This window comes from Saccopteryx leptura, chromosome 1 (genome assembly GCF_036850995.1).
Source record: "Saccopteryx leptura isolate mSacLep1 chromosome 1, mSacLep1_pri_phased_curated, whole genome shotgun sequence".
Classification (NCBI taxonomy): domain Eukaryota; kingdom Metazoa; phylum Chordata; class Mammalia; order Chiroptera; family Emballonuridae; genus Saccopteryx; species Saccopteryx leptura.
The window spans coordinates 98,445,504-98,588,329 of NC_089503.1; the positions used below are offsets into that span (position 1 = coordinate 98,445,504).

At 47.8% G+C, this 142,826-nt stretch overlaps 2 protein-coding genes across 7 annotated transcripts; one reads left to right on the plus strand and one right to left on the minus strand.

The window, feature by feature from the left end:
- Positions 1–37,250: 37,250 nt before the first annotated feature.
- Positions 37,251–64,555, plus strand: BCL9L (BCL9 like). Of its 5 annotated transcripts, XM_066372073.1 has the most exons (11): positions 37,252–37,687; positions 51,932–51,989; positions 53,659–53,760; positions 55,073–55,458; positions 56,130–56,249; positions 59,418–59,622; positions 59,787–59,871; positions 59,973–60,155; positions 60,498–62,271; positions 62,711–62,992; positions 63,370–64,555. In XM_066372073.1, exons 3-11 carry the CDS (start codon positions 53,735–53,737, stop codon positions 64,461–64,463), a joined length of 4,155 nt encoding a protein of 1,384 aa, XP_066228170.1. In that variant the 5' UTR covers positions 37,252–37,687; positions 51,932–51,989; positions 53,659–53,734; the 3' UTR covers positions 64,464–64,555. The 5 variants fall into 5 exon arrangements, with proteins under 5 accessions (XP_066228151.1, XP_066228144.1, XP_066228156.1 ...); XM_066372054.1 differs by having other exon boundaries at positions 37,251–37,687; positions 51,932–52,020; positions 59,973–62,271; XM_066372047.1 differs by having other exon boundaries at positions 37,251–37,687; positions 59,973–62,271.
- Positions 64,556–64,586: 31 nt separating this feature from the next.
- Positions 64,587–79,602, minus strand: CXCR5 (C-X-C motif chemokine receptor 5). Of its 2 annotated transcripts, none has more exons than XM_066372084.1 (2): positions 79,489–79,602; positions 64,587–69,243 (listed from the first exon to the last, which is right to left on the minus strand). In XM_066372084.1, the coding sequence occupies exons 1-2, from the start codon at positions 79,543–79,545 to the stop codon at positions 68,182–68,184; spliced, it is 1,119 nt and encodes a 372-aa protein (XP_066228181.1). In that variant the 5' UTR covers positions 79,546–79,602; the 3' UTR covers positions 64,587–68,181. The 2 variants fall into 2 exon arrangements, with proteins under 2 accessions (XP_066228181.1, XP_066228186.1); XM_066372089.1 differs by having other exon boundaries at positions 64,587–69,236; positions 79,489–79,601.
- Positions 79,603–142,826: the final 63,224 nt, after the last annotated feature.

The window sequence follows — 142,826 nt, forward strand, 5'->3', positions numbered from 1 at the left end:
CAGGGTTTTGATTTTTAATTTTTTAAATTTAAAAAATTTTTTTAAAAGATTTTATTTAGCCTGACCTGTGGTGGCGCAGTGGATAAAGCGTCAACCTGGAAATGCTGAGGTCGCTGGTTCGAAACCCTGGGCTTGCCTGGTCAAGGAACATATGGGAGTTGATGCTTCCAGCTCCTCCCCCCTTCTCTCTCTCTGTCTCTCTCTCCTCTGTCTCTCTCCTCTCTAAAAAATGAATAAATAAAGTAAAAAAAAAATTATTTATTCATTTTACAGAGAGAGAGAGGGAGAGAGAGAGCAAGAGAGAGAGAGAGAGAGAGAGAGAGAGAGAGAAGGGGGTAGGAGGAGCAGGAAGCATCAACTCCCATATGTGCCTTGACCAGGCAAGCCCAGGGTTTTGAACCGGCAACCTCAGCATTCCAGGTCGACGCTTTATCCACTGTGCCACTGCAGGTTAGGCAAGCCCAGGGTTTTGAACTGGCAACCTTAGCATTCCAGGTCAACGCCTTATCCACTGTGCCACCGCAGGCCAGGAGCCCACTGTTTTTTTTTTAATAAATAAATTTTTATTAATTTTAATGGGGTGACATCAATAAATCAGGGTACATATATTAAAAAAAAACATGTTCAGGTTATCTTGTCATTCAACCATGCTGCATGCCCATCACCCAAAGTCAGATTGTCCTCTGTCACCGTCTATCTAGCTTTCTCTGTGCCCCTCCCCCTCCCCTCCCCCCCTCTCCTACCCTCCCCCTGCCCCCCGTAACCACCACACTCTCATCCATGTATCTTAGTCTCATTTTTATGTCCCACTAATGTGTGGAATCCTGCAGTTCTTGTTTTTTTCTGATTTACTTATTTCACTCCGTATACTGTTATAAGATCCCACCATTTTGTTGTAAGTGATCCGATGTCATCATTTCTTATGGCTGAATAGTATACCATGATGTATATGTGCCACATCTTCTTTATCCAGTCTTCTATTTTTTTAATTAATTAATTAATTAATTAATTTATTTATTTATTTTTAACAGAGACAGAGAGTGAGTCAGAGAGAGGGATAGACAGGGACAGACAGACAGGAACGGAGAGAGATGAGAAGCATCCATCATTAGTTTTTCATTGCGCGCTGCAACACCTTAGTTGTTCATTAATTGCTTTCTCTTATGTGCCTTGACCGTGGGCTACAGCAGACCGAGTAACCCCTTGCTGGAGCCAGCGACCTTGGGTCCAAGCTGGTGGGTTTTTTGCTCAAACCAGATGAGCCCGCGATCAAGCTGGCGACCTCGGGGTCTCAAACCTGGGTCTTCCGCATCCCAGTCCAACGCTCTATCCACTGCGCCACCGCCTGGTCAGGCTATTTATTTATTTATTTATTTATTTTTTACAGTGATTAAAGCCTTTAAGCAAACTCTTGGCCAATACAGCAATAATCCATAAAAGATTAGTGTCCTTAACAAGTTCACCAAGTCCAAGTTGGCCCCAACACCATGCCAAGTCCCTGATAAATGCAACCCAACCTCAGGTCAGTCTGTTAGGAGCTGTCCCAAGGAGCAGGAGTCCAGGAAAAGTCCACATGGCACTGGAATTGTTGTCACAATTCTATACTTTGCAGCTCACGTCCAAGTCCCAATGACCACTGCTTCTAGCTGGTAATGATTCAGGTAGACTGGAAAAGCCATCTGCAGCATATGTGGTGATGGAGCTTCTGTTCTCCTCTGCCTGGAGAGATGAGACCAGCTTGCTTTTCCCTGGAGCTCTGCGACTGTGGCTTGGTAAAGAGAACCTTGGGATACACTAAGCTGGTTGGCAAAGGTAGATTCATAATAGAAGTTGGCAAAAGGGGGAGAGAGAGCTCTAAATTAGGAGTAGGTCTCAGCCTGAAATATGAGTGGGGCATTGAGGTAGGAGGAATAAAGGAAACACTATATATTAAAGAAAGCAGCAGAAAATAGGACTATCAACATCCACAACAGAGATCTTCGAGGGAAGAATAAAAAACCTGACTATTCAGGCAAGACATAGTTAAGTGGCCCTTGTGCAAATGAGATCAGTTTACCTGCTTCTTGGAAGAAATACCCTAGACTTGTCCACAGTGTCGTAGATGGGGCTAACGGCCCTGGGCACCTTCAGCCTTCAGTGGCAAACCTCAGCATTCTGGGCAAGGTTAGGTCATAGGTGGCTGGAGCAGGGCTGGAAGAGACTGAACCCTCCCTTAGAGGAGCAAGGGGGAAGCCTACCTTCCAGTGTCCCTGTTTCCTCACAGCAGAGGCATGTAAGTCTGGCAGGCTTTAGCTCAATGATCTTCCTTTCCACTATTGAAGCAGGACCCAGATGGCATCCTATTGGGGTGTTGGAGCCTTTAAGGGCATATCCTAAAAGCTGGTAGTTCTCCTGATCTCCATTGGGCTTTTTCTGTCTCTTGGTATCATTTTTTTTATTTTTTATTTTTCTGAAGCTGGAAACGGGGAGAGACAGTCAGACAGACTCCCGCATGCGCCTGACCAGGATCCACCCAGCACGCCCACCAGGGGGCGATGCTCTGCCCCTCTGGGGCATCGCTCTGCCGCGACCAGAGCCACTCTAGCGCCTGGGGCAGAGGCCAAGGAGCCATCCCCAGCGCCCGGGCCATCCTTGCTCCAATGGAGCCTCGGCTGCAGGAGGGGAAGAGAGAGACAGAAGGAAGGAGAGGGGGAGGGTGGAGAAGAAGATGGGCGCTTCTCCTGTGTGCCCTGGCCGAGAATCGAACCCGGGACTTCTGCACACCAGGCCGACGCTCTACCACTGAGCCAACCGGCCAGGGCTGCCTCTTGGTATCTTAAAAGCCATGCTCAGAAGATCTCGCTGAGGAGTTTGAGGATCCTCATCCGCCTATATAAATCTTTTCCATATATCTGGGGCTATTTGGAAAAAGACAAAACAGTGTCATTAGCTGGATCAAATAAAGAAGGTAGTAGTTTGCAGGAGAAAAAGATTTGGCATCTCCTGTTCATCAGCATTCAAAAGTAATTTAAAAATTTTTAAGTAAAAAGCATGGTATGGTAGACCTATAGGAGTTCCAGGATATGACTCCCCCCTTTAAAATTTTTTAAATTTTTATTTATTTATTTATTTTTTTACAGAGACAGAGAGTGAGTCAGAGAGAGGGACAGACAGACAGGAACGGAGAGAGATGAGAAGCATCAATCATTAGTTTTTCATTGCGCTTTGCAACACCTTAGTTGTTCACTGATTGCTTTCTCATATGTGCTCTGACCGCGGGCCTTCAGCAGACCGAGTAAACCCTCGCTGGAGCCAGTGACCTTGGGCTCAAGCTGGTGGGCCTTTCCTCAAACCAGATGAGCCCGCACTCAAGCCGGTGACCTCGGGGTCTCGAACCCGGGTCCTCTGCATCCCAGTCCGACGCTCCATCCACTGCGCCACCTCCTGGTCAGGCTTAAATTTTTTTAAATTGACCTTAAAATACTTGCTGGGTGATTTTAAAGATTGTAAGAAATACACAGAATTCGAAAGGTTTGACAAAATACAGTAAATGCTTTTGGTCCGTATGCAGGAGCATTGTCAGTTTAACCAGTTTAGGAAATCCAATAATAGAACAATGAATACAAACAATGAGCTATAACATGCTTAGCAGCCTCTCCTGTTCTGGCAGAGGTTACTATAAATCCAGAATAGGTATTCACTGTAACGTGGACATAGGACTGTTTGCCAAATGAAGGTATATGAGTAACATCCATTTGCCAAAGTTGTCCTGGTAGGAGACCTTGAGGGTTAACTCCAAATGAAGGGACAGATTGTAGTATAGGACCCCTTGGACAGAATTTCCCAATCTGCCGTGCTGCTTCCCGAGAAAGTTGAAACTGTTTACACAGGGCTGCAGCGTTCTGGTGATGAATAGTATGAGACTGAATTGCTCGATCTGTCATGGTTGCTCCAAATAATTTTCTTTTGGGTAGCTTGATCAACAAGGGCATTCCCTTGTGTTAAAGCTCCAGGGAGCATGGAATGAGCTCGAGTATGTCCTATAAAACATGGAGCTCTATGTTGACATACAAGTCTTTGAAGAAGGAGGAAGTGCTGAAATAGTTCATCAGCATTTGTCCCTAAGACAGTCTTTATAGTAGAAACACCATAAGTAAATATTTGCTGTCTGTATACAGATTAAAGGGGGAATATGGCAAATGCAGAAAAGCCATGATAATGGCATATAATTCTAGTCTTTGAGCTGATTTTAAGTTGACGGTTTCAGTATAAAGTTGTCCATTGATTTGCAAGAGCGATTTGCCATTTAGTGGAAGTTTCCCAGAGCCATTGTTGTTGATCCTTTGAAAAAAGGAACAATTATTTTGAGACTCAAAACCTATAAGCTGTAAGGGTCGCCTATGCCCCTTAATAATCCAGGAGGCAACAAGATCAAAATATGGAAGTGAGGCCCTGGCCAGTTGGCTCAGTGGTGGAGCGTCGGCCTGGCGTGTGGGGGACCCAGGTTTGATTCCCGCCAGGGCACATAGGAGAAGCGCCCATTTGCTTCTCCACCCCCCCCCTCCTTGCTCTCTGTCTCTCTTCCCCTCCCACAGCCAAGGCTCCATTGGAGCAAAGATGGCCCGGGTGCTGGGGATGGCTCCATGGCCTCTGCCCCAGGCGCTAGAGTGGCTCTAGTCGCGGCAGAGCGACGCCCCGGAGGGGCAGAGCGTCGCCCCTGGTGGGCATGCGGGAGTCTGTCTGACTGTCTCTCCCCGTTTCCAGCTTCAGAAAAATACAAAAAAAAAAAAAAGAAAGAAAGGAAGTGTATTCCATGGGCTAGTAGATGGTTCAATGTGCCCAAGCTGTAGCTGCTCTTGTACCAATTGAGCAGCTGCCCTAAGTTTCTCCTGAGAAAGGTGCCGTTGGTCTACCCATACGGGATTATCTGATTTCCAAGTAATTCGGTCTGCACAATGCATTATGGGGGTAGCAGGAGCTACCAAGGCCCCTATGCTAAATTTTGATATCCTAATCCACACCTTCTGGTATTGGGTGCCACTTCTGTGGGGGTGAGAATTCCTCGCTGTTCTTTCCCTAGTCCCTTGGTGGGCAAAAATCCCCATCAAGCATCTGAGTACTGACTAAACCATTAGGACTGACAAGCTACGCTCCCATAAGCCCTGTTTTTTGGAGTTTTTTTTAAATTAATTAATTTATTTTTTACAGAGACAGAGAGTGACTCAGAGAGAGGGATAGACAGGGACAGACAGACAGGAATGGAGAGAGATGAGAAGCATCAATCATTAGTTTTTCATTGCGCATTGCAACACCTTAGTTGTTCATTGATTGCTTTCTCATATGTGCCTTGACCGCGGGCCTTCAGCAGACCGAGTAACCCCTTGCTGGAGCCAGCGACCTTGGGTTCAAGCTGGTGGGCTTTTTCCTCAAACGGATGAGCCCTCACTCAAGCTGGCGACCTCAGGCTCTCAAACCCGGGTCTGCATCCCAGTCCGACGCTCTATCCACTGCGCCACTGCCTGGTCAGGCAAGCCCTCTGTTTTTAATAAACAAAATCTCTTTTATTTTTTTAACAGGGACAGAGAGAGAGTCAGAGAAAGGGATAGATAGGGACAGACAGACAGGAACGGAGAGATATGAGAAGCATCAATCAGCAGTTTTTCATTGTGACACCTTAGTTTTTCATTGATTGCTTTCTCATATATGCCTTGACCAGGGGGCTATAGCAGAATGAGTGACTCCTTGCTCAAGCCAGAGACCTTGGGCTTAAGCTGGTGAGCCTTGCTCAAAGCAGATGAGCCCGTGCTCAAGCTGGAGACCTTGGGGTCTCGAACCTGGGTCTTCCGCATCCCAGTCCGATGCTCTATCCACTGCACCACCCCCTGGTCAGGCAATAAACAAAATCTTTATAAACCATGAATGTGGAAGAGTCCTTGAAGAGAGTATTAGAAGGGAATGAAAAGACAGCCAAGGACAAGATACTGAGAAACACAGCATTTAAAGGACAGATGGAGCCCCAGCTGGCTAGCTTGTTGGTTAGAATGTCATCTGGAAACTCAGAGGTTGCCAGTTCGATCCCCCGTGAGGGCACATACAGAAGTAGATCTATATTCCTATCTATCTCTTTCCCTTCCTCTCTCACTAAAATCAATAAATTTTTTAAAAATTAAAAAAATAAAAGACAGCTGTAGGGAGAGGAGCTGATGAAGGATGAATGCGAATTAGGAGGTAAAAAGAAGAAAGTGGATAGAGAGTTTAAAAAGGAGATGTAGGATTTGAAGGTAAGGACTGAAAAATGTCCACCGGGTTCATCATGAGGATTATGCATATCCTTAGGAGAAACTTCCTGAAGGTAACAAAAGAGGAAGCTAGACTATGAATCCAAAGGTACCTAGAAGGAGTTAGAACTGTGTAGGATGCTCTTTGAAGAAGGTTGGCCAGGAAGTGAAGGAAACATAACTGGAGGGAATTTGGAGTACAGAAAAGGCTCATCTATTTTGTTTGCAAAGTTAAAGATGTAGGAGAGTAGGGTGTATTGTTGGTAGAGAAACTTCTGGAGGAGGAAGAAATTGGATTCAGATCAGCAGTGGAGGCATCAGCCTTTGGTCCTAGAAACAACACTTTCTAGCAGAGAGAAAAATGGGGGCAGTGATGCAGAGAAATATTATACTACTTCTACAGGGTGGGGTGGGGAAGGCTGGGGGACAGGGAGCAAGTTAATGGAGCTCCTTCCTGAAGGCCTTTGCTTCCTGTGGGAAGTAGAAAACTCAAAAGGGTTGGGGCCTGAAAAGGGGTGAGAGGAGAGCTTGAAATCACTGTTGTGGGGAGAAGATATGGCCACCCAGAGTGTTCAGGATCGCTGGTCTCCAGGGCACTGGCTGTATTGGTCAGGGTTCTCCTGAGAAATCGAGCCCACAGGATATGTTCTTATAGAGAGATGTACTTTAAGGAAATGGTTCATGGTGGATGCTTGGCAAATCCAAATTCTGGTGCAGGAGGCGGGCAGGCTGGAGATACAGAGAAAGAGTTGGAATTCAAGTCCAAAGGTAGTCTGCAGGCAGAATTCCCTCTTTCTTCATGGGGAGATAGGAAAGGTCATTCTTTGTTCTGTTAGGACCTTCAACTGATTGAATGAGACCCACCCATATTCTGAGGTAATTTGCTTTACTGAAAGTACACTGATTTAAATGTTAACCTTATCTAAAACATACTTTCACAGATACATCCAGAATAATGTTTGACCAAATATCTGGACGCTATGGCCCAGCCAAGTTGACACATAAAATTAACCATCACACTGACTTAATATTGTGAGAGTTTTTCAGACAGTTTGGGTGCAGAAATTATAAAATTGTCAGGTTGTACTGAGTTATGGTTTTTAAGGTTGAGGGTATTGGCAAGAGTGAAAATATGGAAAATAAGATCTAGGCTAGCTATAAAAAAGAGTGATAGAAGTGGTGGAGTAGAGCACTGAGGGGTGGGGTGTTCAGTGAGGTCAAGGTAGAATAAAAGTGTGAGAGAGGGGGCAGAGCAGGGGAGTGCGGATGGGCCAGGACATAGAGCGCCAGCCATTTAGATGGCAGCTGAGGAGAGAAAGCCAGGGTCACCACTGCAGCTGGATGGACCGAAATGTGGTGAGGCCAGACAAGGGCTACAGATCCCTGGTCTCAAAGGGCTAGGCAGATAGCAAAATTAGTGAAACTAGGTGAATGAAAAGGGGGCCAGCTGGAAAGCTAGTAAGGGCCACCCACCCCATGCAGCTCTGGAAGTGTTGCTTTGTAGAAAGGGGGACCCAGTGTGGCCATGCTGCCTCATTTTCTCAAGAGAAGCCAGAGATCTGAACTTTTTTTTTTTTTTTGTATTTTTCTGAAGTGAGAAGCGAGGGTGGGGCGGAGGGAGGCAGTCAGACAGACTCCTGCATGCACCCCCTACCAGGATCCACCCGGCATGTCCATCAGGGGGCGATGCTCCGCTGCAATCCGAGTCATTCTAGCTCCTGAGGCAGAGGCCATGGAGCCATCCTCAAAGTTGGCATGGGCCAACTTTGCTCCAATGGAGCCTTGGCTGCAGGAGGATAAGAGAGAGATAGAGAGAGGAGAGGGGAAAGGGTGAAGAAGCAGATGGGTACTTCTCCTGTGTGCCCTGGTTAGGAATCAAACCTGGGATTTCCACACGCCAGGCTGACACTTGACCGCTGAGCCAACTGGTCAGGGCCAGAAATCTGAATTTATTTATTATTATTTTAATTTATTTTTTTTACAGGGACAGAGCTGGCGACCTTGGGGTCTCAAACCTGGGTCCTCTGTATCCCAGTCCGACGCTCTATCCACGGTACTACCACCTGGTCAGGCAAACTGTTCTTATTTTTGAATTAAAACTGATAAACAGCCTGACCAGGCAGTGGCACAGTGGATAGAGCGTCGGACTGGGATGTGGAAGGAAGGACCCAGGTTTGAGACCCCGAGGTCGCCAGCTTGAGCGCCGGCTCATCTGGCTTGAGCAAAGCTCACCAGCTTGGGCCCAAGGTCTCTGCCTTCAGCAAGGGGTTCCTCGGTCTGCTGAAGAAGGCCCATGGTCAAGGCACATATGAGAAAGCAATCAATGAACAACTAAGGTGTCGCAATGAAAAAAACTGATGATTGATGCTTCTCATCTCTCTTCGTTCCTGTCTGTCTGTCCCTCTCTCTGTCTCTGTAAATAATAATAAAAAAAAACAGCAACAGATAATATTAAAAAAATTAAAAAAAAACAACAACTGATAAACATTATAAAAATGCACTTTGTGCCTGACCAGGCGGTGGCACAGTGGATAGAGCATCGGACTGGGATGCAGAGGACCCAGGTTCGAGATCCCGAGGTTGCCAGCTTGAGCTTGGGCTCATCTGGCTTGAGCAAAAAAAAAAAAAAAAAAAAGCTCACCAGCTTGGACCCAAGGTCGCTGGCTCCAGCAAGGGGTTACTCGGTCTGCTGAAGGCCCGCGGTCAAGGCACATATGAGAAAGCAATCAATGAACAACTAAGGTGTCACAACGGCAACAAAAAACTGATGATTGATGCTTCTCATCTCTCTCCGTTCCTGTCTATCTGTCCCTATCTATCCCTCTCTCTGACTCTCTGTCCCTGTAAAAAAAAAAAAAAAAAAAAAAAGCACTTTGTGAGTCAAACAACATACATCTTTGATGTCAGCTTTGCCACTGGGGCCCCCAGGTTGTGCCATCTGGGACAAGATGTTGGAAGGGGGGTAGGTTTATTTTTGCTAGATGAACAAGGAGGAAGAATATTTGAGGCTAAGGGAATAGAGGCTGGGGGGTTGTTGAAGCAGCTTGGGGTTCAGTGCAGCCAGTGAGCAGAGCCCTGAGAAAGAGGAATTGCAATGGAAAGAGTAGGGTGTGGAAGTGAAGAAGAAATTGCCCTGCAAAGACCTGGCCCACCAAATTTTCCATTGACACGAAGAGCCTGACAGGGCTTAAGCAGGGAAGTGGCACGATTCAGTTTGGTTGTAGAAAGATTACTGTAAGAGTAGGTGGAGGCTTGATTGTGGGATAATTAAGCCTTTTCTTAAACCTGAAAGAGAGCTAATCCATACAAGAAATAATGATTGCTGGAATTAACATGAATTAATTTATTCAATAAATGTTTATTAAATGCCTTAACACCAGTCACTGTGCTAAGTGCTGGACATTAAGAAGCGAATGAAAGTCTAATGGGAGTTACTGAAAAGTCCCTACTACACTGCATCAGGATTTTAGTAGATGTGGTAACAACAGTTTTCATTTGTTGAGTATTAACCACATGTCAGGCACTATGCTAAATCCTTTATGTATTTTCTTGATAAATCCTCACAACAACCTCTGTGAGGTGGGTACTGTTAATAGCCTCATTATCAATGAAGAAACTAGATCAGAGAAGTTAAGTGACTTGTCAAAGAGGCTCCTCACTGAAGGGGAAACTTACCTGAGCTTGGGCAGCCCTGAAGGGCTTCCTGAAGAAAGTGGTAAATAAGTAAAGACCTGAGAGTTGAGTAGGTGTTAATGGTAAAGGCAGAGGGAAGGGTGGAGACTGTTCTAGGCTGAGAGAACTACAAAGGCTCAAGGTTAGAGAATAGATCTATTCGACAGACATTTAGAGTAGTATTTGGGGAAGTTACAGGAGAAGTTAGACCCAGATAAAGAGCTTTGTAAGTCCTTTTGAGAATTTTTGTCCTAAGAATTTTGTCCTAATTTTTAAAACCCTAAAAATTGAAGGGTTTTAAATTGGAGTGTTGTGACCAAATCTGTGTCTTATATCACCTGACCAGTGGTGGCGCTGTGGGTAGAGTGCAGACCAAAGACACTGAGGTCCCAGGTTCAAAACCCCTGAGGTTTCCAGCTTGAGTGTGGGCTCACTGGCTTGAGCACAGGGTCACCTGCTTGAGCATGGGATCTTCAACATGATGCTATGGTCACTGGCTTGAGCAAGGGGTCACTGACTTGGTTGGAGCCAGCACCCTACCCCCCCCCCCCACCACCACCACCCAAGGGGCAGGTCAAGGCATGTATGAGAAGCAATACTAAATACTAAAATACTAAAGTGTCACAACTATGAGTTGACGCTAAATAAATAAATAAATAATTTGTGTGTTATAAAGATGATTTTTGCTGCAATGTGTTGGATGAACAGCTGCGAGTCATTTTAGCTGTCTCTTGACATGCTGTTGAGATAAGATTCTAGGCAAAAGATGATAAAAAATGAAAGAAGATTTTTGGGTGATGGCTTTTGGAGAAGGCTGTGGAGGAAGTGAGGGTGGAGTAATGCCCCCCAGGTCTCGGCTCGGGCAGCAGGGTAGCTGTTAGCACCGTCTCTACCTGGGGTGTGCAGTGGAGACAGGAGGAGAAGATTTGTGGGGAGAGGGTGGAAATTTCTCGGCTTTGAACTTGCTGAATTGAGTGCATGAAGAACACCCAGGTGGAGGTGTGGAAGGTGGTTCGTTACTAGGCCTGGAGCTCAAGCAGATTGTCAGCACAGGTGTGACAGCAGCAGCCTTGTAGAGAACTGCATACCAGATGAAAAGACAAGGCAAAGGGCAGAGCCTGGGACACCAACATTCCTGGGCAAGGGAAAAGAGAAGCCTGCAATGAGACCGAGAAGCTTTCCTAAAAGAAAATAGAAAAGAGCCAGCAGGGAGTGGTACCCCAGGTACTGAAAGAATACTTCTAAGAGCAACATTTTACAACAGAGTGGTCCTCGGGGAAGAGAAGAGATTTGAAATGTGCTTCTTGGATTTGGCCAGTAGGAGTCATGAGATTGTGTCAATCCAGGAGGGAAGATGTGGGAATGAGGGGCTGGGCTGGACAAGAGGGTAGTGTGTAGGACTGAAGGTCTGGGTGAATGAGGCCTGGAATCCAGTGAAAGGCTGAGGCCAGACAGTCTAGGGAGAGCAGGTATGGTGTACGGGGTGGGGCAGGTAGGGAAGAGTCTTTTCTCTTTTTCTCTTCCCCCATCCCTTGAGGTTCAGTAGGTGCTTTTGGCTGGGGCTGGGTCCCCTCCTGACCTGTCTGTAGGAACTCCTCATGGGCACAGGGAAGGAAGGCCAGGAGGGCTTTCTGGGGTACTGGTGGGGTGCAGAGGGGGATGTGAACTGAAGCGATGGAAGAAGTGAGTTCATCTGGATGCGCCTCCCCTTCAGGCCCGAGGACAAAGCAGCACTTTTCCCCTCTATCCAACCTCCACAGGGAGTGCGGGCAGGGACTTGGGGTCTTGGAGCCCAGTGGACAAGGCACTCACAGAATTGTAACCATTTTCAACAATACTTCCAGGTTAGGATGTGGCTCAAGCCAGCCCCAGAGAGAACAGAGGTATGTTTTTTTTTTAATTACTTCTTTTTTTTAAATTTTATTTTATTTATTCATTTTAGAGAGGAGAGAGAAATGGAGAGAGAGAGAGACAAAGAGAGAAGGTGGGGAGGAGCTGGAAGCATCAACTCCCATATGTGCCTTGACCAGGCAAACCCAGGGTTTCAAACCGGCGACCTCAGTATTTCCAGGTCGACACTTTGTCCATTGCACCAGGCTAGAGATATGTTTTAAGTTTGCCACTAGGAGCCTGACTAGGTGGTGACACAGAGGACCCAAGTTCGAAAACCTGAAGTCGCTAGCTTGAGCGTGGGCTCCCCACTTGAGTGTGGGATCATAGACATGACACCATGGTCGCTGGCTTGAGCCCAAAGGTTGCTCGCTTAAAGCCCAAGGTCGCTGGCTTGAGCAAGGGGTCACTAGTTCTGCTGTAGCCCCCCCCCCCCCACCTCGATCAAGGCACATAGGAGAAAGCAATCACTGAACAACTAAGGAGCTGCAACGAAGGATTGATGCTTCTCGTCTCTCTCCTTTCCTGGCTGTATGTCCCTATCTTTTTTTTTTTTTTTTACAGAGACAGAGAGTGACTCAGAGAGAGGGATAGACAGGGACAAACAGACAGGAACCAGAACGGAGAGAGATGAGAAGCATCAATCATTAGTTTTTTTCATTATGCGTTGCAACACCTTAGTTGTTCATTGATTGCTTTCTCATATGTGCCGAGTGACCCCTTGGTGGAGCCAGCAGACCGAGTGACCCCTTGGTGGGCTTTCAGCAGACCGAGTGACCCCTTGGTGGAGCCAGCGACCTTCGGTTCAACTTGGTGGGCTTTGCTCAAACCAGATGAGCCCATGCTCAAGCTGGCGACCTTGGGGTCTCAAACCTGGGTCCTCCGCATCCCAGTCCGACGCTCTATCCACTGCGCCACCGCCTGGTCAGGCTGTATGTCCCTATCTTTCTCCCTCTCTCTTTCTCTTTCTCCCTCTCTCTGTCACACACACACACACACACACACACACACACACACACACACACACACACACACACACACACACACACACGGTTATCACTAGGAGGAAGAGCAAGTTGTTATATGATGGGACAGGGCCAGACTTTTGGAGTTTCACCTCACACTCTACGGTGGGGGTGAAGGTCTTAGCACAGCTATCCAAGGTCACACCCAGCCCTGAACTCTGCCTTCTCCTACCACTTTAGGCTCTGTTTGATATGCAAATCAGATGTGATCTCCTTTACAAAACAGCTATTTGTACAGAAGCCAAAGGGGAGAAGGAGGGAAGCTGCTTCCTCTCCAGCCACTTCCACTTGTGGGGATCTGCAGTCAAATAGAAACCACAGTCACCCCACTCCTTAGCTCTGAGTGTGGCTGGTTCACCAGCTCCCCATGTGGCCTTGCTGGACGTTTTTCTTCAATGAGGCCAGAAATGTCCAGGCCTCTGAGATTCCCTCACCCACCAGGTTCATGCCCCAGCCCTGAGCTCTGAGCTCCCCTGTGCCTACTATTTAGCCCAGCCTCGCTGTCTGGGGCATATTTGCCTCAAGTCTCCCCAGTTCTCTATCTCTAAAAATGGAGTAAAGGCCTTGAACTAGTCCAGCCCCCAGCAGCTCCCATCCCGCCCATCCTGTTGTAAGGGTGCAGGAGAAGCCAGGGGATAGGAAACAGGCCCTGCATGTAGGCAGAGAGCTGGGAGAAACGGGAACAACTTTGGAGCAGATGAGCCAGGGCTATACCCCAGCTCAGCCTGCTCCTTTCCAGCATGGTCCTTGGTCTCAGTTTCCTGTCTACAAACAGAGGTAGTACACCTACCTCAGGGCTGTGGTGAGCACTAAATGAAACAAGGCACAAAGTGCCCAACACAGCGTTTGGCACAGAATAGGTGCTTAAAACCAGTTCCCTCCCCCCTTTTCACTTTGAGCCTCTGCTGAAGAAGCAGGAGAAACAAGTGTTGATGGCCAGGGCTCTCCCAGAGCCGTTGAGGCATGTGGAGGGTGGGCTATAGCTCTGTCTGCTTCACTCCAGAAGGAGGGAGGGAGTACCAGAGGCTTGGGCCCCTCCTTGGTCTGGCATTGAGGAGACCTCCGGGAAAGGCATTTCTCATGGGTAGAGAGGGGCCTGGTGGGGAGGGCCTGGTGTGGGGACACTGCCTCTGGGTCTAGAACAACCCCTTCTTCTCTCCCCCATCTCATAATCCGATTTCTATTTCTACTCCCTCCTCTGGACCCATCACCATGGCAACAGTATTCTCAGTTGCACTTCATCAGTTTCTCTTGCAAATCTTTTCCTCTGTTGTGTCCCCCCCCCCCCCCCCGCCATCATCTCTCTTTTTCTCCTCTATCAGTCTGCATGCCTACATACTCATTGCACTCGACTTTCTCGTCATCTCTCTGCTTCTCTTTCTTACTTTCTGTTTGCCTCTGCCTGCTTCTGTTCAAATCTCTCTCTGCAGCGGTTCTCCTGTCTCTGCCTTTCTGAGTCCGCAGTAAGTGGAGACCTCTAGGAGACAGAATCCAGCTTAAAGGAAACAAAAACAGATGTTCATAAGTGGCACGGGCTGCCTTGGGAAGCAGGAAGCACCCTATTACTGGAGGCATTCAAGAAGATGTCAATACACTGATTGCCAGGATTGTTGGCAGGGAGTTGAGCATCAGAAAGAATTTAAAATAGGCCTGACCAGGAGGTGGTGCAGTGGATAGAGTGTCGGACTGGAACGCGGATGACCCAGAGGTCCCCAGCTTGAGTGCAGGCTCATCGGGTTTGAGCAAGGCTCACCAGATTGAGCCCAAGGTCTCTGGCTCGAGCAAGGGTCACTCAGTCTGCTGTAGCCCCCTGGTCAAGGCACATATGAGAAATCAATCAATGAACAACTAAGAAACTGCAGCGAAAATTGATATTTCTCATCTCTCTCCCTTCCTGTCTGTCTGTCCCTCTCTGACTCTGTCTCTGCCAAAAAAAAAAAAAATAAATAAATTTAAATAGGTAGTTGCTTTATAAGATCCTTCTCCACCAAACTCTGCGATTCCTCTTGCTTTTGCTCTTTCCGTGTCCATCACCCAGCCCTCTGTGCTCCCTCTAACTGGGGTCAGCTTCTTCTTCCTCCACGAGTCTATCTGGGAATACAACCAGCACTGACCACATTAAGCCCACATTTTAAAATTATTTATCATCTTTTATTGTTCTTCAATTGTCCTCACCTCATGAGCTCCTTCAGGGCAGGTACTGTATTGTGTTACAGGATAAAAACTTACTAATCATTGACTATTCTCAGCCTCCCTCTGTCCCACCACCTCTCACCTCCAAGATAATTTGATCCTTCACCTGTTGTTGGAAATCTTGTCTTGGCCTGCATAGTTCCAGGGCTTCCATAATAGAGAACTGAGGAACAGAAGGTAATAGACAAGACTAAAGAGACAGACGATGGGAAACTTTCTTTTATTTTGGGGGGAGGAGGGCAACTTTCTTGTATGTTAGAAGCAGAATAGAAAAGGAAATTTTAAAAAATGTATTGGCCCTGGCTGGCTGGCTCAGTGGATGAAGCATCGGCCCTGGCGTGTGGATGTCCCAGGTTCAATTCCCAGTCAGGGCACACAGGAGAAGCACCCATCTGCTTCTCTTACTCTCTTTTCTTCTCTCCCTGTTCCCCTCCCACACCCAGTGGTTTGATTGGTTTGAGCACTGGTCCTGGGCACTGAGGATAGCTTGGTTTGAGCATGAGACTCAGACCGAGGGTTCCCAGGTGGATCCTGGTCAGGGTGCATGTGAGAGTCTGTCTCACTATCTCCCCTCCTCTCACTTAAAAAAAAAGAGAGAGAGAAAGGAAGAGAGAAATAAAGAAACATCAATTTCTTGTTCCATTTATTTATGCATTAATTGGTTCATTCTATTTTTTTTAAATATTTTTAAATTGATTTTTAGAAAGAGGAGTGTGTGAGAGAGAGAGAGAGAGAAGGGGGAGAAGCAGGAAGCATCAACTCTCATATGTGCCTTGACCAGGCAAGCCCAAGGTTTCGAATCGGCAACCTCAGTGTTCCAGGTCGACGCTTTATCCCTCTGCGCCACCACAGGTCAGGCTATTTTTTTTTTTATTGATTTTTAGAGAAAGAGAGAAAGGGAGAGAGAAAGAGAAACATTGATTTGTTGTTCTGCTTATTTATGCATTCATTGGTTGACTCTTGCATATACCCTGACCAGGGATCCAACCTGCACAGCAACCTCAAACTCACAACCTAGGCTTTTTTTTTTTTTTTTTTTTTTTTAACAGAGACCGAGAGAGAGTCAGAGGGATAGACAGGGACAGACAGACAGGAATGGAGACAGATGAGAAGCATCAATCATTAGTTTTTCTTTTCTTTTTCTTTTTTTTTTTTTACAGAGGCAGAGATAGACAGGGACAGACAGACAGGAACGGAGAGAGATGAGAAGCATCAATCATCAGTTTCTCGTTGCGCGTTGTGACTTCTTAGTTGTTCATTGATTGCTTTCTCATATGTGCCTTGACCGTGGACCTTCAGCAGACTGAGTAACCCCTTGCTGGAGCCAGCAACCCTGGGTCCAAGCTGGTGAGCTTTTTGCTCAAGCCAGATGAGCCCGCGCTCAAGCTGGCGACCTCGGGCTCTCAAACCTGGGTCCTTCCACATCCCAGTCCAACGCTCTATCCACTGCGTCACCGCCTGGTCAGGCAACCTTGGCATATTGAGATGATGCTCCAACCAAGTGAGCCACCCAGCCAGGGCCGAGAAGAGGAATGGGATAATTTTTTTGTGTGTGTGACAGAGACAGAGAGAGAGGGACAGATAGGGGACAACAGGCAGGAAGGGAGAGAGATGAGAAGCATCAAATCTTTGTTGCGACACCTTAGTTGTTCATTGACTGCTTTCTCATATGTGCCTTGACTGGGCGCTCAAGCCCGCGACCTTGGATTTCAAACCTTGGTCCTCCACGTCCCAGTCTGACACTCTATCTACTGCGCCACCTGGTCAAGCGGGAATCTTTTTTTATTATTATTATTCATTTTAGAGAGAGTAGAGAGAAAGACAGAGAGAGACAGAGAGAAAGAAGAGGGGGAGGAGCAGGAAGGATCAACTCCCGTATGTGCCTTGACTGGGCAAGCCCAGGGTTTTGTACCAGGGACCTCAGCATTCCAGGTCAACGCTTTATCCACAGTGCAACCATATAGTTCAGGAGAGGAAAAGGAATTTTAATGAGTGGTGCTGTAGGTTACGAATTGAATCACCTTCAAACAATACAAGTAAAAATTAGGATTCCTTTTTGAAATTATTATCATTATTATTATTTTGTTGTTGACAGAGACAGAGAGTGTCTAAGAGAGGGATAGACAGACAGGAAGAGAGATGAGAAGCATCAATTCTTCGTTGAGGCATCATCTTAGTTGTTTGTTGATTGCTTGTTCATTGATTGCTTTCTCATATGTGCCTTGACCGGGAAGCTATAACAGAGTGAGTTTACCCCTTGCTCAAGCCAGTGACCTTGGGCTCAAGCCAGCGACCATGGGGTCATGCCTATTATCGCACGCTCAAGCCCGCAACCTTGGGGTTTCGAACCTGGGTCCTCTGCGTCCCAGTCTGACGCTCTACCCACTGAGAAACCGCCTAGTCAGGCAAGCCCTGGGTTTTTAACTGGCCACCTCAGCATCCCAGGTTGATGCTCTATTCACTGTGCCACCACAGGTCAGGCTGAAATTAATTTTGATATTGGTATTGGGTTGGGTTGTGAATCCCCAGAATATATTCAGGTTACATATCATGTAACTTTCACAGGATATATCAAGGTGCCAGGGTATAGGTGTCTCATTAAGCAGCATCCCAGTCCCTGCAGAGAGAGCAGATGTGGTCCTGAGGCTGTGGGATCCTGTAAAAAGACCAAAACATTAAGCTTTTTTCTTTGCGTTAGAGTTCTATCTCTGTAGAGCATCGGCCTGGCGTGCGGGGGACCCGGGTTCGATTCCCGGCCAGGGCACATAGGAGAAGCGCCCATTTGCTTCTTCACCCCCCCCCCTTTCCTCTCTGTCTCTCTCTTCCCCTCCCGCAGCCAAGGCTCCATTGGAGCAAAGATGGCCCGGGCGCTGGGGCTGGCTCCTTGGCCTCTGCCCCAGGCGCTAGAGGGGCTCTGGTCGCGGCAGAGCGACGCCCCGGAGGGGCAGAGCATCGCCCCCTGGTGGGCAGAGCTTCACTCCTGGTGGGCGTGCCGGGTGGATCCGGGTCGGGCGCATGCGGGAGTCTGTCTGACTGTCTCTCCCCATTTACAGCTTCAGAAAAATACTAAATAAATAAATAAATAATAAATAAATAATAAAAATGTCCTAAGAGTTAGAATTGGTTACGCATGTTGACAGATGGAGAAAAGGAGGCCCAGGGAAGTTAACCAGCTTGTTCAAAGCCACAGAGAAGATTTTAGGCCTGACTGGGAATATGTCTGGCCCAGGGTTTTTTCTGCCATCCAGCCTTTTTAGATTGGGCCAGATAGCTACATGCATATAAATAGGGTCATGATGACAGAGAACAGGGGGTTCTAGGAGACTGGGGAATCTGAGCAATTTCATTCTCTGTTCAGAGCCCTATACCAGATAAGGAGGACCAGCCTGCCTTCCCAGACCTTATAATTTCACAGGGAAGTGAGCCAGATGCAGACATCAAAAGGAAAGTTGGAAGTGAGTACTGCAATGCTGTGGAGATTGGTCTGGGATTTAGAAGACCTGAACACCTCTTGTAGCAGTCACTCACCAGCCACGTGATTTTAGGCAAGTCCTTCCACCACTATGGGCCTCTGTTTTCTCACCTGTGAACATTCTCTCTCTCTCTCTCTCTCTGTCTCTAAACAAGCATCAACTCATAGTTGCACCTCTCCTAGTTATTCCTTCATTGCTTCTCATACATGCCTTGACCCGGGGGCAGGGGACGCCAGCCAAGCCAGTCACTCCTTGCTCAAACCAGTGACCTTGGGCTTCAAGTCAGTGACCTTCAACCTAGTGATCACTGGGGTCATGTCTATGATCCCATGCTCAAGCCAGCAACCCTGCACACAAACTGATGAATCCATCCTCAAACTGGCAACTTCGGGGTTTCAAATCTGGGACCTCAGTGTCCCAGGTCGATGCTCTATCCACTGTGCCACCACCTGATCAGGCAAACATTTTGTCTCTTACAATAAAAGTTCTATAGTACTATGTAAAGCCAGTAGCCACGGCCACCATCACAGCTGCCTGGCCCATGCAGGTTCAATTTTTTTTTATTTTTTATTAGAGAGAGAGAGTCAGGGACAGACAGACAGGAATGGAGAGATGAGAAGCATCAATCATTAGTTTTTCTTTCTTTTTTTTTTTTTACAGGGACAGAGAGTCAGATAGAGGGATAGATAGGGACAGACAGACAGGAACGGAGAGAGATGAGAAGCATCAATCATCAGTTTTTCGTTGCGACACCGTAGTTGTTCATTGATTGCTTTCTCATATGTGCCATGACCGCGGGCCTTCAGCAGACTGAGTAACCCCCTACTCGAGCCAGTGACCTTGGGTCCATGCTAGTGAGCTTTTTGCTCAAGCCAGATGAGCCAGCACTCGAGCTGGCAACCCCAGGGGTCTCGAACCTGGGTCCTTCCGCATCCCAGTCCGATGCTCTATCCACTGTGCCACCGCCTGGTCAGGCAATCATTAGTTTTTCGTTGCGTGTTGCAGCACCTTAATTGTTCATTGATTGCTTTCTCATACGTGCCTTGATCGTGGGTCTTCAGCAGACCAAGTAACCCCTTGCTCGAGCCAGCGACCTTGGGCTCAAGCTGGAGAGCTTTTGCTCAAACCAGATGAGCACTTGCTCAAGCTGGTGACCTCGGGGTCTCGAACCTGGGTCTTCCACATCCCAGTCCGACCCTCTATCCACTGTGCCACCGCCTGGTCAGGCTCGAATTTTGTTTTGTTTTGTTTTTTTGTATTTTTCTGAAGTTGGAAACGGGGAGGCAGTCAGACAGACTCCCGCATGCGCCCGACCAGGATCCACCCGGCATGCCCACCAGGGGGCGATACTCTGCCCATCTGGGGCGTCGCTGTGTTGCAAGCAGAGCCATTCTAGTGCCTGAGGCAGAGGACACAGAGCCATCCTCAGCGCCCGGGCCAACTTTGCTCCAGTGGAGCCTTGGCTGCGGGAGGGGAAGAGAGAGACAGAGAGGAGGGAGAGGGGGAGGGGTGGAGAAACAGATGGGCACTTCTCCTATGTGCCCTGGCTGGGAATTGAACCCGGGACTCCTGCACGCCAGGCCGACGCTTTACCACTGAGCCAACCGGCCAGGGCCCAGGTTTGAATTTGATTCGGACAGATGGTAATGAAACAACAGAGCCAAGAATGGGTGGGCCATCATCTTTATCCTAGCTTGCACCCAGCAGGCAAGAAATACACACAGTGAGAAATACACACACTTCCCTTTCCATTCAGGGCTCCCAAAGCCACTGACTTATTCAAGTTTCCTAGAATAAAAGGTATCTACCTCACCAGCCTTATTCACCTCAGTTCCCCATCTCCTTCTCTCTGCACAAACTGGCTTCTCCTTCAGCACTCCGCCATCTTGGCTGCTTCTCCTCTCCATGTGGCCTTTCTCTGCTCTCATCTAGCATGGGCTCCTCTGCCCCATTTTATAGTGTAGAAATCAAAACCTTTAATCCAATATACAAACCAAGATGTCTCTGATACAGTCTGTCCTGTGGTGGCGCAGTGGATAAAGGCATCGACCTGGAACACTGAGGTCGCTGGTTCAAAACCCTGCACTTGTCTGGTCAAGGCACATATAGGAGTTGAAGCTTCCTGCTCCTCCCCCGTTTCTCTCTCTCTCTCTCTCCTCTCTAAAATGCATAAATAAATAAATAAAAATTAAAAAAAAAAAGATGTCTCTGATACAAAGTCACTTATCTGAGGCATAATGGGATTCCTCATAAGAGTGCACCACCCCATATCATGCAACAGTCAAGGGTGTGGGGAAAAGCTTAATCTTAAAACTAAGCCTTGCCTGACCTGTGGTGATGCAGTGGATAAAGCTTCGACCTGGAATGTTGAGGTTGCCGGTTCAAAACCCTGGGCTTGCCAGGTCAAGGCACATATGGGAGTTGATGCTTCCTGCTCCTCCCCTCTTGTGTCTCCCTTCTCTCTCTCTCTCTCTCTCTTTCCTCTCTCAAATGAATAAATGAATAAAGAAGATCCTTTTTAAAATTAAAAATAAATAAATAAAAATGCAAGTTTATCTTTAAAATACTGTTGGGCAGATAAAATATATTATGCTCACTTTGTTAAAGACGGCGCTGCCCATGAGGAGGCCGTCGCCCAGGTGTATTAATGTGTGTCTCTGTGGGCAGGTAGAATCCTTGTAGCCTGGTGCTTGGTTTTGGGATTAAGCCTTTCCCACCCTTTTTGATGTGGGGCGGTACAATCCAATCATGCCTCAGAGAAGTGTCTTTGTATTAGAGACTTCCCTATTTTGTATATTGGATTAAAGGTTTGGAATCTACACTATAAAATGGGGGCAGAACTTGCCCTCTTGGTTCCTGAGATTATCATTAGAGGAGAGAGCAGAGCAGAGAGCAGAAGGAGGCCACGTGGAGTAGGCCAGGAGAAGCAGCCAAGATGGAGTGCTGAGTGAGATGCCAGTTTGTGCAGAGTTTGTATCTGGGATAAGGAAGGAGATGGGGAACTGAGGAGAATAAGGCTGGTGAGATAGAAACCTTTGATTCTAGGAAACTCGGATAAGTCAGTGGCTTTGTGAGCACTGAGTGTGAGTGGGTTTTGGAGCCCAGTGTATGTTTTTACTTGCCCGCCGGGTGCAAGCTAGAATTAAAGATGATAGCCCATCAGTTTTTGGCTCCATTGTTTCTTTGCCGACTGTCCGAATCCAATGCGAACCTGCATGGGCCGGGCGGCTGTGATGGTGGCCCTGGCCATGGCTGCTGGCTTTACAAATACAAAACAAAAACTAAGCCTTAGGCTATAAGGACCCGGCCTTATAGCTGCCTGCTTACAGCCTGTCCCGCACACCCATGCAAACTATAAGCGAGCAAACATATACATCATATTTGCAAACTTATTTGACCAACATACTGCATACAAGAGCAAATTAATGCAGTAACTAAATATATTCTGTGAGCGGTTTCCTGATGCTCATCCTTCTCAGCACAATCTCAGAAAGGCTCTTGTCTTCAGTTGATGGCAAAGCAATGAGGAACAGGTCACTTTTGCCACTTTCTCTGGGGCTTTTCCTCTGATAGCCTCTCCTCTCCTGGGTTTATGATCTCTGCCCTCCCTCCTCATGAGACCAGAGCTAAGTGAGTGTTTTTCTCCCAAAAAACCAAGCCTGCTAATAAACTAACATCTTCTAGATAAAAAAGAGCCTGAAGATAAACTCATCCAACCCACTTATTTTGCATTTGAAGACACTAAGCCCCAGAGACAGGGCATGCATAGGCCAAGGTCACAAATTTTCAGGCCAGTCTTTTTTTTCTTCTGGGATTTGGAGATTTTACTAAAAATGTACCCAAATGTTTGAGAATGCACCCTTAGAGAGCTTTCATAATATCTGGTCAAGATTCCTTGCTAGGATCCTGTTCTTTAGACCTCTATGAGATGTGCTATACCAGGACAGAATCAAACTTTAGGCTAGAATAACTCTCAGCTCAGATGTTGTTTCCACAGGAAACTTTCTCAGACTCCCAAGCCCAGGATCGATGTTGCTCCAAAGTGCTCCCTCAAGCCTTCATGACGTTTGTAAAGCCAGCAGCCAGGGCCAGGGCCACTATCACAGCCGCCGCATGGCCCATGCAGGTTCGCATTGGATTCGGACAGTCGGTAAAGAAACAGCGGAGCCAAAAACTGATGGGCCATAGTCTTTAATTCTGGCTTGCACCCGGTGGGCAAGTAAAAATACACACTGGGCTCCAAAACCCACTCACATTCAGTGCTCACAAAGCCTCTGACTTATCCGAGTTTCCTAGAATCAAAGGTTTCTAGCTCACCAGCCTTATTCTCCTCAGTTCCCCATCTCCTTCCTTATCCCAAATACAAACTCTACACAAACTGGCATCTCACTCAGCACTCCACCATCTTGGCTGCTTCTCCTGGCCTCCTCCACGTGGCCTTTCTCTGCTCTCCTCTGCTCTCTCTTCTAATGATAATCTCAGGAACCAAGAGCGTAAACTCCCGTTTTGCCCCCATTTTATAGTGTAGATTCAAAACCTTTAATCCAATATACAAAATAGGGAAGCCTCTAATACAAAGTCACTTCTCTGAGGCATGATTGGATTGTACCACCCCACATCAAAAAGGGTAGGAAAGGCTTATTCCCAAAACCAAGCCCCAGGCTACAAGGATTCTGCCTGCCTTTAGCCTACCCCAACACACATTAATATCACCTGGGCGATGGCCTCCTCGTGTTATCTTTAACAAAGTGAGCATAATACATTTTATCTGCCCAACAACTTTGAACTGAAATCAGCTATTCACTTGTTTGTCCCCAACTAGACTGTAGGTTCTATGAGGGCAAAGACCACATCTGTTTTGTTTACCAACATTGTAAAGCCAGTAGGCACGGCCAGGGTCACTATCACAGCAGCCTTCCGGCCTATGCAGGTTTGCATTGGATTCGGACAGTCGGTAAAGAAACAACGGAGCCAAAAACTGGTGGGCCATAGTCTTTAATTCTAGCTTGCACCCGGCGGGCAAGTAAAAACACACACTGGGCTCCAAAACCCACTCACATTCAGTGCTCACAAAGCCACTGACTTATCCGAGTTTCCTAGAATCAAAGGTTTCTAGCTCACCAGCCTTATTCTCCTCAGTTCCCCATCTCCTTCCTTCTCCAGCGTCAAACTGCACAAACTGGCCTCTCACTCAATACTCTGCCATCTTGGCTGCTTCTCCTGGTCTCCTCCACATGGCCTCTCTCTGCTGTCTCCTCTAATGCTAATCTCAGGAACTAAGAGCGCAAACTCTCGTTCGGCCCCCTATTTTATATTGTAGCTTCACAACCTCTAATACAATATACAAAATAGGGAAGTCTCCAATACAAAGTCACTTCTCCGAGGCATGACTGGATTGTACCACCCCACATCAAAAAGGGTGGGAAAGGCTTAATCCCAAAACCAAGCCCCAGGCTACAAGGATTCTCAACACACATTAATATCACCTGGGCGACGCCCTCCGCCATCCTCAACAAAGTGAACATAATACATTTTATCTGCCCAACAAACACACCTGATAGATAAAATGGCTACTCAGCCACCATCTTTCTTAAGAACAATGCAGTCCTGAAGGAGGAAGAAGGACTTGCTGTAAAGCCAGCAGCCAGGGCCAGGGCCACCATCACAGCCGCCTCCTGGCCCATGCAGGTTCACATTGGATTCGGACAGTCGGTAAAGAAACAATGGAGCCAAAAACTGATGGGCTGTCATCTTTAATTCTAGCTTGCACCCGGTGGGCAAGTAAAAATACACACTGGGCTCCAAAACCCACTCACATTCAGTGCTCACAAAGCTACTGACTTATCCGAGTTTCCTAGAATCAAAGGTTTCTAGCTCACCAGCCTTATTCTCCTCAGTTCCCCATCTCCTTCCTTATCCCAGATACAAACTCTGCACAAACTGGCATCTCACTCAGCACTCCGCCATGTTGGCTGCTTCACGTGGCCTCCTTCTACTCTCTGCTCTGCTCCCTCTGCTCTCTCATGCTAATCATCCCAGGAACCAAGAGAGCAAGCTCCCGTTCTGCCCCCATTTTATAGTGTAGATTCCAAACCTTTAATCCAATATACAAAATAGGGAAGTCTCTAATACAAAGTCACTTCTCTGAGGCATGATTGGATTGTACCGCTCCACATCAAAAAGGGTGGGAAAGGCTTAATCCTAAAACCAAGCCCCAGGCTACAACGATCCTGCCTGCCCCCAAAACACATTAATATCACCTGGGCAAAGGCCTCCATGTGGGCAGCGTTATCTTTAACAAAGTGAGCATAATATATTTCATCTGCCCAACACTTGCCTACTCAGTAATCCAGCTCAGACCTCTCTTGCAGCTGGATGCTGATAAGGGACAACTGGATTAGGGTACAGACAATTTTGAGGAACTGTGGTACCACTCCCAACCACAAACAGAAGCAACCTTGCAGCCACCTTTGCCCAAGACCCTTTGATGAATCCATATAACCCCTGCCCCATCCCTCCCTCAGGGCTGACACCCTTTGCTGGTCATACCCGCTGGCACCCAGACATTTTTAAAATAAACTTTCCTTTTGGAACACAGTAGCCTCGTGTTTTTGGTTCTGCCTGCAGTTTCTGCCTTTCAATACCTTTTGTCTATTCCAGTGCCCCAGCACAGAGTAGGTCCTCATTAAGTAGCTGTTGCATAAATCAGTAGATGGGATTGGTTAGAAAAGATTCCTGAAAGAAACAGCCAATTATTTTAAATTAAAAAAAATTTCCCCCTTTTACTTCTTTAGAAATTAAATTTAATTTAATTTAATAGGGTGATATTGATTATTAAGAGTGCATCAGTTTCAGGTAAACATTTCTATAACATTTGAACTGTTGATTACGTTATGTGCCCATCACCCAAATTTTTCCATTGATTTGAAAGAGAGAGAGAAGGGAGAGAGAGGGAAGCATCATTCACTGTTCTATTGATACATAGTTGTGCACTCACTGATTGCTTCCAGAAAGTGCCCTGACTGAGATTGATCTGCGACTTCCTTCATGCCTGGACTAGGCTCTATCCACTAAGCAACATGGCTAGGGTGGAAATGGCTGTTGATTCAGATATCACAGTCGACAAGAAAGACAGAACTGTCCCTACTTGGGTAACATGCTTTTGGGCAGATAAAATATGTATATATTATGCTCACTTTGTTAAAGATGGTGCTGCTCACATGGAAGCCCTTCGTCCAGGTGATGGTATTGGTTGCACTTCTTGCTTGGGGTGGACGTGATTATATTAATGTGTGTTGGGGGCGGGCTGTGGGCAGGCAGAATCCTTGTAGCCTGGGGCTTGGTTTTGGGACTAAGCCTTTCCCACCCTTTTTGATGTGGGGTGGTGCACTCTCATGAGGAATCCCATTATGCCTCAGATAAGTGACTTTGTATCAGAGACATCCTTGTTTGTATATTGGATTAAAGGTTTTGGTTTCTATACTATAAAGTGGGGCAAATGGGGAGCTTGCCCTCTCCTTTCTTGAGATTAGTATTAGAGGAGAGCAGAGAAAGGCCATGTGGAGGAGGCCAGGAGAAGCAGCCAAGATGGTGAAGTGCTGAGGGAGAAGCCAGTTTGTGCAGAGTTTGTGCAGAGAGAAGGAGATGGGGAACAGAGGTGAATAAAGTCTGGTGAGCTAGAAACCTTTGATTCTAGGAAACCCGGATGTAAAGCCAGGAGTCAGGGCCAGAGCCACTATCAGAGCAGCCAAGCCCATGCAGGTTCGCATTGGATTCGGACAGTCGGTAAAGAAACAACGGAGCCACAAACTGGTGGGCCATAGTCTTTAATCCTAGCTTGCACTCGGCGGGCAAGTAAAAACACACACTGGGCTCCAAAACCCAATCACATTCAGTGCTCACAAAGCTATTGACTTATCCGAGTTTCCTAGAATCAAAGGTTTCTAGCTCACCAGACTTATTCACCTCTGTTTCCCATCTCCTTCCTTATCCCAGATACAAACTGCACAAACTGGCATCTCACTCAGCACTCCGCCATCTTGGCTGCTTGTCCTGGCCTCTTCCACGTGGCCTTTCTCTGCTCTCTCCTCTCTGCTCTCCTCTCTAATGATAATCTCAGGAACCAAGAGACAAGCTCCTGCTCCGTCCCCATTTTATAGTGTAGATTCAAACCCTTTAATCCAATATACAAAATAGGGAAGTCTCTAATACAAAGTCACTTCTCTGAGGCATGATTGGATTGTACCACCCCACATCAAGACGGGTGGGAGAGGCTTAATCCCAAAACCAAGCCCCAGGCTACAATGATCCTGCCTGCCCCCAACACACATTAATATCACCTGGGCAACGGCATCTTTTTTTTTTTTTTTTTTAATTTTTCTGAAGCTGGAAACAGGGAGAGACAGTCAGACAGACTCCCGCATGCGCCCGACCGGGATCCACCCAGCACGCCCACCAGGGGCAATGCTCTGCCCACCAGGGGGCGTTGCTCTGCCACGACCAGAGCCACTCTAGCACCTGGGGCAGAGGCCAAGGAGCCATCCCCAGCGCCCGGGCCATCTTTGCTTCAAAGGAGCCTTGGCTGCAGGAGGGGAAGAGAGAGACAGAGAGGAAGGAGGGGGCGGGGGTGGAGAAGCAGATGGGCGCTTCTCCTATGTGTCCTGGCCGGGAATCGAACCCGGGTCCCCCGCACACCAGGCCGAGGCTCTACCACTGAGCCAACCGGGCAGGGCGCGACGGCATCTTTAACAAAGTGAGCATAATACATTTTATCCGCCCAACACCGGATAAGTCAGTAGCTTTGTGAGCGCTGAATGAATGGGTCTTGTAGCCCAGTGTGTGTTATTACTCGCCCGCTGGGTGCGAGTTAGGATTAAAGCTAATGGCCCACCAGTTCTTGGCTCTGTTGTTTCATTACTGGCTGTCTGAATCAAAAGCGAACCTGCATGGGTCAGGTGGCTGTGATGGTGGCCAGGGCTACCGGCTTTACACCTTTCCATTCAGGGCTCCCAAAGCTACTGACTTATCCGAGTTTCCTAGAATCAAAGGTATCTACCTCACCAGCCTTATTCACCTCTGTTCCCCATCTCCTTCTCTCTGCACAAACTGGCTTCTCCTTCAGCACTTCGCCATCTTGGCTGCTTCTCCTCTCCTCCACTGGCCTTTTTCTGCTCTCATCTAGCATGGGCTCCTCTGCCCCATTTTATAGTGTAGAAATCAAAACCTTTAATCCAATATACAAACAAGAAAGTCTCTGATACAAAGTCACTTATCTGAGGCATAATGGTATTCCTCATGACAGTGTACCACACCCTATCATGCAACAGTCAAGGGTGTGGGGAAAAGCTTAGTCTTAAAACTAAGCCTTAGGCTATAAGGACCCTGCCTGCTTATAGCCTGTCCCCCCCACACAATGCAAACTATCATATAAGCGAGCAAACATATATATCATATTTACAAACTTACTGGACCAACATTGAGGGAAGTAAGGCAGTTTTTAAAAAGGCAAAGAAAAAAAAAAAAAGAGAAAAAAAAAAAGGCAAAGAAAGGCCCTGGCCGGTTGGCGCAGTGGTAGAGCGTCGGCCTGGCGTGCAGGAGTCCCGGGTTCGATTCCCAGCCAGGGCACACAGGAGAAGCGCCCATCTGCTTCTCCACCTGTAAAGCCAGCAGCCGTGGCCAGGGCCACTATCACAGCTGCCCGGCCCTTGCAGGTTCGCATTGGATTCGGACAGTCGGTAAAGAAACCATGGAGCCAAAAACTGGTGGGCCATAGCCTTTAATCCTACCTTGCACCCGGCGGGCAAGTAAAAACACACACTGGGCTCCAAAACCCAGTCACACTCAGTGCTCACAAAGCCACTGACTTATCCGAGTTTCCTAGAATCAAAGGTTTCTAGCTCACCAGCCTTCTTCTCCTCAGTTGCTTCCTCTCCTGCCTTATCCCAGATACAAACTCTACACAAACTGGCATCTCACTCAGCACTCCGCCATCTTGGCTGCTTCTCCTGGCCTCCTCCACGTGGCCGCCTTCCGCTGCTGGCTCTACTTTCTCTGCTCTCTCATGCTAATCTCAGGAACCAAGAGCCCAAACTCTCGTTCCGTCCCCATTTTATAGTGTAGAAATCCAAACCCTTAATCCAATATACATAACAGGGAAGTCTCTAATACAAAGTCACTTCTCTGAGGCATGATTGGATTGTACCACCCCACATCAAGACGGGTGGGAGAGGCTTAATCCCAAAACCAAGCCCCAGGCTACAAGGATTCTGCCTGCCTTTAGCCCACCCCAACACACATTAATATCACCTGGGCAACGGCCTCTTTAACAAAGTGAGCATAATACATTTTATCTGCCCAACACCACCCCTCCCCCTCTCCTTCCTCTCTGCCTCTCTCTTCCCCTCCCCACCTCCCGCAGCCAAGGCTCCATTGGAGCAAAGTTGGCCCGGGCACTGAGGATGGCTCTGTGGCCTCTGCCTCAGGTGCTAGAATGGCTCTGATTGCGGCAGAGCGACGCCCCAAGATGGGCAGAGCATCGCCTTCTGGTGGGCATGCGAGGTGGATCCCGGTCGGGCGCATGCAGGAGTCTGTCTGACTGTCTCCCTGTTTCCAGCTTCGGAAAAATATAAAAAATAATAATAATAAAAAAAAAATAAAAAGGCAAAGAAAAGAACCCTTTAAGATCATAGTCTTTGGCCCTGGCCGGTTGGCTCAGCGGTAGAGCGTCGGCCTGGCGTGCGGGGGACCCGGGTTCAATTCCCGGCCAGGGCACATAGAAGAAGCGCCCATTTGCTTCTCCACCCCCACCCCCTCCTTCCTCTCTGTCTCTCTCTCCCCTCCCGCAGCAGAGGCTCCATTGGAGCAAAGATGGCCTGGGCGCTGGGGATGGCTCCTTGGCCTCTGCCCCAGGCGTTAGAGTGGCTCTGGTCGCGGCAGAGTGACGCCCCGGAGGGGCATAGCATTGCCCCCTGGTGGGCAGAGCATCGCCCCTGGTGGGCGTGCCGAGTGGATCCCGGTCGGGCGCATGCGGGAGTCTGTCTGACTGTCTCTCCCCATTTCCAGCTTCAGGAAAAAAAAAAAAAAGATCATGGTCTTTGCTAAGATAGGAGGGCTTCTGAGTAGAGGGGAGAATGGATCTCAGCCCTGCTGGGGATAAGAGAAAGTGGTTGTGAGCACCTAGAATCCCTCAAGACAGGTCTTTTTATGGGGAGAAAACTAGAGGGCAATTTGGGCAGAGGGCAGGAAGCTGGCAGTGTAGCTGTTAGTGTATCCAGACAGCAACCTGGCCAGAGTGGGTCTGCCTCCAGCCAGCTTGTAATAAGGAAGGAGGGCAGGCCTCCTCTTCCCTGAGAAGGAAGAAACGAAAAGAATACAAAGGAAGGGAGCCAGCGGGGGAAACAAAGTCAGCCAGTAATAAATGAACTATATCCATAGTTACAATACAAAGCAAGAATAGCAGGATCTGTGTATAACTATGGCCAGTGATCTGGAAACCTGTTCCTCCTTGCTCACCCCACCGAAACTTTCCCTCCTCTCTCCTGAGTAGTCCTGGGAAACCTTAAACAAAGAAATCACACGCTCATTGCTTAGATACTGTAAAGGTATATAACCTGAAAGAAAGAAAGTCAACTTTGGGGAGCTCAAGTTTTGGAGCTACAATCCTCATGTGCTCCACCTACTTCCTTCACCAAGTTGTCTGGGCATTTTTTTTTCCCTGAAGTTGGAAACGGGGAGGCAGTCAGACTCCCGCATGCACCCAACAGGGATCCACCTGGCATGCCCACCAGGGGGCGATGCTCTGCCCATCTTGGGGCATCGCTCTGCCATAATCAGAGCCATTCTAGCGCCTGAGGCAGAGGCCACAGAGCCATCCTCAGCGCCCGGGCCAACTTTGCTCCAATGGAGCCCTGGCTGCAGGAGGGGAAGAGAAAGACAGAGAAGAAGGAGAAGGGGAGGGGTGGAGAAGTAGATGGGCACTTATCCTGTGTGCCCTGGCCAGGAATTGAACCCGGGACTCCTGCACGCCAGGCCGACGCTCTACCACTGTGCCAACCGGCCAGGGCCTGTCTGGGCATTTTTGTCCTCCTTTGATTCCTGCAATAGTAGTGTGTGGGTGGGTTCTTGTCTTTGTGCAGGAAAGATTTCATGAGCCTAGATGATTTTGAGTATAACTAATGCCTGACCAGGCGTTGGTGCAGTGGATAGAGCGTTGGCATGGGATGCTGAGGAGCCAAGTTTTAAACCCTGAAGATTGCCGGTTTGAGCCTGGGTTCATCTGGCTTGAGCGTGGGGTCACTGGCTTGATGGAGGCCCTCCCTCCCACATCAAGGCACATATGATAAACAAACAAGGAAGGGTTTAGGGTAGAAGTAACAGGAAAGAGCCTAGGTGAGGCTGCTTTGGCTCACTGGAAAGTTAGAGAAAAGGGGCCTTGGAAACAGGTTCAGAGGATTAGCCTGGGACAAGATGTTATTGCCCACTACTCCCTGGTTGCAAGTCTTGTGGGGACCCCCTTAGCTTTTAGGAGTTGCACACCTGAGAGAGAAGAAAGATGTGGGCATGCTCCTAAAAGGGAGAGCACACCCCCAGTCCTTTCTCTTGACAGTTTTAAGGGCTGGGAATTTAAGGAGGGTCTCAATTGAATATTTACCACTTTATGCTGATGCACCAAAATGATATTCCCTTAACTTCACTCGTCCCCCGCTGTGGTTGGCACAAAAAATGGCACTGATTGCACTTCTGCTGTCTATCTTTCTGAGTAGGGTGATTTAAGCCATTTACCTTCTGACTGGGGAGAAGTGTAAACCATTTACTCTTTTTTATTTATTTATTTTTTAATTTCCCCATTGATTGGAAAGAGAGAGACAGTGACGGAAGGGACAGACAAGAGAGAAATGAGAAGTATCAACTCGTAGTTGTATTACTTTAGTTGACATTGATTGCTTTCTCATATGTGCCTTGACACAGGGGCTCCAGCTGAGCCAGTGACCCCTTGCTCAAGCCAGCGACTTTGGGGTTCAAGCCAGAGACCTTTTAGCTCAAGTCAGCAACCTTGGGGTCATGTCTATGATCCCACGCTCAAGCTGGTGACCCCACACTCAAGCTGGTGAGCCAGCATTTAAACCTGCGACTTCAGGATTTTAAACAATTTTTATTTATTGATTTCAGCAAGAGAAAGAGAGAGAAAGAGAGAGAGAGACAGGAACACTGAGCTGCTCCTGTATGTGCCCTGACCGGGGATCGAACCGGCAACCTTTGAGCTTCCAGATGATGCTCTCAACCAAGCCATCCAGCCAGGGCTACCTCAGGATTTTAAAACTGAGTCCTCAGGTGACTGCACCACCACCTGGTCAGGCTTAAACCATTTACTCTTAAGTAGCCTTGGTTAGGTAAGATAGACTGCTTCACCACTTAACTATTTGTCTCATTTTTCCTGTTCCACTTATCCTGGCTTACTGACTTGTCTCAGTAGGAGTTTTGAAACCTGGCCAGAGGTTCAATTTGGTGCTGGAGTCTGGGGGGAATTGGAGTTCTGGGAAGGCCTGAGGCAGAAAAAGAAGGCGAGGGCAGCTTCCTTCTATTGACCCCATTATGAGGTTGAAACCTTAGGAGAACAGGGTCTGTGTGTTCTGTTTTTCCTTTTCCTCCTTCAGGTATCTGGGCACCTGGGACCCACTAGGGCAGGGATCTGGAAGTGGCTGAGGCAGCCTGCTGAGTGGGAGCTCCCTCATTCCATCAGGCTATTCAAAGGTTTCTTTCAGAAGGACCTACTGCAGGAGTACCAGAGCTGTTTTCAAAGTCCTACCACCAATCTCCAATCTCCCAAACTAGCTTTTGCAAGAGACGGCTAAACCAGATCTGGCCACCAGGGGGCAAAAAAGCAGTCTAAGGGCCATTCTCCTTTCAATTCCCCGCCTACACACACCTGAGGGCCCAGATGGGCAGTGCCTCACCTGTTTCTAGAGCCCAGTAGCTCTGTTAACCCTTTCCTGACTAGTCTGAGGTACATCTCTCTGCCAGTCATAGCATAATTAAAGGGCAAATCTGATGGTAGACGCATGTTGCAGAGAAGAGGGGCTAGGATGGAGGTGAAGTTTCCAATTACAGCGGCCCTTGTCCTAGCTGGAGCTGGGGGATGCTAGCATTACCTGCTACTGTTGGGCAGCTACCCACCTACACAAGGGTGAAGGAGGCCCCTGGAGGCAGAGAGGCAGGGTTTACTAGCACCGGGCCTCCCAGGCAGGATATTGAGAATGCTGAGGCAGCCACAGAACCCACACTTCCGGGTTCCCCTTTGCCTTCTATCTTTTAGGACCCTTTGTAACAAATAGTAATTCGGGTGGAGGTGGGAGGGTGGCTAAAGAGTGGAGGGAGAGACACAGAGGACTAGGAGGCTGCGGAGGGCGGACAGTTACGATTTGGCAAGAGGAAGGAGTGGATTACGCAGCTCTTGAGTGTTGGGTTTTGTGTCGCTCTTCGAGTACGAGGCTACCTTCCAGGGCTCTGACCAGCCCAAATTCCGATTCCGTTCCGGGCTACAAGGTGTTAAACTGTGGGTGGGCGTGGGGTCGGGAGTCCCTCCTCCTAGCGTCACCGCCTCTTAGTACACCGGGCTGGCACTTAAGGAGTTAAGTCTGCCCGAAATCGGCAAGACTGGAGCTAGAGAGAAGGAAGTGGAAGGGGAGGAGGTAGTGAAGAAGGCGGGGGAAACTTGCTGCAGGGAGACAACGCCAGGAACCCCCTCCCCAGGGACCTGGCCCCTGGGCCCCCAGCCCCAAAAGAGGCCCCGCCTTCCCCGGGGTCGTGCTCTCTTCCCCGCCCTTCCCCCACCCTTAAGCTTTGTGTCCCTTGGAGGGTGGGCTGCAGGATTTCCAGCCAAGCTTTGGCTGCCTGCTCAGTTTTTCCAAACCTCCAGTCAGGGAAGACGAGAACCCTGTCAGGATAAGAGTCCCTCCCCTACTGCCCCTGCGGCCCCCTCTCCCAGCCTCCCCTTCCCTGCTCAAGCACCTTTTCCAAACTTCTTTCCCCTGCCGACGCTGTCCCCTGCACCCCCGTCCGCATCTCTATTGGCTCTCAAGTTCAGGTTGGAGGGGCTAAGTGGGTCTCACAATCCTGAACAGCTGCCGGTAAAACCATACTCTGCAGGCCGACCCTGAGACCTGCTGGGTCCCAGCCCTACTTCCAGCCAGGCTCCTGCCTTGTCCCAGGACACGGCCCCATGGTCACCAGGAGAGGTGGCCTAGGAGTCTCCCGCCCCAGGATGGAGGCGGTGCAGTCGGCTCCAGTAGAGCTGTTCAGTAGGCTCTGTACAACTGGGGCCGGGCCCTGGGCAGGCTTCGAGGAAGAGCGAAGTGTTCCGAGCAGGGGGCATGGTTTTGTCCAGAAGGTCTATTATAGAATAATAATAATCACCATCTATCAGGCAGTCAGGCCGCTGGAGTGAGTGGGGAAGCCAGAATGCCTGGAAGGTCCTCCTCCAGGCCCAGGAAGTTGTCTCCTTCAAGATAGGACGGTGGGTGCATCCCAGAATGAAACGATGTGGGGGTCGAGGGCAAGAGAGGGGCGCCCAGCAGTCCGAAGGCGGCCCCCGCAAACCCTGCCCCCAGAACTCTGACTGACAGTGCCCTGAGCCAATGACTGAATTCACTGTGGGGCTCAAAGTTAACCCTTTCTTGGGTCTAGGAGATAGATTCCCTTCCTAGGAACCAAATCCCTTCCAGTCCTGAATCCCACTCTCCATTACGAGGTCAGTGAGGAGTACCAGGTGAAAGAGCCTTTCGTCCTATCACCTCAGGAAGTAATCTCAGCCCTAACGCTGCTCCCCCCACCCCCCAGCCCAGAAGTAAATTGCATTACAAGACGTGGCTGTGTGTGTACACCCTGTGGTTCCAGAAACTGGCCCGCATGGCTCTGTCACACCCACACTGCGCCACAAATAGGCATCTTCACACACCTGTACCATACCGGCACTTCCACCGACACTTTCTGACACACCTGTGACACGTAGGTACAGAAACACACGGTGATTCCCCGAGTTTACCAGTAGAGGGAGCCGTTCGATTCCATCAACTGGCCGCCGGTCTCTGTCCACCTGGCTCATTCCAAGATTCCACCCAGAACTCAAGGCTGCCTGGAGCTTAGCTCGGCATCCCAACCTGGAACCTACACTAGGGGAATGAGTCACAGCCCCACCCCGGGGAACGCTCTACATGGCTGCTCCACAGGACAGGCCGAATACACTTGAACTTGCTATGTACCACATTTAAGAGACCCTCTTGCAACAGTTATCACCCCTAAAAACATTGTTTTCTGGACCTATTAGGAACTGGGCATTGTGCCAAATGAATCATAAGCCCATGTGGCTTGTCATGTATGTAACAGAAAACTGATCCACATAAATGGGTGGATCCTTCTTTATAACAAGCATCCTGTTTGTGAAATGGCTCTCTTGCCTTGTAGCTCATATGATATCCACAGGACCCTGGAGAAGAGAGAGGAGATTAAAGCCTAATTCCATGGGTGAGGTACTATTATCCTAGGCCCTGGGATTCTTTCACACCAGAGCTCAGCCTCTCTGGGCTTCAGCTTTCTTTTCCTTTAAGTGGGAATAATACCTAGTTCACAGGACTGTGACAAGTCAATCCCTAACCCAGCTCTGTGCTTGGCACAGCAGTTAGTAGAAACTTGGGAAAGTTTTGTTGACTGGATCAACGCATGATCAAGATATAATATGTGCCTGACCAGTGGTAGCACAGTGGATAGAGCACTGACCTGGGACGCTGAGGTCTCAGGTTTGAAACCCAAGGTTGCTGGCTTGAGTGCAGGTTCACCAGCTTGAGCGCAGGGTCACTGGCTTGAGCATGGGATCATTGACATGCTTAAAGCCCAAGGTGGCTGGCTTGAGCCAAGGGGTCACTGGCTTGGCTGGAGCCCATTGGTCAAAGTACATATGAGAAGCAATCAATGAACAATTAAAGTGCTGCAACTATGAGTTGGTGCTTCTCACTTCTGTCCCTTCCTGTCTATCTCTTTCTCTCACACACACTAAAAAATAAATAAAAAGAATATAATGTGTATTAAAATGCTTTGTAAACTGTGATGTTAGGTGCCAACAGAGGTTTATTCTGTTATCTTTCAGGATTTGTCCCCTTTCTCCTGTATATCCTCAGACCAGACCCAGTGCCCAGTTGCTGGCGCCATCCACCCATCAAGTGACTATTTATTGAAGCCCTACTGTGACCCCAGCACCTGATTGTTGTGGGGAATATAGAGGCATAGGAGGCATGGTCTGGGCCTTCAGGAACAACCAGATATATATACAGGAAAAACAAAAGAAAACATTTAAGTAGGTAATTAGTGGGTGGCATAGATATACTATGTAGTCAGAAAAGAGACAAACAGGCTTGCCAGTGCTTTTGCCTTCCAAAGCAGTTAATGCTTGTTACTTGTTGGTATTAATTCTGGGTGCGTGGGGCAGTGGAATATGGGGAAAGTGCCTTGGGAAGAAAGGACCCATATTCTAGTTCTGGGCTCACATTTCCTAGCTGTGAAACCCAGAGTAAGCCCTTCACTAGTGCAAACTTCAGTTTCCTCACCAGTGTAATAGAGCCATAGCAGCTTTCTCACTGTGAAATGCTTTTCAAAAGTGCTTTGCAATTTCTTTTTCTTTGCATCTACTCTCACATAGGGTTTTGTGTGTGTTTACCACTGAGGTTAGGAGAGAGTTCTTTGGAGAAGACAAAGATTTCACTTCCACAAACATTTTCTTAGCATCCACTTTTGTACTGAGAATTGAGAAGAAAAAATTCAGTCTATGTCCTCAAGAACTTCATGGTCTACTAGGAAAGAGGGAGGAATAAGGGAGATGCATAATGAATGCGGGTGGTTGCAATGAAGAGGGGACCCAAGTAGTGTGTGTGTGTGTGTGTGTGTGTGTGTGTGTGTGTGTGTGTGTGTGTGTGTGTGTTGCGAGTCCAGGCATCCTGCTCCTTCCAATCAGTGTGTAGCTAGGAGGGTAAGGTAGGTTGTCAAATCTCTCCCTAGCGTGGGATATGGTTGGCGCGTCTCCTCCCGTGTCGTCTGGAATAGGGAGGAGAGAAGAGTAGAAGCCGGCTCCCCGCCGCCCCCCGACCAACCCGCTTTCCGGCTAGCCGGTGCGGCGCCTTACCGAGTCAGACCACTGGGAGGCTTGGGGGAGCCGGGTTGGACGAGGAGGGGAGGGAGATGGGGGAGCTCTTATTTTGACAGGGGCCTCTCTAGGCTCTGGTATGAAGGCTGAAGGAGGCAGCCAGAGAGCCCCGATGCTTATTCAGGCTGGGGAGAGGAGCGGATTGGAGGGGAGAGCTAGGCTCCGGCAGCGCAGGGGAGCCCAGGGAGGCGGCGGCGCGCGGCGGAGCCAGTGGCCGGACATGCCCCGGATTCGGGGCCGCTGCACCACCGCCGCCGCCGGGAGCCAGCCGGCCGGACGCCCGGACGCTCGGGTCCCCCCGCGCCGCGCCACCCGGGGGCTGCGACCTGGACCTTCCGCGTCCAACCAACAATAAACGCCCAGACAGCCCCCTCCCCGTCCCTCGTCCGCCGTCCCCGCCAGCCTCGGGGCAAAGTGAAAGGAGGAGGCGAAGCAAGGAAGGAAGGAAAGAGGGAAGGAGGGAGGGAGGGAGGGAGGGAGGAAAGAAGGAAGGAAGGAAAGGAAGGAAGGAAGGAAAGGAAGGAAGGAAGGAAGGAAGGAAGGAAGGAAGGAAGGAAGGAAGGAAGGAAGGAAGGAAGGGAGGAAGGAAGGAAGGAAGGAAGAAAGGAAGAAAGGAAGGAAGGAAGGAAGAAAAGAAGGAAGGAAGAAAGGAAGGAAGGAAGGAGGAGCAGGAGCCTTGAGGTTCGGGGCCGAGACCCTAGCCCCGAACCCAGGGCCGGACTAGTGTGCGTGCCCTGCCGCCGTTGCCCGGCGCCCACGACCATGCTCCGCGATCGGAAGGCAGGAACCTAGGCGCCCAGCGACCCCTAGATACTCTCTCAGAGCTGGGCTAGTATTGGGATCAAGGCGTCCAGGATCAAAAGATCATTTCCTGTCCGCCCCCCTCCGCACCTCCAACTGGCGAGCAGGAAGACCCCAACCCACCCACCGACCCTGACCTGGTCATGGCGTCCAGCTCCGGCCTGGCGTGAGGACCCCGACCCGTGAGAGGTGAGGGGTGGGCTGGGGCTGAGGGCGAAAGTCATGCCAAACCAGAAGAGGCGCGAGGAGGGAGATCCAATTTAAATGGGGAGGGGGAACACAGTCTGATTGTCTCTTGCCCTCTGGCACGCACCTCCTCGCTGTTTAAGGGGTGGGGACATTCCCAGGGTTAGTGGAGGTTACTCTTGGGCCCCCAATCAGGTAGGCAGCCCCAGAACACAGTGGGGAGGGCTTGGGAGCAGTCGGGGGACCCTGCCACCCTAGCGCAGAGAACAAGGCCGGCCTTGGGCCAGCTGGAGCAGCACCCTGCCCTGGGGGCTTCTGGGAGATGTAGTCCCCCTCCCAGGCTTACCAACCACTTGGGTCCCAGCACCCCAGCACCCCTACGCCTGATGGAAACCTCCAGAAGAAGGTGCATTGGGATTGGGGATTGCTGGGGTCACCCTCTGTCCCAATCACTGCCTAAGAGCAGCAGGGGCTGAGACTGGAGGAGTCTCCCCAGCCAAGGATTCTTAGTAGTGTGGGCTTGGCTGGGGGATGGGCTGGGGGATGGGGCGTGGGGCAGTCCCACAGTTCCTTCGAGGTGTCCCTGCACTGCTAAGGGGAAGTGGCTTCAGCCTTGGTCCAAAGGAATGTGGGGGAAGAGAAGAGAGGCTTAGGGCTTCTTGCTTGGCTGAGATGTGTTCCCAGGGCTGCTGGAATTTGGTTTCAAGAGAGACTGAGGTCTACTCTCCCCTTTTCTCTCTTGGGAGCTGAGAAGGAGAGTGTTCCTCAGAGTCTGGGAATCTGGAGGGTGTCTCCCTGAAATAGTAAAGCCAGGATCAGCTTCTGTCTGTCTGTCCAGCTTCCTTCCTTCCGGGTTTTTCTGACACCTCCTCCTCTCTCCTCTTTCTGTCTGTCTGCTGCTTGGGGTGTATGTGTGTCTGTGTCTGGTGGGGAGGCCTCTGCTGCAGGGAGGGAAAGTGTTGCTCTGGGAGAGGTAAGCTGGACATGTGATTGAGCTCTGGGAAAGGGCCTACGTGGGAAAGCTGTCTTCCCACTATCTGCTGTAACCCTACTGATGTCTCTAGGCAGCTTTCCAAATAAGACTTCCAAGGTGGGTGGGCTTCCACTTCCTTTCTTTCTGCTCCTCAGCCTTGCCAGAGAGCAGCCACTCCTTCTGGGCTAGGGCTGTCTTCTCTGGGTCAGGACCATGATTTCATGGCTCCAGGCTAAGAATATGTTCAGGCCTAGTCTTTCTCATGTCAGCTCTGAGGTGCCTGCTGATAGAAGCCTCAGGACTGGGTGAGAATGGCAAGGAAGGTGAGGGGTGAGGGTGGGGGGCTGATGCCAAGAAGGAAGATGCCAAGATAGGAGCCTGGGTGATCAGGCTCCTTGGTCTTGATGAAGAACCAGTCCTGAAGGCCAGTCTCTGACTTCTTCCCTCTAGAGCAGGGGTCTCAAACTCGCGGCCCGCGGGCCGCATGGGACCCGCTGAACAATTTTGTGCGTCTCGCAGACTAAAGCGGGCCGCGAGTTTGAGACCCTTGCTCTAGAGGTTCTCTGCTTACCTGTGTTGCTCCTAATTGGTGTGGGGGTTAATGTTGGAGAGGGTGCTTGTGAAGGCTATAATACCTATAATCTTGAATTCAGAGTAACTCTTGTGCTTAGGGTAGCAAGAGATGGGTTCTGGAGGTCCATGGGGAGGCTCAAAATGATGCTTTAATTACTGGGGTTGAGGGTCAAAGTGGGAAGAGATTACAGAGTCCTAGAGAAGGATAGGTGGTCCACAGAAATATGGGACTAGCACAACAGTGGTAATGTGGGACCACCTAGTATGAACTTGCTTATTGAATCTTTGTTAGGCAGCCATGACTTTGGGTAGTTCTTACCTCCCAAGTTCTGAGTACCTGGGTTAAGCAGGAGCCCTGGTCTGGGGACTCAATTTCCATGAACAGGCAGGGGTAGCATTCTGGCCAGAGTCCTAGTGGGTGGCAGTGTCAACTCAGCAGGGATGGAATGCCTGGCACCTGCTTTAGATTAAAGGGGATGCCTGCAGAGAGGGGCTGCCTGCCTGGGGAGGGGGGGAGTGACCTGGAGGGAGCTCTGTGGAGCCCAGCAGTGGGGTACAGGAAAGGACCAGGGTTGTAAGCAGCAGCAGCTCTAGCAGGGGTGGAGGGAGCCAGCAGTCACCCGGTTTTGCAGCCCCTCTTCCAGGGAATCTAAGATAGGAGCTGGGGTAGGCACCCTCATATTGCCTCTGGCATCACAGGCTGACTCATTCTGTCCCAGTGCCTGGGGACAGTTGGGAGGTGGGGTAGCTGTGGGGAGCCAGGATGTCTGAGTGTCCAGTCTTCCCAGGATCAGAAGAGGCCTGAAAGAAGATGGGGGCACTTTGGGGTTCTTGTCTTCATGCCATGCCTACTCTTCCTGGGGCTTCCTCGTTGCTAATAGTGTGGTGCTCCAAGAGCCTGGGCACCCAAGGGTGATGGGAAAATAGCATCTCTTCTTTGTGCCAGGAGTGTTGGGCACTGCCCATGTGCTGACCTAGGAGGAGGAGGCAGAGGGGGATGGCAGCGTGGGAAAGTGGGCAGCCGTGGGAGCCAAGTGGGTACAGGCTGGGTGCCTTGGGCGGGGAGCCTCTGCCAGGCCTGCTCTCCTGGGGTGGGGCTGTTCCAGGGACTGGCTCAACCTGTTGAGTGCCTGGCTGTGCTAGGTTGGCATTTGTGCCCCTGCCTGCTAGCCCTGCCAGCTGCCCACCCTTAGTTATACTATGGGGCTGCTGGGAAAGGAGGCTCTGCTGGTCAAGGGGCCAGCATGGGGCTGGTAGAGACTCAACGGGAGAGAGCTGAGCTTTCCCAGGTCCTGTCCTGTAACCACCAGAACTGGGGCTGGAGCCAGTTGGAGGTCCAAGTAACCAAGTAACTAGGAGCTGAGGGGCCAAGGCAAGGCCATAGGTCTAGAGCTCTTGAGCTGCTGCGTATCACTTGGATGGGTGGCCCTGAAGACAACAGCCTGGAGTTACCCTGGAATTTCCTCTGCTGGGTGCCAGGACTAGGCCTCCAGATCCCTACCCCAGGACTGGACTGAACTCCCTTCCCTGGGAGAGAACTGCCCACTTTCTTTGGAGGTTGGGGGAAGGGTTGCAATGGCATTCTGCTACCTTGGAGGAGAAGGGTGACTTCCTGGATGTAGGAGTATGTTGCACAGCCTGGGTCTCCCTCCCCAAAACCCTCCCCCCCAACTGGAGAGAATAGAAGCCCTGGGTTCTCAGGTAGCTGTCCCCAACCCTGCCCTGAGTGTGAAAGATCCCTGACCCCTGCAGGCCCTTGCTGTTTCCTACCCCTACCCCCTCTAACACCTTAGCTTTAAGGCCCACCTTGCGGCTCTGCTAGGTGGTGGGTAAGGGGTGCCATGGTGCCAGTCTGTAGGGAAGAAGGTAGTCACCATGGCCTATGAGGGGGAGTGGGGGCACAGGCAGGCTTCCCTTTCCCCCTGGTCCTGATCCCCGTCCCTAGGGGAGGGGAAGCCTTCCCAGCCTTCTTTTCCCACAGAGGTCTCCTCATTGCCTCTTTTCCACCCCAGGCTATCCCTGCTTGGCCTGGGGCACCTGCTTTTCCTAACTTTGGTGCCTTTTCTAGTACTCTTTCCTCCGGAGCTGGGTCTGTCCAACTCCTCCTCCAATGGGCTGGTTGGTGGCTCTGTGCAGGCCTATCTTCCCCCTCCCCCCCACCTCCCCCCAGCCTCAACTGGGAATGGCCCTGAATCCAGCCTTTCGAAACCAGGATTGTTTTGAAATCCCTAAGTACTTCTCCACCCCCTCTGACTCCCTCCTCCCCACTAGCCCAGAACTTGGTTCTTTAACCTGACTTCACACTGTGCCTTGCGTGTGTCGTCTGTGTGTGTGTGTGTGTGTGTGTGTGTGTGTGTGTGTGTGTGTGAGAGAGAGAGAGAGAGAGAGAGAGAGAGAGTTTGTGTGCTGGCACGTTTGTGTGCTGGCACATGGCCATGTGTGTACGTACTACTGTCTGTGTGTGTGTGTGTCCCAGTGTGGGTGTATCTTCTTTCTGTCGTCAGCAGTTCTGTGTACTGGCCCATGTCTTTTGTTCCTGAGCTCTCCTGGGTCTTCCTTCTCTGAGTCTGAAAGCCTCTGTGGTCTTAGGGAGCCATTCTTGGAGAGTGTAGGATTATTTTTAGGAGGTATCTTGGATGTATGACTTTGGGAGGTGTGTTTGTGCGTTTCTCAGTTGCATATGTCTGGGAGTATCTCTGAGGAGTGTCTCTTATTTTTTAATTTATTGATTTTTGAGAGAGAAGAGAGAAAGAGAGAGGTAGGAACATAGATCTGTTGCTGTATGTGCCCTGACTGGGGATCGAACTGGCAACCCTTATGCTTTGGGACATTATAACCAACCAAGCTATACAGCCAGGGCTGAGGAATATCTTTTTGAAGAGTGTTACGTGCATGTGTGCCCACATGCGTGCACTCTGCTTTAGTTCCCTCTTCTCTCCTCCTCCCTGGGAACATGTCTGGGGTGTGTAGTCACATGTCTCTTCGAAGCTGCCTGGGACATGGAGTCCTCTGTCCTTTGATAGGGAGCTTTCCTGGAGTGGGGCCAAGCCTTCTGGCAGTTCTGTGGTCCTTGGAGAGAAAGTGGTATAGTAGGGAGACTTTGAGATAAGGTGTCCTCAGGACTGGGCTCTCTGCTCTGCCCCTTATGGATATCCAGCACCTTGAGGGACCCCAGCATTACCAGTCCACCCTCTTCTTGTCCTGAGGAGACAGTGGTGGATGTTACAGAGAGACCCAGTGCTCTGAAGGAAAGGGTTAGGGAAAGGAAGTTAACCCTTTACCCCTGGGTTCACTTCTTTGAGGACAAGAAACAACCAGCTGCATCAAACTTGGGAGCTTGGTTGCTAATTTAAGGTTCCAAAATTTGATTTCTCTAGCTAGAGGCAGAGAGCAAAATAAGAGTAGACACTCATATTTCTAGCCTCCACAGACAACTGAGGGCCCTGAAAACTTAAGAGGGTGATGTGCCACCCCAGAAATGTGAAGTGCTGGGGTGGCGCCAGCTGCCACTGTAGTAGGTCCTGGGAAGTCCTCGGTGTTTACATCTCCTTGCTGCCTTCTGCAGTTAGACAGTGCTCTCTGGGAGGGGAGCTGCCAGGTGTTTTCCCCCCAAAACTAAGGGTAGTGATGATAGCAGAGTTATGTCTGCATGGGATGCAGGCACTGAAATCCCTGATACTCTCTGTGACTCAGTTTGCCATCCTGGGATCTCGGTCTATAATTGAATGCTTTCCTTTAGAAGCATTTGTGGAAAATTAGTGAGGAAGAAGGGGTTGTGTAGATAGCAACAGGAGGTGGGGGGAGGGCAAGCTGTCTAGCTGTCTATTTCATGTCCTTACACTGCTGCCCCCTCTCATGGCCTCTGGGCCCAGGATGAAGTGGGAGGAAGGGAGGGCTAGAGGCACAGGTTGGTACAGTGCTCAGTGACCCAGCATGGGGAGGGCCTTGGCAAGGAATTTTCAGTTTATTTCTCAATCTCGGTCTCTGAGACACGCACACACACGTCACTGCAGACACCTTCAGGAGATGAGCCCAGGAAAACCACCCAGGGGTAGGGCAGGGCGGTACCAGATGGAGCCATGTGGAACCAGCCTTGTTCTGGCAGATACCCTGCACTTGCCTTAGAACTAGAAGTTGAGCCCAGTGAAGGTCTCTTCTCCAACTCCCCCATCCTGTGCCTGGGAGCAACACAGTCTAGAGAGGGTTAAGTCTGGTTGGCAGGGACACCCCCTCCCTCCTGCCAGCAAGAGAGAGAGGGAGGGGTGGCTAGCAGCTTGCTCTAGTTGGCCTCTCTCCCAGAATTCTTTGGAAAAGAACTCCCCTTTGACCCCCAGTACAAACAGCCCAGCCACCAGCCTCCCTCCTGCCCGCCTTTGGGAGCTTCACCCAGCCCCCTCCCACTGAAGTAGTGTGCTTGACTCTCCCCCTAGGCCCTCCCAGCCAGGCCTGGTCCCCCGGACTTTGCATCTTCAGGGGATAAGGTGTGTAGCCAAGGAGACCACACACCAACATAGGACCCACACCATTCTTTTCTCTGACATAAGATAACCCTGGGGGCGGGCTGGCACCGGAAGTCCGGGGTTCTCATGTCTCCCCATCCCCCCTGCCCTGGGTCCTTAGGCCAGGTTGTGGGAGTTGTCTGTCTGCCCCATCTCTCTTCCTGTGGCTGAACTCTGAGAGAGCTCTAAGGCACCTTCCTGAGCCTCCTCTTTCCTGCTTCTAGGATAGGGAGGAGGAGCAGTGTAGGGGGAGCTCTTCTGGCCTGGCTCCCAGCCAATCCACAGAAGTCCTGGAGGGGGCGGGATTGTCTCAGTAGCTCAGAGACTTCCTGGAGCTGCAGACCATGTGTATGTGTATACATGTTTATGTGGCTGTGTATGGCGATAGGACTAGGGTGATGAGAGGAGCAGGGGCAGAGATGGCTGGTCTGGGGCTTCTCACTGAACCCTTTCTCTACAGTGAGCCCCAATCTTAGACCACAGACATACATTATCCCTGAGGTGACAGATCCTCCTCTGCTGTGTACTCCTCTCCCCCTTCAGCCTCCTTGCCGCTGTCAGTCTGCCATGGTTCTGGCTTGGCATTTTGTCTGGGGTGCCCTCCTCCTTGCTTTCTGCCCCCCACCTCTTTCATTCTCCTCCCCCAGAGGAGTGAAGCTAACAGCCTTGCAACCTGGAACCCAGTAGGGAGTGGGGGGTAGGCTGGCGCAGGAAGGTTAAAGCAGCCACTCCAGGGAGAGAGTCTCAGCCCCCTGTTCACTGGGTCCTTCCCTGTCCAGGTGGGATGTGGAAGGACAGCCTGATCACCCTGGAGGGCAAGGTCCAGTTTCCTGGCCGTCCCAAGTCTTTCTCCTCCTTGTGCTGGCTTTGGCCTCAGCTGGCTGAGTCAAAGCCAGGGTGGCCACCAGCCACCATAATGTGGTTTCTGCCTTGGCCCCTAGAGACACATGCTCTCTCCCTACTGCCACCCCCCTCCCTCCCTCCCTCCCTCCCTCCTCCCCTCCTCCCCTCCTCCCCTCCTCCCCTCCTCCCCTCCTTCCTTACTTAGCAACAACTCCCTGAATTCATAACAAACAGGCCTGTAGGCTCCTGGTCTGCCTAGGGAAAACTGGAGAAAGCTGTGGATCAGGAAGAGGCACTTCTAGACTATCCTCAGGAGGGAGGGGCTTCTAATCCCCCCCCTTTCCTGCTGGAGGACACTACCCCCCCCCCCCACCGCCGGGACTAGGAGGAAGTGGTCCCATTTCCAACTTAGGCAATGAGAAAAGGGGGAGCGCTGACAGGTGTGGCTGAGCAGGTTTGGGTGCAGGGCTTGGACTCCACCCCACTTGACCTTTGACCCTCACCTGCAGAGTGGGAGGGGAGCAATCTCCTTTCTTGCCTTTGGGCCTCTCTCAGCAGGGGTTCTGTGCTGTTGTCATGGTAACTTGCCTTGCTCCCTCATCTGACTTTTAGGGACTAGGATCAGTGAGGACTTGAACGGATTGAAGGTGGGTGGGCTGGTGTAGGCAGCCCAAGAACTTTGCTTTTAGAACACCAGCCAGGCTGGGCACCTGTGTTGAGGGGGTGTGGAGTGGTGTTGTCTCTTTGATCTCTTCCCTGGGCAGGAACTGTGGCCTCTAGCTAGGACCTGGTACACAGCAGGCATGGAGGGAGTGGCATGAGTGAGTGAGATACCCGCTCTTTCATCATAGCACAGAGGGCTGATACCAGGGTGAATTTGTGCTGTGAAATGGTTAAGAGCCGATTGCTGAAGTGTGTCCATTCAAATTCTGACTCTTCTAGCTCTGGACTGTGCATCTTTAAGCAAGTTACTTACCTTTTCCATGCCTTATCTATAAAGTGGGGATAATAAAAGTACTTTTGCATAGAGTTGTTCTGAGGATTAAATTAGATAATGTAGCCTGACCAGGCGGTGGCGCAGTGGATAGAGCGTCAGACTGGGATTTGGAAGGATCCAGGTTCGAGACCCCAAGGTCGCCAGCTTGAACACGGGCTCATCTGGTTTGAGCAAAAAGCTCACCAGCTTGGACCCAAGGTCGCTGGCTCCAGCAAGGGGTTACTCGGTCTGCTGAAAGCCCGCGGTCAAGGCACATATGAGAAAGCAATCAATGAACAACTAAGAAGTCGCAACGCGCAACGAAAAACTAATGATTGATGATTGATGCTTCTCATCTCTCTCCGTTCCTGTCTGTCTGTCCCTGTCTATCTCTGCCTCTGTAAAAAAAAAAAAAATAATAAGTAAATAAATAAACCTTAAAAAAATTAGATAATGTATGTGAGGCATTCAGGACAGCTTGATGTTTCAGAGAAAATGCTCAATAGGTGTTAGAGATTGTCATCATTATTATTATTAGTCATAACTTCACTCCTGTTGACCCAGAGGCTTTAGCAGGGGAAGAATGGAGGCAGGTGGGGGAATGTAGGGGGTCAGGAAAAGACAACCTTGCTAGCACTTTAGATTCCTAGCACCTTAGTTGTTCATTGATTGCTTTCTCATATGTGCCTTCACTGGAGGGCTCCAGCTGAGCCAATGACCCCTTGCTCAAGCCAGTGACCTTTGGGCTCAAGCCAGTGACCATGGGGTCATGTCTATAATCTCACGCTCAAGCCAGAGACCCCACACTCAAGCTGGTGAGCCTGTGCTTAAGCCAGATGAGCCCACACTCAAGCCAGTGACCTCGGGGTTTTTTGTTTTTTAAATTTATTTATTTATTATTATTATTTTTTCTTTACAGAGACAGAGAGAGTCAGAGAGAGGGATAGATAGGGACAGATAGACAGGAACGGAGAAAGATGAGAAGCATCAACCATCAGTTTTTCATTGTGACACCTTAGTTGTTTATTGATTGCTTTCTCATATGTGCCTTGATTGCGGGCCTTTAGCAGACTGAGTAACCCCTTGCTTGAGCCAGTGACCTTGGGTCCAAGCTGGTGAGCTTTTGCTCAAACCAGATCAGCCCATGCTCAAGCTGGCGACCTCGGAGTCTCGAACTTGGGTCCTCTGCATCCCGGTCTGATGCTGTATCCATTGCACCACCGCCTGGTCAGGCGACCTCGGGGTTTTGAACCTGGGTCCTCAATGTCCCAGGCTAACACTTTATCCACTGTGCCATTGCCTGGTCAGGCCAAATAGCCATGGGCCTGGTGACGGACCTGGGGCACTTAGGACATGTCTTTTTCCCTATCTCCCACTATTTCTCAGGGCTGAGCCCTCTCTCCCCAGGCTTTTGGCTCAAAGCAGCTTCAGTACCCCTCCGACCATCCCATCCTTTGCTGCTTTGTTCTTTCGCCAGAATGAACAAGACATTCAGTCCTAAAATGACTTAAATGGCTGATTCTTCTCCTTCCTGGCTAAGGGGTCTGGGACGTTTTTGGGGAAGGAGAAGATGGCAGCATGGAGCTGTGATACGGATGGTACCTCTTAGGCCTGCCTCGGGGCCCTGGGTTCTCTGCATTCCCTGTAACCCACCTGGGCACTTTCCCTGAATATTGTGGGGCAGTACTTAGGCCTACCACACATGTAGAAGCCCAGATGGGCATGCTTGACACTTGCTGCACACAGACTGAGAGAGAGGAGGCATCCTGAAGCCCAGAGGAGGGGTGCGGGTTATGTAAGCATCTATGGTGTCCAGAGGACACCCTCAGAATCCTGTCCTAGGATTATAGTAAGAGTGGGCAGTCTGGAAAAGTCTGCTTTACCCTGTGTGCCCTGGGGCAGGGGAGAATACTGAGTGATGCTAGGTGAGCAGGACTCCTAAAGACCCTGGGATGGGAGTGGGATGGTGGAGGGACAGGGGCTGGGGAACTGTTGGGTAGGGAGCACAGGGGTGGGCAGCCGACAAAGAGGGGAGCTCTGCAGAAAAGTGGTTTAGATATTCTGGAAAATTAGTGTCCAAATTCCTGGAGAAAGTTGGTCAAAATGTGGCAGAAGTGCCTGGGATATACAGGTTCCTGGGTTTGAGGCCTGGGCTTGGCTAGCAGGTAACTTCTCTGGCTTGGTACCAAGAGGAGTGGGCTGGAACCCCTGGCTCTACTCACTGCCTCCTCTGGGACCAGACGGGGACATCTCCCTTCCATGGGCCCGGGAGTGAGGGCTCAGAGTTGTTCTGGGCCCTGCCTCACTGCGGGGCTAACCATGCCGCCTGTGCCCCAGCCCTGGAGCCTCCTCGTTGGGCAGGCTGGGGCTATTTTTGGGATCAAGCTGGGGCTCTGGGGCTGGTTTCAGATGTTCCAATGTGAACAGGATAAAATGGGAACAGATGGCTGGAGGGTTCCATTCAGTGGGTCCTGCTGGGATCAGGTTATTTTTAGGGTCTTGTTAACCCTTTTGGAGCTTGTCGAGTCACCTTGAGAGGGACAGCCCTCTCTAGTTGAAAAGAGAGTAGGTCTTCTCCTTGGACCCCTAATTTCTAGAACTGCTTTTCTTTTCTTCTCAGGCCCTCCATTATGTAAAGAGGTCCATGGCAAGAAAGTAGGCTCCAGCTTCCTCCTAGCCCAAACCCTGCAGAGAGACTGCCAAAGGGTCAGGCAGGGCGAGGGGTGCCTGGCGTGGTAGATGCAGGTCTCTGTTGAAGGGAACCCCCCGTTGCTTGCCTCTTGGAGTTTTGAGACAGAGACTTGAAGCTAAGGAAGTGAAGAACTGTTCTCTGGGGTCACACTCTGGGTCTGAGAGTTTGTCAGTAAACCCAGGGATGCTCAGGGGAGTGCTACCCGAGGGAACAGGCCTCTTCCAGGAGTGTAGAGGACAAGCCAAGTCTTTGTACTCAGTACCATGAACATGATGCCTGTGAGCCCTTGGATATTTCAGGGGACAGATGTCTGGACAATGCTCACCTTTACCAAATGCCCATGTATTTGGGTGCCGTTCAGGAAGTAGAGAAGGGGATATCATGGCCAAAGGTGGCTTGTTGAGGTCAGAATATGTCATAGGCATTCTGTTAAATACTTTTATTTACTAATAGTATTTCATTCAGTGAATTTATCCTTATTTTGCCGGAGAAGAAATTGGGGCTCAAAGGGCCAAAGGGGTGGAGGAGGTCCTGTAGCTCAAAAGGGGTGGGATGTGACCGGCGCCCTGTCAGCTGACTGTAAACCTAGTTCTCATTCTGCTGCATCGCTCACACTGCCTGTCAGTGACCCAAGCCCTGGACACCTGGCACTGGACCACCTCAGGGAGCAGGTTTACAGAATGAGTGTGGGAAAGGAGGCCTGGGGGCAGGGGACCCAGCCTGTCCCTGCTGTCACAATCCCCTAAGCCTTTCTTGCCTGAGAGTGCCAGGACTGACACCAGCAACCCCATTTGGCCTTCCTGTCTTCCCTTCAGGAAGATCACAGGCATACATCCTGCCTTGTCAGCCCCCACCCCCACCCTGTCCTGTCCTGCATGCCTCTGCTTCCTGGAGGTTCATGGCAGTCTGGATGGCAACTTGGGCAGAGCTTGAGGGCCCTCCAGGTGCTGCTGGTGCCAAGAGTTTGGGCCAGGCAGACAGGATGAGGGGGCTACAATGCTCTGCCACTGTTAGTACCTGCGGGAGAGAGTGGAGCAGCGGAGGAGGAGGAGTGAGGAGCGGCAGGCAGCCCTGGGTGAGGTCCTGCCTGTGGTATAGGCTGCCTCTGCCAGCAGTCTGCCGACACTCCACTCCTCCCACAATGGCCCCATTGTTCCCAGCTGCCAGGCAGTTTGGAGGAGGTGCCTAGGCCACCTCTAACCCCCACCCCCCAAACAGGGGCCAGATTAACCCCTTGGAGGCTAGAGGCTAGGTGAGAGCCCACAGGTTGCTTCCATGCCCATTCCTCAGAATACAGGCTTGGGAATTCACTTTTACCCTCCTTTACCCAGCAACAGGGCTCCACCAGAGATTGGGGTCTCCCCCAGGGTAGGGAGTAGAGCACTTAGACCCTCTCCCACCCCCAACATAGTACAAGTGCCAGGGGGCAGGAAGTGCCAATGGGGTGGCAGGCGGAGACCAGATATATTTGGGCTGGAGGGGCTAATTCCAGCCACCACCGCCTGCCCTACTGGCTCCTGAGCTCCTTTCCTTCCTGTGAAACCAGAGCTGGGTTGGGCCTAGCTCAGGATTTCGGTGGATTTAAAGAGGCAGCACCATCCCTGCCAGCTTGGCTTCCTCTCCCCCTCCCCAGGTAGGGTCTGAGGAAGAGAGAGGACTGGAGTGTTTCTTGCTCCTCCCTTGCCCCGGGATAACCCCTGGCCCTTGCCCCTGTTGGGGTACCAGGCTTTCCGCACTCCTCTCTCTCCCAGAGCTTTGGGCGGGTGGGGTGGGCGGGGGTGGGCTGTGGTTTCCTGTGCGGGCTGTTTGTGCCTGGCCCAGAGTGCCCGCTGCCTGCCTGGGCTTCCTGCCCTGTCTTGGTTCATTGTGGCCCCCCTCCTCCACCCCTCCCTGTTGGGGGAGGGAGCAGTCAGGGATTGGGCAGCAGACTTTGGGGGCACCTCACTGCCAGGGCATGACTGCTTCCTGAAGCCTGGCCACACTGGGACTGGCTCAAGGAGCCAAGTGAGGTGACCTCAGGCTTGTCTAGGCAATGACACTTGTCCCTGCAGCCTCCAAAAGGTACAATGGGCACCAGAATGGGCAGAATACCCTGTAGAAACACCTTGTTCAAAGACTCCAGACTAGAAAGGTCTGGGGCCAGGAGTTTCCAAATCCCTGCAGGGCTGGGATTGCTTGACATTATTACCCTGGGGCTGCAGATGGGGTCGGACTGGAAACTCCCAGGCAAAAATGGTTGACTTAGTTTCATTTAGTAGGATGTGGGGGAAGTGGGGAGACCTGCTAGCTGGGGACCTGGACAAGGGGAAGCCCTTCACCCCCCACTGCTCCAGCTTAGAAGTTCCTACATAGAGGGTCCCAGAGCAATACCTTGTTTCTTGAGCAGATTTCCTGCTGGGCTCTGAGTCCTTGACCTCCCCACCCAGCTGAGTCACCACCTCAGGAAGAGGAAGTGACCTGGGTGGTAGAGAAGAGCTTCTAGGGACCAAGGAGTCCTGTTACCCCTGAAAAAGGGGTATAAGGAACTTGTTGTCTTGGGGCTACATGTCCCTGAGCCAGAGGCCAAGGATCCACCTCTGTGGCTTCCAGCAGGGCCCTGGCCTTTCAGCCATCAGAGGGGGCCTAGCAATCCATTTCTTCTCTAGAAGTATCTGTTCACTGAATTTGCGAGCAAGGACCCTCCAAGCAGTTTTCTCACTGCCTCTTTTGGGTGGTTTTTAGCTAGGCAATGAGACTAGTGGGCTGGCTAGAGAACCAAGCAGAGGCTCCCAAGGTGGAGCAGCTGGAAGTAAGCAGGTTGCCACAGGTATGTGAATGCCCCCGTACCTGTGGCAGTTCTGTGTCGAGCAAGGAACTGGAGGCCCTGGAAATGTATGGAAACTTTCCTGGTCTCCCACCTGCAGCCAGGGTCAGGCCTTGCTTCCCATCCTCTACCCCCCAAATTACACAGGGAGGGCAAAATATCTCAAGCTCTTTTGTCTCAGCTGCCTCTGGGCTTTCACTTAGGAGACTGGCACTGGCTCCCTGTTTGTATGCACATGTCTCCACTCCCCACCCTGTCCCCTAAGAGGGGGCCTCAGCAATGTGTTCCTGAGCCCCATCCCTTTCCTTTCACCCATCTCATGGGCTCCTGGCCTAGTGGTGGGAAGCTCCCTTCACTCATTGTTTATTTAGGTACTGCACCCACCAGGCAGCCCTCCTGCCTTCATCTCTGAGGCATTCCAGGTCTCTTCTGGGACTGTGTGTAAGGAGGAGGGGTCTCTGAAAGCTAGGCAGACTCCTGAGGGGTAAAGGTGATCGTGGTGGGGGAGGTGTGAGATGGGAAAGTCCTGACTCATTTGTGCTTGACTCAGCTTGCCCTGCGGCTGGGTGGGAGCAAGGGGGTGGGAAGAGAGGGTGGAGCCTTGGCCTACTTCGGACACCGGAGAAAATGAATTTTCTAACAGCCCCTTCCCAAATTATGACAGTTCCCAACATTTAAAGCTGTAAACATAGGAGGTAGTGGTAGCTTTTGTCCTGTTTCTGCCCCCCAAAGGGGGATGGGCCCAGTAGCTGGCATGGGGGAAGCCCACCTATCTGGTTTAGGCTCAGATGAACAGTCACGACTCAGAGTGGGGACACTATAGTGTTGGGAAGCACCACGGGAACGGGGCCTTAGTGTTGCCACTTATTTGTCATTTCCTTTTCCTAGACCCCAGTTTCTTCATGGTGAAATGGGGATGGTAAAGCCATCTACCTCCCTATAGGTGGTAAGTAGTGAGGATCAGCAAGGTGGTGAAGGTGAGAGCCTAAGACCCATGTCAGCCACAGGCCTGCTCCTTAGCCCGTTGCTGCCTCCTTCCTTCCCTGCCTCTGCTTTAACCTGAGCTGCTACAGGCGATAGGCGGGCAGCAGGCTGCTTCCTGGCGGGTTCTGGACTTTGAAACTTTCCCCTGAGGAACCAACCTTCCCAGAGACAGACATGGCGCCCTTACAGCCAGTGTACACTGGGGTTGTTAGGGTCTCACAGGGTCACAGGTGGGGCCCTCTCTCGCTGAGCTCTAAGCTCAACCTACAGCAGCAGAGCAGGGAACAGTGGTTACTGCGCACAGGTGTCCAGCCAGGCCTGTCACCTGTACAGAGCTCCAGGCCCAAGACTCCTTTCCTTTCCTTTCCTCTCCTCCTCTAACCTCCCCTCCCTTCTCTTTCCCTCTCCTCCCCACTGCTTGCCAGGATCGCCTGAGGGGGGGCAGGGCAGGGGGCGATAGGGTGAGACTTCAGTTTGTGTAAGTCTGTTTGTTGGTCATGTATCTATGGCCCTGTGTGTGTGTTTCTCTGTGACTACCAGGCTCAACTTTCTATGGCTCTCCTGTGGCAGGCCTCAGTCTTTTCATCTATTCAATGTGTAGGCGCTAGCGCTGCTCTCCGCCCGCGGGCAGCCCGGGTGTCCGAGGGCCCCTGGCTGTTTCCGTGGCTCCTCCTGGGCCACCGCCTCCTGCGTCCTACAGCACACCTCTGCGAGGGGCTGGCGTGGGCGCGCCTCTGGCTTCCTGGGCTCCGTGCGTGTCTTTGTCTCCCGGTCCACGTGTGAGCTGTTGAGTGTGTGTGAGTCAGAGTTCGGGTGCTGGTGGTGCTCCGAGCCCCTGCCGCGGCGCCCTGCCCTTGGCCAGGGCCTTGTATGTATCCATGCGCTCGGCTCCTGCGGTCCAGAGGGTGCTGCAGTCCTGCCCGCCTCCTGCTCCATCGCCTGTTTGCTCGCTGGCTCTCTCGCTCGCTCTTCCTCTCTGCTCCGGCTCTGCCGAGGGGGTGGGGTGGGGTGCAGGGGCGGTGGGGGGGGGGGAGGGGAGGCTCCTGCATTCTTGCGGTTGGGGAGGAATCTGAGCCAGCGTTACTGGTCTCCAGAAGAGCTCAGCTGCAGCCCCGGGGCCCCGCCAGGCCTCCTGCTGCCCGCCTGGGCCTGCTGGAATGGGCACGGGCTAGGCCCTGAGCAGGGGGCGGAGCAGCGCCCCCATTCCTGGCTCACCCAACCAGAGGCACCCGGGGCAGGGTGCTGCGCTGGGAACTGGCCGTGAGGGGTTCCCCACCCAGGGTGAGGGGCGTGCCTGGGAGAGTTCCCCAGGGTGCCAGAAAAGACCTCGGGACCACCACGAGTGGGCACTGTTGCAACCTATCTTTTTAGTGCATTCTGTCTCAGCGGCCCTGGGGCCTTGCTAGAGACTGGTTGCTAGAGACTGCAAGCTCCCTGCGGGTCAAGAGTGGGAGGGTTGGATAGGACTGACCTCTAGGATTGAGACCTCACCTAGTAGTTGTTCCTTTCCATCCCCAGCCTACCCTATCAAGTTCCCTAGTCTCAGGGCTGTTGGGTCCTCCCTTCTCCCTTCCCCTTCTTACACCCCCTCCCCAAGTCACAAGTTTTCTCTTTGGGGCTTGTTGCTGCAGTCCGTGCTCCAGTACCGAGTTACCTGGTGGGCCCTGGGCACGCACAGGGGCCGTAGCCCCACTGTGTGTGGGAGCCATGAGGATCCTGGCTAACAAGACAAGGTGTGTGGGTGTCATGGAGGGTGGGATGTGTGTGTGGAGTGTGGGGAAGGGAAGGGGCCAGTCGTGATGGGGCTGAGCTGTACTGGCTTAGAGAGTGTCTCCCTGGGCACCTAGCTTCCAGGACATCCGTGTGCTCAAGGAGCTCAGAATGGGAAGGCCTGCCCTGAGGCAGGAGCCCACAGCCTTAGTGCCTGGGCCCAGGGGCCAGAGGGGAGTGACAACCAGCTATGCCTCTGTTGAGTCCCTTCCAACCTTTTCCTCTTAAAAACAGTTTTAGTAGAATCCCCACCCCCCACCCCACTGTTGGGTCCAGTGGCACCCTCTGGCCTCAGTCTAGCTGGGAGGGAGGGGCAGTGCCCAGTAGAGGCCTGCAGACAGGGCCAGGCGGCAGCAGCAGGACAGCAGAGCTGAAATAAATCTGAGCTGGTGTGGAATGAGGGGGGATAAATATCCTCTCCCAGTGATGTGATCTTTCCAGCGGCTATTAATAGGTCTCCGGGGAGGGGGAGGTGGTGGGGGGAGCCAGCTGGATCTTAAAGGGCCCACAGCTTAGGCTGCAGAAATCCTTGGCTGTTAGCTGCACTCCAGCCTGCTCCACATACCACTCCCCTTCCCCTTTCTTCCTGCTCCTGCCCGGCCACCATCCCTCTTCAGGCTTTCCCCCTCCTGCTCTGGGGAGCTGTCTGGACCAGTGGGTACCACTCTGCGGTGCTTTTCCCCACTTCCCTAGGGCAATGGGATTGGGTACCACTCCCGTGTGATTTTCACGACTTGGCCAGAGGAATGGGACTAGGGCATTAGCAGTGACCCTCAGGTCCTGTGCTCCTTTCCTGCTAGTGTTAGGACACATGGAAGTTGAAGTTTGGGACTTGGAAGGAATCTGAAGACAGGGAAAAAGAAAAAAGAAAAAAAAATATAGAGAGCGAGCGAGAGCGCTTAAGTGTTGGTCAGATGCTAGTGTGTGTGTGTGAGTGTCTCTGTGTGTGTATGGCTGGTGGTGCCCCAGAGGCTTGCAGCCTGGTGCAGGCTGTGGGTGTGGGTGGATTCCGCCAAGGAAAGGCTCTGGTTTTCATTTGAAGTGTGGGACAGAGGGTGGAGGGGGTTGTCCCATCTTCACTCTCCAGGGTGAATGGCATTAGCCCTTGTCTGCAAAGCAATGGAAGGAGGTAGGGAATAGGCTGGTAGTCTTAAAATGCCATTCAGCTCTCACCTCCCCCTACCATTAAGTAAGGCAGGTGGGGACAATTAAAATCCAGGCATACCAAAGCTCCTATCAAGATTAACTTTTCATGTCTCTCTCACCTTCTCCCAGGTTACCCCACCCCAGGAGGAGAGAAGCTCCAGGGAGCCCGCCACTGTCCCCTCGCGGCCACTGCCCCCCTGCCCCATCCAAGCCAATGCACCCAGAAAATAAGTTGACCAATCATGGCAAGACAGGGAATGGTGGGGCCCAATCTCAGCACCAGAATGTGAACCAAGGACCCACCTGCAACTTGGGCTCGAAGGGTGTGGGGGCGGGAAACCATGGGGCCAAGGCCAATCAGATCTCACCTAGCAACTCAAGTTTGAAGAACGCCCAGGCAGGGGTACCACCTTTTAGCTCACTCAAAGGCAAAGTGAAGAGAGAACGAAGTGTGTCTGTGGACTCCGGAGAGCAGCGAGAGGCTGGGACTCCATCCCTGGATTCAGAGGCCAAAGGTACCCCATTTCCTGACCCCCGAGAGTCCAGTGTGATACACAAGTCCAAGGCCCAAACTTGCTGGGAGACTGTTTTTCTGTCCCCCTTGCCTAATCCTTATACCCTGCTTCTCTCCAGTATTTTTGCAGGGGCATCTTTCTTTTACCCCCGTTATACCCACCAACCTGGTTGTTTCCTCAGGATTGCTTTGGCTAGGGTAGATATTTGTCATCCTTAGGTGCCACTCATGGTGGGGCCACACAGAGCGATGGGGTTTCTGGTCAGTCTTCTTCCTCTCCTGCTTTCCCACCAGAAACCCTGTAGGGGAGGAGGGAGGTGCTCTGGGGTGAGGAGCAGACCTACACATCCCAGGAACCTCCTGGTATCTGGGCCGGTGGGAGCTGCTGAGCAGCCACTGGCTTGGAAGAGGAGCAGCGGCTTCCTCCCTCCCCCCCAGCCCTAATTAGAACCAGTTGTGCTTGGTGCTGGGTGGGGGAGGGGAGACAGGCAGTGGGGCTGTAGAGAGAAATCAAAAACAAATGGTGGTGTGGTGGGGGCCAAGGGCTGGCTAAGTGCCCACCGTAGCCTGGGCATTGCCCTGGGATATCTGGGAGAATGGGCCTGGGTGTGGAAGGACAGGGCCTTTGGGCACTTACTCTGACCCCTACCTGTCTCTGTTCTACCTGGGCAGAGGTGGCACCCCGGAGCAAGCGGCGCTGTGTGCTGGAGCGTAAGCAGCCATACAGTGGAGACGAATGGTGCTCAGGACCAGACAGCGAGGAGGATGACAAGCCCGTTGGGGCCACCCACAGTGAGTACCCATCATGCCAGGGTGCTGTGGCCCATAGTGCCCCTGAGAACGGCTGCCCTAAGGGAGCCTTCCACTGTTCACCTAGGGCTTTAGAGGGCTGGGCCAAGGGCAAGGAGCCAGATTCCTTCTAATTCCACCTCTCAGACTCTGTTGCTCCTTGCAGTGTGACCGCTCTGCCCCTGCCTTCCAGGTGTTCAATGGCCCCTTCTTCCTAAGGACCAAAGATGGGGTGGGGTGAACCTCAGGTGGCTTCTCCTGGCAATGCCCCTTATACCTCCTTCCATGAATTCCTGGTCTATGCTGCCATCTACTGGTCCGTGGAGGGAGGGCAGCAAGAGTCAGGCATCTCTTGGAGTGGACAGTTAGTTGGCTCTGTTGTACACAGCCTTGCTAAGCCTGGGTGTGAGCTGACACTGACTGTGTGGCACAATCTTCTAACCTCTAACTGACTCCTGGCAAGTGCCCAGAGTACATCATCAGGACAAAGTGTGGGCATGGGTGGATGCCCACTCCTCTCATTGTTTTATTGATCAGCATGTATTTGGGCCTGGCACAAGTGATGGGGGAAGAACCAGACACACAACCCTGCCCTTGGGATGCCCTTACAAATTTATCTGTTTTTCTTTGGTGGAGGGTGGGTGGTGAAACAGGTTAATATATAAGAAACTAGCCAGAAAATGTTCAATTGCAGACTTGTTGAAGGCAGGGACTTAGAAAGAAGGAAGGAAAAAAAACTATTCTGGCTACCTTACTACTTTGTGGCATTCAGTCCTTATACCAGCCCTGTGAGGTAGGTGTTACTATGATGCCTATTGCAGAGGAGGAGATAGACAGCAGATGTTTGTGGAAGGAGTAGGCCATGTCTGTGCAGGTGGTACATGAATCAAATACTGCATGAAGCCTTTGCTGCCAGCTGGGATGTTAAAGGTCACCTGGTCCCAGGTCTCCCCAAAAGGACTGACTGGCAGTTCATGAACCCCTGGCTGAACCCTTCACTGACAGATGGGGGTGATCACTGCCTACAAGGACAGGCACTGCCCCCCACCATTCACTTTAATGACATTAGACTGTACCTTTGTAGAAACATTGGAAGACATAGGGAAATACAAAAAAGATATTACTGACACCCCATACTCAATGCCAAGGCAACTGCTATTACTACAATGTGTCTGAAAAGTCATGGTGCACTTTTGACCGGTCACAGGAAAGCAACAAAAGACGATAGAAATGTGAAATTGGCACCAAATAAAAGGAAAACTCTCCCAGTTTCATACCTATTCAGTGCAGTTCGATGTGGGCTCACGCACAGATTTTTTTAGGGCTCCTTAGGTAGCTATCCCGTATAGCCTCTACAGACTCGTCACTGACTGATGGCCTACCAGAACGGGGTTTCTCCACCAAACTGCGGGTTTCCTTCAACTGCTCATCCCACCGAGTAATGTTACTCCCATGTGGTGGTGCTTCATTATAAACGTGCCGACATTCACGTTGCACTTTGGTCACGGATTCGAATTTAGCGAGCCACAGAACACACTGAACTTTCCTCTGTACCGTCCACCTCTCGACTGGCATGGCCGTGGGCTGCTCCGCTGTATATACGGTGTTACGGCATCATCTGCGCATGCGCACATGCTGCCACATCATCCTACAGAAACTGGGAGGATTTTCCTTTTATTTGGTGCAGATTTCACATTTCTATCGTCTTTTGTTGCTTTCCTGTGACCGGTCAAAAGTGCACCATGACTTTATGGACACACTGTATTTCACTTGTACTGTTATTAGATTCTCAAAGAGTTCTTAATGGTGGGGCAGTATAATACAGAGGTTAATAGCAGACTCTTTCATCAGACAACCTTAGTTTATATCCCAGATTTTCATTAATTATTTGTATAAATTGGGGAAAGGGCCTCAGTTTCTTCATTTATAAAAATAATATTTACCTCATAGGGTTGGTATGAGGAAGAAGTGAGTTGATTCATGTACTAGACTTAGACTGGTATTAACTCTCATCATTGTACTAGAAAGTTCCTATTGCAGTAAAGCCTGCCTTCCTCCCCATCACTTGTACCCAGGAGTCCTAGTTCTGTGTGCTGAGGATGCACCTTCTCCCCGGCCCCTTCTGCTGGGTGGCCCTTCATAAATTGCAGCTGGCTCTTAAGTTACTTTCGCCCTAAACTCTTGGTTCTATGTAAAGTTGGAGAGACAGGGTCAAGAGCAAGATCTCTATGAGTTAGGACTGTCAGAGAAAATTTATCTGAAGAGAGGAACTTAATACTGGGCCTGTGGGAAGATCGATGCTGCCCTGACTCAGGGAGGCAAGTTCAGGCAATTTGCCTTATATGATCTGGGAGTGCTGTCACTTCCCATCTGTGGACCATGCACTTGAACTTCTTTTTCTTGGCATGGGGACGGGTCCACCCACTCACCTAGATCCATTAATGACCAACTGTAGGTATTTTTCTAGGCTGGGAGTTTGAGTCAAGTTTGTGACGGTGGAACAAAGCTTTTTGGTAACGAGGGTGGCCAGTCTACCCTGGGAGTGAGCCCACTATGTCAGCCTTTTCTAGCCCTCTCTGTTTTCCCAATGATTTTTTTAGTTTGTGACTTCTGAACTTGTTACATTAGATTTCTTTGACCAGCTCCCTAGGCAGGGCAGGAGTTAGTGTTTCCATTTTATAGATAAAAGAATTGAGGCTCAGAGGGACAAGTCACACGGTCAGCCAGTAGTGGGGCTAGTATGGAAACTCATTCGTTGTTGGGAGTCATCAATTTGTACAGCCTCTTTGCTTTCTCCCCTCCCTGGGTCAGAGTGAACATATACACAGGCAGGCTGCAGTGTGAGGGGGCAGAGCAGGTCTAAGGGCAGGCTTTGCACACTGTGGGGAATTACATTTCTAATTATCCATCAGAATGCAAAGCCTGTGGGAGCCTGTTCATAAGGGTCACACTTTCCCTCTCCTTCTGCTCTACCCGGTCCCCATAATTTCCATCCTGGCCAAAGACTGGTCTAGGGCAAGTCAGTGTGAAAACCAGGCTAGTGAAAACCCCAGAAGAGCTGAAAAGCAGTGAACCTCTGTCCCTGGGCACCTCTGGGATGGAGTGATTGGGGCACCAGCTGGTTCTTTCTAAACCTGGGCTGCTGACCCTCTTTCCTTTAACCTCCTACAGATTGTAATGTAGCAGACCCAGCCATGGCGGCCCCACAGCTGGGTCCTGGCCAAGCCACCCAGCTTCCCCTCAGCGAGAGCAATGCACCAGGCCCCCCTCATGGGCCCCCTCCAGGCCTTCGGTCCGATGCCCCCGGTAGCGGGGGTGTCCCTGGAAAGCCTCCCTCACAGTTTGTGTATGTCTTCACCACCCACCTGGCTAACACGTAAGTGCTTCAGGGCAGGCTAAGCTTGCTCTCTTTACCCAGCAGCACCCCCAATCCTGGGGTTCTGAGTGAGCACCTTCAGGGGGTCAGGTTTGGGTTGGGCTGGGTGAAGGTGAGGGCTCCCTCCTGCCTTCCTCTCTTATTTGTGCCTGACTCCTGTACAGGGCTGCAGAGGCGGTGCTGCAGGGCAGGGCTGACTCTATTCTTGCCTACCACCAGCAGAATGTACCCCGGGCCAAGCTGGACCAGGTGAGTGTGGGGCCTGGTTCGGGTATGGTGCCTCTATTAACAGCCAGATTGGCTGGGGCATCCCCTTTCCTGTCTCATACTCTGCCTTTGTCCTCTGGCAGGCCCCCAAAGTGCTGTCCACCCCGGAACCTCTACCCCTGAGCACACCATCAGCAGGCACACCACAGTCCCAGGCACCTCCACTGCCGCCACCACCGCCACCACCAGCCCCTGGCAGTGCTCCCCCTGCTCTGTCTTCTGAGGGACCTCCTGAGGACACCAGCCAGGACCTGACGCCCAACTCAGTAGGAGCTGCCAGCACGGGCGGTGGGACTGGGGGTACTCACCCTAATACCCCTATAGCTGCTACAAACAACAACCCGCTGCCTCCTGGAGGAGACCCCAGCAGTGCCCCTGGCCCTGCCCTACTAGGAGAGGCTGCCCCCACAGGAAATGGGCAGCGGAGCCTGGTGGGCTCAGAGGGCTTGTCCAAGGAGCAGCTGGAGCACCGGGAGCGTTCCCTCCAGACTCTTCGAGACATTGAGCGGCTGTTGCTCCGCAGTGGGGAGACTGAGCCTTTCCTCAAGGGGCCCCCGGGAGGAGCAGGTGAGGGGGGACCACCAGCACAAGTCCCTCCTGCCCCCCAGCAGGCACCCACGGCCCCTCCCAGTGGGCTGAAGAAGTATGAGGAGCCCTTGCAGTCCATGATTTCACAGACACAGAGCCTAGGGGGTCCCCCGCTGGAGCACGAAGTGCCTGGGCACCCCCCGGGCGGGGATATGGGGCAGCAGATGAACATGATGATGCAGAGGCTGGGCCAGGACAGCCTGACACCGGAGCAGGTGGCCTGGCGCAAGCTGCAGGAAGAGTACTATGAAGAGAAACGGCGGAAGGAGGAACAGATTGGACTGCATGGTGGCCGCCCTTTGCAAGACATGATGGGCATGGGGGCCATGCTGGTGAGGGGGCCGCCGCCTCCCTACCACAGCAAGCCTGGGGACCAGTGGCCAGCTGGGATGGGTGCACAGCTGCGGGCGCCCATGGATGTTCAAGATCCCATGCAGCTCCGAGGTGGACCTCCCTTCCCTGGCCCCCGTTTCTCAGGCAACCAGATGCAACGGGTGCCTGGGTTTGGGGGCATGCAGGGCCTGCCCATGGAGGTGCCTATGAATGCCATGCAGCGGCCTGTGAGGCCGGGTATGGGCTGGACTGAAGACTTACCCCCCATGGGGGGGGCCAGCAGTTTTTCCCAGAACCCTGTGCCCTACCCAGGTGGGCAGAGTGAAACAGAACGATTCATGACCCCTCGGGTTCGCGAGGAGCTGCTGCGGCACCAGCTGCTGGAGAAGCGGTCCCTGGGCATGCAGCGCCCCCTGAGCATGGCCAGCGGTGGTGGCATGGGGCAGGGTGTGGAGATGGAGCGGATGATGCAGGCGCACCGGCAGATGGAACCAGCCATGTTCCCTGGGCAGATGGCTGGTGGTGAGGGTCTGGCAGGCACTCCCATGGGCATGGAGTTTGGTGGAGGCCGGGGCCTTCTGAGCCCCCCCATGGGACAGTCTGGGCTGAGGGAGGTGGACCCACCCTTGGGGCCAGGCAACCTCAACATGAACATGAATGTGAACATGAACATGAACATGAACCTGAATGTGCAGATGACCCCGCAACAGCAGATGTTGATGTCGCAGAAGATGCGGGGCCCTGGGGACATTATGGGGCCTCAGGGCCTCAGTCCCGAGGACATGGCGCGAGTGCGGGCTCAGAACAGCGGTGGTATGGTGGGCGGCCCACAGAAGATGCTGATGTCCTCGCAATTTCCCAACCAGGGCCAGCAGGGTTTCTCTGGGGGCCAGGGACCCTACCAAGCCCTGCCACAGGACATGGGCAATACCCAAGATATGTTTAGCCCTGACCAGAACTCAATGCCCATGGGCAATGTGGGGACCACCCGGCTTAGCCACATGCCTCTGCCCCCTGCCGCCAACCCTCCCCCAGTGTCTGTGCACTCAGCCTCCAGCCGGGGTCTGGGCAGACGGCCCTCAGACCTCACCATCAGTGTTAGTCAGATGGGTTCGCCAGGCATGGGGCACCTGAAGTCGCCCACACTTAGCCAGGTGCACTCGCCCCTGGTCACTTCACCCACTGCCAACCTGAAGTCACCCCAGACTCCCTCACAGATGGTGCCCTTGCCTTCCGCCAATCCGCCGGGACCTCTCAAGTCACCCCAGGTCCTCAGCTCCTCTCTCAGTGTCCGTTCGCCCACTGGCTCTCCCAGCAGGCTCAAGTCTCCCTCTATGGCGGTGCCTTCTCCAGGCTGGGTTGCCTCACCCAAGACAGCCATGCCCAGCCCTGGGGTCCCCCAGAACAAGCAGCCGCCTCTCAACATGAACTCTTCCACAACCCTGGGCAACATGGAACAGGGTGAGTCAGCTGTGCTGGGTGAGTGGGCCCTGGACTCGGACCCTGGGACTCTTCCAGACGGTGTGTTCGTGCGGGACGGGAATGAGTTACGGTGTCTGTACAGATGTAGGTACTCTGCCTGAGGGGCAGATGTTAGCAATTGGGTGTGGGCATTCACAGGAGCAGATGTTCATCTCCCAGGCATTTTGAGGGAGTCAGATTTGGTATCTCCCCATTGCCCAGGGCCCTAAAGCTGTAGGAACTGCTTGGAGAAGGGTGGATTGTAGCGGCTATAGTAGGGGTAGGGGGTTTATGCAGTGGGACATCTGAATAGATGTGTGCTTGTAGGCATCAGGTGGAGATTTGGGAACTGACCTCTTCCAAACCCTCAGTGTGAACAGCCAGACTCATTTCCCCTCCCCAGTCACCCCCTGCTCTTTCTGTCTCCCTGCTTCTGTAGGTGCCCTACCGCCTAGCGGTCCCCGGAGCAGCTCCTCGGCGCCTCCCGCCAACCCTCCCAGCGGCCTCATGAACCCCAGCCTACCATTCACTTCCTCCCCAGATCCCACACCTTCCCAGAACCCTCTGTCTTTGATGATGTCCCAGATGTCCAAGTATGCCATGCCCAGCTCCACCCCGCTCTACCACAATGCCATCAAGACCATCGCCACCTCAGACGACGAGCTGCTGCCCGACCGACCCCTGCTACCCCCGCCACCACCACCACAGGGCTCCGGGCCAGGTGGGAGGACAGGAAGGGGGCCACAGGGAAAGGAGCTGATGTGGGCACTGACGGTGGGGAGAGTGGGCACGGCCAGCAGTCACCCCTGTGGTCATGCTGGCTTTTATGTACTTCCAGAGGGCCCTGGGAATGGGGGTGCGATGTCCCAGGACACAGTTGCCACTTGCATAGTCCTTTAGTGAAACCAAGCCCAGGGCACTCGAGTATCCAGTGATGTGTCCATGGCATATTGGGCCAGAACCTGGGTTTCTGGACCTCTAAACTAAATACCTCAAGTCCCTTTCCTTGCAGCCAGGGTAGGCCAATGGTGAAAGTCTTCTTTCCTGGCATTAGCTGGGTGAACACACTTTCTCATCCCCTTTTCTCTTTCCCCACAGGGATCAGCAATAACCAGTCCAACCAGATGCACCTGAACTCAGCTGCTGCCCAAAGCCCCATGGGCATGAACCTGCCAGGCCAGCAGCCCCTGTCCCATGAGCCCCCACCAACCATGTTGTCCTCCCCAACCCCTCTGGGTTCCAACATTCCACTGCACCCCAATGCTCAGGGGACCGGGGGACCCCCTCAAAACTCAATGATGATGGCTTCAGGGGGCCCAGACTCCCTGAATGCCCCCTGTGGCCCTGTGCCCAGCTCCTCCCAGATGATGCCCTTCCCCCCTCGGCTGCAGCAGCCCCATGGTGCCATGGCCCCCAGTGGCGGTGGGGGTGGGGGGCCTGGCCTACAGCAGCACTACCCTTCAGGCATGCCCCTGCCCCCAGAGGACCTGCCCAGCCAGCCACCTGGCCCCATACCTCCCCAGCAGCACCTGATGGGCAAAGGAATGACTGGACGTATGGGTGACGCGTACCCACCAGGCATGCTCCCTGGGGTGGCATCAGTGCTGAACGACCCCGAGCTGAGTGAGGTGATCCGGCCCACCCCAACGGGGATCCCTGAGTTCGACTTGTCGAGGATCATCCCCTCTGAGAAGCCAAGCAGCACCCTCCAGTACTTTCCCAAGAGTGAGAACCAGCCCCCCAAGGCCCAGCCCCCCAGTCTGCATCTCATGAACCTGCAGAACATGATGGCGGAGCAAACCCCTTCACGGCCCCCCAATCTTCCAGGCCAGCAGGGCATCCAGCGGGGGCTCAACATGTCTATGTGCCACCCCGGACAGATGTCCTTGCTGGGCAGGACAGGTGTGCCCCCACAGCAAGGCATGGTGCCTCATGGCCTGCACCAGGGGGTCATGTCCCCTCCACAAGGCCTCATGACCCAGCAGAATTTCATGCTGATGAAGCAGCGGGGTGTGGGGGGTGAGGTCTACAGCCAGCCCCCCCACATGCTCTCCCCACAGGGCTCCCTCATGGGCCCCCCACCCCAGCAGAACCTCATGGTGTCCCACCCCTTGCGGCAGCGCAGTATGTCTCTGGACAGCCAGATGGGCTACCTCCCTGCACCAGGCAGCATGGCCAACCTGCCCTTCTAGCACTCCCTGTTCAGGGCTGGGGCTGGGGCAATATTGCAAATATGATAACCTGAAAAAAGCGTCTTCCCCTCCAGTGTTGGGATGACCTGGGGTCAAGGGGTGGGGTGGAGGGGGTGGGAGGGGCTTGTGTGGGGAACAGAATTTGTGGCAACCAGATGTGCGGCAGCTTAGTGGGAATGGCAGAGTGGGGTGGGGGGTTGGGTAGGGGTGTCTTCCATTTCAGCCATCAGACTGCCCCGCCACCACTCCCCTGAAGTCACCTGGAGCCTCTGTTTTCTTTATGTCTCTGCACCCACCCTCATTCAGCTGTGCTTTCCAAGCCCGGTGTAGAACCTTTCGGGAAGAGGAAGGGGAGGTGAACAGTCCCTTCTCCAGCCCTTTCCTTTCTGCCGCTATCTCTTCAGCGCTCTATCTTCACTTCTCTTGGTTTTTCTGCTCCCACCTGGTTCTCCTGCCTCGTTTGCTCTCTGCTGAAGTGGCTGATCCCCATGACCCCCTTCCCTGCAGACTGCTGGCCAGGTGGGCAGGTGCCAGCTGTAGCTGTAAATAGCTGCGCTTTTGTGCCGGTTTGTGTGTGTGCTTTATTTTTGTGTTTTGATAGAAGTCACACAAGAAAGGGATAAGAGAAAACCTTCCTCTTTCCAGTTTTTGCCTGTTCCATTCCTCTGGACCCAGGGACATGCAGTCTGACAAACCTATCCACTGTTAAAAGCATCTGTGGGTCCATGAAGTTACCATTCTGGTCTCCTTCCCAAATGGCAAAATGACCTAGGTAGCCTACTCCACACTGAGGCCAGACCACCCAGGCTTTTACCTGGCGAGTGGCAGCAGGGCGAAGACCCAGGCGGCGGCCTGTACTGAGGAGAGATTCAGGAGGACGTGTGTGCGTGCATTGTGGGCCCCACACAGGTGACACAGGCCCTTGGCTTCCCAGTGTGGATGTCTGGTGTCCGCTGCTGCTACATCTTATCCAGAAGTCCTTGGTCCCCCAGTCTGGGATGCAGGAAAGGAGAAGGGCAGGGGCTGTGCGGTCAGTCCCCTTGAGTGGAGCCACAGAGGAATGACATTGTGGCCCAGGTGGTTCTGTGTCTGCTGCAATAACCCTGGGCCAGATAACCCCCAGGGCCCTGATTCTTCCAGAGGCTGCCACCTGCTTCTGTCACCAAAGGAGGAAGGGTTTGGCCAAGTCGGTCTCTCTCCCACCAGCCTCCACCCACTGAGGATGGATTAGAGAAAGTGGACAGGGAGCAGGGGAGCATCCTGCTGACTTCTCTGCCTCCCTGCCTCCCACTCACTGGTAAAGCCCCTCTGCCCAGGGTGCAGGGCTCTGCCTGCCCAGGCACAGCCACTGCCTCCCCCCCTAACCCCACAGGAGTTCCCAACCCACCTCTGGTGAGAGCTGAAGCCATACAAGACTGGGTGTCCACCCCCACACCCCCTCTGCCCCAGGAGTAAAATACTTCTCCTTTTCTTACTTCCTTTCCTGCCTTGTGAGGTGGCAGGGCAGTTCCCTGGCTGAGGCCTATTGCTCTTAGGGCCAGGGGCCATTTCTAGACGAGGTGTTTTCTGCCATGGCCCTATCCTCAGCCTTCCTGACCTACAGGGCCTGGTCTGCACTGGCAGCTGTGATACAAAAGGAATCTGCCCTACTTCTGTCTGGTGCTGTCCTCACTCTATTGTCAGCCAGGCCACATGCTTCCTCTGGGGCAGGCTAAAGGCAGTCCTGCCTCCCCCAGCACTGCCCAGGGCCTGGGACCCAGGCCTGTGTGTCCAGGGGCCACTTGCTCTCCATCCAGCCAGGCACTCTGCCTGCCCTGCCTCAGCCTGGGCCCTGGGCCTGTGAGCCCCACCCCTGACCCCTGACCCCTAACTCTCCAAACTGACTGTTTCCTGCCCAGAGGAGAGGGGTCAGACTGCAAAGGGCCCCGTGCTCTCATTCTCTTCTTCCACCTCTACCATCAGAGTAGCTTTTCAAGGTAACTCCACAGGCCAGCCTACTCCCCTCCATCTATGGCCATACCCCCAGCCATTTTGTACCATTATATAAATATATATATATAAATATAAATATATAAATACGATATGTGAAGACATCCTCTTGGTTTTTATTTTGAGACAATTTTTAGGCTTGTTCGGGGGTCTCTGTGCTGCCTGTACTGTATTGACCTGTTTTATAGGTGCCTTTTTATTAAAAAGAGAAAATTAAAAATCCAGTTTCTTGCCTTTTTTTGCTTTCATGTCTGGCTCCTCCCAGCTTGCTGTTGGATGCTGGGAGAAGGAAGGATGATCCCAGAGCTTCCCAGCGTCCTGTGGTGAAAACACAGTGCCCTGGGCCATAGCTCTGACTGCCCTCATGAGGGCCTCCTAGGAACTTGGCTGATTAGCTTGAGTAGAAGTGGGCAACTCAGATGTGCCCTCAGCAAGTTCAGGGATTCCTGCTGTCCTGTTCCAGCTAGACCACAGGCTGGGGTGGAGGGAGGGCAAGCAGGTGGGCCGGTGGGTGAGCGTGCATAGAGCAACTTCCCCCGGTTCCATCTGAATAGTATCCTCTCAAGGGCAGGGCCCGCTTCCTGGGGCCTAGGGACTTCCCCTTCCTGGGCCTGCTTCTCACACTGTCCAGTCTAGGGCAAAGCTGCAGGTAGTTCTTGTTGAAGCCCAGAGAGCCTGTGCCCTGGGCTTGGCCTCCAGGCAGGGTGTGGGGCGGCTGTGTGAATTGACTTCCAGGGCCCTCTTTCCTACTGTCTTTCCCCTCAGGGGGTCAACACATTGGTTCTGACTCTTAGCTAAATGCTTCCTCTGCTCTGGTAGAACCACTCTGCAGCTTGAGGAGTTTCTCTTGGCTGTGCAGCTTACTGAGAGGGGGCGGGGAGGAGCCAGTCTGTCTCCTCCATCGGTGCCCAGACCCACCTGGGCCCTGGACCCTGCCACCCCTGCCTGCGCTGGGAATTCTCCATCCTGGGCAGAGGAGATGGCTGGTTTGGGTTTATACCTGTTCCTCCTTGTGGCTGGGGAAGGAGAATCTTTTCCTTCCCTGGTAGGACTCCTTTTTGCTGGCCCAGCCTTAGTTCTCTAGGAAACTGGCTGGTCTCTGAGGGTGCATGGAGTCTGCCCTTGGTCTGCAGACCTCCCAGGGCCCAGTGACATGGAGCTGGCCCAGTACCATTTTGGTCAGAGCCAAGGACAGCTACCTGGTCTGAGTCAGTCTGAGCTTCCTGCTTGGTCAATGTGTTGCAGGGCTGATGGCCTAGCTAGCTGACTCTGTGTGCTGGAGACTGAGACGTGAAGACCACACTCTGGTGGCAGCTGGTTTTCCTCAGCCTTAGCCTTCATCCATCCCCTGGTGCTCAGCATCTAGCTTCTTTTAGCAGGTGGGGCGGAGGGAAAGCTGGGTAGCTGTGGGGGTCAGTGACCTGTAAGATGATGGAGTGCGTGCTGGGAGGGTAATGATTTTCCATATTGCCAAAGACAGAAGTAAATTTGTTTCTCGAGTTTTGGATGGTTAAGATGAGAGAGGGAGTGTAGGGTCCTTCCTGGCTTCCAGCCCAGCCCCAGGGTTGGGAGGAGAGCTCGCAGGGATGTCCTGGGAAGAAGCATTAACTCATCTAGCTGCCCCACATAAGGACACTGGCTAAGGGTCAGCTCATAGGATCCCCGCTCCTGTTGGAAGGGTTCCAGCACCAGTGCATCCCCAAAAAAAGAAATAAAGAGGGGTTGGGGCCTAGAAGGTGGTGAGGGAGGTGGCATTCTCTGACTCAGAGAGACTGCTCTTGCGCCAGCTAGGGAAGAACTGGCAGAGTGAAGCGGGTCCAGCACAGCCCAGCTTGGTCAGAATCCGTGACAGGTCACTACGGAACTTTACTCCAGCAAACGTGTAGAGCATGGGGTTCAGGCAGCAGTGGGCCAGACCTACGAATTCGCTTATGGCGATGGCCATCGAGAGGAAGCTATTCAGCTCACAGCTATTGGCCACAGCCTTCAGCCTTGCTAGGGTGTCCAGGAAAATGACGATGTGGTAGGGTGACCAACAGAGAAAGAAGACACTCGTCACCAGGATGGCCACCCTGACTGCCTTCTGCCGCTGCGGGCGCCGCTGGGCCTGGCACAGCCTATGCACCACCCCTGCATAGCACCAGCCCATCACTAGCAGTGGCAGCAGAAATCCTCCAAAATGGTAAAGGAAGCGGGAGGTGAACCAGGCACTGGTTTCAGCTTGGTTCTCTTGGGAAAAGGTGCAGCGTGGCAGAGAGTCATTGTAATGGGGTTGGCTGACCTTCGCGAAGAGCATCTCTGGCAAGGCAAAGAAGAAGCCCGCCAGCCAGATGGTTGCACAGGTGATGTGGATGGAGAGGAGGCGGCGGTGGCGGTAGGCATGGACAGCGTGAACGATGGCCAAGTAGCGGTCCACAGCGATGCAAGCCAGGAGTAGGCTGCTGCAGTAGAAGTTGATCTTGTGCAGAGCAATCACAGTTTTGCAGAGGACAGTGCCCAGGACCCAGCCCGCAGAGCCCTCGGCCACAGCAAAGGGCAGGATGAAGACGAGCAGGAGGTCTGCCACCGCCAGGTGGAACAGGAAGGTCTCTGTGGAGCTACGCGTCTGCCGGTGCCGCTCCAGGATCACCAACACCAGGATGTTGCCCGTCATACCCAGGAGAAAGATGAGGCCATACGCCACGGGCATGAACACGGCCTTGAAGGAGGTCAGGACGGGCCCCTCAACTGTGGAGCAGATGTGGTTTTCCACTGGGGAGGTCTCCGTGCTGTCACTGTAGTTACCTAGTTCCTTGTAGTGCAAGGGCAAGGAAACAGGAGGGCAGAGAACTGAGGACCCATCTTTCCTCTTGGGGAGGAACCTGACTCCCTTGTACATTTCTCCTATCTCTCAGCTAACTGCTTTTGTCCCTGAGCTTCCGATAGGTCCACTGACCAAATCCCAACTTCCCTTTGAGTGTCCTTGCACAAATCACTTTGCCTTTTCCAACTTCAGTTTGCATCTGTTAAAGGGACTAAGTGCTCACAGGGTAGAAATGAAGCTGAAAGGAGATATATGGTATGGACATGGTCCACAAACTTTAAAGGGCTGTTCACCTGTAGGTTATCCTGTACTTGTGTGTCCTAAGGGGCTGGAATCAGGACTTCAGTTTGGGAATGGCTCTAGTTGGGACAAGGAGCCATCTGTTTCAATTCTTAAAACTTAGGATCTCACCAATGGAAGGGTGCTGATGCGGCCTGTTGGCTTCTTCTTGATTTGTCCCCCTTCCTGTCCCCCTACATTATAACTGAAACTGTAGTAATAGCTTCCCATTTCTTTTTTTTTAAAGAATACTTTATTTTTTTAATTTATTTTACAGAGACAGAGCGAGAGTCAGAGAGAGGGATAGATAGGGACAGACAGACAGGAACGCAGAGAGATGAGAAGCATCAATTATCAGATTTTTGTTGTGGAACTTTAGTTGTTCATTGATTGCTTTCTCATATGTGCCTTGACCGGGGGGCTACAGCAGACTGAGTAATCCCTTGCTCAAGCCAGCAACCTTGGGTTTAAGATGGTGAGCTTTGCTCAAACCAGATGAGCCTGCGCTCAAGCTGGTGATCTCGGGGTTTTGAACCTGGGTCCACCGCATCCCAGTCCAATGCTCTATCCACTGCGCCACTGCCTGGTCAGGCATCATTTCAATTCACCTGCACAATGGGCTCAGGTATGTAATATTCCTGTTTGACCAATGTGTCTCACTAAAGACCAGGTCTGTTTGAACCCAGTTGAGCCAACCCTCCCCCACACTGGGCAGCAGTGCCTGGGTTTCCCATCACTAGCAAGCTCCCTGCTCTGCTCTCTTTTCTGCTGACAGCAAGGGAGCTTCAGAGCAGAAGGAAGTGAGGAAGACCAGGAACAGCAGGAGGGAGGGAGGAAGCCTGTTCCAAGTGAAGGGGATATGCCCACTCTCTCCGGAAGCTCCCTCTTCCCCAGCCTTCTCCACCCCTCCCTCCCTAGCCCCTCCCCCCCACCACTCAGGTTGTTTACCCAGCTAACCGCAAAGGAAGAGGGGGGGGGGAGTTGTGCCTGTTTTCATACCTTTCACTCACAGCTGTCCCTCTGCACCTGTTCTACCTCACTTCCCAGCTCTGCTCTTCCTACCTGTCCCCTAACCAGACCCCTCTTTCATGGCATTTCAAAACCAATTATAACCAACTAATGTGGGTTAAAAAAGACAAGTTTACAATTACTGATCCCAGGGAGGGAGAGGACAGGAGAGGATACTCCACACCCTTACTGGTCTCATGCTGCCCTCCTTCTGGGAAAGTGAGGGTCCTGCACAAGAAGGGTGGTTGAATGGCACCTGGGCACCCAGTAGTGGGCCACACACTCCCTCTCAGTGGCTGGCAGACCCATCCCCCAATTTGGGCATTTTCCTTCTGGTCCTTGGGGCAGATGGCTCTGGGAGAAAGGGTTGAGGGGATATATTAGTACAATGGCAAAGCCATCTGCCCACACCCCACCCCAGTGTCTCTTTGCTATCACTTCAGTCAAGCCCCTCTTCATCCCAATGCTCAGGACTACTGTCTCCCTAGGAGTCTTCATTCTTGCCCATCTCCCACACAGAGAACAGATGAGCTTCCCAACCCACAAATCCCCATCACACCAGTGTCCTGCTTAAAGTCCTTTACTGCTTCCTGGTTTACCTATAAATAGTGGGGTGTTTTTTCTTTTATCTTTATTTTTATTTTTTCAGTTTCACATTGAATAATAAAAGCAATTTTAAGAAAAAGACATGTCTGTGAGAAAGTGCATCAAGATTGGAGTAAGCCAAGTTCAGTGCATTCACACAACAGACTACAATGCAGCGCTCAAGAAGAAATGAGTATATCTATCTACATGTTCTCTTAGGGAAAGATGTTTTAAACCCATATTGCTAAATTTCAGAACCAGTTTATAGATATTCCTGCAGCATGATTCCATGGACTTCTTTTACAAGGGCTGGGGTGGGGAAGGGGAGGCAGACTCCAGCTTCCACTTCTTGTCTTTAAACCAGAGTTCTCCACTCTTGTCTTATATGGTGATTAGCACATAAGGCTTTTGTTTAAGTGAATGATTCCACTTTCATTCAAAAAACCCTGGATTTGCAGAGTGAGGTCTAACTGCCTCCAAAGGACCTTTATTTTTATTTACTTATTTTATTTTATTGATTTGAGAGAGAGAGGAATGAGGTACAGAGAGAGAAAGAGAAAGAGAAAGAGAGACAGGAACATGGATCTATTCCTGTATGTACCCTGACCATGGATCGAACCAGCAACCTCTGCACTTCAAACCGACTGAGCTATCAGGTCAGGGCGCAAAGAACCTTTAAACCCTACAAGATATATGTTCCTCTGATTTTTTTTTTTTTTTTTTTTTTTTTTTTTTTTTTTTTTTTTTTTTTGTGGCAGAGATAGAGTCAGAGAGACAGGAAGGGAGAAAGATAAGAAACATCAATTCTTCCTTGAGGTTCCTTAGTTGTTCATTGATTGCTTTCTCATATGTGCCTTGACTGGGGGCTACAGCAGACCGAGTAACCCCTTGCTCGAGCCAGTGACCTTGGGCTCAAGCTGGTGAGCCTTGCTCAAACCAGATAAGCTCACACTCAAGCTGGCAAGCTGGGGTCTCGAACTTGGGTCCTCCAGGTCCCAGTCCAACACTCTATCCACTGTGCCACCGCCTGGTCAGGCTGTTCCTCTGACTTTTCAAACCTCATCTTGTTCTTTATGGCTTTAGGCAGCCTATTTGTCAAACTCATCATTTTACTGGCTGCCCACCTCCAACACCCCAGCATATTCTGATCGCCAAAACTTTGTGCAAACTCTTCCTTTTGCTAAGCAGTTTTACCTAAAACTTCCTATATAATTTCCATGCTTCCTTCAAGGCCCCACTCAATCCCATCCTCTTCCATCCTTCCTTTTGGAATCACATCCTCTTTTCTTACAGTATGTGTACCTTTCTTACAGCACTCAGGGTTGGGGTGTCCATTTCCTCGCTAGATGATGAGCTCTCGGAGGCAGCCTCCTGTATCTACCTTACAAAGCCACATGTTTTATACGTGAGGGACATGCAACAGACATGTCCTGAACTGCCCTGAGAACAGTTTCCCAGAGGAATCCCGGGGCCATTGTATCCTGGGACTTGGGCTAGTCTCTTTTTGTGCCTCACTGGACATCCAGACACTCCCTTTTACCCTTCTGCAGTTCCTGCCTGCTCCCAATGCCCCTTCACAACCTAGAGCAGATCTTGAGTTCTGTCTGGATTGCGAGCTGTTTCCAATATTATAACTGAATGCAACCATTTGACTCATCCTGGAATTCAGCAGGAGTTAAAGGGGAAAACAGCAAGATGAGCAGTCTTCATGTAGAGCAAAGCAATTCAGAGGGAGGAAAGATGCAGTTTGGAGTAGTCAGTAGGGCTAGCCTCAGCCAGGCTGTCCCACTGCCCAGTGGAGGGCTTAGGCGCAGCCTGCTTGTCTGGCCAGAAGGCCCTTTGTGAGAAACACTCAAGTCCTTATTCTCTAACGCGTTCAGATTGACTGGTTTGTTTCTCATTTAGTCAATGCATTGGGTTATGTCCCTAGGGCCCCAGAGGCCCATATCTCGAGAAACCATGTTTAGATGAGGACTAGGGGTAGGGCAGGGGTCGGGAACCTTTTTGCCTGAGAGAGCCATGAATGCCACATATTTTAAAATGTAACTCCATGAGAGCCATACAACGACCCATGTACATTACGCATTATCCAATAAAAATTTGGTGTTGTCCTGGAGGACAGCTGTGATTGGCTGCAGCCACCCACATCCATGAACATGAGCGGTAGGAAATGAAATATATATATATTAGAATGTTTTATATTTTTAATGTTATTATTATTTTTATTAAAGATTTGTCTGCGAGCCAGATGCAGCCATCAAAAGAGCCACATCTGGCTAGCAAGCCATAGGTTCTTGACCCCTGGGGTAGGGGATTGTTTCTTCCTTCTGGCCAAGAGGTATCTGTTTGGCAAAGTTCTCAGGGAGGCGAGTGGGGGATGGGAGAAAGCTATTTTGAGGGGTTCTGGGAATTGGCAGTACATCTCACTCAACAAAAGGTATCAAACAGACATTTTGAGGGCTTAGGAGTGGTGGCAAGTGTTAAAGCCACTTCCCATACCCAGGGGGTCAGGCATCCCCATTCTTCCCCAAACCAAGCAAGGTTGGCTCTGGCCTAGCTGCAGGTGAAGAATCAGGAATCAGGAGTGGGATGTAGAAGGGTGACCCCTGAGACTCATGCCTGGAGGGAGCACAAGGCTGGCAATCTGGCCCAGCAGTAACCAGTCCTCTCCTCTCTTATACTCTCAGGTGTGCATACACACACTCTGACAGCAGCGTGCACCCTGTACAGATACAGATGTGCCCAGGCCATGGTAGTGTAGGGTGTAGGCACATGCCGAGTAGACCACAACCTTACACACTGGCCAAGGACCCATGTCCCAAAGAAGACAAGAAAAGATCATGAGTGGGATGAAGCTGAGTACAGAGCTGGGAATATGGGTAGAAATTTGCTGAGAGCAATGGGGATGTAGCAGGAAAGAAGCTAGTAGAACATTCTGTGTCCTGGTTTTTAGGTGCCAGGAGAAGGGAGGTTGGGGGATTACAAATGTTACTCTTCTCCTTCTTTTCCTTCCTGCTTCTGCTCCCCCTTTCTTTCTTTCCTTGGGAGCCACTGCAGGCCCCATCCAGGCCCCTCTCTATATAATTGAGTTCTCCAAGATCCATCTGGCTCCAGATAATGAGGCTGCCTGCCTGTCCTGCACTGGCCGGCATGGGGGTGTCTAGGGCACTCCCCAGGGGTATGCCCCGGACCTGTTCCTCTCTTACACTCTCTGCCTTGCCTTGGATGACATGGCTGAAGGACGCTTGCAGAGGTCCCCAAACTTCACTGTCTCTCAGACCGTTGGAGGGCTGCCACATACAGTGCTCCTCTCACTGACCACCCAATGAAAGAGGTGCCCCTTCCAGGAGTGCGGGGGGGGGGCTGGATAAATGGCCTCAGGGGGCCACATGCGATCCGCGGGCCGTAGTTTGGGGACGCCTGCGAGTTCTCTGCCATCTAACCCTAGGAGCTCAAACTGACCAGATGGAATTGATAAGGGGAAATATAAAGAGCTAGACTCAGGTTTAAAGCTCCAACTGTCTGGGGACAAGTTAGGGCAAATCTGGCTTAACAGCAGTTTATGAGAAAAAGATCTGAGAGTTTGCCAACTGCCAGTTTAGGGTGAGTTAACTGGGTGAGGTGGCTGCCCAAAGTGCTACTGTTACCTTACTCTGGATTAACAGAAGCCTGTAGGTGGGCAGCTGATATCGATCCAGTTTGTGTGTTCTAGGCAAGGGTGACCAGTTCGCTGAGGGTTCTGCTATCCCCACCTTGGGAGGATGTTTTCAGGCACTAGGGTGTAGAGTGCAGTGAAGAGAAGACTGGAATCCTGGAGAGTTGTCTTCTTCATGGACTGGCAAAAGCCCTCCACGGGCAAGAAGACAGCTGTGTGAACCAGGAGGAATGGGCCAAGGTGGGGTTTGGGGTGTTTCAGAGCAGAAAGAATAGGTTTAACAAGCAGAACTGTACGACCACAGGTTGGGTTCTTTGGGAGGAATAGGAATGTTTGAGCCCTCCTACAAAGGAGATTGGGCCCTGCCCTCAAATGCCCTTTGCTCCCAGCTCCTAGATGTTTGGGTGCTGTGGCTGTCACACCCTGCCCAGGCCTGAGCTGGTTCTTAACGTGATCTTCATGTAGCTCAGCACCCAGGTGGGAAACAATTGCTTCTCTCACTTACCTGTCCTGCAGCCAACAAATGCCCCAATGAATGCAGCAATGAAAGCCTGACTCTGCTTCTCAGCCTCAAGGAGGGGGACAGGGTTCCTGAGTGCACGGCTCAACCAGATGGAACCTTAGAACTCCAGGGGCCTGAGGCATCTACACTCAGATGTAGATAATCACTCTGACCTTAGGGAGCACACATGAGCTCATCTTCTTTTATGTCCCTGACTGGATATTTCCAGCCAAGGGTTGGAAGCTGTGAATGGGGCCAGCCAAGGCATCTCTCTCATTCTACCCTTTGGTGGCTTGAGGGGTTGGGTGTCTGGAGGAATGAGCCTGGCTAAGGGCGAGGGTAGAGGTCTGTACCTTTTAACCCACTCTTCCTTTGGAAGACCACACTCCCAAAAGACCACCTGAGTCTCTGGATTGCCTTTTGTCAAGCTTCTCCTTTCCTTGCCTCCACCCTTAGGGCTGAGGCTGCCAGACTCCTTTTCCATCTCTATCCAAGGCTTTTGGTTATTAGGAACATTGTACTACGTTGGATGTGGTTCTGGGGGGAAACTTTATGCCTACCTCTGCACTGAGTCTTTAGGTTTAAAGGGGTTCCTCTTGGCACTCCAAATCATTTTGTCCTTTGGAGACAGAGTCACAACAGTCTAAGGGACAAGTAGATGTCTCCTAGGTATGCACAGCAATCTCTTGAAACTATTGCCTGGGTTAGTACTGATTTGAAATATTTTGTTCCATCATTCCTGAGAGAATAATCATTTTTGTGTCCTGATTCTCAGTGTAAAATCCATGGCCACTTTTTTTTGCCATTGTGCCAGAGTGGACCAGCCTCAAGGAAGGCAAGTATTCCTGATGGAGACTGTGGTCTGTGTGCGGAGCCCAGATTCACCTCAGCGCTGACCCCTCCCCAGCCTGGCCCTGGGTCTCTCCCTAATCTTTGACCCCTTCAATCACACCCAGTTGAGGCCTCCTCCACTGGGGTTCTCCTGGGACTTTTGACCTGGCTGGGGGGGCACCCTCCCTACCCCCTAAGATAAAGCCCAGAAATGCCTGAGCTGGTTTTGGTTCCTCTTCGTCATACCTTCTTGATGAAATGAGATTACATGTGGATGGGCTGTGCAGTCTCTGATGCTCTCATCAAACTGAAGTCATGGTCTATGGGGGACAACCACTGGGGAGGGGTCAGGGGGAGCCAAGCCTTGAAGATGAACCAGCTGCTCTGTAGCAGCTTCCCTTCCTCAATGGTATGCAGGTTGGGGCCGGAGATGCAGTTTATGACTGTACCCCCTGTAGGTGCCTCAGCTCTTGGTTCTGTAAAGAGGAGGCTCCATGTTCTCAGGTCAAGGTTCCTATGGACAGAGGCTTTTCAGTGTCTTCCTAAATGCCTTCCCAGCACAGTGGGTCCCTGGCATGCCCACCCCAGGGACCTGGCTCCTTATTTCTTTTTTTTTTTTCCTTTCATTTAAGCTGAAAACGGGGAGGCAGTCAGACAGACTCCCGCATGCGCCCGACTGGGATCCACCTGGCATGCCCACAAGGGGGTGATGCTCTGCCCATCTGGGGCGTCGCTCTGTTGCAACCAGAGCCATTCTAGCGCCTGAGGCAGAGGCCACAGAGCCATCCTCAGCGCCGGGGCCAACCCTGCTCCAATGGAGCCCTGGCTGCGGGAGGGGAAGAGAGAGACAGAGAGGAAGGAGAGGGGGAGGGGTGGAGAAGCAGATGGGCACTTCTCTTGTGTGCCCTGGCCGGGAATCGAACCCAGGACTCCTGCACGCCAGGCCGATGCTCTACCACTGAGCCAACCGGCCAGGGCCTTATTTCTTATATTTAAACCACCTAATGTTTTTCTGTTTGGATCCTCCATTCATGGGAATTAGCAGCCCATCTTTAAAAAGTAAACATTTTAAGTAGCTAAATTTGATCTTAGATATCAAGAGGAAAAAGAAAATACAGGTTGGTCGACAGTTGCCTTAGTACCAAGAGCCCCCAGTTCTTAAACCACCATTGGAGTATAGAAACCAGGGTCCTGAGAAAGGGAACCAATTTGCAGTCTGAACAAGGACAGGGAGGGTAATAGGAAACAAAAGGAATAGAAGCTAGAATAACTCATAGTGAAATGGTGAGCTAAGACCTTCAGTGAATCACAAATCAGTAAATACTTACTGAGAAGCTACTATGTGCAAGACTCTTCTACTGTACCACCCCAGGGTCTCTGTGCATGAGACACTGTCAGGGAGACTGTCAAAACTGCTCAAGGCCCTCCTGTGAATGAGTTGTGCTTCTGAGGGGCCCACGGATCCAGGGAGAGAGTGTAGAGGAGGTAAGTGAACGTGAAACTAGGTACTGGGTGCCGGCTAAAGAAGAGTTCCAGAGCCTGGATGGGCCGAGACTCCACTCGGGCTAAGCTCTGACTGAGAGGGTTCTGGCACCCTGGGATACCTGGTCCAAGGCCACTTGTTTGAACATGAAGCAAGTCACCAGCTATCTCTCCCAGGGCTGCTGTAGGTTTTCTTTGATATAAGGAACATGCCCTGTTGTCTCCCTGCCCCCAGCCACCACCTGTCTCTAGTAGGTCACGCAGTGGAGTGAGACGTTCAGTTAGGAGAAACTCTTGAGGTTTCTCAGAAGCCAGGACTAGCCAGGTCTGGAGTAGGTTACTATGATATCCAACTGGGTCAGGGCTCGTGGTCAGCTTGAAGCTGCGGGCACAGGAAGACACCCAGTAACTTAATTAGGTGAGGCCAGGGGTCAGGACTGGGGGCCAGGGTGGCAGCACGTTGCCTTTTCAGGGCAATAAGGGTTTAGTCTGGTTTGGGGTATTGCCCAGTCTTTGTGATGAGACTCATGGCCAGCTACACTTAGAAGAGCCCTGTGCTTGGTTTAGTACTCAGGGTTGCTATCATGAAATTCTTAGTTATTTTTGAACAAGGGGTTCTGCATTTCATTTTTCACTGGGTCTGATTAGGCTGATGGTTCTGGCTCTACTTTTATCTGGGAAGCCAGATTTGAGGTAATTAGCCCTTCCCCCACCTTCTTCTTCCCATGTTCTACGTAAATTTCCAAGCCTTAAAACCTGGGCAAGTGAGGGCCAGACTCTTCCAGGCAAGTCTGGAGCCACTGTTGAGTTACAGTATAGATTCCAGCTAGGGGAGTTAGAGGGTGAATTTAAGGTCAGGAGTGCTGGTGGCTTTAAGAGAAAGGGTTTGGATCCTTCATAATCCAGAGTGCAGCTCAGAGAGTGGCCCTTTCCCTAGAAGTGCCATTGGCCTTGGGGAAAAGGAAGGAAAGACCACAAAGAAGTTTCCAGAAGATCCTTAAAACAGTCCTCTGTTGCCTGCAAATAGGAGCTCTGGGGTCTCTGGTTGAGATACTCCCCACACACATCCTTTGGAAGCCCAGTGACATCTAAGCCAACTGAACCACTCTGCTTCATGGGAGAGACAGGTGGGGGCAGAGTGATGCTGGGACCATTATCTTAGCCCACCCAAGAATACCTTATCTCTAGAGATTCACGTCCTTTGAGGGAAGCCACAACATGTTCTAAGACATTTCTAAGATTAATACTGAGTTCTTTCACCAACTTGGCTCCCCCTACTCCCTGACTCTGGCCCACTGGGTCTGGCTTGCTGACCAACTGGTCTTATGTGCTAACTTCTTCAGTTTAGCACATAATCATTGTCTAAGAGCTATTGGTGAGTGATTTGTTTTTCTTGGTTAGACCATAAGCCAAATTGAAAGCTAAGACCAAGTCCCAAACTTTTCCATCTAAAACAGAATGTAGTACTTCCATGATATAATCATATAGCAAGAGATGAATAAATATACATTGATTGTTGATTAACATTGCCAGCTTCCTGACATTAAGAAAGCCTCCAAAGTTCTTTCCCATCCAGCCCCTTATGCCAGCCATACAAAATAAGGACAGAATGCAGAGAGAGGCAAAGTGACTTGTTCCAGGCCAGACATAGCAAGTCAGGGAGGATGCAGGACCTAAACCTGTACTTCCAACTCCCTCTAAAGGATGTCTATTTAAGGCTACAGCTCTGTTGATCTGCTTGGTCCATGGAAGGGGCCAATGGGCCTGTCTAGATTCTGTAGATCCAGAGTGGGAGGGGACTCCACAGCTATCCCCTCTTCCTTGGGTCCTGGGCACAAAATATTTAGAATTCCAAGTAGGGCCTGGGTGACCCTGAGCTGTCCCTACTCACCAGGTCCTCCAGGTTGTAGTTTGTGAAGTCCATGTCCAGGGTTAAGGGGTAGTTCATAGTTGTTGCTGTTTGGCACCAAACTGGTCACTCGTCATCTGCTGTTGAGAAACTTTTTGCCTGGTACCTATAGAGAGGTGGCAGCCGTCAGCTGCAAATTTAAGCAAATGAGCTGTGCGTTATCTCCTGGGGCTGCGTAGGACCCACTGCCTGCCTCACAACTCATCACTTTTTTTTTTCCACTGGGTCTTTTCTGTGTGTTTTTTTTTTTTTTAAAGAAAGAGGGAAAATCCCCATAGCCTCAGTGCTAGTCAAGCATTTCAGCTTCTTTCCTGGCAATAGATTTGTCATTTGGGGCTGGTGACTTGTTTAAGGCTGCCCCTCACTTCTCCTCTCTGGACCTCCATCAACCTTCCAATAAGGGAGTTGTACCACACCGGTGAAAACCACCACACCAGTCAGAGGGGCAATGAGGGAAACTCCACATAGAAAGGGAACAGGAACGCCCTTGCAGGACCACTCCTCCAAGCCATCTCCAAACTATCTTTCTCACCATGAGGGCAACCAATCACTCTGTTTACTTACGACTGAAAGTCCCTTGTCCTGGGAAACCCCTAGGTGCCAGGCAAACTGGGACACTTGGCCACCCTACTTGTCACCATCCTTTTGCCCAGGCTAGGGCAAAACCCCTTCCCTCTTTAGCTCAAGTTCAGGAAATATAAGTTAGAAATTTTCAAAGTGAACAACACTAAAGCATTACTAGAAGACAAAAATGAAGTTACCCAAATTACCAAGCACAAAAACATAAATAGTCCACGGTTATTTTCTAACTCAAAAAATAATTACGTTCTAGCTACAAATTAACTTGGTTGGCATGTAAATTGTTAACATCAGAGACTGACTACCCAACTAGAGTAGAGTTTTACTCAGAAGGACCTTGAGGTCCAGAGAAGGGAGGGATGTCCCTGGGATCCATAGCTAAGCAGTGGCAGAGTCGGACTTGAAACCAGTCTTCCTAACTCTGTTTTCGGTGTTTTCTCTGCCACACCAGACTGCCACTCTTCAGGCTCATAGAACCCCTTTCCTTTGCCTCAACCCAGCCCTGTCTGAGGACCCCTTCCTTTAACAGACATTGATCAGTTTCCCCTTAAGTCTCATTTTCGTGCTTTTATTTCCAGGAGAGGGCATTCCCCCCCTCTTGGTCCACAATGATATAAAAACAATGACGGCACACACAGAAGAGACCACACATGACCTGCTGTCTCATTGCCCCGTCTCAATCCTTGTAATTATGCTTCCCTTCCAGCCAGATGGCCGCTCGCTGGGATTCTACCCTTTCTAATACTCATTTTTTCTCTATTCATCTTCCTCCTTTCTCACTTATATGACTTGCTTATAACGCCCACTTCACCCCCAATAGATACATCTTTTTTTGGTTTCAACAACTTGAAGAGTTTTCAGCATCTACTTGTGTTGTTAGATCTTTTTTTCCCTCTCTTAATTTACCACCTTCAGCAACTGCTTTCAAGGAGGAAGACTCCCAGGACAAGGGTGGGAGTTATCCTGCACTTCCAGTCCTGAAAGCTTTAGGAGGAAGTGGCCCCCAAATTTCCTGTGTCCCAACCTTGTTGTGAACTCCTTATTCTTCCCCAACTCCAACATCCCTGTCCCTTCAATCCATTGACATATTTAACTTAGTTTTTGCTCTACTCTAAGGACATTGTTCAGGAAGGAATATAGTATATAAATCATATAGGAATTGAATGATTCATACAGGAAATGCAAGAATCTTGTCACTACATCCTCATCACATGGTCACCCAGTATTGAACAAACAGCGCTACTTGTTCCTTTTGAGAGATGAGGTTTCATGTATAATGATTTAGTCATTAGAAACTTATCCCTCATGCTGAGTCAAAATATATCTCCCAGTAACTCAGTCGCAGATGTACTGGCTCTGACTTATGTCTATACTGCCTAACTCCTCTTTAGAGAAGCACCCCCTGAAAATCGATATCACATTAGTCTTCTTTTCTCCAAATACACATTCCTGGTGTCTTTAGCTAGTCTTCAAAGGACATGGATTCTGGGTGTCTAGTCAGCCTGTTCTTTGACTTCTGGATGATTTGTGGTTAATGGTCTACACCTGACTAGGACAAAATATAGGAAGATAAGAGTTTTCTTATTCAAGATTCCATATTTGTATAACTGCAATTAAAATGGTCTTTCCTGTAGGTTCCCGCTTTCTTTGACAGCATGCCTAACACACTTCATTTTGAGGTTTTAGGCCACCCTCTCAGCTAATTCTTACCCTTATTTCAAAAGGATAACTTTGAGATCCCGAGTCAGTCATCTGGTAGTGTGATGACAACTTAGATAAGCATGTAATCCTTGGGTCTATCCATGTCCTAATGGAAAATATTGACAGGACAATGCCAAAATTGAACCTTACTTCATGTCATTAAAGACCTACTAATCTCAAAGGTCCGGGCAACTTCATGGAAGAAATAGGACATGAGCTGGACATTGAAGGTTTGGATAGAGTGAAGGAAGACTTGGCGTGCCTGGAAGGGAGGGTGCATGGTAGGGGGCGTGGGAGATGATGAGGACTACATGGGCAAATACGTGGAAAGAATTACTCAAAATGGGGCAAGGGGCAGTTATGGTAGTGATGATGATGATGTTGGGGGGCAGCAAAAGGAGGTTGGTGTGTGCACTGGACAAGGTGGGAATGACTCTTGTGGTCTTCTCCTTTCCTATTCTTCCCACAGGGGTCCATTTCCCTTGATGTGTTACAGGCCCCAAAAACGGGTTTGGCGGGAGGCTCAGGACTACTTCTCAGGTGCAACAGCAGGCAATGGCAGTAGTTTTATCTATGACGGTGTGGGCAGCAAGTCATCTACTGTTTCTCAATGGCTGACCTGAATTTTATGGAGTAGAACTCCTCTCCTGTCCCTGGTGCTTCTTGTACCATGGACCCATTAAGATATCCTTTCCTTAGAAAACGAACTCAAAAAAATAATCCCCTTCACGATTGCAACAACAACAAAAAAATACCTAGGAATAAACATAACAAAGAATGTAAAGGACCTATATAATGAAAATTACAAAGCATTGTTAAGGGAAATCGAAAAAGATACAATGAGATGGAAAAATATTCCTTGTTCTTGGATAGGAAGAATAAATATAATCAAAATGGCCATATTACCCAAAGCAATATACAAATTTAATGCAATTCCCATCAAAATTCCTATGAGATTTTTTAAAGAAATGGAACAAAAAATCATCAGATTTATATGGAACTATAAAAAACCCCGAATAGCCAAAACAATCCTAAAGAAAAAGAATGAAGCTGGGGGCATTACAATACCTGACTTTAAACTATATTATAGGGCCACAATAATCAAAACAGCATGGTATTGGCAGAAAAATAGACACTCAGACCAATGGAACAGAATAGAAAGCCCAGAAATAAAACCACATATATATGGTCAAATAATCTTTGATAAAGGGGCCAACAACACACAATGGAGAAAAGAAAGCCTCTTCAACAAATGGTGTTGGGAAAACTGGAAAGCCACATGCAAAAGAATGAAACTCGACTACAGCCTGTCCCCGTGTACTAAAATTAATTCAAAATGGATCAAAGACCTAAATATAAGACCTGAAACAATAAAGTACATAGAAGAAGACATAGGTACTAAACTCATGGACCTGGGTTTTAAAGAACATTTTATGAACTTGACTCCAATGGCAAGAGAAGTGAAGGCAAAGATAAATGAATGGGACTACATCAGAATAAAAAGTTTTTGCTCAGCAAGAGAAACTGATATAAAAATAAACAGACAGCCAACTAAATGGGAAATGATATTTTCAAACAACAGCTCAGATAAGGGCCTAATTTCCAAAATTTACAAAGAACTCATAAAACTCAACAACAAACAAACAAACAATCCAATAAAAAAATGGGAAGAAGACATGAATAGACACTTCTCCCAGGAAGAGATACAAATGGCCAACAGATATATGAAAAAATGCTCAGCTTCATTAGTTATTAGGGAAATGCAAATCAAAACTACAATGAGATACCACCTCACCCCTGTTAGATTAGCTATGATCAACAAGACGGGTAATAGCAAATGTTGGAGAGGCTGTGGAGAAAAAGGAACCCTCATTCACTGTTGGTGGGACTGTAAAGTAGTACAACCATTATGGAGGAAAGTATGGTGGTTCCTCAAAAAACTGCAAATAGAACTACCTTATGACCCAGCAATCCCTCTACTGGGTATATACCCCAAAACCTCAGAAACATTGATACGTGAAGACACATGTAGCCACATGTTCATTGCAGCACTGTTCACAGTGGCCAAGACATGGAAACAACCAAAAAGCCCTTCAATAGAAGACTGGATAAAGAAGATGTGGCACATATACACTATGGAATACTACTCAGCCATAAGAAACGATGACATCAGATCATTTACAGCAAAATGGTGGGATCTTGATAACATTATAAGGAGTGAAATAAGTAAATCAGAAAAAAACAAGAACTACATGATTCCATACATTGGTGGAACATAAAAATGAGACTAAGAGACATGGACAAGAGTGTGGTGGTTACCAGGGGTGGGGGGAGGGAGGACAGGGGGAGAGTTAGGGGGAGGGGGAGGGGCACAGAGAACTAGATAGAGGGTGGCGAAGGACAATCTGACTTTGGGCGAGGGGTATGCAACATAATTTAATGACAAAATAACCTAGACATGTTTTCTTTGAATATATGTACCCTGATTTATTAATGTCATCCCATTACCATTAATAAAAATTTATTTAAAAAAAAAAAAAAAAAAAGATGTAAAACAAGATATCCTTTCCTGTCTCTATAGATTTTGGGTCATGCTATGGATTCCCAAGGTCCACTTGTTCCAGGCACTCACCTTTGGTGGTCAACTCAGTTTGCCTTAAATAGCATGACCACGAGTTCTAATGTTGCTTTAGAAAGTTCAGAGAATAGCTGCATGTGATTGGAAAGATAATCTGATGATCTTCAAACCCAAAGCCAAACTAGCTTCCCAGTATAGAGGGAGCAATGCTTAAGATGTGATCCCTAGACTTGAAAGATGAGAAGGAAGGGGTCTGACCTTCAGGTGAAGAGGATCATTCCAGGTAAGGAAGCCTGAATTTTATTTCAGTATGCAACTTGTTTCTGTTTCTACTGTGTGAGATCCCAATCCCCACCCAATGGACAGTTACCTGACATTAAATTGTTTTCCCAGCTTCTGATTAAAATGACCACTGGCGGTTTTGCCAGAATGGGCTTGTGTTTGCCTTAAGTGGATGGCTGCTTAGCATGGGTTCAGGTGGACTTTTCTCAGTAATTTTACTCAACAGGTCATGGGTTATATTACATTTTAATTTATTTTGGATACTAGATACAATCACTAGTCTTGGAGTTTATTTCCTATATTCTACAGAAAACGTAAGTTTTCCACAGAGAGTTGGGATGCAGAATATTGCTTGCCCCCCTCATTTCTTTTATTAACCTGGGACTTTCTCTCTCTCTCATTCCCTCTGACCTGGGCAGAGATCTCGTTATCTTCTTTCTCTGGGTCTTTCCAGTTGTTTAGAACAGAGCTCCACAGGTCCCACCTCATGAGGAGTGAGCCTGAGGAGGTTTTGGACATTCCTCTAGGCACCCAAATAGAATAACAATAATATTTGTATAACATTTACTTATCGACAAAGCCCTACTTTTAAAAATACTTTATTGTATTGATTTTAGAGAGAGAGGAAGGGAGAGAGAGACATGCACAGAAACTTTGACCTGATTCTGTATGTGCCCTCACCGGGGAATCGAACCAGCAAACTTTGCATATTGGGATAAAGCTTTAACCAACAGGGCTATCTGGCCAGGAAAGCCCTACAGTTTTTTTTTTGTTTTTTTTTTTTTTTTTCATTTTTCTGAAGCTGGAAACAGGGAGAGACAGTCAGACAGACTCCCGCATGCGCCGACCGGGGACCCACCCGGCACGCCCACCAGGGGCGGTGCTCTGCCCCCCAGGGGGCGATGCTCTGCCCATCCTGGGCGTCGCCATATTGCGACCAGAGCCACTCTAGCGCCTGAGGCAGAGGCCACAGAGCCATGCCCAGCGCCCGGGCCATCTTTGCTCCAATGGAGCCTTGGCTGCGGGAGGGGAAGAGAGAGACAGAGAGGAAAGCGCGGCGGAGGGGTGGAGAAGCAAATGGGCACTTCTCCTATGTGCCCTGGCCGGGAATCAAACCCGGGTCCTCCGCACGCTAGGCCGACGCTCTACCGCTGAGCCAACCGGCCAGGGCAGCCCTACAGTTTTTAACTTTAGTTTTATCTAATCTTCATATTTAAGTATATTTCACATTTAATTATATTTAATCTTCAAATGCCTTATGCAGGAGGTATTGGCATCATCCCTGGCCATACTTTTGAGGGGATGAGAAAACAGAGGCTCAGTTCCTTCGTCATGATTACAAGAAGAATAATTGGTAGTCAGGGTCTGAAGCCATCTCTGTGGACAACAAGCCTAGGGCTTTCTCCACCAGACTACATGACCTTCTCTCAGATACTTACTTTTACAAAAGGTGGGCATTTATCTTGCTATCTAAGAGGAAAACTCTCCCTAAACCCCTTATGGTCTGTTTATCAGGTGCCATGAACAGCGCTAAGCTCTTCACACACATCATTTCCTTTCATCCTCTGAACAGTCTTTAAGTGTTATTTTTATCACATTATCACATATGTGGAAACTGAGCAGTAGTGGGAAGTAGTTGTGTTAACAGCTCACTCAGACACCAGAGACCCAGAAGCTCAATACACATCAACACAGGAAGTGGAGTGGTAAAAGTTCTCAGTGCTGGAAGCCAACACCCACGCACAGCTCCTCTCTCGTTAGGTAACAGGTAGAAGTCCTGTGGGGAGGAAGTGAGCTGCAGGTGCTGAGTAGTTGCATCAAGTTTATCTCAAGGTTACAGGGGCCATGAGTGTGTCTGGAAACCTCAGCCTGGGGGCAGGCTGCGTGGCCAAGGGTTAGTGGGAGTGTATCAGGTGCTTGTGTCCGGGGTACAGCTAAGCCCCAGCTGGTGGGGATGTGTGAATATCAAGGGATTTGGGCTCTGAGCCAGGAGCACGTTGTCTAACAGCGGAGGAAAACAGACACATGCATGCAGGTTTGCACACTCATCTACACATGCAATTTGAGAACATTTTCAGAGCAGTATTATGAATGTACTGTGGTGACGAACCCAGGTTGGGCGGAGTTCAGCAGTGTGGAAGGCAAGCAGACTGAGACCGATAAACCCAGCGTCCCTTCACACAGGATTGCTGTGCATGGATGTGCGGAGTGAGCTGTGGAAAGAACTCTACGTTTTATATCAAAAAGCCTGGATTGCAAACCCAGAACTTCTATTTTCCAACAAGGCTGCTTTTAGACTAGACCCTTCCTTGATATTCTAAGACACACCAAACACAGAATGCCAAGAAAGTGGTTCTCAAACTCTACGCCTTAGAATCGCCTGGACAGCTCGTTAAACACAGATTGCTAGGCCCTCTCTCGGAGTTTCTGATTCTGGAGGTCTGGGATGGCACCAGAGAATTCGCATTGCTAGTAAGTGTCCAGGTGATGCTAACATTGCTAGGCCAGGGAACCACACTTTGAAAACCACTGCCTTAGGCGACACAGTATAGTACACAGAGAAGATGCACCCTGCCACAGCTGGTATCCCGAACGGAAGTTCCCTGCCCATCCCAGCTGTGCTCTCAGCTCCTCCACACAAATGCTGTCATGCCTCTCCAGAACAACTGATAGCCCCTCACACAACTGGCACTACAACCCACAGCTGGTTCCCCCAGAACACCCGGCTTCCCAGGGCCCAAGCTGGCCCAGCTGAGGTTTAGACCATGCCTCCCCAGACTCCAGCTGGCCCTTACCTCTGGCACTTTCTGGTCCAGCTCAGTCTCCATTCTAATTGCTGGCACTTAAACTCTGCCAGTTAACTTTCAGCATGCCATGCAACCCAATCACTTTGACCATGGCCCATAGTAAGAGCTATGTTTTACATCACAACCTAGTTGGCATGTAAGCATATGCATGTATTTGTGCATGCGTGCACACATACACTTTTTAAAGGAGGCTTGGAAAGAAAGGAAGTTGAGGCAGCACTTTGAGGGAAGGGAAAAGGAAGAGCCTCAGCCCCAGCAGAGGCCTGCCGATGGTGCAGCATATCTTGGGGAGAGGATAGTGGGCAGTCGGTCTGGACTGGAGCTGAGGAAGATGTGAGAGAAGGAAAAGGGGTCAGGAAGGTGTACTGGTTGGCGCTCAGAGCCGGTCTGGCTGTTTAGACCGCAGACAGACCTATTGGGAAATGTGGCAAGTTCTTTAGCAAGAGAACTTTACAACAAGCTGGAATTTAAAAATTTGTTCATTTCAACTTCAAAAAACATTTATTGGCCTGACCTGTGGTGGCGCAGTGGATAAAGCGTTGACCTGGAAATGCTGAGGTCGCCGGTTCAAAACCCTAGGCTTGCCTGGTCAAGGCACATATGGGAGTTGATGCTTCCAGCTCCCCCCCTTCTCTCTCTCTGTCTCTCCTCTCTAAAATGAATAAATTAAAAAAAAAAACAAAAAAAACCCCATTTATTAATTGCCTATTATGTGCTGGGGTTTAGCAGTGAACAAGACAGACTAGCCTGGTAAATGTCTCTAGTGAGGATGGGCAGTGGGTCTTCAAATTATTTAGTTAAGTATTCCATAAGCCTCTGTTACATTCCACGCACTGAACTGGATGCTAGAAAAGTAACAAGAAATAAAGCTAAACATGACTCCTGCCCTATCATACCTTAAGAGAAGGAGGCATTAAACACATAATAATAATAATAATAATAATAATAATAATAATAAAATAATAAACTATTGTTTAATAATAATGGTAACTTATAAAAATATGTAAGTACTACGAGAGAAAAGAACAGGGTGCAAAGAGAGCAAATAGTAATGTGAAAACAATCTTCATGAACTAATAACCACAACCATACTAGTCCCAGATTCATTTACAGTTTGTGAAGCCCTTTCACATTCTTTTATATATATATATATATATATATATATATATATATATATACATATATATATATATACACATACACACACATATATATATATTTAATTTCTTATTTATTCATTTTAGAGAGGAGGGGGGAGAGAGAGAGAGAGAGAGAGAAAGAGAGAGAGAGAAGGGGGAGGAGCAGGAAGCATCAACTCCCATATGTACCTTGACCAGGCAAGCCAGGGTTTTGAACTGGCAACCTCAGTGTTTCCAGGTTGACGCTTTATCCACTGCACCACCACAGGTCAGGCCCTTTCACATTCTTTGTATAAGGAGATCCTCATCTGAAGCCCGTGGAGGAAGCCAGCCAGGAGACCTTAGCATATTGTACTTATGAGAAAATCAAGGCTCAGCAACTCTCATGAGTTACATAAGTCTATCCAGCCAGAAAGGAAGCCCAGCCAGGTTTTCTGACTCTAGACACAGCACTCTTCCCCCCAAGGAGCAAGAGATGAACTGGTCCCTAGGGGTGCAGTTACCCAGCTTGTTCTCGAAGAGCGGTAGAGTAGCAAAAAGTTCATCTGTCCCATGAGGGCCTCTAAATGAGGTCAGAACAAGGAACAGTGGTCAGCGAGGGCTGGGTTTAGAGGTCTGGCGTTGGGTGACCCAGAGCAACGTTGAAAGGCAAAGATAGGAAACAGCTGAAGCCAGATTGTGCAATGGCATTGTCAAAGGCATCTCTGCCACTTCTGGCAGTATAAGTGGACCAGGTCCAAGGCAGAGGTGATGGCCCAGTGAAACTCACTACCGCTCAGTGCTTGGGGACATGGTGAGCCTAGCCTACCTTCCGTATCAGCACATTCATCACAGAGCTAGCTCTTCAGAGAGCAGTTTCCAAATGACTTGCCTTGCTGCCCCAGAAAGGAAGCTTTCTGGGCTGCATTATGGGGGCTGCTGGGTGTGGGCCAGGCACTTGAAAGAGAGTAAATGATGACAAAGCAGTGGGGACAGGACTCCTGACACTGTGGAAACAGCTCTGGAGAGAAGGCAGCGACTCTACAAGATGGAGTAGCCACCAGGTCTGAGCCACCAAAGGAGGACATTGGAAAATGCTAACAGCTCCCTGTTAGCAAGGAAACAAGTGCCAGGCTTTGTAGTTTGGCACTATAGGTCCCTGTAATATGGTACACATGCATGATTTTTGTTTTTCAGATAATAAATATTTATAAAATGCCTATTGTCTTTATCTAAACTTGCCTTGCTACTGCCCCTTAGGTGCACTGTCCTCCCGGAGTCTTCTCTCTTCCTGCTTCCTCCTTCCTTCCTGCCTACTCACTTTTACTTTAAGGTGTTTCCTGAAACTGGGCAGCCCTTTTCTCACATCTATCCTGGACTGAAACCCAAATACCCTTCATGCTATCTTAGTTCTCCTGCACAGTCTCCTGAATCAAAGTCATTTTTTTCCTCCCTTGAACTTGATCTAGCATTAAACCTATAGTTCCGACTTTTTACCTTGCATTGTAGTTCTTTATATACTATACTCTCCTACTAGGCTACAAGAGTCTTTGGTGACAAAATCACTCATGATTCATCCTTTTGTCCTGTTCCCAAGAGCTTTGTGCCTAGTAGGTACTCAATAATTGTCAGACTGACTGACTGACGAGTGAGTGAATGAATCAGTGAAGGACTGAGGATGGGACCAGTCGAGGAGTGGTGGGAAGTCTAGGAGGTGACCTAGGGGAGTTTGGCTCTCCCTGATGGCTTTCTGTGGGCTGGGCCTGTAGTATATACTTTTCCTAGGGCTGCCAGTAAGGTCAGGAGAAAGAACATGTTTCTTTGTTTTTGTTTTGTTTTATTTTTAGCGAGAAAGAGAGAGGGAAGGGAGAGAGATGAGAAGCATCAATTTATAGTTGCATCATTGCGTCACTTTAGTTTTCATTGATTGCTTTCTCATATGTGCCTTGACTGGGGGGCTCTAGCCAAGTCAGTGACCCCTTGCTCAATTCAGCAACCTTGGACTTTAAGTCAGCGACCTTTGAGCTCAAGCTGGTGACCATGGGATCATTTTAGTAATCCCATGCTCAAATTTACGGCCCTGCTTTTAAGCTGATGAGCCTGTGTTCAAGCAGGCCACCTTGGAATTCCAAATGTTCTATCCACTGCACCACCACCAATCAGGCAAGAACATGAGTTTTTAATCTCAGCTTTGGTATTTAGAAGCTATATAACCTTGGGCAAGTCTTTGTCTTTATCTTCAAGTGTAAATGACATAATACCTATCTCAAAAGATTATTGTGAGGATCAATATATGATCAATACATGAAAACATCAAATACCTAATAACTGCTCAATAAAGTTTATTGACCAGTTATCCAAGTGAGAATGATTTTTTAGCCTCTTTTTTTAGGTGGGGATGGGTGGGGTGAGCGTTTGCTTTATTCCTCTTTGTAGTAGAGATGTCTGTGTACTTGTCCATTCTTTTCTACTAGATCAGGGTAGTCAACCTTTTTATACCTACTGCCCACTTTTGTATCTCTGTTAGTAGTAAAATTTTCTAACCTGGCCCTGGCCGGTTGGCTCAGCGGTAGAGCGTCGGCCTGGCGTGCGGGGAACCCGGGTTCGATTCCCGGCCAGGGCACATAGGAGAAGCGCCCATTTGCTTCTCCACATCCCCCCCCCTTCCTCTCTGTCTCTCTCTTCCCCTCCCGCAGCCAAGGCTCCATTGGAGCAAAGATGGCCCAGGTGCTGGGAATGGCTCCTTGGCCTCTGCCCCAGGCGCTAGAGTGGCTCTGGTCACAGCAGAGCGACGCCCCGGAGGGTCAGAGCATCGCCCCCTGGTGGGCAGAGCGTAGCCCCTGGTGGGCGTGCCTGATGGATCCCGGTCGGGCGCATGCGGGAGTCTGTCTGACTGTCTCTCCCCGTTTCCAGCTTCAGAAAAATACAAAAAAAAAATAAAAAAAAATTTCTAACCGCCCACCAGTTCCACAGTAATGGTGATTTATAAAATAAGGAAGTAACTTTACTTTATAAAATTTATAAAGCAGAGTTACAGCAAGTTAAAGCATATAATAATAATTATTTACCAAGTACTTTATGTCGGATTTTCACTAAGTTTGGCAGAATAAATCTTTATAAAACAACATACTATAGTTAAATCTATCTTTTTAATTAAAAAAAAATTTTTTTTTTAATTTTATTTTATTTTTACAGAGACAGAGAGAGAGTCAGAGAGAGGGATAGATAGGGACATACAGACAGGAACAGAGAGAGATGAGAAGCATCAATCATCGGTTTTTCATTGCGACACCTTAGTTGTTCATTGATTGCTTTCTCATATGTGCCTTGATCGTGGTCCTTCAGCAGACCGAGTAACCCTTTGCTCGAGCCAGCAACCTTGGGTCCAAGCTGGTGAGCTTTGCTCAAACCAGATGAGCCCGCGCTCAAGCTGGCAACCTTGGGGTCTTGAACCTGGGTCCTCTGCATCCTAGTCTGGCGCTCCATCCACTGCGCCACAGCATGGTCAGGCTAAATCTATCTTTTTATTTATACTTTGGTTGCTCTGCTACCACTCACCATGAAAGCTGGAATGCCCACTAGTGGGTGGTAGGGACCAGGTTGACTACCATTGTACTAGATTATAACCTAGCACAGTGCAGGAATATAGGACAGAGTCAGCAGTCCACAGAAGTTTGATCAATGGATGATTAAACACGTGCATGAAAACTGAATCAACAGCCTCTGGAGTCTAAAATCTTACTTCCAGTTAAGCAAGATGTTCTGGAAACTAAATGAACATAAGCTGTTGCTCTTCCTGATGTTCTGCCTCAGGCAGATAAATTCTTGTCCTCTGGGTAGTGATCTGCTTTTGGTCCTCCAAGGCCCCATCAGGGTGCTAAGAGTTCACCATTGAGGCAGAATTAGGAGAGAGGCCTGGCTTAGCCAGGAGGGCAATCACCCTTTGCTTGATGACTCAGAAACGTTGCCTTTGCCAGGTCTGGAGTGGGGAGGAGAAAGTCACCATACACTGAATCCTATAAACCTGCCCAGTGTGTAGAAAATGGACATTACCCTAGGCTTTATGGCTGTGGGAATTATTGTATTGGATATCGATCTGGGAGGCTGAGTTCTGGTCAGCTGCAAAGAGAGGACTCCTTGGGCTGAGCGGTGAGGAAAGAGTCATTGGGGAGGTGCCTGGGGAGAGGAAAGAAGGAGCCCCAAATTGGCCTCAGTAACTTTCCACGCACCCAATTTCTCCTGTGAGGTGAGCAGTTTGACACACATCAGAGAAGTTCTCAGAACAGCGGCACAAAGCTGAGGGCTCTGTCTGTACTTTGAGGCCAGAGCAGCGTGACGAGGCATGTGTGGGTGTGCCCTTGAGAGGAGCTGGCTTAGCTGCTGCCCAGAGGTCACTGAGCTGGAGGAATTTTTGGTGGAAGGAGCGTTGGGAGGCCACAGTCTCTGTAGTCTCTTTCCCTCCAGGTAGGAGGGGGGATCTATGTGAAACCTGTTTTCAAAGGGCCCATCTACTCTCCTCCCCATGCTGGGGTCCCTGATGGGAGTTTCTCACATCCCTGCTGAGAGCAGAGAAAGGGGAAGAGGGTGTTCTTTCACCACCACAAAACCCACAAAACCGAGGACTTTGGGGTATGTCACCTGGAGCCATTTTCTCAGGGAGTGGTGGAGCTCTCTCTCCCCATCTCTCTCCAGCCTCAACATCTGAGTTTAAGAGAAGCAACTGGACCCTGGGCAGGAAAAGAGTTTTGTTGCTTTGGGGAGTCTTTAGTTTACAGAACATATTTTGTTTTCTTTAAGAATTTTTTTTTCTTAAGTGAGAAGTGGGAAGGCAAAGTGACAGACTTCTGCATCTGCCTCGACCAGGATCCACCCCAGCAAGCTCCCTATGGGGCGATGCTCTGCCCATCTGGGACTGTTGTTCCGTTGCTCAGCAACTGAGATATTTTAGCGCCCGAGGCAAGGCCATGGAGCCATCCTCAGTGCCTGGGGCCAACTTGCTGGAACCATTGGGGCCATGGGTGGAGGGGAAGAGAGAGAGTGAGCGAGAGAGAAAGAGAAGGGGAGGCGGAAGGGTGGAGAAGGAGATGGTCAATTCTCCTGTTTGCTCTGACCTGGAATCAAGCTGAGGACATCCACATGCCAGGCCAACACTCTACCATTGAGCCAACTGGCCAGGGCCAATAATTTTTTAAAAAAGATTTTATTTATTGATTTTACAGAGAAAAGAGGAGTGTGTGTGTGTGTGTGTGTGTGGGGGGGACAGGAAGTAATTGCTTCACTCTAGCTATTCATTGGTTGTTTGTCTTATGTGCCTTGACCAGGCGCTAAAATATCTCTTGATAAAATATGCCTTGACCTTAGCATTCTAGGTCAGCGCTCTATCCACTGTGCCACCACAGGCCACACTAAGGATTTTAAAGTGTTTTTCCTAGCATTTTTTAAAAAAAGTATATTTTTAGAATGTAAAAATTCATTATTATTATTTTTTGTGTGTGTGACAGACACAGAGAGGGAGACAGAGAGAGGGTCAGATAGAGACAGACAGGAAGAAGATGAGAAGTATCGATTCTTTGTTGCGGCATCTTAGTTGTTCATTGATTACTTTCTCATATGCCTTGACCAGGGGACTACAGCAGAATGAATGATCCCTTGCTCAAGCCAGCGACCTTGGGCTCAGGCCAGTGACCTTGGGCTTAAGCCAGCAACCAAGGGGTCATGTGTATAATCCCACGCTCAAGCCAGCAACCCCGCGCTCAAACTGGTGAGCTCGTTCTCAAGCTGGATGAGCCTGTGCTAAAGCTGGCAACCTCGGGGTTTTGAACCTGGGTCCTCTGAGTCCAGTTCGACACTCTAACCACTGCACCACCACCTGGTCAGGCAAAACTTATTATTTTTGTAAATGATTTAATCATTACCAAAAAACTCTTTAGTCAATACCAATAACATGCTTCTCCCCAGGAATAAACACAATGGCAAGTCCAATCCCAGATCTGTCCCTGCACCATAAGAAAAATATGGTATTGTTTTGCGCTTTTTTTTAAATTTTTTTATTTATTTTGTGACAAAGACAGAGAGAGACCTATAGAGACAGACAGACAGGAAGGGAGAGAGATGAGAAGCATCAATTCTTCATTGCAGCACCTTAGTTGTTGGTTGATTGCTTCCTCATATGTGCCTTGACCTGGGGGCAAGGGCTACAGCAGACCAAGTGACCCGTTGCTCAAGCCTGAGCCCTTGGTCTCAAGCTGGTGAACTTTGCTCAAACCAGATGAGCCGGCGCTCAAGCTGGCGACCTCCGGGTTTCAAACCTGGGACCTCCACATCCCAGTCCAAAGCTCTATCCACTGCGCCACTGCCTGGTTAGGCGTTTTGCTTTGTTTTTATATAAAAGATGTCATGTTGGTCATATTTCAAGGAATTAAAATTTTATTTTATTTTATTTATATATTTTTAGACCAGGATCCACCTGCCAACCCCTGTCTGGGGCCGATGCTCAAGTACTCAGCTATTTTTAGCAACTGAGACTAATGCACTCCAACCGAGCTATCCTGAGAGGCCAGGGCCAAGCTTGAAAAACTGAGCAACTGGCTGCAGGAGGGGAAGAGGCAGAGAAGGGGAAGAGGAAGAAGGGGAGAAGTAGATGGTCAGACAGGAATTAAACCCTGGCGTCCATGTGCCAGGCTGAAGCTCTATTCACTGAACAACCGACCAGGGCCTGATTGATTGCTTTTAGAGATAGGGGAAGAGAGCAGGCGAGACACAGAAACATTGATCTTTTCCTGTATATGTTCTGACTGGGGATCGAACCAGCAACTTCTGTGCTTTGGGATGATTTTCTAACCAACTGAGCTATTTGGCCAAGGCTAATTTTATTTTCGAATTGGATTTATTGGGTGACATTGGTTAATAAAATCACATAGGTTTCAAGTGTACAATTCTATAACATATCATCTGTACATTGCACTGTGCTCACCACCCCAGGTCAAGTCTCCTTCCATCCCCATTTATCACCCCTTTACCCTCTCTTAACCCCCCTTACTCTCTTTCCTATTTTATTTTAGAATCAGCATTAAATAAAATTGGAAAATAGCAGGAAAAATTAGTCATAATGTAATGATGAAAAATAATATAAATTTGTGCACCATCTTTTTTTTAATGCACATCTTGCAAATTTGTAATCAAAGTACATGTGTGATTTTGTGGCATGCCTTTTCATATAGCATGATCTCATAAACATTGGGGTTTTAAACATGAAATGTCAATAACTACAGTTGCTCTTTTTCTGACTCTTACTACTTACAAAATGCAAAAAGAATAATTAGAGTTGATAGATATCCATTAAATTTATTCAGCAATTATTATCAGGAAACCATGATGTGCCAGGTTTTGTTCTAGGCTCTGCGGATATAGCAATGAGCAAACTAGACAAAGACTGCTGTCCTCAAGTTTTCATGGAACTTACTTACTAAAGGGGATAAACAGATAATAACCAAAATTAATAATTAAATAGTATATTAGATAAATAGTATATGAAAAGGTTATATGTGCTATTAAAGAAGGTGAAACAAGAAAGGAGGGCTTTAGCTCTCAGGAAAGACCTAACTTTTAGAAAGGGATTTTGGGGTGAAGATGTGAACATGTTAAAAGAGTGAGCCATGAGAATAACTTGGGGTTAAAATGTTCCAGGCAGAGCAGCTAGCAAATAACAGACATTTGGAGGGATGGGAATGCGCAGGAAGGCCAGTCGGACTGGAGTAAAGGAGGGAAAGGATAAAGATGACAACAATGAGATGGAGGGACCATCTTGTATAAGGTCTCTGGTCAGGCCATTGGCTTTTATTTTAAAACAGGACAGTTTGGGGCAGAGCAGTGTCATAATGTGACCTTTATTTAAATAGGCTCACTCTGGATGCTGCACTAAGAATAGCCTATTGGATAAAGTAAGTGCAAGCACAGAAACCAAGAATCCATTTCCTTAGTAAGAGATGATGGTGACTGGACCATGTGGTTATAGTGGAGGTGATGAGAAGTAATCAGAGTCTAGGTATATTTTGAAAGTAGAGCCAACGTAATTTGTTAGTGGATGAATGACTCCAAAGACTTCGGCCTGAGCATCCAGAAGAGGCGTGAACAACAGTTTTGCCCCTGGGCCAGATTAGAAAGAAAATTTTTTTCACGGGCAGGACAAAATATTAAAATTAAAAAATGTTAAATACAAAAACGATTCATTTAAGTAAACAAAATTTTATTATATAATTTGTTTATGAATAAATGTGAGTGAAAAATTTAATATACAATATTATTTTAATAAAAATATATTTTAATAAAATATAATTATATACCATATAAATATCCAAACTGTACAGCAATCAATCAAAACAATATTTAATTAATAGAATGAGTTTAAAATAAAACACTTATTTATTTATTTTTATTTTTATTTTTTTACAGAGACAGAGAGAGAGAGTCAGAGAGAGGGATAGATAGACAGGGACAGACAGACAGGAACGAAGAGATGAGAAGCATCAATCATTAGTTTTTCGTTGCAACACCTGAGTTGTTCATTGATTGCTTTCTCATATGTGCCTTGACCACGGGCCTTCAGCAGACCGAGTAACCCCTTGCTCGAGCCAGCGACCTTGGACTCAAGCTGGTGAGCTTTTGCTCAAACCAGATGAGCCCGCGCTCAAGCTGGCGACCTCGGGATCTCGAATCTGGGTCTTCCGCATTCCAGTTCGATGCTCTATCCACTGCGCCAGCGCCTGGTCAGGCAAAAAACAATTATTTTATTTTACAAACAGCCTGGACACGTTTTTAGTTATCAACTGCAGCTATTGTCTATGCTACAATGCCACTTGATTCAGCACACTTGACCACAAAAATAACAAATTGTTTGACCTTGGGTGCACATTGGCAAACTCCGCCTAAAAGAATGCGGATTTCACATTGCTGCTAAACGTCAAACAGTTCATATTGAGTACAGACGAGTACAAAAGTTGTAAATCTTTATAATAGATTTTTTTTACACAGACAGAGAGAGATAGACAGAAACGGAGAGAGATGAGAAGCATCAGTCATCAGTTTTTTGTTGCGACACCTTAGTTGTTTATTGATTGCTTTCTCATATGTGCCTTGACCGTAACCTTCAGCAAACCGAGTAACCCCTTGCTCAAGCCAGTGATCTTGGGTCCAAGCTGGTGAGCTTTGCTCAAACCAGATGAGCCCGTGCTCAAGCTGGCAACCTCAGGGTCTCGAACCTGGGTCCTCTGCATCCCAGTCCGAATCTCTATTCACTGCGCCACAGCCTGGTCAGGCTATAATGGAATTTTTTTTAAAAATAAAGAAGTATCGTGAATTCATTCAACCAATTACTGGAAGTTAACCCTAGATTAGTCACACGCAGAATTCTTTTCCATGTATCACTATCTTCTTTTATTTTTTTTAAATTATTTGTTTATTTATTTATTTTTTACACAGACAGTGAGTCAGAGAGAGGGATAGACAGGGACAGACAGACAGGAACAGAGAGAGATAAGAAGAATCAATCATCTGTTTTTTTCATTGCGCATTGCAACACCTTAGTTGTTCATTGACTGCTTTCTCATATGTGCCTTGACTGAGGGCCTTCAGCAGATCGAATAACCCCTTGCTGGAGCCAGTGACCTTGGGTTCAAGCTGGTGGGCTTTTGCTCAAACCAGATGAGCTTGTGCTCAAGCTGGCAACCTCGGGGTCTTGAACCTGGGTCCTCGGCATCCCAATCTGACGCTTTATCCACTGTGCCACCGCCTGGTCAGGCACTATCTTCTTAAATATCTATCGATTTCCAATAAAATCAAAGACGCTTCCGCTTCTGAGTAGCTGAGATTTTAAAGTAGCGGAGAATATTAAAAATTTAACCGCGAGCCACATAAACTTATTATGTGGGCCGTATCCGGCCCGAGGGCTGTATGTTGGCCATGCCTGGTCTAGAAGGATGAAGTCACCATTAACAGAGATAGGAAAACTGGAAAGAACAGGTTTAGGGATGGAGATGAAGAGTTTTGTTTTGGGTGTGTTAGGCTTCAAATATCTATTAGATGTCTGAGAGGAGTTGTCTGTCAGACACTTGGATATTCAGATATAGCCCTCAGAGTAGAGGTAGGAGCCCAGGATATAAATTTGGAACTAGTTAGATAGTATTTAAAGCTGAAGAAGTATCGGCAGAAAAGAGATGAAGAACTGTGGCCTAAGACACACCAAGGTTCAGAAGTTAGGGAAATGTATTCATTGAAGTCTCTCAATAACTCTCTGAGTAAATTACTACTGTTGTCATCATTTTACAAGCAATGAAACTGAGACATAATAAGATTAAATAATTTGCCAAAAGTCCCATCACCAATAAGCAGTAGGAGTAGAATTTGAACCAACCAGTCTGGCTCCAAGTATCACATGCTTAGCCTCTGGGTTATATGACTGGGTTCTGTTAATGCCTACATTTTATAGGTGGGGAAATTGAATTTTAGGTTAAGTAATTTGTTAATGCTGGTGGCAGAGCTTGGATGTGAATTCTCACTGATTTTGAAAGATCTCTCTGCTTTTTAATCACTCTTCCATATGACTTGGACAATATTTTTAAAGACGAGGTAAAAGCCTTTTGCATCTCTTAAATTGCATCCATTAAATAATTACTTTTCCTACTTACACAGAAGACTTTCTTGGTTTGCCTTTGTGCTTGCAGAAATGGGATGCCGAGAGTAGTTGCCACGACAGCCTCAGCCCCTGCTGCCCTTCTCGTTCTCTTTCCTCTGGTCAGGAAGCCCATAGTTGGATATGGTTCCTGATTTCTAGAAGTTCAGGTCTTAAAGTAGTCCTATGGAATGGTTCCGTATAGCCATCAGCAAGTATAGCCATCAGCAACTAACCCTTCCCAGCCTTAGTTTCCTTTTCAATAAAACAAGAGCATTGGGTCAGGACAGTTGTTCCCAAAGGTGGTTGCATAAATAAACCACCTACCTGGGGACTGTTTAGAAACTTAGTGTCCACAATAGATCTATGGAGTCAAACTCTTCAAGGGTGGGCCTAGGCATGTAGATCATGGTTCTGACACACCCCTGTTAAGAAGTCTTGGGTAAGAGGATCTTGAAGATCTCTTCTCAGGTCTACATGCTAATGGTTCTGGGGCCTTGTCTTGGACTGCACTTCTCTTACATTTCTCTCAAGGCCCAGAGCAAGATGAAAGTCTGAGTAGAAGGCAGAAAACCTGAGTTCATTTCCAGCCAGGCCCATAGCTTAGCTCTAACAAGTTGTTTCCTCTCTCTGGACCTCAGTTTCCTCAGCAAGAAGAGTTTGTTGGGGCACTTGCCCTAGAGTCATTCACCCAGTGAATACTTATTGAGCACTGACTCTACACCAAGCTCTATAATTCACTGGATCTACTTCTAAGTCATGGAGAAGGAGAACATTGTAAGGGGTGAATGTGGGAAGGGTACCAGGCAACTGATCCTGGTCCAAGCATGGATACCACAGGTTTTTAAAGCACCAGCATTGGCTTGACCTGAGGTGGTACAGTAGATAAAGTGTCAACCTGGAATGCTGAGGTCATTGGTTCAAAACTCAGGGCTTGCCCAGTCAAGGTACCTATGAGAGTTGATGTTTCTTGCATCTCCCTCCTTCTCTCTCTCTCTCCTTTCTAAAATGAATAAATAAAGTCTTAAAAAATAATAAAGCACCAGCTTTATAGTCCCTCTCCTTTGCCATGGCACCTCCAGCTGGTTTCCACAGCAACAAGCAAACCTGCTGGGTTCTGGAAGGGAACAATGTGCAAAACTGGTCAAATAAAAATCATTAGCCTTTCTAGATCATCACAATAACCAGTTCTAAAATAACACACTAAACCAGGGGTCCCCAAACTTTTTACACAGGGGGCCAGTTCACTGTCCCTCAGACCATTGGAAGGCCGGACTATAAAAAAAACAAACTATGAACAAATCCCTATGCACACTGCACATATCTTATTTTAAAGTAAAAAAACAAAACGGGAACAAATACAATATTTAAAATAAAAAACAAGTAAATTTAAATCAACAAACTGACCAGTATTTCAATGGGAACTATGCTCCTCTCACTGACCACCAATGAAAGAGGTGCCCCTTCCGGAAGTGCGGCGGGCCGGATAAATGGCCTCAGAGGGCTGCATGTGGCCCACAGGCCGTAGTTCGGGGACCCCTGCACTAAACTATCCCATTTGAATTAGCACAACTGCAACAATACTGTTCAAAGTGTGGTCCCGAGGACTGCAGCAGGTCACCTGAGGGCTTGTTAGCAAGGTGGAGTCCTGGGCTCCACCCCAGGCCTGCTGCCTCAGAGTCTGCTTTTTAAGAAGACCCCTAGGGGATTGTATGCATAATAAATAAAGTGTAGAAGCACTGACTAAAAAGAAATCACCTCAGAAAGCCTTAACAAGAAACATGTGTGGAACCTCTAAGCAGAAAAGCACACAACTTCCCTGAGAGAATATGTAGTGTGTTCCTGGAGACCCAGTGTTAGGAAGTTGTCAATTCTTACCTGCATGGAATGTCAGGTGATTTGTGAAGTTCGTTGGAAAGTATGAATGGTCAAGAATGGCTTCTTTTTAAAAAAAGAAAAAAAAAGTGACGAGATGGGATTTGTCCTATCAGACAGAAATAGGGTTAAATAAGAATTCAGGTTCTGGAGAAAACAAACCACTTCCTGGACATGTCACTGTCATAGATTAAGTTGTGTCCTTCCAAAATTCATGTTGACTATATCTGGAAATCTCTCGCACTCTCTCTCTCTCTCTCTCTCCTCTCTCCTCTCTCCACCATAGTAAGCTCAGAGGAAGCCAGGTGAGGACACAGGAAGATAGTGGCCACTTACAAGCCAGGAAGACAGCTCTCACCAGAAAACAAACCCTTTTCTCTCTCCTCTTCTCTCTTGGGCTTTCCAGCTTCCAGAACTGCAAGAAATCCAGTCTTTGGTTCTTTAGTATTTTGTTATAGCAGCATGAGTGGACTCATATAGTCATCTAGGAAATACTTACTGAGCAGTTTTCACATGAAGTAGAGTGAGAATAAGAATACCATTTATAGCATCATTATGAGTATTAAATGAAATTCTTTATGTAAAGCACTTAGCACAATACCTAGCTCTTAACATCTGCTCAATAAATTGCCAGTACAATAATCACAATTGTGTCACAGGGCAGAAATTCAGAGAAAGAGCAATGGAACAGGATAGACAACTGGAAAGATACCTCAACATCTGTATAAGCACCAGCAGTGAGGACAAGGACTATGTTTTAAGTCACTATTATGCCATTTTCTTTCACTAGAACAACCCTCAGGGGCTGTCTCTGGCTCTGGGGGCCCCATGCACCCGCCTCCTAGTGGCTCTGCTTTGCCAAGGTCAGTGCAAAATATGGTACAGACTAGTGGTGTGGCTCCTGGGCAGAGGCCACATCTCCCTCCTTCCTTGAAGCCTGACTGACACCTCTTCCTCATGGGAAACCCAGTAGCCCCACCCTCCCGATTCTCGGAAGACCCACCCTGCTGAGCTAGCTCCATCTCCTCCCAGCAGAATCTGGAGCAGACTGAGCTGTGTGGCTCTAGAACAGCAGCCATTTTCTCCCTTGCACACCCAACTAAAGCAGAGCCATGCCTTCACACGACCAAATTGTGATCTGTTTGGGCCTGATAAGCTCTGCTGGCCTCACCCTGATGACTCCCTGAGACCCCATCCCAACACAAAGGTCTGTGAGCACTCAGCAGGTGGCATAGACTCAGTATACCCAGGGACATTTGCTGAGTGGCCTCAGACCCAGCACTGGCACCTGTAAGGAATCACCAATTTAACCTTGAACTCTCTATGACTTGGATTAGGGAACTTTAGTTAAAAGCCCTGAGTGAATGTTTCTTGGATGCAATCACCAAGAAACTGGGAGTGAATGACCTTTGTGCAGACACAAGGTATGCATGTGAATGGGCTTTAGAAAATTAGCCTAGAGCCTGACCAGACGGTGGCACAGTGGATAGAGCGTCAGACTTGAATGCGGAGGACCCAGGTTCGAGACCCCGAGGTCGCCAGCTTGAGCGCGGGCTCATCTGGTTTGAGCAAAGCTCACCAGCTTGGACCCAAGGTAGTTGGCTTGAGCAAGGGGTTACTCGGTCTGCTGTAGCCCCACAGTCAAGGCACATATGAGAAAGCAATCAATGAACAACTAAGGTGTCACAACGAAAAACTGATGATTGATGCTTCTCATCTCTCTCCGTTCCTGTCTGTCCCTATCTATCCCTCTCTCTGACTCTCTCTCTGTCTCTGTAAAAAAAAAAAGAGAAAATTAGCTCTATGAGTTCTAGATTGCCCCTTCCTTTGTTAATTAGCAAAAGAAAAAGAATGTACTGACTTAAATTAGCCCTTTTTCCATGTCAGCAAAATGGCCATTAGTCATTCTTTCTCCTTATCATCTGGCCTCCCTCCCTAGAAAAACTGTTAACCTCTGTTCTGCTTCTGATCAATAAAAGCTAAGGGAGAAGGAAATTCAGGAGGTCTTCTTTGCTTCCCTTGACAAGCCTCCCCCTCTTCTTCTTGACATCAGTTTGTGTCTTTGGTAGGTTTCTTCCATGCCACACTGGTAGTTCCCGGCGGGCTGGAGTACTACAAGTGGTGACCCCCCAATGTGATCATATGGAATCCATGTGTGAAGAATAGTTTAGTGGCCACATCTTACCGGGAATTCGGTAAGGAATAGTCCCTACTTGCCTTGAGGAAGGGACTGACGCACATAGGTCAAAGAGGGGTTTCTACATGGGTTAGGAGCTCACCAAGCAGCAGTGCATTTACATTAGAAATTTACAACACTTGCTCCACGCTGCTCAAGGTACTGTAGATCTTAAAACATTACAGCATCTCTTACTTGCTGTATGAGAGCACTGCCCATGGCTCCCCGACGAGGGAACCTTAGATTTCGAATTATGGGAGCAAGTAGGTAAAATTTTGAAAAGGAAGTTTGAACAAGGGTGAAAGGTTTCTGTTCCTCTTCTCACAACATGGCAGAAAGTAAAAGAGGAATCTCAGCCTAATCAATCTGAACTGCCAGTTACAGCAACAATGAAATTTGAGGAGACCTATAAGGAGGGCAAAACACCTCTTCCTCCTCCCTTGCCTCCTGAGGAGCCTTCGGCTCCCTGCTATCCTCTTCCACTCCTTCCGCCCACCCCCGGACCTGGGAAAAGTCATACTCCTTCCTTACTGGAAAATTATCTCTGAGAAAGATTAATGTAGGAGACCAAGATAATATTAAAGCTAAGCTTTCCCTATTATTGCACAATCCTGAATTTTTCTGATTTTCTCTAATGTTTTAGCTACAATCCTCTGAACTATCATTTTGTTTCTTCCTTATTCTTTGCCTGGAAATTAGTCCCAGACTAGGGGACCCTAGATCAGGGGTCGGGAAACTTTTTGGCTGAGAGAACCATGAATGCCACATATTTTAAAATGCAATTCCGTGAAGCCATACAACAACCCGTGTACGTTATGCATTATCCAATAAAAGTTTGGTGTTGTCCCAGAGGACAGCTGTGATTGGCTCCAGCCACCTGCAACCATGAATGGATTGTAATACATGAGAATGTTTTATATTTTTAATGTTATTTTTTTTTTATTATTAAAGATTTGTCTGCAAGTCAGATGCAGCCATCAAAAGAGCCACATCTGGCCCGCAAGCCATAGGTTCCCGACCCCTGCCCTAAAGGATCTGACTACAGTACTTCCCAAGCAGCTGACTAGTGTGTATTTACTTGGGGAGGTTCTGCTGGTTCCATCCTCCAGTGCCCCATCATAAAACGCCCTGACTGAGATCGGGCAGGCATCTTTCTGGTTTGGTTGTGCACTGCAATCCCGGGTTTCTCTCTGGTTTGTCTAATTCTGGTTTCTGTTCAGTTTTTGTCAGGTATTGTAACAGGATGGGTAAACCCTGTCCATTCCTAAGGATAGTCCCCCTAGGGTGAATTCTGACTAACTGGTCGATCTATGCTTATAAAATAATACTAACTGAAAGTAGCCAAAATGTGACCCTTTCGAGGCCTGATTAATTCTTGCATGCAAAAATTGGAAATGTCAGCTCTAATATTGAACTAAATTAAATAGTTTCATTCCTGCATTGTTGCTTTAAAATTGAAATATGTAAGATGTGGTCATTTAAATTTAAATAGATTGGCATTTTGGATCCTAAGCTTGTTTCTTTAGTTTGTCCTCTGTAAGGTCTTGCTATGCTGATTGCTGTTCTTTGTGTTCATATCTTCAGAGTTGGGGTTTAAATAGCAACTCCGATATTAGGATTAACCAGATTTATTTATGTGTCATGCTCGTGTCTCTGTACTGTAATTGTTTTGTTTGTGTGTAAAACTACTCAGGTCTGTGAAACAGGGATAAATAATGGATGGCTCGTTTTTAATTTTGGCCTTTTTCAATTGGAACTACTTAACTGCGAGTCTGAATAAAGGAAACCTTTGCTGGATAAAAAAGAGCCTGAACTTCTTCAGCTCCAAAGATAAGGAGCACTTCCTCCCTCCAAACCCAAATCTCGGGTATTCCTAGGTGACTAAGGATCTCTTGGAGGTGTCAAGAGGGCATCCCTCATTATGTGTAGGTCACCTGATAGAGACTTCCAAATTCAACTGTAATTTAAAAATTGACTCATCTGGGGATGCGCATATAAAGGCTGATTACCTCATGCTCCGAGTCCTCGGGGCTGTATTATGCAGCTAGGGAGAGAAACTGAGACATGTTAAAGATGAGTTGGGAGGTAAAATTCCCCTTGGAGTTTAGCCCACAAGCAGCACACTTGAACCCACTACACAATATCCCTAGAAATTTGTTCAGACTTTGAAGATATACAAATACTAAAATTAACATGAGAAATCGTACCTTTAAGGCTGACAAGCCCCGAGGACATCAGCCCCCCATTAATAATCCTGCAGGTTAACTTGCAAATATCTACTGAGGTAGAAAAATTTCAGCTTGAAGAGGCCAAAAGTGGGGACTTTGTGATTCCTCCTAAGTGATTTTTTTCTGTGCACTTAATTAGAAAATGCCAGCTCTAAAGTTTATATTAAATGAGCAGAAGGCAGACACTGATTGGAAATAGAAGCTTCTGGGAGAAGCACAGAAATTCTTTGGGGAAAAAAATTGTTTTTAGAGACTGTCTCTGAACTAATGAAGGCCTTTGGAATTAATGAATGCTACCCCCCCTTCCTCTCTTTCTACAGCTTCTCCACTGTTTGCTATCTAAGCTTCCTTCTCTGGAATCCCTCTCCCCCTCTCTTCTTCCTTTTTCTTCTTTGTATCCTCTACTACCACACCCTACAGACCTAGGAAAAAATAAGAATAGGAATTCAAACAAGAATAATCCAGGAATTCTAGCAGCTCCCTTTTAAGAAAATCTGGTTTCAGATAGAGAGGAACCACAATTGTGTATGTTTCTTAGAGTAGAATAGAATTAACCTAAATGAAAGATTTCCCTGACTTTATCTGGGACCCTGATGGGTTCACAAAGAAAATTAAAATTTAAATGTTGGAACATTTTATCCTGGCTATTCTGACCTATTCCAAATAATATATTTACTGGTTTCTAGGAGCCAAACAATAGAATTTACTTAGTTCAAACTTTAGGAGCCATGATGACCGGGTCATATTGTTTTAACTGTGGGAAGCCTGGACATATGGCTAAGGATTGTAAAGCACCCAAGTAGGAGTCTTTTTATTGTAAAAAGCCAATTCACCTTAAAAAATTATAGGAAGCTGAAATGGGATTTTAAAATATATATATGTATTGCCTGACCAGGCGGTGGCACCATAGGTAGAGTGTCAGACAGGGACGCAGAGGACCCAGGTTCGAAACGCCAAGGTCGCTGGCCTGAGCATGGGCTCATTTGGCTTAAGTGTAGGTTCACCAGCTTGAGTGCGGGGTTGCTGGCTTGAGCCTGGGATCATAGATGTGACCCCATGATCGCTGGCTTGAGCCCAAGGTCGCTGGCTTGAGCAAGGAGTCACTTACTCTGCTGTAGCCCCCTAGTCAAGGAACACATGAGAAAGCAATCAATGAACAACTAAGAAGACTAATGGGCCAAAGAAGAATTGATGCTTCTCATCTCTCTCCCTTGCTGTCTGTCGGTCCCTATCTGTCTGTCCCTCTCTCTAATATATATTAAGCTTATAGTTGTGCCAAAGACTATGAGAGGGTATTTCCCTTTCTCCTTATGAACAATTTAGGAGAAATTAAAATTACAATTACAAAAGAAATTGCTAAGGCCCTTGTAAAATACTGGGGGCTACTTTATCTGTTCTTAACCCTACCCAACTAAGTTGCATCCTACTTCAGAGTAAAGCATATACACAAATGGTAGGAATATGTAATCAACCAATGATTTTTGTTAAACAAAGCCTGTCCCTTTCCAATGAGGGAATAATAAGGGGTGAAATATATTTTATTAATCAAGTTTGTCCCAGTTAACCTAACAGGGTAAACTTTTCTTAAAACATAAAGATATATGATTGGTCACATATCTTCCAGAGAGTAAAATGTATTTAAAAGTAAATCAAATGCTGCACCAATTGGGAAAATAATAATTTTAAAGAAATTTCCATGAAAGGAAAATAATCTTGAGACTGAAAGTTTGTTGCAGGACATTCCAATACAACTTTGAGCCTTTCTCAGTACAGATATTGGCAAGATTCACCAATATCCTTTAAGATCTGATGCACTGCCTTGACCGCTTGGCTCAGTGGTAGAGCATCAGCCTGGTGTGCAGAAGTCCCGGGTTCGATTCCAGGCCACGGCACACAGGAGAAGCGCCCATGTGCTTCTCCACCCCTCCCCCTCTCCTTCCTCTCTGTCTCTCTCTTCCCCTCCCACAGCGGAGGCTCCATTGGAGCAAAGATGGCCTGGGTGCTGGGGATGGCTCCTTGGCCTATGCCCCAGGCGCTAGAGTGGCTCTGGTCGCAACAGAGCGACGCCCTGGAGGGGCAGAGCATCACCCCCTGGTGGGCAGAGCTTCGCCCCTGGTGGGCGTGCTGGGTGGATCCCGGTCCGGCGCATGCGGGAGTCTGTCTGACTGTCTCTCCCCTTTTCCAGCTTCAGAACAATACAAAAAAAAAAAAAAAATCTGATGCACTTGTAGCTGAAATTAAGACCATTATACTAGATTACTTAAAAAGGCATCTATAGCCTGACCAGGTGGTGGCGCAGTGGATAGAGCGTCGGACTGGGATGCGGAAGGACCCAGGTTCGAGACCCCGAGCTCGCCAGCTTGAGCGCGGACTCATCTGGCTTGAGCAAAGAGCTCACCAGCTTAGACCCAAGGTCGCTGGCTCCAGCAGGGGGTTACTCGGTCTGCTAAAGGCCCGTGGTCAAGGCACATGTGAGAAAGCAATCAATGAACAACTAAGAAGTCACAACGCGCAACGAGAAACTGATGATTGATGCTTCTCATCTCTCTCCATTCCTGTCTGTCTGTCTCTGCCTCTGTAAAAAAAAAAAAAAAAAAAAAAGGCATCTATAATTCTATGTACAAGCCCTTGTAATTCTAGCTTTCCATTAAAATAGATTTATACAAAATCTCACAGCTATAAATAAGATAGTTATTCCCAGACATCCTGTGGTTCCAAATCCACATAATCTATCACCAGCTATTCCTGTGGATTGACTATTTTCCAGTGATAATAAAGTCATGTAATGCCTGTTTGAACGTATCTAAAATAAAAGGACAAGAATACTTCTTTGCTTTCACCTTAGAAGGTTACCAGTTTAGTTACACACCAATGCCCCAGGGATATACAGAGAGTCCCATCTATTGTCTTAGATCAGGGGTCGGGAAACTTTTTGGCTGAGAGCCATGAACACCACATATTTTAAAATGTAATTCTGTGAGAGCCATAGAACAACCCGTGTACGTTACACATTATCCAATAAAAATTTGGTGTTGTCCTGGAGGACAGCTGTGATTGGCTCCAGCCACCTGCAACCATGAACATGAGCGGTAGGAAATGAATGGATTATAATACATGAGAATGTTTTATATATTTAATGTTATTATTTTTTTTATTAAAGATTTGTCTGCCATCAAAATAGCCTCATCTGGCTCACGAGCCATAGGTTCCCGACCCCTGTCTTAGATACTAAAAGCTAATTTGAATAGTGATGAATTTTTCAGAGATTTCACTCTTCCAATTTATAGATAAAATACTTGATGCTCAATCTCTGATTCTCTACCTTTAGTGAAATACTTGAGATATTTCACAATTAAAAATTGGCTACTAATTAACCCTGAAAACTAAGAGAAATCTCATCTTTCAAAAACAAAGCAGCTTAAAGGATTTCTGGTTTTGATTGGATATTATCTCAGTTAGGTTCTAAGTTTTTATTACTAAAATCAAGTCTATATAAAGAACATGGAGATCATCATAGACCTATAAAATGTTACAGTCAGCAACTTGATTTCAGTAGCAAAAGGGCTCCCTCCTTGGATAAGGGCTATCTCTACCACAGCCATGTAATGTAAACAAGCAGAAGAAATAGTTATGGACTCTTCTTTATTGTATAGAGTCTCATTCAGGCACGATTTACGCTACTCCTGCTACCGGGGAAGCAGCATGTCATGCTATTTCTCACCTCTTAGAGTCCATCTCCATTCCTGTATTCCCTGAAGTAATTAAAACAGATAATGGCTGTTGGGCAGATAAAATATATTATGCTCACTTTGTTAAAGATGGCACTGCCCACGTGGAAGCCCAGAAGCCCGTTGCCCAGGTGATAATATTAGTATGTTAATGTATGTTGGAGGTGGGCTGTGGGCAGGCAGGATCCTTGTAGCCTTGGGCTTGGTTTTAGGACTAAGCCTTTCCCACCCTTTTTGATGTGGGGTGGTACAATCCCATCATGTCTCAGATAAGTGACTTTGTATTAGAGACTTCTCTATTTTGTATATTGAATTAAAGGTTTTGATTTCTGCACTATAAAGTGGGGCAGACTGGGAGCTTGTTCTCTCTCGGTTCCTGAGACTAGCATTAGAGGAGAGAGCAGAAAAGGAGAGCAGAGAAAGGCCACGTGGAGGAGGCCAGAAGAAGCAACCAAGATGGTGGAGTGTTAATAGGAGACTAGAAAGCCTGGTGGTCATATGAAATGACCGCTGTTCTAGATATTATAAATTGTAATTAAAATGATTTGTGAAAAGGTGTCTGCTAATTCAAACTGAATTACCCAGGGCAGGCGGCGAGGTCGCCCCTTTGCTTACTGCCCCATGGGGTTTCCCCCTTCTACTTGCTTAATTGCTTAAAGTAGAGTGCAATGAAGGAAACCACTGGCGGTACATTTCTTAAGAGCCACCACTAGCTCAATAAATAAAGGTGATTTAAATAATAAAATGTTAATTCACATGTCAAAGATCTCTTTGTACACAACATTTCTTGTGTAGATCTTTCCATCATTTTTAAGCTCGCCTTGCAGAGGACCATCAATTATTTTTAATTTTACGTCCGTTCTTTCACGAACTCTTGAACAGGCAACATAAAGTTGACTGTGTCCAAATGCAGGCTCAGGTAAAAAAAATGCCAACCCGCTTAAGCGTTTGGCCCTGAGACTTACTGATGGTCATAGCAAAGGCAAGTTTTACAGGAAATTGTCTACTTCTCAATTGAAACGGCAACCCCGTTTGAGATGGAGCCAAATCAATTATTGGAATGACATGTGTTTCACCTTTAGAGGAGCCAGTCAAAGACTTAGCTATTATGACATTATTTTTCAATTGGAGAACCTCTAGTCTTGTACCATTGCAAAGACCCCTTCTGGTGTTAAGATTTCTTAACAGCATAATAATTGCTCCAACCTTTAACCTTAATTTGTGAGGTGGCATGCCAGAAGGCGGGACTATTTGAATGCCGTGGCAACTTCACCCCATTGGCTAGTACAGTTACGCAAGCAACCAATAAGCTATCGGCGACAAACAGACACTTAAGCCGCATATAATAAAGAAGCCAGTTTGTGCAGAGTTTGTGCAGGGAGAAGGAAGGAGATGGGGAACAGAGGTGAATAAGTCTGGTGAGCTAGAAACCTTTGATTCTAGAAAAACTCGGATAAGTCAGTAGCTTTGTGAGCACTGAATGAGTGGATTTTGGAGCCCAGTGTGTGTTTTTACTTGCCCGCCGGATGCAAGCTAGGATTAAAGATGATGGCCCACCAGTTCTTGGCTCCGTTGTTTCATTACCGACTATCCGAATCCAATGCAAACCTGCATGGGCCAGGCAGCTGTGATGGTAGCCGCAGCCACTGGCTTTACAATGGCCCTTACTATATTTCTAAGACATTCCAAATAGCTTTACAAAACTGCTATATTAAAAATGTTACAGGTATCCTTTCTAATCCAACAGGACAGTCCTATATTGAACATGCTCACCGCACCTTAAAAACCTACCTTAACAAACAAAAAAGGGAAAGTCAGAAGGAAGAGACTCACCTCACAAGAACAATTGTATAAGGTTTATTTTACTCTTAATTTTTTGAACATTACCTCCTCTGGTCTTACTGCAGCTGAGAGGCACTTATACCAGCCGAGCAATGGCCTAAGCCTCTCATCTTGTACCAGGATATTAGCTGGCCGTGAGTACCAGAATCCAATCAAATTACTAATGTGGGGGCGAGTGTATGTTCCAATTTTGTCATCAACAGGTACTCTTGAATACCAGCAAGGAAAGAGAAACGTGAAGCTTTATCATGAATTGGCATCAGCCCCAAGAAAGCAACCCGGTTCCAAAGATCCAGAAGCTGAAAATGAACCCAGAAAGGAAGAACACCTAACTCACTCCCAAGCACTCAGGGAGTGCCTGACATCACCTGGGACACTTTGAAACATCAAACCAGGTGTGCTAAAGAACTTTTACAAAATACAGAAATGCCCATAAACCCTAAAAACCTGCTTCTCTCTATGCTTGCTCTTTACCTTCCACTACAACCACCTAACATCTTCCTCTCTGTTAATCTTTACTAAAACAAAAAAGAAGGAGATGTAGGGTGTTGGGCAAATAAGTTTGTAAAATGTGTTTTTTAGGTTTGCTCGCTTATATTTTGCATTGGCCTGGGCAGCACCATGTATATATAGTCTGTGAAAGGCTGCAGTGTTTGCCCTCAGGGTGGCAGATTGCAAATTGTAGATTACCTTCCTGCTTGGGAGGGGCCATTGTATTGCTAATGTTTGCTGGGGAAGGGATTTTTTCCCCCAGCCTGGGTTTTGCAGAAAGAGGAATGTAGATGTGGAACTGGAGCTGAGGGGCTTTGGTAACTCTGCTGAGGCTGGTGGGGGCCTGTGATTCCAGGAGGAACCGGAGAAGACATTCTGGATTGTGGAACCGGAGAATGTGTCAGGGCTTTGGGAACTCTGTCTGAATGAGAGGGAAGTGGTCTTCCCTGCCTGTTTGCTCATCCACTGGTACAAGACTTTAGTAAATGGAACAGTCCACCATTTTTTGGCTCCACTGTTTTACTGTCTGCTCGAATCCAATGAGAACCTGCATGGCCACCACAGCGGTGGCTACTGGCTATACACAGGGAATCCCCCATCTAACCTTTAACCCTCTATGACTTGGATTGAAAAACTTAAGTTAAAAGCCCTGAGTGAATATCTCTTGGGTGCAAACATCAAGATACTGTGTGAGTGAGTGACCTTTGTTCAGACACAAGGAATACATGTGAACGGGATTTAGAAAATTAGCCTAGAGTTCTAGATTTCCCCTTCCTTTGTGCTTGTTAATTAGCAAAGGAAAGAGAATGTACTGACCCAATTAGCCCTTTCTCCATGTCAGCAAAATGGCCATTAGTCATTCTTTTCCCTTATCACCTGGCCTCCCTCCCTAGAAATCCTGTTCTCTGTTCTGCTTCTGATCAATAAAGGCTAAGGGAGAAGGAAATTCAGGAGGTCTTTTTTGCCTCCCTTGACAAGCCTCCCCCTTTCCTCTTGACATAAGTTTGTGTCTTTAGTAGCTTTCTTCCGTGCAACACTGGTAGTTCCCGTAGGCTGGAGTACTACAGGTACCACGTTTGAACCTGTATCAGTGTGGTAAACACCACTTGCCCTTACCTGTTGACTCACTGTGAATTACCTTATATAACTTGAGTACTGCCTGAGGCTCTTTCAGTGTTGGAGCCTAATAGGCAGGCAGAGGTGAAGGCAGGGGAAGGTGGATCTTGGGGTGCTTGGGACTTTTGTCAACTTGCCCCTGGGCCCAATGCTGGTAAAAGCTGGTCTTGGTGCACAGCTTGGTTCTTCCCACATGCACCCAGGCCCAGCAGAAGCAGCCAAAAACTATGCATCACTTGTAGCTCCAAACAGATTGTCCAGGGCCAGGCACAGGCAATATCTTACAATAGCCTGCACCAGAGACCCTCCCAAGAGGCCCATAACCAACACACCTAGTGGCCAGCTTCATACAACATCAGAGCAGGATTCAATAAGCTTCTTGTTGGGCAGATAAAATGTATTATTGTTGGGCGGATAAAATGTATTATGCTCACTTTGTTAAAGATGCCATCGCCCAGGTGATATTAATGTGTGTTGGAGGCAGACAGGATCATTGTAGCCTGGGGCTTGGTTTTGGGATTAAGCCTCTCCCACCCGTCTTGATGTGGGGTGGTACAATCCAATCATGCCTCAGAGAAGTGACTTTGTATTAGAGACTTCCTTGTTATGTATATTGGATTAAGGGTTTGGATTTCTACACTATAAAATGGGGACGGAACGAGAGTTTGGGCTCTTGGTTCCTGAGATTAGCATGAGAGAGCAGAGAAAGTAGAGCCAGCAGCGGAAGGCGGCCACGTGGAGGAGGCCAGGAAAAGCAGCCAAGATGGTGGAGCGCTGAGTGAGATGCCAGTTTGTACAGAGTTTGTATCTGGGATAAGGCAGGAGATGGGGAACTGAGGAGAAGAAGGCTGGTGAGCTAGAAACCTTTGATTCTAGGAAACTCGGATAAGTCAGTGGCTTTGTGAGCACTGAGTGTGACTGGGTTTTGGAGCCCAGTGTATGTTTTTACTTGCCCGCCGGGTGCAAGGTAGGATTAAAGGCTATGGCCCACCAGTTTTTGGCTCCATGGTTTCTTTACCGACTGTCCGAATCCAATGCGAACCTGCAAGGGCCGGGCTGCTGTGATAGTGGCCCTGGCCCTGATTACTGGCTTTACAATTATGCTCTGTAAAGCCAGAAGCCACGGACTGGGCCACTATCACAGCAGCCTTCTGGCCCATGCAGGTTCGCATTGGATTCGGACAGTCGGTAAGGAAACAACGGAGCCAAGAACTGATGGGCTGTCATCTTTAATTCTATCTTGCACCCGGCGGGCAAGTAAAAACACAAACTGGCTCCAAAACCCACTCACATTCAGTGCTCACAAAGCCACTGACTTATCCGAGTTTCCTAGAATCAAAGGTTTCTAGCTCACCAGCCTTATTCTCCTCAGTTCCCCATCTCCTTCCTTATCCCAGATACAAACTCAGCACAAACTGGCATCTCACTCCGCACTCCGCCATCTTGGCTGCTTCTCCTGTTCCTCCACGTGGCCTTTCTCTGTTCTCCTCTGCTCTCTCTTCTAATGATAATCTCCCAGGAACCAAGAGAGGGCAAGCCCCCGTTCTGCCCCTATTTTATAGTGTAGCTTCACAACCTCTAATCCAATATACAAAATAGGGAAGTCTCTAATACAAAGTCACTTCTCTGAGGCATGATTGGATTGTTCCGCCCCACATCAAAAAGGGTGGGAAAGGCTTAATCCCAAAACCAAGCCCCAGGCTACAAGGATTCTCAACACACATTAATATCACCTGGGTGATGGCCTCACGTGGGCAACGTCATCTTTAACAAAGTGAGCATAATATATTTTATCTGCCCAACATGCTCACTTTATTAAAGATGGCGCTGCCCACGAGGAAGCCATCGCCCAGGTGATATTAATGTGTGTCTCTGTGGGCAGGTAGAATCCTTGTAGCCTGGGGCTTGGTTTTGGAATTAAGCCTTTCCCACCCGTTTTGATGTGGGGCGATACAATCCAATCATGCCTCAGAGAAGTGTCTTTGTATTAGAGACTTCCCTATTTTGTATATTGGATTAAAGGTTTGGATTTCTACACTATAAAATAGGGGCAGAACGAGAGCTTGCTCTTGGTTCCTGAGATTATCATTAGAGAGGAGAGAGTAGAGAAAGGCCACGTGGAGTAGGCCAGGAGAGGCAGCCAAGATGGCGGAGTGCTGAGTGAGAAGCCAGTTTGTGCAGGGAGAAGGAATTTGATGGGGAACAGAGGTGAATAAGTCTGGTGAGCTAGAAACCTTTGATTCTAGAAAATTCAGATAAGTCAGTAGCTTTGTGAGCACTGAATGTGAGTGGGTTTTGGAGCCCAGTGTGTGTTTTTACTTGCCTGCTGGGTGCAAGCTAGAATTAAAGATGACAGCCCATCAGTTTTTGGCTCCATTGTTTCTTTACCGACTGTCCGAATCCAATGTGAACCTGCATGGGCCAGGAGGCTGCTGTGATAGTGGCCCTGGCCGTGGCTCCTGGCTTTACACTTCTCAAGTAGCATATTCAAAGAGAGATCTTGGCAGGCACCAGACCCTGCTTTGGTGTGGTCAGTACCTGCACAGCAGCTCACATGCCATGGTTGGTGTTGAGCCTCACAGTCAGCCAGCCTGAGGGTTGATCCCACACATAAATCTGCCAATAGCAATCAAGACTCAATTACAACAAGAAGGCCCACATAACCCACACAAGGCATATTCCTGGAGCACCAGTTCAGGTCATCAAGGAGACTACACCACTGAAACCAACTACATAAGGCCACCTCATAAAGACTGGGAATCATAGCAGATCTAAAACATAGAAACAGACACAAAGAGGCAGCCAAAAATGGAGACGCAAAAGAACAAGCCCCAAATGAAAAAACAGGATAAATCTCCAGAAAAAAAGCTAAATAAAATGGAGGCAACAATTTATCAGATATAGAGTTCAAAGTAATGGTTATAAGGATGTTCAACAGCATGAAAAAGGACATAGAAACTATAAAGCCAGTATCCACGGCCATCATCACACCAGCCTGGCCCATGCAGGTTCGCATTGGATTTGGACAGTTGGTAAAGAAACAATGGAGCCAAAAACTGGTGGGCCATCATCTTTAATCCTAGCTTGCACCTAGCGGGCAAGTAAAAACACACACTGGTCTCCAAAACCCACTTATTCAGTGCTCACAAAGCTACTGACTTATTCGAGTTTTCCTAGAATCAAAGGCTTCTAGCTCACCAGACTTATTCATCTCTGTTCCCCATCTCCTTCCTTCTCCCTGCACAAACTCTGCACAAACTGGCTTCTCACTCAGAACTCCACCATCTTGGCTGCTTCTCCTGGCCTCCTCCACATGACCTTTCTCTGCTCTCTTCTCTAATGCTAATCTCAGGAACAGAGAGAGCAAGCTCCTGGCTTGCCCCACTTTATTGTGTAGAAATCAAAACCTTTAATCCAATACACAAAATAGAGAAGTCTCTAATATAAAGTCACTTATCTGAGGCATGATGGCATTGTACCACCTCACATCAAAAAGGGTGGGAAAGGCTTAGTCCTAAAACCAAACCCCAGGCTACAAGGATCCTGCCTTCCCACAGCCCTCCCCCAACACACATTAATATCACTTGGGCGATGGGCTTCCATGGGGGCAGTGCCATCTTTAACAAAGTGAGCATAATATATTTTATCTGCCAAACAGAAACCATAAAGAAGGACCAGTCATAAATGAAGACTACATTGGAAGGAATAAACAGTAGGTTGGATGAAGCAGAGGAATGAATCAGTGATTTGGAAGACAAGGTACAAAAAAATGCCCAATCAGACCAGCAAAAACAAAAAAGAATTTAAAAAATGAGGATAGTTTAAGAAACCTCTGGGACAACATGGAATGTAAAAACATTCACGTAATAAAGGTACCAGATGGAGGATAGAGAGAGCAAGGGATCAAGACCTATTTGAAAAATAATGACTGGAAACTTTCCTAACCTGCTGAAGGAAAAAGACACACAAGTCCAGGAAGCACAGAGAGTCCCAAACCAAGCCACAAGAGAAAGACAGTTAGTTACCTACAAGGGAGCTCCAATAACACTGTCAGCTGATTTCTCAACAGAAATATTTCAGGCCAGAAGTTAGTAAGTGGCAGAGCTAGGTTTTTAATTTATATCTAACTCTAGAGCAGGGGTCCCCAAACTTTTAACACAGGGGGCCAGTTCACTGTCCCTCAGACCATTGGAGGGCCGGACTATAAAAATAACTATGAACAAATCCCTATGCACACTGCACATATCTTATTTTAAAGTAAAAAAACAAGATGGGAACAAATACAATATTTAAAATAAAGAACAGTAAATTTAATTTTAATTTTTAAATTTATTTATTCATTTTAGAGAGGAGAGAGAGTTAGAATGAGAGAGAGAGAGAGAGAGAGAGAGAGAAAGGGAGGAGGAGCAGAAAGCATCAACCCCAATATATGCCTTGACCAGGCAAGCCCAAGGTTTTGAACCAGTGACCTCAGTGTTACAGGTCAACGCTTTACTCACTGTGCCACCACAGGTCAGGCAAGAACAAGTAAATTTAAATCAACAAACTGACCAGTATTTCAATGGGAACTATGGGCCTGCTTTTGGCTAATGAGATGATCAATGTGCTCCTCTCACTGACCACCAATGAAAGAGGTGCCCCTTCCAGAAGTGCGGTGGGGGCCAGATAAATGGCCTCAGGGGCCGCTTGCAGCCTGCGTAGTTTGGGGCCCCTGCTCTAGAGCCTTTTGTATCCACTTCTATCTTCCTCTGAAATTTCCCCCACTCAGTAATGATCCCCTAACATGGAGTGCCCAGACTAGGAGCAGAGCAGGAGAAGCCATCACTGTCTGTGAAATAGGTGTTGTTGGGCAGATAAAATATATTATGCTCACTTTGTTAAAGATGGCGCTACCCACGTGGAAGCCTGTCACCCAGGTGATTGCTTGGGATGGGTGTGATTGTATTAATGTGTGTTGGGGGAGGGCTTTGCGCCAAAATATTTTATATTTTATTTTTTGTATTTTTCTGAAGTTGGAATCAGGGAGGCAGTCAGACAGACTCCCGCATGCGCCCGACTGGGATCCACCCGGCATGCCCACCAGGGCATCCTAGTGCCTAAGGCAGAGGCCACAGAGCCATTCTCAGCACCTGGGCCAACTTTGCTCCAATGGAGCCTTGGCTGCGGGAGGGGAAGAGAGAGACAGAGAGGAAGGAGAGGGGGAGGGGTGGAGAAGCAGATGGGCACTTCTCCTGTGTGCCCTGGCTGGGAATCGAACCCGGGACTCCTGCACGCCAGGCCGACGCTCTACCACTGAGCCAACCGGCCAGGGCCACGTGCCAAAAGATTTTAAAAGGAAGAGAGATCACATTGTTCCGAGAGAAGAGTGATTGCGTTCTAGGAGGAGGGCAGAGAGCAAGGAGGAGAGCGGAGTAAGGCCACGTGGAAGAGAGGAGAGGCAGCCAAGATGGAGGAATGCTGAAGAAGCCAGTTTGTGCAGAGTTTGTGCAAGGAGAAGGAAGGAGATGGGGAACAGAGGTGAATAAGGCTGGTGAGCTAGAAGCCTTTGATTCTAGGAAACTCGGATAAGTCAGTAGCTTTGTGAGCTCTGAATGAGTGGGTTTTGGAGCCCAGTGTGTGTTTTTACTTGCCTGCCAGGTGCAAGCTAGGATTAAAGGTGATGGCTCCCCAGTTTTTGGCTCCGTTGTTTCATTACTGTCTGTCCGAATCTAACACAAACCTGCACTGGCCAGGCGGCTGTGATGGTGGCCATGGCTACTGGCTTTACAGGTGTCAATCAGGGTTATTCTTACTGATTTTTGAAGGAACTTGTTTCTTGACTCAGGAGGGAGGGAGTGGAACAGCTTCACAGTAAGGGCATGAAGATGCAACATGCAGGAAGGAGCCAAGACCCTTCCCTGTTTTGGACCAAGCTAGGAAGAGTGGAGCCCCAGGTGACTATGCTAAGTTCAGAAGGAACTTAGATGTTGAGGAAGACTGCAGAGGGGAGCTGAGATAGCCAGAGTGTTTCCAGAAGCATAAAGGCACTGGCCAGAGGAAATCTGAGAACGGACTCCACTGGTAGCTGATGCTACATTCTGGACAAGGCTGCATACTTGGTGCAGACTGGGGGCTGGACACTATGGTGGAGACCTGTGCATCCAGCTCAGAAGGATGTCCTTGCCTTTTTGGCTATGGAAAGCCTGTAAGACTCGAGGAAACTTTTGTTTGTGGATTTAGCGTTAACTTTGCAAACCAGATTGTTAACAGAGAGGAAATCCTGCGTGTCTCTTATCTACGACCTTGCTGGAGAAAATAAAGTATAACAACCCAGTTTTCTCCCACTCATCCTCCAAGTAAGCAACCCTGCCTGTCTGTCCCAGCTCAGTGGTGACATTTCTACTGATTCTTCTTAACATTATGTTATAAACTGTTGATTCATATTTAGCTTGTGGTTGACCTAAACTGTCAGATGTTTTTTATATAATTTTCTGTTAGGCCAGTTCTTTCCAGCCTATGCTTCTGGTATACATGCAACTGATTAAAAATAAAGCAAAATGGGCCCTAGCCAATTGGCTCAGTGGTAGAGTGCTGCCTGTCATGTGGATGTCCCGGGTTTGATTCCCGATCAGGGCACATAAGAGAAGCAACCATCTGCTTCTCCACCCCCATTTCTCTCTCTCTCTCTCTCTCTCTCTCTCTCTTTTTTTTTTTTTTTTTTGTATTTTTCTGAAGCTGGAAACGGGGAGAGACAGTCAGACAGACTCCTGCATGCGCCCGACCGGGATCCACCCGGCACACCCACCAGGGGCGACGCTCTGCCCACCAGGGGGCGATGCTCTGCCCCTCCGGGGCGTCGCTCTGCCGCGACCAGAGCCACTCTAGCGCCTGGGGCAGAGGCCAAGGAGCCATCCCCAGCGCCCGGGCCATCCTTGCTCCAATGGAGCCTTGGCTGCGGGAGGGGAAGAGAGAGACAGAGAGGAAGGAGGGGATGGGGGTGGAGAAGCAAATGGGCGCTTCTCCTATGTGCCCTGGCCGGGAATCGAACCCGGGTCCCCCGCACGCCAGGCCGACGCTCTACCGCTGAGCCAACCGGCCAGGGCCTCTCTCTCTCTTTCTCTCTCTTCCACTCCCACAGCCATGGCTCAATTGGTTTGAGTGCATCTCCCCCAGGTGCTGAGGATGGCTTCATAGAGGCTCTGCCTCAGGTACTAAAAATAGCTTGGTTGCAGTCATGGCCCCAGATGGGCAGAGCATCGGCCCTAGATGGGGCTTGGTGGGTGGATCCCGGTCATGGCATCTGTGGGAGTCTGTCTCTTTATCTTCCCTTTTCTCACTTGGAAAAGAAAAAAAAAAATAAAGCAAAATGAAAATGCAGGATATTTCATATTCAATTGTTTTTGATTCTCTGGTCTGCTAAAATAATGTAAATTTTTAATTCTGTTACCTCTTGTAATTATACCTTTCCTAGCTTGCATCATCTGCAAAATTTATGAGCATTAATTACTTTGTAGTGAATGAAAATTATAAAAAATTCATAGTAGTTAATGAAAATGAAAAGTGAAATAGGACCAAACAGTGACATAACATTACAACAGGGCTTCTCCAAGTGTGATCTGGGAATCCTAGAGTTCCCTGAGACCCCTTCAGGTGACTTGTGAGATCAAAACTATTTTCATAATAATGCTAAAATGTCTTTTTTTTTTTTTTTTTACAGAGACAGAGAGAGAGTCAGAGAGAGGGGATAGATAGGGACAGACAGATAGGAATGGAGAGAGATGAGAAGCATCAATCAGCAGTTTTTCGTTGTGACACCTTAGTTGTTCATTGATTGCTTTCTCATATGTGCCTTGACTGTGAGCTACAGCAGACCGAGTAACCCCTTGCTCGAGCCAGAGACCTTGAGTCCAAGCTGGTGAGCTTTGCTCAAACCCGATGAGCCCGTGCTCAAGCTGGCGACCTCGAGGTCTCGAACCTGGGTCCTCTGCATTCCAGTTCGATGCTCTATCCACTGCGCCACAGCCTGGTCAGGCTAAAATGTCTTATTTTTTTTTTAAGATTTTATTTATTGATTTTACAGAAAGACGTTGTGGTGGGGGGGGGGGTACGAGAAGTTTCAACTCACTATAGCTTCACTTTAATTGTTCATTGATTGCTTGTCAAATGTGCCTTGACAGGGCAAATCCAGGGTTTGGAACTGGTGACCTCAGCGCTTGAGGTCAAGGCTTTATCCACTGTGCCACCACAGGCCAGGTTAAATATCTTTTTTACTCTGAATCTATCACAAATGAACTATGGGATTATCCAGAGGTTACATGACGTGTATGGTGTCTCAATCAACTAGGCAGAAGCAGTTATGATAACCTACCTGTCTTCAAAGAGGTAGACATTAAAGAGATTTGCAAAAATATAGAAGAAAGCCATTTCCTCATTTTTTTTCTTGTGGAAAATAGTTATCTATCATAAAATGTCATGTTTATGATAGACAATTAAGAAATAAAACATTTAACATTTTTATTAATTTAAATTTTAATACAATAAATATTAATATATATAACCTACATTAACAAAAATCTTTGAAGGTCCTCATTAATTTTTAAGAGTCTAAAGGGATCCTGAGACCACAAAATTCAAGAACCACAACATTAAAGATATTCCTCCAGGCTGATACCAAACATTTTGCCTATGAGTTGTCCTAAGTAATGTGAAAATTCTTTTCAGAATTTTCTTTAGCACTTTTCTCCTTGGTAGAGGCTGCATGGCAGGGCAGACTTTAGAAGTTGAAGAGACCAGAGGTCTAGTTCTGGCTGCCACTAACCAGCTGTGTGATCCAGAGTCTCAGCTTAGTGCGCCTATATTAATACATTAACCCAATCCAGATTTTATTCTGACCATCATGATCCAACACCTTTTGGATCTATTCTCATAGATATTTTCTGGGTTTTTGTTAATATGCATTGACATTTGAGGGGCCTTGAAGAAAGATGTGGGGAAAACAGCTGTGTTAGGCTTGCTCGCTGGTTTCCTGGCTGCAAGCACTTAGCACAATTACTGCATGAGCACCTGACAGAAAGCCATGTGTATGTCTCTGTGAAAAGCTATGGGTGATTTCCCTCAGGTCAAGTCTCCCCCGCCACTGCGAGGTGCGGTTCCCTGATTCCCTCAGCCTCCATAGTGAGGAGCATGAGAAGCGGTGTTCCTGATTCCTTGCCCTCCTCTGCAAAAAGTGGTTTTCTTTTGTTTATTTGCTCCCCTGTCTGCAAGCCTCCAATAAATGGGAATGGCCCAATGCTTTCCAGTTCCGCAGTTCTTCTACCATCCGCCCAAATTCCATGTCAACCAGCCTAGCCTCAGCCACAACCATTACAAAAGGTAAAGAGGGTCATTTGTACTATTCTTGTAACTTTCAGTAAGTTATGACAAAACAATATATGTATTAACTGACAAAGTCTCAGTATTCTTTTGGTTAATGTGGTGCTTCCTCATGGGACACACTGGGGTTATTACTTGATTCTGGTTATAGATCTAAAAAAGCTAAAAGGGTTAGGTTCTTAGGATCAGCAGTTCACAGCTACTTGAGGGGAGGCTATTACAGGTTCTTCAAGTAAAAGATTAACATCACTTTTACTGCCAAAGGAGAGTCAGTTGAGTTTAGAGTTTAAGGTCTTTATAGTCATTAGAATTTGTCCATATGGGCCCTGGCTGATTGCTCAATGGTAGAGCATTGGCCCAGTGTGTGGATATCCCGGGCTTGATTCCCAGTCAGGGCACATAGAAGAAGTGACCATCTGCTTTTCCATCCCTTCCTCTCTTGCTTCTCTTTCTCTCTCTCTCTCCCCCTCCTGCAGCCATGGCTCAACTGGAGTGAGTTGACCCCAAGATGCTGAGGATGACTCCAAGGCCTTCGCCTCAGGCACTAAGAAGAGCTTGGTTACAAAGCAATGCCCCAGATGGGCAAAGCATCACCCCCTGGTGGGCTTGCTGGGTGAATCCTGGTCAGGACACATGCAGGAGTCTGTCTTTCTGCCTCTTCTCCTCTCACTGAATAAAATAATAATAATAATAATAATAATAATAATAATAATTTGTCCATATGTTCCTATCCTAAGATTCAGGGTCTAACGCCTTCCCAATCAATGACTTATTTTTAATATGAGATTGTGCTAGGTTATGAATTCAATTTGTATTGAAATTCAACTCCTGCAAGTAAAAATTTAGGGTTTGGCCATCAGAAATCTTAATCTTGAGGCTACAAGAAATAAGAGTTCCTTTTCTGGCAGTCACGGAAGTTTTTTGGTCCCTTTCCCAGATCTTGAGCTAGAAATTTAAAGGCCTAAGCTCATCCCTCTTTCTCTAAACGCTCTACCATTGAGCAATCAGCCAGGGCCCATATGGGCAAATTCTAATGACTATAAAGACCTTAGATGCAACTAACAAAGCTCATTATACTCCTATTTCTACTAAAATATTTTTGTTTGTTTGTTTGTTTGTTTTTTACAGTGACCGAGAGAGAGAGTCAGAGAGAGGGATAGATAGGGACAAACAGACAGGAACAAAGAGAGATGAGAAGCATCAATCATCAGTTTTTCGTTGTGATACCTTAGTTGTTCATTGATTGCTTTCTCATATGTGCCTTGACCTTGGGGCTGCAGCAGACTGAGTAACCCCTTGCTCAAGCCAGCGACCTTGGGTCCAAGCTGGTGAGCTTGGGGTCTCGAACCTGAGTCCTCTGCATCCCAGTCTGATGCTCTATCCATTGCGCCACGGCCTGGTCAGGCTCTACTAAAATGTTTGCTCAAAGGCTTGCCTTCTATAAGCATTTATCATAGGTGACTACAAGTGAGAATTTAAGTGACTGTTTTGCCACCGCATGCCATAAAATACCAATAACTCCTTTACCATTAATAATCATTAATGCTTTTATTTAAACATTTTTTATTGATTGATTGATTTTACAGAGAGAGAGAGAAAAATGTGGATTTATTGTTTCACTTATTTATGCATTCATTTGTTGATTCTTTTCTTTCATTTATTTTTAGCAAGAGAGAGAGAGAAAGAGGTAGAGAGAGAGAGAGGGACAGACAGGGACAGACAGGAAGGGAGAGAGATGAGAAACATCAACTCATAGTTACAGCACCTTACTTGTTCATTGATTGCTTTCTCATATCTGCTTTGATCAGAAGCTCCAGCCAGGCTAGCGACCCCTTGTTCAAGCCAGCGACCTTGGGCTTCAAGCCTGTGACCATGGGGTCATGTCAAGCTGGCAACCCCACACTCAAGCTGGTGAGCCTGCGCTCAAGCCGGATGACCCCATGCTCAAGCTGGCGACCTATGAGTTTTGAGCCAGGGTGCTCAGTGCCCAAGGGTGATGCTCTATCCACTGCTTCACTACTTGGTCAGGCTATTGATTCTTTTTTTTTTTTTTTTTTTTCATTTTTCTGAAGCTGGAAACAGGGAGAGACAGTCAGACAGACTCCCGCATGCGCCCGACCGGGATCCACCCAGCACGCCCACCATGGGGCGACGCTCTGCCCACCAGGGGGCGATGCTCTGCCCATCCTGGGTGTCGCCATGTTGCGACCAGAGCCACTCTAGCGCCTGAGGCAGAGGCCACAGAGCCATCCCCAGCGCCCGGGCCATCTTTGCTCCAATGGAGCCTTGGCTGCGGGAGGGGAAGAGAGAGACAGAGAGGAAAGCGCGGCGGAGGGGTGGAGAAGCAAATGGGCGCTTCTCCTGTGTGCCCTGGCCGGGAATCGAACCCGGGTCCTCCGCACGCTAGGCCGACGCTCTACCGCTGAGCCAACCGGCCAGGGCAGGCTATTGATTCTTGTATGCGCCTTGAGCAGGATCAAACCCACAACTTTGGCATAGCAAGACAATGCTTCAACCAGCCGAGCTAGTCAGTCAGGGAAATGCTTCTAAATTTAATCAGATTAGAGAACAATTCTAGATTCCTAACATTTTGTTTTTTGTTTTTGTTTTTTTACAGAGACATAGAGAGAGAGTCAGAGAGAGGGATAGATAGGGACAGACAGACAGGAATGGAGAGAGATGAGAAGCATCAATGATTAGTTTTTCGTTGTGACACCTTAGTTGTTCATTGATTGCTTTCTCATATGTGCCTTGACCATGGGCCTTCAGCAAACTGAGTGACCCCTTGCTCGAGCCAACGACCTTGGGTCCAAGCTGGTGAGCTTTTGCTCAAACCAGATGAGCCCACGCTCAAGCTGGCGACCTCGGGGTCTTGAACCTGGGTCCTCTGCATCCCAGTCCGACACTCTATCCACTGCGCCACTGCCTGGTCAGGCCCAGATTCCTAACATTTTATTTCCCTGAGACCACAGCCAGCACCAATAAGCATATCAATCAGGAAAGCATATCATCACTATGAATTATGAAATAAGGATTTTACTGTACAAATGAGATCTTACATAGTTTGAGAAGGAACTGAGGAACCAAAGAACCAGGGAGAAGTCAGAGAGTGGAAAAAAAAAAGGAGCCAGCAATGTGGGAAGTTACATATGCAGTTAACATGGGGCTGTGATGGGAAAGCTCTGGGGTCCAACCACCAAGGGTTTGAAGGTGAGCCTGAGCCATTGTCGGTCAACAGGGTCAAGAATTGGGAAGATTTTCTGAACACTGATCAGAGTAAAGCAAGACAAACTTGAGCTTACCAACATGTCTGTTTCCCACCACATCAACTGCAATGACCTAGAGAGAGTAATACTTGCTGCTTCATTTCTGCCTTCCAAAGCTTATGCACATTTCTCTTTGACCAACTCTAACCTGGAACCATCCAGGGAAGGGGATTTCGGCAAATTTAACTGAGTTTTTATAGTACTGGGCTATGTGTGAAACTAGCCTGGATCTTGGATTGGGAAAAATACAACTCATGGAAGACATTTTGGGGAACTTGAAATAATTTTTTAAAAAGATTTTATTTATTGATTCTTAGAGAGAGGAGAGAGAGAAAGCGAGGAGGAGCAGGAAGCATCAACTTGCCTCTTGTATGTGCCCTGACCGGGCAAGCCTAGAGTTTCATACCGGTGATGTCAGCATTCCAGGCTGACCTTCTATCCGGTGTGGTACCACACAGGTCAGGTTGAAATGATTTCTATAAACTTTAATTATATGATTAAAGGAAATTAATGTTAATTTTTATGCTTGATAATATAACTTTGTATGTCAACTGTAATAGAAAAATAAAAAAAATATTTGAAGTAAAAAAAAGAGTTTAGAATGTATCCCAGAAATATTTCTATGCAATTATAAATACAGACACACACACTACAATTGTGGGTGAGTTACTTTTTTTTTTAACCTAATGATATATCATGGAGTTTTCAACAACAGTGTATAAGTAGATCTGTTATTTGTTACATGGGCCAAATAACTCCTTGTCTAGATGTGTATTTATTTATTTAATTATCATATTTGGGTGAACATGTAGGGACAGGAGCAGTTTCTACATGAAACCAGCAGCTTAGACAAAAAGGGATTTGGCAACTTCAGTAATCAAAGGAGTAAGAATAGCTCAGCCTTGAACTGTGGGTACAAAGTCAGGGTAAACTGGCAAGGAAGGGACCTTACCAATGTCTCAGCTTACAGAAAGACTTGCCCTATTCAAGGGACAAAATAGCATAGAAGAGTGACTGAAGCATGAAACCAAATTGAACCAAGGACAAATGTGAGACTATAAGCACCTAATCTGTGTGCACTGACACCTTCCCACCAAATTAATACTGTTGGAGCGCCCTGCTGCTGCTATTTGCAAATTACACACAGCTACAACCAGCAGAGAACAAGTGAAAGTGGCAAAGATATAGATTTGGTTGATTTTGTAGGAGAAAGTCCCACAGATTTCCCAGTGACAACAGAAAGTGACCCAAGCAAGTGTTGATAAAATTCTATCAGAAGACTAACGTTCTGAGGGCTCCAGATCTTGTTAATTGGCACTTTGAATGTTTTCCCTGTTTCTCATGCACAGAAAGAAGCCTATTTTACCATGTAGCCAACATCCCTGAGAGCCCTTTCCCACACTAACTATTCAATCCTATTTCTCCTCTAAATTTCTAATGCCTACCTTGTGTTCCACACAGACTGTCACTGTGTCAACAAAAAGATGATGTACTACTGCATTGAAACAGTTAAAACGGGTTGTACTAAATAAATATATATATATATAATTTTTTTTTTTTTTTGTATTTTTCCGAAGCTGGAAACGGGGAGAGACAGTCAGACAGACTCCCGCATGCGCCGACTGGGATCCACCCGGCACACCCACCAGGAGGCGAAGCTCTGCCCACCAGGGGGCGATGCTCTGCCCCTCCGGGCGTCGCCCTGTTGCGACCAGAGCCACTCTAGCGCCTGGGGCAGAGGCCAAGGAGCCATCCCTAGCGCCCAGGCCATCTTTGCTCCAATGGAGCCTCGCTGCGGGAGGGGAAGAGAGAGACAGAGAGGAAGGAGAGGGGGAGGGGTGGAGAAGCAGACGGGCGCTTCTCCTGTGTGCCCTGGCCGGGAATCAAACCCGGGACCCCTGCACGCCAGGCTGCCGCTCTACCACTGAGCCAACCGGCCAGGGCCTATATATACTTTTTAATTGATTTAGAGAGACAGACAGACAGGAAGGGAGAGAAAGAGACAGTGAGGAGAGAGAATGAGAAGCATCAACTTGTAGTTGCTTCACTTTAGTTGTTCATTGATTGCTTTCTCATACGTGCGTTAACTTAGGGGTTCAAGCTGAGCCAGTGATCTCTTGCTCAAGCGAGTGACCTTTGGGCTCAAGCCAGTGACCTCAGGGCTTCGAACTGGGGGTTCCAGGATACTCTAAACACAGTGCCACCACTGTTCAGGCTGGGTTGTACTATATTGATGGTGTTTACCTACTCCAAAACACAGTGCAAACCAATCCATGTTAATTTACCTTCACTCGCATGTTATAAGTGTGTGTACATAGCTCTGTCTTCTGCTAACAAGTAGGTTTGCCAATAAAATAAATATTAATAGGTTTAGATGCAAAATTTACTTTATAGAAACCCAGTGAGTGGTGACCCAAGAAATAAGCTTTGGAGGCAAATTAAGTCCTTAATTTGGAGATTTCAATTTGGGATTCTGTGTAGTACTAGGAAACTGAACATTCTAATACCACTCAATGTTTGTTGAAGTTTTTAGTGTTTGAACATTTGTTGTGGATTATAGTCATTTGTAAATATTTTAACAGAAGAAATGCAAAGAGAGAAGATGTGAATTTTGTAAACTACACTGACACGAAATAAAAAATGATTTAAAACTGGAATTTGCAAAAGTAATACCAATTTTAATAGTAAAATCAAAAGTAGGGCAAGCAAAGTATTTTCATTGTTAAAAGGGAAATGAACTTGTATAAAACAGCAGGTACTCTAATGCCTAATTTATAGATGCTTTTGAATGTAGTTTTAGCAATTTGACTTCAATGAAAATAAAATTTTCTTTTATATCTAGACTATCTGTCATAAAACAAAGATAAAGAGTATTCTACAGGGCAATTAATGCTCTGTGGGCTTAAAATGTTCATTTTAGGCATGCTAACCATTTTCTTTCTTTTTTTTTAGTGAAAGAGAGAGACAGAGAGATGAGAAGCATCAACTCATCATTGTAGCACTTTAGTTGTTCATTGATTGCTTTCTCATATGTGCCTTGACTGAAAGGCTCCAGCTGAGCCAGTGATCCCTTGCTCAAACAACTGACCTTGGGCTCAAGCCAAGGGGTCATGTCTATGATCCCGCACTGAAGCCAGCAACCCCGCGCACAAGCTGGTGACTCTGTGCTCAAGAGAGATGAGCCTGCACTCAAGCCGGCAACATGGTACCTCAGTGTCCCAGGTTGACACTCTATCCACTGCACTACCACTGGTCAGGCAAGAATGCTAAATTTTAAATGCTAAGTATTGGTAGCAATATCAATTTTTTTTTTTTTTTAATTTATTCATTTTTAGAGAGGATAGGGAGAGAGAGAGAGAGAGAGAGAGAGAAGGGGGGAGGAGCTGGAAGCATCAACTCCCATATGTGCCTTGACCAGGCAAGCCCAGGGTTTCGAACCGGCGACCTCAGCATTTCCAGGTCGACGCTTTATCCACTGCGCCACCACAGGTCAGGCTGCAATATCAATTTTTAAAATGGTTTTTATTTGCCATTTCTTTTGTGTTAACTTTTTAAATTGCCTTTTAGTGTTTTCTGTTATCAAATGTTTGTATCAGGTACAGATCATGTTTACAAATTATTAAAATATATAATATCATAATGTTTGTTTACAAGAATAATAAATGTGCATTTATTATTACATTGCTTTTTTTATAGGAAACCTCAAAACCTTTTAGTATAACTTTATAAAAAATTGGTTCACTGTTTATTATTATAATAACTTATTATTTAAACATGTAAATAAAGTGTTATGAAAAATATAATATACCTACAATAGCAATAATTCCTGGGAATTTCTGTTTCTTATACCTGAATCCTGACGATTGGCTAACAATTGATACTTTTTGTTTAAAGTGAGAAGAGGGGAGATACAGAGACAGACTCCCACATGTGCCCTAACTAGGATCGACCCAGCAGCCCTCATCATGTTCTGCCCATCTGGGGCCACTCGCAACCGAGCTATTTTTAGTGCCTGAGGTGGAGGCTCCATGGAGCCATCCTCAGCACCCAGGGCCCACATGCTTTAATCAATTGAGCCATGGCTGTGGAAGGGAAAAAGAAAGAGAGAGAAGGGGGAGAAAAAGAGAGGGAGAAGCAGATGATCGCCTCTCCTGTGTGCCCTGACCAGGAATTAAACCTCGGACTTTCACATGCTGGGCCAACACTCCACTACTGCTGAGCCAACTGGCCAGGGCCAATTGATTTTTTTTTTTTTTTTTACAGAGTCAGAGAGAGAGTCAGAGTGAGGGATAGACAGGGACAGACAGACAGGAACGGAGAGATGAGAAGCATCAATCATTAGTTTTTCGTTGCGCATTGCGACACCTTAGTTGTTCATTGACTGCTTTCTCATATGTGCCTTGACCGTGGGTCTTCAACAGACCGAATAACCCCTTGCTCGAGCCAGCGACCTTGGACCCAAGCTGGCAAGCTTTTTGCTCAAGCCAGATGAGCCCACGCTCAAACTGGCAACCTCGGGGTCTCGAACCTGGGTCTTCCGCATCCCAGTCTGACGCTCTATCCACTGCACCACTGCCTGGTCAGGCCTATTGATATTTTTTAAAGCTGGTAAAAGGGCCCTGGATGTTGAGGCAGTGGATAAACTGTCATTCTGGAGCACCCAGGTTGCAGTTTCATCCCGGAGTTGCTGGCTCAACACCCCATCAGGCCACATATGAGAAGCAATTGATGGGTGCATGACTAAGTGGAGAAATGAGTTGACTCTTTGATCTCTGTCCCTTCTCTCTGTCTCTCTCTTCATTCCTCTCCCTTTCAAAAAAAAAAAAAGATTAAAAAAAAAGCTGGTGAAAAGCACATGGGGAGTCATAATACTGTTGTATCTGTTGTCATATATGTTTAAAATTTTCATAATAAAAAGTAAAACAAGACCTGACCTGTGGTGGCGCAGTGGATAAAGCATCAACCTGGAATGCTGAGGTTGCCGGTTCAAAACCCTGGGCTTGCCTCATCAAGGCACATATGGGAGTTGATACTTCCTGCTACTCTACTCCCCCATTCTCTGTCTCTCCCTCTTTCTCTCTCTCTCTCTCCTCTCTAAAATGAATAAATTTTTTTAAAAAGAGTTAAAAAAAAAAGTAAAACAAAACTAGATCATGCTACATTCCTGCCTAAACTTCAATGGCTTTCTAGTGCCAGCAAGAAAAAAGCCACCAGCTTCATTCTGCCTTTTAAAGCTTTTGACCCTTTGACCTCACCATTCCTTACTCATCTCACTTTCCCACTACTTTCCAGCAACACTAGCCTGTTTCTCAGTTCCTCAAACTCACCACTTTCTTGACCCAAGATTTTTGGCCATGATGTTCACTTTGCTTCGAATACTCTTCTTGTTACTATTTCCCTGGCTAACTCCTATGCATCTTTAAACATGAGTTCATCTCAGAGGCTTTGCTTGGACCAACTTCCTCCCTAATTCCACCACAAAATCTACATATATATTCGGTCTCCCTGTGATATCCTCACATTATTCTTTCAGAGCATGTAGCACAGTCTGTACTTATATATTTGTTCATTATTTATTGATTTAATGACCGTCTCCTTTACTATACAGTAAGCGCAGAGAGTGTTTGTTTTTTTCATCCTGTTTTGCCTGCACCTAGTACAGAATAGGCCTTTAGTAAATACTAGTTTAAATCATCCTGAGTGTGCCAAGGAAATAGATACTATAACAGGAAAGAAAGTAAAATTGTTCTTAGTGAATATATGACAGCTCTCAGTGATCACCTTTGTATTTTTTTTTCTTTTTTACAGAGACAGAGAGAGAGTCAGAGAGAGGGATAGATAGGGACAGACAGACAGGAACAGAGAGAGATGAGAAGCATCAATCTTCCCTGCAACACCTTAGTTGTTCATTGATTGCTTTCTCATATGTGCCTTGACCGCGGGCCTTCAGCAGAACGAGTAACCCCTTGCTCGAGCCAGCGACCTTGGGTCCAAGCTGGTGAGCTTTGCTCAAACTAGATGAGCCCACGCTCAAGCTGGCGACCTCAGGGGTCTCAAACCTGGGTCCTCTGCATCCTAATCTGATGCTCTATCCACTGTGCCACCGCCTGGTCAGGCTAGCCACTTATCATTTTTAAATAAAGTTTCTATTATAACGACAATTATAAAAAAAATTAGAGGAAAAAGGGAAGAAGGAAATAATTACCAGTGAGTCCAATGCCTCAATACAACCACTGTTAACAAAGTAGTATATTTTATCCCTTCCTTGTTTCTATGTTTTGAGGTTTTATTATTAATATATCTGAAATTATTATAGATATATATGATTTTATCTTCTGTTCTTTGTACTTAACATTGAAATAAAAGCATTTTCCTGCTGTGAACCAGTGCAGCTAGTAATTCCTGGTCCTGAAGGAGAACGATGTGGAATGAAGAAATAAAAGAGAGCGCTGGCCGGTTGGCTCAGTGGTAGAGCGTCGGCCTGGTGTGCAGGAGTCCCGGGTTCGATTCCGGCCAGGGCACACAGGAGAAGTGCCCATCTGCTTCTCCACCCCTCCCCCTCTCCTTCCTCTCTGTCTCTCTCTTCCCCTCTCGCAGCCGAGGCTCCATTGGAGCAAAGATGGTCCAGGCGCTGGGGATGACTCTGTGGCCTCTGCCTCAGGAGCTAGAATGGCTCTGGATGCAACAGAGCAACGCCCCAGAGGGGCAGAACATTGCCCCCTGGTGGGCATGCCGGGTGGATCCTAGTCGGGCGCATGCGGGAGTCTGTCTGACTGCCTCCCCGTTTCCAGCTTTGGAAAAATGAAAAAAAAAAAAAAAGAAATAAAAGAGAAAAAGGATGGGATTAGGAGGCATCTGCAAGCTGATGGCAAGTCAGAGAGAGCTCCCCACCCCCAACCCTGCTCTATTTATAGGGTAGGGAGAGTCATTAGCAAATCAATGATATCTCTGATCACATTTCCAAGACAACCCAAGAATTCTCCCAAGTGCAGAAAACTCCTACCATACATAATATCTTAACTTCACAAAACAAAGAATAAAAAGGAAACTGCCTCCAGTCTCTCTGAGGGACATGGAGGACAGGATGAGTACAAACAATCCAGCATCACAGCTAACATGGAGGTGTGGAGAAAAACTTAAGCCTTTAGCAACTTAACCAAGCAAGTGAGGTGGGGGTTTGAGCAGACTGTCAGCTTACTGCCAGTTCCCCGTACCTCTATCCCCCCAAAATCTAAACTGCAAAGACCGTGTCGGCTTGCAGTCCCCAACATTTTCCCATGTTACCAGAAACTTTACAAAACGTCTTTGCTCATGGCTGCATTAATGTGAGAATATACTAAAATTTTTTGAACCAGTCTCTTATTTTTTTGACACCTAAGTTTCTATTTTTTCAGTCTTATAAAGGACAGTGCATCTTTATGAATAATTCTTTGTGTATATTTTGCATAATTTTCCTAGGATCACTTAGCAGGAGTATAATTGATAAGCATCACCACATAGTTTCTCCAAAAGTGGTGTCAATTCACACCAGCAATAGCAGGATATGAGAACAGCCATGCACTGCATGCTTGTCATCATGGGGTATAAATATATATATGTTTTTTAACTTCTGCTAATTTGATAGATAAAAAATGATACCTGGTGTTTAAAATTTGCATTTTTTGTTATTAGTGAAGTTCAACATTTCCCACATGTCTTTTAGCCCTATATACTGTATTTCCTCTTTTGTGAACTGTTTGGGTTCATTTATTTTTCCTTTATTTTCTGACTAATCACCTTGGATCTTGGCTTTCTTATCACTAATTGACTCTTAACACACGTGGGTCAAAACACATAGAGAGGGGTTTTCTGAATAAAGGAGATATTAAAGAATATAGAGATTCTAGAAAGGTGATTTCTTAGAAAGTGAAGGGATGAAAAAATAAAACTATCCAATATTATTATTTTTTTAATTTTTAAATTTTTTATTTATTCATTTTAGAGAGGAGAGGGAGAGAGAGAGAGAGAGAGAGAGAGAGAGAAAGAGAGAGGAGAGACAGAGAAAGAGAAGGGGGGAGGAGCTGGAAGCATCAACTCCCATATGTGCCTTGACCAGGCAAGCCCAGGGTTTCGGACCGGAGACCTCAGCATTTCCAGCATTTCGACGCTTTATCCACTGCACCACCACAAGTCAGGCACTATCCAATATTCTGAAAGGAATGTTAGTTCTCTCTGACCAGATCCAATAGCCAGAAAAGTTGACAAATGTATCCTTGGGTAAAGCACTAAGATTTGGGGAATTTCCATATTTAAAATTTTTTTCAGTTAAATTTTCAATTCCTTACATATACCTTTGAACTTAAGTTCCTCAGGACTGTAATAAAGATCTAAGTGGTCTTATATTTGGAAAAGACTTCAGGGGGATGAGGACACTGCGAAAGTGATATGAAGCCATCATCTATTAACGCCCAAGACAGGAAAAGAAAGACTAAACTTAAACTGTCTTTGGACCAGTGTGGGTTAGATATCTATAAGAATAGCCAACTGTGAGAGGTATGAGTCCCTGAAACAGATGAAAAAAAATCTGTACAGGTCTGTTTGGTTACTTTGAGGGGAAAAATAGACAATTCCTTGGTAACTCTTTGTAATAGGCATGTCTTAATAGAGAAAAGGGAGGACCTACTAATTTGGATTCCAGGTGGTCCATGAAAAGTGATGTAAGGTGAAAAAGTATGATCTCAAAGGCCATGACATCACCATATCATCCAGCCAGTTCTGAATTAGACAAGCCCATTGACATGCAGGGATTCTCGGCATGTGTGGGAATCCCACAGAAGTCATACTACAAGGTTGAAGGTAAGGGGGGAATACCAGACCGGAACCTGACATTTCAGACTGCTTCCCTGGTGGGACCTTTTCAAAGAAACAAGAACTGAAATGTAGCTTGAACTGGCATGCAAAGCAGGCTGCTATTTCAGTCTGAATCATGAGTAGGGGGGCACAGTAGATATATCTGAAACTGAAGGGCAAAGAAGACCAAACACCAAGGAATGAACTGCATGTGATAAAAAATTTAAACTGTCCAGGTTACTAGACAGTTCCAAGTGTTAGCTGCTGGACCTTGGGCAGGAAGTAGAATTTTATAGCATTTTTCTCCTGGTTAGAGCCACACACCAGTGATATAGTCCCCCAACCCCACCAACCCAGGATCCCCGCAGTCCCTTGGCCTTCAGCAGGACAGCAGGATAGCGGGTCTCTGAGCACTGCTTTGCCTCCTACTACAATGTTGCCACGTCACCTGGTGCTTTCCTCCCCCAGCCCAGCCCAGCCCAGGGTCAAAGCAGTCTGTGGCATTGTCAAGGAGCCGGCATCACCCAGACCCAAACGGCAGAATTGTGGCTGAGGCGGCCAGCCACACCATCTGTAACCCAGAGTGTTTATGTTTTCTCTGTCCCACAGTGCAAGGATCTGCCAACCATCCTCAAGTTTACTCTGCTTTCTATGGCCTTCAAGAAGTGAATAGCAGTCATGAACACAAAGCAAAGAGAGCTCTGATGGAAAAACTTTTCATGCTTCCTTTGTGGAGTGCCTCTCTGGCCTTTTTCCTGCTAAGTCATCTTACCCCTCCTCATTCTCCTGTGTATCTCCCCTTCTGGAGAGCCTTCCTTAATCCTAGGAGCCACTCACTGAGGCTCCTGCTTGTCTCTGCTATGAGCATCAAAAAGAATTTTTCATTCAAGGCCCAGATTTCTCCTAACCAGGGAAGTTAAAGCAGTGTTTAGAGAAAGTAAATTATTTTAAATATTGGTTTAAGTTGGCCTGACCTGTGGTGGCGCAGTGGATAAAGCGTCGACCTGGAATGCTGAGGTCGCCGGTTCAAAACCCTGGGCTCGCCTGGTCAAGGCACATATGGGAGTTGATGCTTCCTACTCTTCCCCCCCTTCTCTCTCTGTCTCTTTCTCTCCTCTCTCTAAAATGAATAATAAAAAATATATATTGGTTTAAGTTACACATATATCTTCAGTGGATAGTAAGCACCAAATGTATTTTTTTTAATTAAATTTAACAGGGTGACATTGATCAATAAGAGTACACAGGTTTCAGGTAAACGTTTCTATAGAATTTGAACTGTTGATTATGTTGTCTACCCATCACCCAAAGTCACATCATTTTCTGTCACTGTATATTTGTCCCCCTTTACTCCCTTCCCCCATTTTCTCTCCCATATCCCCCTCCCCCAGTAACCACTTCACTTTTATTTATGGCCATGATTAACGTATTTAACTTAACTGAAATCAGATGCAAACACCACATGTACTTGAAAGCAAAAGCAATTTTAAATTAAACAAAAATTGTTTTTAAATTATTTGTGCACAAATAATTATTAAAATCTCAGAATCTTTTTTTTTTTTTTCTTTCTGTATTTTTCTGAAGCTAGAAACGGGGAGAGACAGTCAGACAGACTCCTGCATGCACCCAACCGGGATCCACCTGGCACGCCCACCAGGGGGCGATGCTCTGCCCCTCTGGGGCGTCGCTCTGTTGCGACCAGAGCCACTCTAGCGCCTGGGGCAGAGGCCGAGGAGCCATCCCCAGCGCCTGGGCCATATTTGCTCCAGTGGAGCCTCGGCTGCGGGAGGGGAAGAGAGAGACAGAGAGGAAGGAGAGGGGGAGGGGTGGAGAAACAGATGGGCACTTCTCCTGTGTGCCCTGGCCAGAATCGAACCCGGGACTTCTGCACACCAGGCCGACGCTCTACCACTGAGCCAACCAGCCAGGGCCTAAAATCTCAGAATCTTGATTTAGACAGATATAACTATTTTTTTAAAGTTGATTTTGAGAGGGAGAGAGAGACAGGAAGGGAAAATGAGAGAGAGAGGGAGGAGAGAGTGAGAAGCATCAACTCGTAGTTGCATCACTTCAGTTGTTCATTGATTGCTTCTATACGTGACTTGACTGGGGGGTTTAAGCTGAGTCAATGACCCTTTGCTCAAGCCAGTGACCTTAGGCTCAAGCCAGCGACCATGGAATCATGTTGATGATCCTGCACTCAAACTGGCAAGCCAGCATTCAAGTTGACGAGCCCATGCTTAATCCAGTGACCTCGAGGTTTTGAACCTGCAGCCTCAGCATTTCAGGTCAATGTTCTATTCAGTGCTCTATCACCAGTCAGGTAGAAAGACCTAACTTAAAATCTAGGTTTTACTGCTTTCTATTTGTGACCTTGTATAATTCACTTTACTTCTCTGAGCTGCCTTATCTTACAACATGAAGACCATAATAACATGCCTACTAGGGCTTTTGAGAGGATTAAATGTGATACTCTACACAAATGAGTCCTTTGTTCATACTTATGAACAGTTAAGCAAGAGTTGCATCATTCTGTGTGTATATATTTTTTCATATGTTCTCTCTGTGTGCTTCTGTTCTTTGATGTCAGTGATCTCTATGAGGGCTGTGCCAGAGTTCTCTAGGTGACTGATCCTACATTCATAGTCCCGAGAGAGCTCAGACAGTCTCATGGTATTTGGGGTAGGCTTGGGAGAAGGGCCTGGATCATTGATTTTGAGAGACAGGATTAATATCTGCATAATGAACTAAGCATGCTACTGTGTATCAGGCCATAATGCATAGTTGTGAAGTTTTAGGAAACTCATTCATTTGTTTATTGGTTTATTCACCCTAATAGATGTTACTGAAGATCTGTTATGTCTGAGTTGAAAAACATACCAGGTTTCTTTCCATCTAAGTATGCAGTTTAATTATTTAATTTAAAAGAAATAATGAGGCAATTTAATTAATAGTCACCAGGAAAAAATTCACTTCAACTATAAGGAAACATTGTGCTATATTAAACAGAAGCAGACCCTCTTAAGCTTAGCTGTTGAAAGAGATTATCTAGGTAGGAAGAACTAGCAGACCAAATAGTCCTGAATCTGCCAGTTTCCTCTTCCTCAGGTTTCCTTAGAAACAGTCTTTACTGTTCCCTTACTAACCTTCTGCAAGCATAGATTTTAAAACTTTTTTTTTAGATGAAATAGATTGGAGGCCCCTAACAAAATATTTTACCAAATAACAAGGGAGAACAAAAGAATATTCTTGAAAGTTATGAAACAATGTTATGACTTTGGAAAATCATTTGTCAGTATCTATTAAAGCTGATCATAATCAACTTTATGTATGTGATGACCCAGTGATTTCATTCTTAGAAATGTACCAATGAGTATTTTTTGTATGCATTTGTTCATGAAAACCATATGCTAAAGTGTTAATAGCGGTACTTTGTTAAAGCCAAATACTGGAAACAATCTAAATGTCCATGTGCAGTAGAATGGACAAATTAGGGTATCTTCATCCAATGCAATACTACACAGTGCAACATGAATGAACCACAGCTATATATACAACAAATGGGGGAATCTCACCAACATAATATTTAGCAAGGGAAACCAGTCACAAAAGGGGATATACTTTTTTTTTTGCGAAAGAGAAAGAGAGAGAGAGAGACAGACAGAAAGGGAGAGACATTAGAAGCATCAGCTCATAGTTGTGGCACCTTAGTTGTTCATTGATTGCTCTCTCATATGTGTCTTGACCGGGAGGGTTCAACCAACCCCGTGACTCCTTGCTTAAATGAGCGACCTTGGGTTCAAGCAAGTAACCTTGGGCTTCAAGCCAGAGACCATGTCTATGATCAAAAGGGGCTTACTCTTTTTTTAAAAAAATTTTTAAAATTGTTTTTATTTATTTATTCATTTTAGAGAAGAGAAACAGAGAGAGAAGAGGAAAAGAGCAGGAAACATCAACTTCTATATGTGCCTTGACCGGACAAGCCCAGAGTTTCGAACCTGTGACCTCAGCATTCCAGGTCTATGCATGGGCTGCTGCGCCACCACAGGTCAGACAGGGGCTTATTCTTAAGAATGATTCTGCTTATCTAAAGTTCCAAAACAGGCAAAACTAATCTGTGGTGTTTGAAGTCAAGATAAAGATTGTTATTGAGGCTAGTGACTAAAATGGACACAGGTATGCCTGAGAAGCTGGGAATATTCTGTTTCTTTGATTTGGGTGCTTGTTACATGGGTGAAAACACATGGAGGGTTACACTTATAATTTGTGTACCTTTATATATGTATACTGTACTTCAATAAAATGTTTTTATAGAAAATAGTATAGAATGATCTAATTTCCTGATTATTCCATAGTTAACTCACTCATGAGCTTAGATTGAATGACCTATAACCCACTCTCAGACTAAACAAATGCCGAGCACTTTGCATATGTTCCTGGTTTCCCTGTTCCTTAAACATGCATTGGGAGCTGGTGCAGTCCTATTTCCCACCACACAAGAGCTAATGTGTGGACACTTTTGTCCCCTGGGTGGCTTAGTTTACCATTTCCCTGGATCTGCCACCAGTTCCTGTCTCCCAACCAAGGGATTTTCAGAACCCACAAGACTGGTAGGACTATGGTGAATAATTCAGTGAATAGGTCGATATATCATTTGTATAAGCTCCCAATGTATCTAAGAGTAGCTATGCCCCTAATATAAACCCAATAATAAAATAATACCTTAACAAACAATAATTACTGTATTCATACCATAAGGTTTCCTCACTTATAAAAAATAAGCTCCATGAGAGAAAAATTTAGTTTTATTCACTGCTTCATTGCAAAAATATTTTTAATTATTCAATTATAGTTGATATACAATACTATATTAGTTTCAGGGGTGTAACATCATGCATTGACATATAATATCATATAATAATATAATATAATATAATATAATATAATATAATATAATATAATATAATATAATTTAATATAATATAATTAGTTTCAGGTATATAACATAGTGATTAGACATTTATGTAACTTACAAAGCAATCACCCTAATAAATCTAGTAACCATCTAACACTATATATAGTTATCACAATATTATTGATTATATTCCTTATGCTGCAGTTTACATTCTCATGACTTTTTTTTTTTTTTACAGGGACAAAGAGAGAATCAGAGAGAAGGACAGACAGACAGGAACGGAGAGAGATGAGAAGCATCAATCATCAGTTTTTCGTTTTGACACCTTAGTTGTTCATTGATTGCTTTCTCATATGTGCCTTGACTGTGGGCCTTCAGCAGACCAAGTAACCAGCGACCTTGGGTCCAAGCTGGTAAGTTTATTGCTCAAACCAGATGAATCCGTGCTCAAGCTGGCGACCTTGGAGTCTCGAACCTGGGTCCTTCCGCATCCCAGTCCGACACTCTATCTACTGCACCACCGCCTGGCCAGGGTCTCATGACTTTTGTAATAACCAATTTGTACTTCTTAATCCCTCCCCCGTTTTCACATATTCCCCCAACCCCCCCATTTGGCAACCAGCAAAATGTTCTTTGTATCTGTTTTGTTCATTAATTTATTTTTTAAAATAATTCTTAAAATTGATTTTTAGAAGAGAGAGAGACAGAAAAGGAGAGAGAAGGAAGAAAGAGTAAGAAGCATCAACTCATAGTGGCTTCACTTTAGTTGTTCATTGATTGCTTCTTTAACGTGCCTTGATGCGGGGTGGGGGGAGGCTCAAGCCAAGACAGTGACCCCTTGTTCAAGCCAGAGAACTTGGGCTTCAAGCCAGTGACATTGAGAGCATGTCAATGATCTTTCGTTCAAACTGGCAAGCCCATGCTCAAGCCAGTGACCTTGAGGTTTCGAACCTGAAACCTCAGCATTCCAGGTCGATGCTCTATCCATGGCACCACCACTAATCAGGCCATTTATTTCTTTCTTTTCCACATATAAGTGAAATCATATGGTATTTGTCTTTTTCTGTGTGACTTACTTCACTTAGCTTCTAGGCTCCATTCCTCTAGGCCTCTATATCCTCTAGGTCCCATTCTTTATGGTTGAATAATATTCCATTCTGCATATGTACCACCTCTTCTTTATTCTTTCATCTATTGATGGACACTTAGGTTGCTTCTGTATCTTGTATATTGTAAATAATACTGCAATGTACATATATATAGATGTATATGGGTTGTTTTTTGTTTTGTTTTGTTTTGTTTTTGTGAGAGAGAGAGAGAGACAGGAAGGGAGAGAGATGAGAAGCATCAACTCTTAGTTGCGACACTTTAGTTGTTCATTGATTGCATCTTATATGTGCTTTCACTGGTGGGCTTCAGCCAAGCCAGTGACCCCTTGCTCAAGCCAGCAGCCTTGGACTCAAGCCAGCGACCTTGGAGTCATGTCTATGATCCCACGCTTAAGCCAGCAAGCAACCCAGCACTCAAGCTGGATCAGCCTGCATTCGGCCGGTGACCTCAGGGTTTTATGCCTGGGTCCTCAGTGTCCCAGGCAAATGCTCTATCTATTGCCCCATCACCTAGTCAGGCTACCACAGCTTTTTTAATCCACTCGTCCACTGATGGACACTTGGGCTGTTTCCAGATTGTGGCTATTTGTCAACAATGCTTCAATGAACATGGATGTGCATATTTTCTTTTGAATTAGTGTTTTGGGATTCTTAGTATATATTCCTAGAAGTGGGTTAGCTGGATCATAAGGCAGTTCCATTTTTAATTTTTTGTGGAAACTCCATACTGTTTTCTACAGTAGCTGTAGAGGTCTGCATTCCCATTAGCAGTGCAAGAGGGTTCCCTTTTCTTCACACCCTCACCAGCACTTGTTTGTGGATTTGTTAATGAAAGCCATTCTGGCAGGTGTGAGGTGATATCTCATTATGGTTTTACTTTGCATTTCTCTGATGGTTAGTGAGCTTTTTTTTCATATGCCTATTGGCCATCTGTATGTCCTTTATGGGAAGTGTCTATTCAGGTTCTTTGCCAATTTTTAAATTGGATTGTTTGTCTTCCTGGTGTTAAGTTTTATAAGTTCTTTATAAATTTTGGTTATTAACCCTTATCAGACGTAATGGAGAATATGTTCGCTCATACAGTAGGTTGTCTTTTTTTTATTAATGATGTCTTTTGCTGTGCAAAACCTTTTTAGTTTGATGTAGTTTCATTTGTTTATTGTGTCCTTTATTTCATTTGCCTGAGGAGATGTATAGGCAAAAATATCGCTACGAGAAATGTCTGATAGTCTACTGCCTATGTTTTCTTCTAGGATTTTTATGGTTTCATAACTTACATTTAAATCTTTTATTCATTTTGAATTTATTTTTGTGAATGGTGTAAGTTGGTGATCTAGTTTCATTTTTTGCATATATTTGTTCAATTTTCTCAACACTATTAAAGAGACTGTCTTTACTCCATTGTATACTCTTAATTCTTTTTTTTTTTTTTTACAGAGAGAGAGTCAGATAGGGACAGACAGACAGGAATGGAGAGAGATGGGAAGCATCAATCATTAGTTTTTCCTTGCGACACCTTAGTTCATTGATTGCTTTCTCATATGTGCCTTGACTGTGGGCCTTCAACAGACTGAGTAACCCCTTGCTCGAGCCAGTGGCCTTGGGTCCAAGCTGGTGAGCTTTTGCTCAAGCAAGATGAGCCTGCACTCAAGCTGGCAACCTCGGGGTCTCGAACCATGAGCCCGCGCTCAAGCTGGCGACCTCCGCATCCCAGTTCGACGCTCTATCCACTGTGCCACCACCCGGGCAGGCTCCATTGTATACTCTTGCCTCCTTTGTCAAATATTACTTGACCATAAAGGCATAAGTTTATTTCTGTGTTACCTATTCTGTTCCATTGATCTGTATGCATGTTCTTTTTTTTTTTTTTGTATTTTTCTGAAGCTGGAAATGGGGAGAGACAGTCAGACAGACTCCCGCATGCACCCGACAGGGATCCACCCGGCACGCCCACTAGGGGCAACGCTCTGCCCACCAGGGGGCGATGCTCTGCCCCTCCAGGGCGTCGCTCTGTTGCGACCAGAGCCACTCTAGCGCCTGGGGCAGAGGCCAAGGAGCCATCCCCAGCGCCCGGGCCATCTTTGCTCCAATGGAGCCTTGGCTGCGGGAGGGGAAGAGAGAGACAGAGAGGAAGGGGGGGTGGAGAGCAAATGGGCGCTTCTCCTATGTGCCCTGGCCGGGAATCGAGCCCGGGTCCCCCGCACGCCAGGCCGATGCTCTACCGCTGAGCCAACCAGCCAGGGCCAGTATGCATGTTCTTATGCCAATACCAGGCTGTTTTGATTACAATGAGCGTGTAATATAGCTTGATATCAGGTAGTGTGATTCCTCCAATATTGTTCTTCTTTCTCAAGATCACTGTTGCTCTTCAGAGTCTTTTGTGGTTCCATATAAATTTTTGGAATATTTGTTCTAGTTCTATGAAATATGCCATTGCTATCTTGATTGAGGTTGCATGAAATCTATAGATTGCTTTGGGCAGTATGAACATTTTAATGATGTTAATTCTTTCTATCTATGAACATATTATGTACTTTCCACATGCAGTATCTTCTTTAATTTCTTTCTTCAGTGTCTTATAATTTTCCTGGTACAGGTCTTTTATTCTTGGTTAAACTTATTCCTAGATATTTTATTCCTCTTTTTTTTTGTATTTTTCTTT

Coding starts and splice junctions, on each gene's coding strand:
- BCL9L (XM_066372054.1), top strand. CDS start 53,735: ATGAGGATCCTGGCTAACAAGACAAG. Junction 56,250..59,417: donor GCCCGTTGGGGCCACCCACA/GTGAGTACCCAT, acceptor AACCTCCTACAG/ATTGTAATGTAGCAGACCCA. Junction 62,272..62,710: donor CCTGGGCAACATGGAACAGG/GTGAGTCAGCTG, acceptor CTGCTTCTGTAG/GTGCCCTACCGCCTAGCGGT.
- CXCR5 (XM_066372084.1), bottom strand. CDS start 79,545: ATGAACTACCCCTTAACCCTGGACATGGACTTCACAAACTACAACCTG. Junction 69,244..79,488: donor ACTACAACCTGGAGGACCTG/GTGAGTAGGGAC, acceptor TTGCACTACAAG/GAACTAGGTAACTACAGTGA.